We start from the raw sequence: 142,028 nt of genomic DNA on the forward strand, positions 1-142,028 counted from the left end.
AGAAGCATCCATCGGAACACAACTTGGTCAGCGACATATATCTAAGCTTAAGGCGGAACATACCTAAATTCGACACTGTCTTACTTCACTCAAACTGGAGCAGCTTACGACGAAAATACTTAAGCAAAATTCCAACAGACGTAAACGCGTTGAGTTGTGGGCCAAAAGCATAAAAAATATCGGGAATTTCGGGCACCATTTCCCCCGCGCGACATCCGCAAAAATCCTCGCAGCATGTTCGCGCGTGTGCCGCAGGCGATGGCGCAATTTGTTCTAAAAATAGAATTATTGTCCCATATCATGGGGACAACCCCAATACTAGAAATGGCGCGCGCTTACGGTCTCCGTCCCCGATTATGGCTCCTGATCGTATCCATCACTTTTTAGAATATTGTGAAAAACAAATAATGCTGTAAGAAAGCGCATAAGATTAACGTAACCTTTGGATTAACAAGGGTAGGGGTGGAAGTAGTTTTGCATTTTCCAACTTCAGATCGACTTGGTCCCCCAGGTCCTTACCCCCGGGGAGGGAGGGGGCTACCATATAAAATATACAGTGGGGCTCACTGTCACGGCCGAGTCTGAGGGCTACGAACTATCATTTATAGTAAAAAATATTCGGAGGTTTGTTCCCTTAATCATATGTTAAATTTTTCGGTATCGTATAGTCAGTAAGATGTGTAGCATCAGATCTTGATCACAGAACTGGCTTTCCTGCAACCGCTATTCGAAGTGTTGATCGAATGAGACATTCGCGGAGTTGATTTATTAGCTGCTCCTGTTATCTCAGTATATAAGTATATTCACATTTAGTTAACAGTTCAACGCTCGGCAGAAACGATCGCGAGACGTCAGAGCTTCATCGCTTTGGTCTAAATGTTCACATAAAAAGGCTTGTTAATTCTTAATTTATTTTCTTCATCCGCTATATGAGGAAGTATTTTCAGACTCGAATGTCTGTCTGACTGACGTTGACTGACTTGTTTCACTTGCTCCCACGCACGGTCAGGAACTCCTCAAATCCTCACAATTTCCCCTGTTTAGCCCGTGCCAACAATTTAACTTTTGCAGGTATCTTCCAAATTGTAAACATAGAAACAATTCGGGCTTTCGCCAATTAGTAATCCTTTAATTTTATGGTAAATACGGGGATTGTGTATTGTGAGAAGATCGCGTAAGTTTGTCTCGGTGTAAGGTCATAGGGTGACTGATAAAAGTGACAACGTACATTGTACCGAGACTAGTCAAGGACGTTGTAAAAATGGGTCACACTTGTAAAAAATGGGTCACACTAAGAAAAATGGGTCACACTTAAGAAAATGGGTCACATTTTGATAAAAGGGTTACACTCGCCAAAATTAGTCACACGTGTAAGTATGGGTCACACTTCGGAAAATAGGTCACCCTTGGAAAAATGGGTTACACTTAGAAAAAAAAAATCAGACTTGTAAAAATGCGTCACACTTGTAAAAATGGGACACACTTGTAAAAATTGGTCCCACTGGGAAAAATGGGTCACATTTGCCAAAATGGGTCACACTTGTAAAAGTGGGTCACACTTGGAAAAATGGTTCACTCTTGGAAAAATGGGTCACACTTGAAAAAATAGGTCACACTTGAAAAATGGGTCATACTTGGAAAAAGGGGTCACACTTGGAAAAAAGGGTTACCCTTGGAAAAATGGGTCACATTTGGGAAAATGGGTCACACTTGTAAAAATGGGTCACACTTGAAAATATAGATCACTCATAGGCAAGTGGGTTCCATTCATTACATGTTTACACTAGCACTATCTAGTAATATCGGCCCTTCCCCCGGGGGGGGGGGATTCCATATATAAATGACGGGGGTGCTTGCCATACCTTTTAGGGGTTAAAAACGCAGTTTTGGTACCTCTTAGGCTGCTTAACCTCAAAAGGTTCACAGCGGAAGCTTTTGCGAAATATGACAGGAGATAATGTGCTATGTAAGGATTGGTAACTCTCTGGCGTTATGATTGATTGCTTGGCTGGGGAAGCTAGACGTCGAAGACAGCGAGAAATAGGATGTTTCAAGGCTGAGTGCTGTAAGGTTTGCATTGTTTCGTTCCCTTCGATGTTGAGAATCGTGTCAGTGACTTTTTAGTATAACCCTATTAGAGGGATATAATTTTATGCTGGCTAACTCGTTCGACTCTTACTGGTGTTTTTGTTAATTTTTTTTTAAACTCTGACCACCGGTAGGCCATAGGGTAGGCATGGCCCACACCATGGCCCACACCATGGCCCACACCATGGCCCACACCATGGCCAACACCATGGCCCACACCATGGCCCACACCATGGCCTAAGCCATTGGCCTAGCCCATGGCCTACCCCACGTTTCGTCCACACCCTCGAATAAGACACATTCTCATCAAAGCTTATCACATTAACATGAGACAGGTCACTTTCCAGCAAACAAATGCTCATCTCCTGATCATTTTAACGCCTGGACGAGTCAAATGCCCATGAAATTCAGCCTTCAAGTTGGCCATAGTACTAATTCGAACATTCGAAGTCAACTCCACTTCAATTTAGCGAAACACCTAACATTAATGGTCGTGTAAAAGCTACAAAATCATCAATTCGAGCCAGCACGATGCACGCTTTGAGTAGTAACCACGCAAACACGATAGCGAGGCTCGCGCTGACTACAGAGTTACTATTCCAATATGGCGTCAGGTTCGGTTACTATTCTAACATGGCGTCGGGCTCGGGTGCTCTCGTTCGGGCCGACTAATTACGAACAGTGTCCACACCTGAGTGAGTGAGTGAGTGATTGACACATTTGCATATCGTAGTCCCCACAACAAACACGTTTCTACGCTTCGCGTATCCACGCGTTTACAGCGTATCCATCCGTATGGGCACCAACATGGCGGCCGGAAACCAACAGAAACATCTGGCACTGAGTTTTGTTACAAAAGCGTGAATTTATCCCTCGAGGAACTCTAAAACATTAAAATAATACTTTTTCTAAGACATGAACTGTTCAGATAGCTAAGCTCCCCGAAATAAGTCACTTTTTTAACCATTATGACGCTCTCTAGGCCGTCATGTAAATGCCGCGTCACGCAAAAGCTTAGAAATTCAAGTGTAGTGTATCACAAAACCAAGAATCTCCCCCCGGGGGGGGGGGGCACTGTTATATGTGGGCTATACAGGCATGTGCCGCTGTGAAGGGTATGGTTTTCAAGCAGTTTACCCTAGGATAGGGTATATAAATCAGAGCATTTGGGTCTAGAATAGGGTATCGCGAAACTGACCAGTTGGTTGAAGATTTTATTTAGACTAAGGGAACAAGGAACTGCCACTCAAAAATTTTAAAAAAATCAAATCGGTTAGTTTAAATTTACGCAAATAAGCCTCCACAGTGTCGATAGATGGGGTATTTAGGGAGTTTACTCTAGTATAGGGTAGCAAAATTCAGCTGAACTAGCTCTGGTTCAGGCAAAGGGTTCCAGGGTCCCAGCGGCACATCCCTACCCAGAAATCCCCAAAGTAACCCCCCCCCCCGGGCCAAGAACCCATTCGGAGCAAAAATTTTTATGAATATTAGTTTTCAGCTGCTCTCATACATCATTAAAGTAAAATCTCAGAAGGATCAATAGTTTTGTGATTTGAATTTTAGTGACGTCATGTAAAAACCAGCTATAGCTTATTCCAGGAGGCGTCACGAAGCGCCCTGGTAAATCAAACACCACAAATTTTTCATCAAGTAACAAGAAGGTACTAACAGGACCTTTTCTTCAAATTGAAATTACTAAAATTGACAACTTTGAATCATTTTTAATAGGAATGCATAAAAAGAACGTTTCAAAAATAGTTTAAGGTATCTTCAGGAGCCATAATCGAGGACGGAGACCGTAAGCGCGCGCCATTTCAAGTATTGGGGTTGTCCCCATGATATGGGACATTAGTATATTCTCAGCTCCGACTATTGCATTTCTAGCTCTCTGATTGGCTCAAAAACTCCGACTATGAGCCATTAGTCGGAGTTTTACCTTATATGGAAAACAGTGCGCCAAGTTTAAAAATTTTCCGCTCTGTAAAATTGTTGAAATAAAAATCGGCGGCAAAAACCCGATTAAGAATATACTAAAACAATTATTCCATTCGACCTTGTTGGATATGAAGTGATCATAACCAACTCGCGCTACGCGCTCGTTGGTTATTTATCACTTCATATCCAACGCGGTTTCATGGAATAATTGTTAAATAATTCTATTTTTAGAACAAATTGCGCCATCGCCTGCGGCGCACGCGCGTACATGCTGCGAGGATTTCTGCGGATGTCACGCGGGGGAAATGGCGTCCGAAATTCCCGAAAATTTTCATGTTTTTGGCCCACAACTCAACGCGTTCACGTCTGTTGGAATTTTGCTTAAGTATTTTCGTCGTAAGCTGCTCCAGTTTGAGTGAAGTAAGACAGTGTCGAATTTAGGTATGTTCCACTGCAAGCTTATATATATCGCTGACCAAGTTGTGTTCCGACGGATGCTTCTTTTACATGAGCTGTACATTACTCCACTTTAAATTTCACGTATGTTGAAGATTAACAGCTTTTCCATTACACAGCAAAAAACTAGCTGGATATATTTAGACATAGCAGAGCTTCAGGACTTCATGGTTTCCTAGCTCCTCTTACGACACGCTTGCGAGGAATTTGCCAGTCTATCGCGACCGAAAAGTAAAACAAAATAATTGCTAGTTAGAGTTTCGCCTGAATTGTAAACAACGCTTCATGTTTCATCAAGGCCCAATAACTTTACGTCCGTAGATACTGCTCAGTTTTATTTGTGTAAAAATCCAGTAAATTCTCTGTTGTCAATGAATGAGAGCGCCCGCCGATGCGTGTTTTGTACAGTCAGTAAACATGACAAATTGGACTTCCGCCGCCGCACTTTCGTACATCGAACTCAAACAATAACTCTTTAGTTTTTAAATATGTTTAAGATGGATAAATGTTTGCGAACATATTAAAAGCTAAGCTGGAAATATGTGAATAAAGCAGAAATAATCAGCAAAGTTACGATGACGCTTTCTTTAATCAACTTCGAATAACGATTTCGATTTTGTTGATCGAGTTATCAAAACTCCTTATCTATTTTCATTTTCGCAGTGTAAAACTTCACTATGCTTACGTTGAAGAAACACACATGATGTTAGTAGCCTTTTTTGCGTTCGTGAAATTTGTTGCAGCATCTCAGCACAAAAGATAATGAAAAAAATCTTTGTCAAGATTTGTTGACAATTGAAAACACCGACTCGGACTTGAAAGTGCACGAGCTGCACTATGCAAATGAGCTAATTGTACGCGTCAGACTTTTCCTTTCAAACTCACCAAACAAGCAGAAACAATGAGAAACCATCAAAACAGGTTTTGGTTATGATTAACCATTGTCTGAGAAACTCACAAATTTACTCGATACCAGAGGTATGAACAAACGCAAAAACATACGCGTAAGCTTACAACAAGCACGAGCAGATCTTATTATTCATTCCCAGCGTGAGATTGAAGTCTTGTTTTCGACCCTGAAAAACCCACCTTTTCCGTTAGCTCAGAGCGTAAAACTACATATAAGCGCCCTGGTTCGTATTCCCTGCCTTATTCCCTGCCATCGCGGTGAAAAATACGCAAGAGAATCTCGCAACTCTCACCATTTGATCAGGCAACGTGACAGCATCCACGCGAGAGCCCCCGACATGTGCGTGGATCCGCGCGGATATATGACGTCAGGATGGCGCAATTTGTTCTAAAAATAGAAAAATTGTCCCATATCATAGGTGCGCACGGATCCCAAGACTTACGGTCTCCGTCCTCGATTATGGCTCCTGGTATCTTATATTACGGTCTACATATAAAGTGCCCACCCATGTGCCAGTAGCCTGCAAACGCAGACGTATTTCCGGCTCACTTGGTTCTGCCGAAAATAACGTCTGCGAACCCGAGCCAGGAAACGATTTCTGTGACGTAATGACTTTTGTTTCTCCTTGGCCAATCAGATTCCATGATAGAATGAAACTCGAGTGCTCCTCACAGCAAAACCCTCGCGCAGTAGTTCTAGGGCTACTTGAGCTAAACTGTGATTGGATTAAAATTCCTAGGTCACAGAAATCGTCTCCTGGCTTGGGTTCGCAGATGTTATTTTTCGGCGGAACCAAGTGACACCCGGAAATACGTCTGCGTTCGCAGGCTAATGTGCCAGCAAAATAAATTTGAACGGGAACGAAGAATTTGTAAACGATTTATAAGAACTCATTGTTTTCACGAATTACACCCACAGCCTTAAAAAAAACCGCCCTGTTCTCATAGCATTAAAAAAAAAAAAACCCAGGCAGAAATACTTACAGTAGAAGTCAATTCTGTCCCCTCATGGGGTGAGAGATTCTCGCCCATATCAAATTTCTTTTCTCTCGTAAATTCTCGCGCGTTTAGAGATGCGCCACACTGGCGTTTTGGATGCAGGGGTCTCAACCAATGCTTACCAAACTTTTTAAAGATGCTACTTTTAGCCCTCCCCAAAATCTACACATGTGTATTTCACTTGTGGAAAATAATCGATTTCCACAGTGTTTCGATAAGAGATTCTCGCCCATATCAACTTACTTTTCTCTAGTAAGTTCTTGCGCGTTTAGAAATGCCTCACACTCGCGTTTTACGTGCAGGGATATCAACCAATGCTTAGCTAACTTTTTAAAGATGCTACTTTTGGCCCTCCCCCAAATCTACACACGTGTATTTCACTTGTGGAAAGCTATCGATTTGCACAGTGTTTGGGTTAGAGATTCTAGCCCATATCAACTTTCTTTTCTGTGGTAAGTTCTTGCGCGTTTAGAGTTGCGCCACCCTCGTGTTTTAGGTGCCGGGATTTTAACTTATGCTTACTTAACGTTTTAAATGTGCTTCTTTTAGCCCTCCCCAAAATCTAGACGTGTATTTCACTTGTAAAAGTCTATCGATTTGGATAGTACTTGGGTGAGGTTCTCGCGCCTATAAACTTTCTTTGCTCCCGTAAGTTCTCGCGGGTTTATAGATTCGCCACACTTTCGTTTTAGGTGCAGGAACCCCAAGCAATGCCTACCTAACTTTTTGAAGATGCTACTTTTAGCCCTCCCCCAAAATCTACACACCTGTATTTCACTTGTGGAAAACTATCGATTTGCACAGTGCTTGGGTTGGAGATTCTCGCCCATATCAACTTCCTATTTTCTTAAAAGTTTTTGTGCGTTTACAGAAGCTCCACAATCGCATTTTAGGTGCGGATAGCCCTCCCCAAACCTACACGCGTAAATATTACTTCTGAAAAGATATCTATCTGGACTGTGCTTGGGTATGAGATTCTCGCCCATATCAACTTTCCTTTCTCTCGTAAGTTTTCGCACGTTTAGAAATGCACTACACTGGCGTTTCAATTCCGCAAATCCCAACCAATGCTTACCTAACGTGTTAAAGCTGCTACTTTTAGCCCTCTCTTAAATTTACACACATGTATTTCACTTGTGAGAAACTATAGAATTGCGCAGTTGGTTTGAGATTCTCGCCCGCATCAACTTTTTTTCTCTCGTATTTTCTCGCGCGTTTAGATATGCGCCACACTCGCGCTTTATTTGCGGGGATCTCAACCAATGCTTACCTAACTTTTTAAAGATGCTACTTTTAGCCCTACCTCAAATCTACACACCTGTATTGCACTTGTGGAAAACTATCGATTTCCACAGTGTTTGGATTGGAAATTCTGGCCTATATCAACTTTCCTTTCTCTCGTACGTTCTCCCACGTTTAGACATGCGCCACACTCGCGTTTTAGGTGCGGGGATCTCAACCAATGCTTACTTAACTTTTCAATGATGCTACTTTTAGCCCTTCCTCAAATCTACACACGTGCATTTCACTTGCGGAAGTCGATTGCTTTGGACAGTGCTTGGGTTAGAGATTCTTGCTCTCATCAACTTTTTTTTTTTTCTCTCTTGTAAGTTTCCTCGTATTTAGAAATGAGCCACACTCCAGTTTTAGGTTCCGGAATACCCAACAATGCTTACTTAACTTTTCAAACATGCTCCTTTTAGCCCTCCCTCAAATCTACACACGTGTATTTCACTTGTGGAAGTCTCTCGCTTTAAACGATGCTTGGGATGGAGATTCTCGCCCATTTATATTTTTTTCTCTTGCGTGTTTTCGTCCGTTTGGAGAGGCGCCACATTCGCGATTTTGGTGTCGTGATCTTAAACTATGCTTACTGGACTTTTTAAAGATGTTACATTTAGCCCTTTCTCAAATCTACACAGGTGTATTTCACTTTTAGACGTTTGTCGCTTTGGACAATGTCTGGGTCAAAGATTTTCGCCCATTTATATCTTCTTTTTACTCGCATTTTTTCGCGCGTTTAGCGATGCGGCACACTCCCTTTTTGGGTGTGGGGATCCCAAGCTTTGCTTACAGCGCTCTTTAAAAACGCTAGGTTTGGTCCTCCACCAAATCTACACAAACGTATTTAACTTGTGGAAGTCTATCGATTTGGACAGTGCTTAGATTGGAGATTCTTGCCTAAATCAATTTTCTTTAGTCTGAAAAGTTCTTGTGCGTTTAGAGATGCTCCACACTCGGATTTCATGTACGGGGATCACAAACAGTGCCTACCTAACTTTTTAAACGTGCTTCTTTTAGCCCTCCCCCAAATCTACACACGTGTATTTCAGTTGTGGAAATCTATCTATTTGAAAAGTGCTTGGGTAAGAGATTCTTGCCCATATCAACTTTCTTTTCTCTCGCAAGTTCTTCCGCGTATACGGATACGCCACACTCGCGTTTTAATTGCGAGGATCCCAACCAATGCTAACCTTACTTTTTAAAGATTCTACATTTAGCCCTATCTCAAATCTACACACGTGTATTTCACTTGTGAAAAACTATCGATTTGCACAGTGTTTGGGTTGGAGATTCTCGCCCATATCAACTTTCTATTCGTTCGTTAGTTCTCGCGCGTTTAGAGATGCGCCACACTCGCGTTTTTGGGGCGGGGATCCCAACCAGTACTTACGTACCTAAGTTTTTTAAAAATGCTACTTTTAGCCCTCCCCCAAATCTCCACACGTGTATTTCACTTGGGGAAGTCTATCGATTTGGATATTGCTTGGGTGAGATATTCCCGCCCCTATCAACTTTCTTTGCTCTCGTAAGTTGTCGCGTGTTTAGAGATGCGCCACACTCGCGTTTTAGGTGCAAGGCTCCCAAGCAATGTCTACCTAACTTTTTAAAGATGCTACTTTTAGCTCTCCCTTAAATCTACACCTGTGTATTTCACTTGTGAAAGTCTAAGGATTTAATCAGTGTTTGGGTAAAAGATTCTCGCCCCTATCAACTTTCTTTGCTCTCGTAAGTTCTCGCGTGATTAGAGATGCGCCACACTCGCGTTTTAGGTGCAGGGCTCTCAAGCAATGCCTACCTAACTTTTTAAAGATGCTACTTTTAGCCCTTCCCTAAATCTACACACGTGTATTTCACTTGTGGAACTCTATCGATTTGGACAGTTCTTAAGTAAGAGATTCTCACCCATATCAACTTTCTTTCCTCTCGTAAGTTTTCGCAGGGATCTCAACCAATGCTTACTTAACTTTTCAAAGATGGTACTTTTAGACCTCCCCCAAATCTACACTCGCGTATTTCACTGGTGGAAAACTATTGATTTGTACAGTGTTTGGGTTGGAGATTTTAGCCCGTATCAACTCTCTTAAATCTGGTAAGTTCTCATGCGTTTAGAGATGCGCCACACTCGCGTTTTAGGTGCGGGGATCTCAACCAAAGCTAACCTAACTTTTCAAAGATGCTACTTTTAGCCCTCCCCAAATCTACACACGTGTATTTCACTTGTGGAAAACTATCGATTTGCACAGTGTTTGGGGAAGAGATTCTCTACTCTAGTAACTTTCCTTTCTCTCGGAAGTTCTTGCGCGTTTAGAGATGCGCCACACTCGCATTTTAGGTGCGGGGATCCCAACCAATGTTTAGGTAACTTTTTGAAGATGCTATTTTTAGCCCTCCACCAAATCTATACACGTGTATTTCACTTGTGGAAGACTATCGATTTGCACAGTGTTTGGGTTGGAGTTTCTGACTCATATCAACTTTTTTTTCTCTCGTAAGTTCTTGCGCGTTTAGAGATGCGCCACACCCGAGTTTTAGGTGCAGGGATCCCAACCACTGCTTACACAACTTTTTAAAGATGCTACTTTTGGCCTCCCTTAAATCTAAAGACGTGTGTTTCACTTGTGGAAGTCTTTCGCTTTTGAGAATGTTTGGGTTAAAGATTCTGCCCGATTTATATCTTTTGTTTTAACTCGCGTGTTTTTGAGCGTTTAGCGATGCGGCACACTCGTGTTTTTTTTTGTGTGAGGATCACAAACTATGCTTACGGAGCTCTTTAGAAATGCTAGTTCTGGCCCTCCTCGAAATCTACACAAGTTTTTTTTCACTTGTGGAAGTCTATCGATTAGGACAGTGCTTGGGTTAGATATTCTTTCTCGTGTAATTTTTTTTTTTTTTCACGCGTGTTCTTGCACGTTAAGCGAGATGGCACACTCGCTTTTGGATGTGGGGATTTTAAACTCTGCTTACCTCGCTTTTTAAAGATACTAGCTTTAGCCCTTTTCCAAATCTCCAAGGTCTATTTCACTTGTGGAAGTCTATCGATTTGAACAGTGCCTGGGTGGATATTTTTAACGATGTCAATTTACTTTTCCCTTGTTTTTTCACGTGCGTTTAGCTATGCGGCGCACTCGAACTTTTGGTGTCGGGATCTTAAACTATGCTCACTGGGCTTTCTAAGGATGCTACTTTTGGCCCTCTCTTAAATTTACACATAGGTATTTTTTACTTGTGGGAGTCTTTCGATTTGGACAGTGCTTGGGTAAGAGATTCTGGCCCATATCAAATTTCTCTCCTCTCGAAAGTTCTCGCGCGTTTAGATATGCGCCACAGTCGCGTTTTTGGTGTGGGAATCCCAAAGTATGCTTACGGGGTTCTCTAAAAATGCTAGATTTGGCCCTCCCCCAAATCTACGCACGTGTATTTCACTTGTGGAAGTCTGTCGCTTTGGATAATGCTTGGGATAGAGATTCTCGCCCATCTATATTTTTTTCCTCTTGCGTGTTTTCGCGCGTTTAGAGATACGACATATTCGCGATTTTGGTGCCGTGGTCTCAAACTAAGCTTAATGGACTTTTTAGAGATGCTACATTTGGCCCTTTCTCAAATCTACACACGTGTATTTCACTTGTGGAAGTCTGTCGCTTTGGATAATGCCCGGGTTAAAGAGTCTTGCCCAATTCTATCTTTTTTTCACTCGCGTGTTTTCTCAAATCAGTTTAGAGTCCCTGGGACTTGGAAATATCGCCCAGGTTTTTGGAAATCGACCCAAAGTTGGTCAAACTTACGCTGCGGGTAGCCCGGTCTCGACGACTTTCTAGTCACTAAGTGGCTATTTTTCGGCCAGACTGCTCATAACTAAGCGGTCAAAAATTTTTTGTTTGTCCATTTTACTGAAAACCAAAGTCTTGTCGAATTAGTTTAGAGTCTCTGGGACTCGGAGATATCGTCCAAGTTCCTGGAAATCGACTTAAAGTTGGTTAAAATAACGATGCGCGTAGCCTGGTCTCGGCGACTTTCTAGTCACTAAGTAGCTATATTTCAGCCGGACTGCCCATAACCAAGCGTTCAAACTTTTTTCCTCTGTCCAATTTACTGACAAACAAACTCTTCTCGGATTAGTTTAGAGTCCCTGGGACTCGGAAATATCGCCCAAGTTTCTAGAAATCGACCCAAAGCTGGTCAAAATCAGGCTGCGTTTAGCCCGGTCTTGGCGACTTTGACCATTGTCCAAATCGATAGACTTCGACAAGTGAAATACACCTGTGTAGATTTGGGGGAGGGCTAAATGTAGCATGTTTAAAAAGTTAGGTAAACATTGGTGAAGATCCCCGCACCTAAAACACGAGTGTGGAGCATCTCTAAACGCGCAAGAACTTACAAGAAAAAATAACGTGTATTTGGGCGAGAATCTCCAACCTAAGCACTGTCCAAAACGACAGACTTCCACAAGTGAAATACATTTGTGTAGATTTTGTGAAGGGCCAAAACTAGCATTTTTAAGAGCCCCGTAAGCATAGTTTGGGATCCCCAAACCAAAAACGCGAGTTTGCCGCATCGCTAGACGCGCGAAAACACGAGAGTGCAAAAAAGATATAAATGGACGAGAATCTTTATTAACCCAGGCATTGTCCAAAGAGACAGACTTCCACAAGTGAAATATACGTGTGTAGATTTGACTAAGGGCCAAATCTAGCATCGTTAAAATGTCCAATAAACATAGTTTCAAATCCCGACACCAAAAGTGCGAGTGCGGTGAATCTCTAAACGCGCAAGAACTTACAAGAAAAAAATAACGTGTATTTGGGCGAGAATCTCCAACCTAAGCACTGTCCAAAACGACAGACTTCCACAAGTGAAATACATTTGTGCAGATTTTGTGAAGGGCCAAAACTAGCATTTTTAAGAGCCCCGTAAGCATAGTTTGGGATCCCCAAACCAAAAACGCGAGTTTGCCGCATCGCTAGACGCGCGAAAACACGAGAGTGCAAAAAAGATATAAATGGACGAGAATCTTTATTAACCCAGGCATTGTCCAAAGAGACAGACTTCCACAAGTGAAATATACGTGTGTAGATTTGACTAAGGGCCAAATCTAGCATCGTTAAAATGTCCAATAAACATAGTTTCAAATCCCGACACCAAAGTGCGAGTGTAGTGAATCTCTAAACGCGCGAGAACTTACTAGCGAAAAAAAAGTTGATATAGGCGAGAATCTCTTACCTAACTACTATCCAAATCAAAAGAATTCCACAAGTGAAACCCTCGTGTGTAGATTTTGGGGAGGGCTAAAAGTAGCATCTTTTATAAGCTAGGTAAGCATTGGTTGGGATCCCCGCACCTAAAACGCGAGTGAGGCGCATCTCTAAACGCACGACAACTTACGAGAGAAAAGAAAGTTGATAGCGGCGAGAATCTCTCACCCAAGCACTGTCCAAATCGATAGTCTTCAAGAAATAAAATACACGTGTGTAGATTTACGGGAGGACTAAAAGTAGCATCTTTAAAAAGTGAGGTATGCATTGGTTAGGATCCCTGCACCTAAGCGGCAAGTGTGGTGCATCTCTAAACACGCGAGAACTTACGAGAGAAAAGAAAGTTGATAGGGGCGAGAATCTCTCGCCCAAGCACTGTCCAAATCGATAGACTTCCAGAAGTAAAATACACGCGTGTAGATTTACGGGAGGGCTAAAAGTAGCATCTTTAAAAAGTGAGGTAAGCATTGGTTAGGATTTCTGCACCTAAACCGGAGTGTGGCGCACCTCTAAACGCGCAAGAACTTACGAGAGAAAATAAAGTTGATATGGGCCAGAATCTCCGACCCAAACACTGTCCAAAATCGATAGACTTCTACAAGTAAAATACACGGGTGTAGATTTGAGAAAGGGCCCAAGCTACCATCTTAAAAAAGTCCAGTAAGCATAGTTTGAGATGCCGACACCAAAATTGCGAGTGTGGTGCATCTCTAAACGTGCGAATACACGCGAGAGAAAAAATATAAATGGGCGAAAATCTCCAACCGAAGCATTGTCCAAAGCGACGGACTACCACAAGTGAAATACACGTGTGTAGATTTGAGAAAGGGCTAAATCTAGCATCTTTTAAAAGTCCAGTAAGCATAGTTTGAGATTCTGAAGCCAAAACCGCGAGTGGGGCGCATCTCTAAACGCGAGAACTTACTAGAGAAAAGAAAGTTGATATGGGCGAGAATCTCTCACCCAAACAGTGTCCAAATCGATAGACTTCCACAAGTGAATTACACGTGTGTAAATTTGGGGGAGGGCTAAAAGTAGCATCTTTAAAAAGTTAGGTAAGCATTGGTTGGATCCCCGCACCTAAAACGCGAGTGTGGCGCATATCCAAACGCCTAAGAGCTTACGAGAGAAAAAATGTTGATATGGGCGAGAATCTCCAACGTAAGCACTGATTAAATCGATAGACTTAAGCAAATGAAATGCGTTTGTGTAGATTTGGTAGAGGGCCAAAACTAGCATTTTTAAAGAGCGTTGTAAGCATAGTTTGGGATCCCCACACCAAAAACGCGAGTTTGCCGCATTACTAAACGCGGGAAAACACGCGAGTGAAAAAAAGATATAAATGGGCAAAAATCTTTAACCCAGGCATTGTCCAAAGGGACAGACTTCCACAAGTGAAATACACGTGTGTAGATTTGAGAAAGGGCCAAATCTAGCATCATTAAAAAGTCCAGTAAGCATAGTTTCAAATCCCGACACCAAAACCGCGAGTGTGGTTCCTCTGTAAACGCGCGAGAACTTACTAGCGAAAATAAAGTTGATATAGGCGAGTATCTTTTACTCAAGTACTGTCCAAATCAATAGACTTCCACAAGTGAAACACACGTGTGTAGATTTGGGGGAGGGCTAAAAGTAGCGTCTTTAAAAAGTTAGGTAAGCATTGGTTGGGACCCGCACCTAAAACGCGAGTGTGGCGCATCTCTAAACGCGCAAGAACTTACAAGAGAAAAGAAAGGTGATAGGGGCGAGAATCTGTCACCCCATGAGGGGACGCAAATGACTTCTATTTTAAGTATCTCTTCGAGGTGTTTTTTTTTTTTTTTCTTTTTTTCTTTTTTTCTTTTTTTTAATGCTATGATAACAGGGCTGTCTTCCTTTAAGGCTGTGGGTGTAATTCGTAAAAACACTGAGTTTTTATAAATTGTTTAGAAATTCTTCGCTCAGCTCCAGTTCAAATTTATGTTGCGGGCACATGGGTGGGTACTTTATATGTAGACCGTGATGTAAGACACCTTAAACTATTTTTACTGTTCATGACGCAATGCAACGTTAGTCTGCTTTATAAATATTTAACTGCTCTGGTCGAGTTTTTAATTTCAATATGATTAAACGTTCTTTTTATGCGTTCCTGTTAAAAATGATGCAAAGTTGTCAATTTTAGTAATTTCAATTTGAAGAAAAGGTCCTGTTAGTACCTTCTTGTTAATTGATGAAAATTTTGCGGGGTTTATTTTACCAGGGCGCTTCATGACGCCTCCTGGAATAAGCTATACCTTCCCTTGTTGAATAGTCACCAGTTTATCGTACGTTATTCAGGTTATTGATTGGAAAAATAATTATACTTTTGAACCTTAGTTCCTCTATTTTCAGGGAATGGGGGATGGGCTCACTTCTTTCGGAGGTCTTTACTTACGGACTTGTACGATTCGTTGCGTGTACGAGCCATTGGCCAAGCGATTGGCCAAGCCATTGGTAGCCCTGCATGATCACCTAAAACACTGACAATCTATCTTAGCTTCATGTACAAAGTTTCTCCCCGCACTTTTTTTTTTTTTTTTTTGCCCTCGGCTGTGTAATTGTGCGATATTTTCTACACAATAACTTCAATTGCCGAGCATGATAATACTGCACGTGGCTCCCATTGCCAACGACATACTCAGACAAGTATTCCAGATCATCTGGGTTTTTATTCCTTAAGATCTGTTTTAGATTGATTAATCAAACGCTCCTTTACGCCCGGAAAAGCATCTCGATGCAAGCTCAGAGTTTATTGTGATGGCTTTCATTGGGTAAACAAGACATTTACGTCTGCTCGCCGCGCTCAACATCCATTCGTAGGCACTTTGGTATCTTTGAGTTCAGTTCGTAGATCTGAACTTGGTTCAGGGGGAGAAGCAGAGGAAGATTCATGTTGTGTAATTCGTTCATCATTGCGGGATTACTTGATTTATCGGCATTCCCCGGTTTTGTCCGCTCACGTTTTTTTCCTGCCCAAGTCTTTCTTCACGTGTGTTTAGACGTGATCCGATACATGATGACCTTGTTTTGTTCCAGATTATTGGCGTCGGTGGAGTCCGCCATCATTTGAAAGCATCGGGAATGACTCAAAAGCACTATTTACTTTTAAAGCACTGTTAATATCGTGACTTCATTTTAAACCTTGTCTCATATTCCATCCGCCCTTTCTGGTTTATTTTTTATTTAATATCATCGGCATGTCACTGGAACTGATTATGACGCCTTCCCTGGCCGGAAGACGAAGATCCCTAGTGAGAGTATATAGGGAATATTAGGAAAATCTCCTACCATATCTCTGCGGTACTTACAGTAGAAGCCCCGTGCGTCCTGTCATGTATTACTATTATTATTATTATAATTATAATTATTATTATTATTATTATTACTTGAAAACATGGGTCATACTTGGCAAAAAAGTGGAAACTCTTGAAAAAAATTCGTCATAGTCAAAAAAATGGGTCCTATTTAAAAAATAGGTCTCGCTTAGAAAAGTGGTTCACACTTGTGAAAATGGATAACACTTGTAAAAACGGGTCAAACTTGTTAATATGGGTCAGAATTGTAAAAAAAATCAGTCACACTTAGAAGAATGGGTTACCCTTGTCAAAATGGGTCAGATTAAGAAATATGGGTCACACTTGGAAAAATGAGTCACACTTTAAAAAAAGGTTACACTCGCCAAAATTAGTCACGTGTAAAAAATAGGTCACTCTTACAAAAATGGATCACACTTGTAAAAATGGGTCATATTTGGAAAAAGGATCAGATTTCTAAAAATTGGTCACACTTAGCTTGTAAAAATAGGTCATACCCGGCAAAAAAGTGGTTCACACTTGAAAAAATTAGTCACACTTGAAAAAAATGGGTCTTATTTAAAAAATAGGTCTCACTTAGAAAAGTGGCTCAGACTTGTAAAAATGGGTCACACTTGTAAAACTGGGTCAAACTTGTTAATATGGGTCACAATTATAAAAAAAAATGAGTCACACTTTGAAAAATGGGTTACACTTGGAAAACTGAGTCACTTATGGAAAAAGGGGTCACAATTGGAACAAAAATCATAATTGGAAAAATGGGTCAAACTTGGGTCCCATTTGGAAAAATGGGACACGCTTGAAAGAATAAGTCACACTTGGAAAAATGGGTCGCACTTGGAAAAATGGGTTACACTTGGAAAAATGGGCCACACTTGTAAATATGGGTCGCACTTAGACACGTTGGTCACACTAATAAAAATGGGTTACACTTGGAAAAAAGGGTTACACTTGCAAAAATGGGTTGTACTTGGAAAAGTGCGACCCATTTTTTCAAGTCTGACCCATTTTTCGAAGTCGGATCCTTTTACTAAGTGTGTGGCATTTTCAGGAGTCTGATCGTTTTTCCCATTTTTCCAAGTGTGACCTATTTTTCTAAGTGTGGCCGTTTTTCAAAGTGACCCTTAATTTTTTCCAAGTATGACCCATTTTTCGAAGACTGATCCTTTGTAAAATGGGTCACACTTGGATAAAAGGATCACACTTGTAAAAATGGGTCACACTTGTAGAAATGGGTCACTTATGGAAAAAAGGGGACTACACTTGGGAAAATGGCTGACTTATTGAAAAAAGGGACTTACACTTGGAACACAAGTCACACTTGAAAAATGCCTTACACTTGGAAAAAAGATCATACTTGGGAAAATGGGTCACACTTACTAAAATGCGTCACACTTGAAGAAAAATAGTCAAACTTAGATAAAAGAGAGTCACACCTGGAAAAATTGGTCATCCTTTGAAATATGAAACACACTTGGAGAAATGGTTTGCACTGGGAAAAAGGGGATCACAATAGACGATATTCGTATTCTCGGTATTGGACTGGAGGTAGCTTGCAGCTGAGGTTAATGCGGGGAATCTTTTCAATGTAAATAGCATTTATCCCTTTTTAATGATATTCCCCGCATTAGACTCCACTGCAAGCTAGTTCCAATCCAATACCGAGAATACGAATATGGTCTATTGGAAAAAACGATCAGACTTAAAAAAAAAATGGGTCACACTTGGAAAAAAGTCGCACTTCAAAAAATGGTTCACACTTCGAAAATGGGTCACACTTAGCTTGGAAAAATGGGTCAAACTTGGAGAAAAGCTTCATACTCGGGAAAATGGGTCACACCTTGAAAAAAAAAGGGGTCACACTTGGAAAAAAGGTTTTACACTTGGAAAATAGTGTCCAACTTAGAGAAGTGGCTCACACTGTGAAAAATGGGTCAAATAGGGGAAAATGTTTCACACCTGGAAAAAGGAGGTCACACCTGAAGAAAGAGTTATACTTCGAAAATGGGTCACACTTGGAAAACTGGATCAAACTTGCAAAAAGGATCATACTTGGGAAAATGGGTCACTGCGTCACACAAAAAAAAATTAGTCACACTCAGAAAAAAGAGAGTCACACCTGGAAAAATTGGTCATCCTTTGAAATACGAATCACATTTGGAGAAATGGGTCTCTTGGGGAAAAAGGGGATCACACCTGGGAAAAAACGATCACACTTAAAACAATGGGTCACACTTGGAAAAATGTGTCGCACAGAGAAAAAATGGGGGTCACACTTGGAGAAAAGATCATACTTGGAAAAAAGGGGTCGCAGTTAAAAAAAAAAATGGGTCACACTTCAAGCCGCACTTCAAAAAGTGGTCCTTACTTGGTAAATGGGTCAAACTTGGAAAAAAGCTTCATACTCGGGAAAATGGGTCACACTTAGAATCAAAGGAGTCACACTTGGAAAAAAGCGGGCCGGCCACACTTCCAACTTGGAAAACCGGTACAACTTGGAAAAATGAATCACACTTTGAAAAATGGGTCAAACAGGGAAAAATGGGTCACACCTGGATAAAAAGTGGTCACACTTGGAAAAAGAGTTATATTTCGAAAAATGGGTTTCACTTGGAAAAAAGGGTCACAATTGGAAAAATATGACACACTTAGAAAAGGGGGGCCCACTTGGAAAAATGGCTCACACTAGAAAAAATGGGTCACAAAAAGTGAGTCACAGTTGGAAAAACGGGTCACACTTGGGGAAAGAGGCACACTTGGAAAAATGGTCACACGTGGAACAATGGGTAACACTTGAAAAATGTGACATACTTGGAAAAAGGAGTCACACTTGGAAAAAACGTTACACTTGGTAAAGTGGGTCACAAATTGGGTCACACTTAGAAAAGTGGGACACACTTGGAAAAAAGGATCACACTTAGAAAAATGGGTCACACTTGGAAAAATGAGTTACACTTGGAAAACATGGCCACTGTTCGAAAAAAGGGGGACACACTTCGAAATAAGGGTCACACTTGGAAAAATGGGTCACACTTGGAAAAAAGAGGCAAACTTGGAAATATGGGTCATACTTGGAGAAAGGGTTACACTTGGAAAAATGGGTCACACTTGGAAAAATGGGTCACACTTGGAAAAATGGGTCACACTTGAAAAATGGGTCATACTTGGAAAAAGGGAGTCACACTTGGAAGAAAGGGTTACACTTGGAAAAATGAGTCACATTTGGGAAAACGGGTCACACTTAGAAAAGTGGGTCACATTTGGAAAAATGGGTCACACTTGGAAAAAAGGATCACACTTAGAATAATGGGTCACACTTAGAAAAGGGTAACACTTGGAAAAATGGGTTACACTTGGAAAACTTGGCCACACTTCGAAAAAAGGGTCAAACTTGGAAAAATGGGTCACACTCGGAAAATAGGTAACACTTCTTTCCAGAAGTCTTTGCAGTTGAACTATGTCAGCATTTCTCTAGATTGTTACAAGTGTTGTAGTGAAATACAGCTATTCCATCCAGTTTGTCAACAGCTCTGTCAAGTTATCGTCTATGAATCTTGGGCTTCATGCAATCAGAATACCCAAAAAGATGTTTGCTTCCTGGGGAAATGAAGTTCGCATCACTTTTGACACTCTTTAAACAATCTCCTTTTTTTTCCGGTTCGAAAAGAACGAATAGCCTACATAGCAGACGTTTCCAAAAAAGCAGGCGAACGGAACGAAACTGGGAGCGAATTCGAAAAAGAAGGAGCAGGGGGAGGGAGAGAGGCGAGCCAATTCCTTTTTCTTCCCACCCACTCCCCCTTCTCGCTCGCCCCTCCCCACTTCTCCCCGATTTTTTGCTCACCCCAGGCGCGCTTCTTTGCTCGCCCGCTTGCTCGCTCGCTTGTTCGATCTCTCCGCCTGGAAAAGGAAAGGAAACGGCTGCTAAGCAGGCTAAGAACGTATGGCTATGAGCTGTTAGTGAACGCCATCGATTATCGCAAGTCAAATAGAAAAATGTACGTTTATCTTCCAACCAGGCTAAATTCTCTCCGGATTATACCTTTTTTAAAGCTTTAACTAAAAATAAAAATAATTGTTATTACATAACACAAAAAGCGTAATACATCACATTCCCTTCACCAGTCGTTTATCAATTTCTCCGTAAGACTGGATTGGGAATTATTCAGGATTCTCACTTAAATATTTTCACGTTTTATATCCTGATGCATCTAATTATCTGATTTTTGAAAATATAATATTTTGATATCTTAAAACTGCAAGTATTGAATACATTTTAGGCACAGCCGTTACTTGTGTGCGTAAATTTCGTCTACTGCCAGACAATATATAATAAAAGTAACTAAAAACTACTATATAAATTATACTAGCTCTAAAAAATTAATACTAGCTTTAAGCTGGTAGTAACAGATGTAGTGCTATTTAAAGAGGAAGGTACTTCCTCAATGTCTCAACAACAAAGAACAAAGTAGCGTTTGCAGGAATGGAGCGCATTAAGCACGGTGTAAAACCTCTGTAGAATCGTTTCCATCCACCTTCATCGTAGTACAGTTTCCTTATACAGTCTTTGATGCTTTTGAAGCGCCTTTTTTCCACAACAGAGTCATCCGCCTGCATTGACGACTTTATGACATCCGTGGGATATGTCAGGAACCAATAGAGGAACCCCCCTGTTCCCCCTGCAGCTAGTAACGCCATGGGAGAGACGTCATATATTGTACCCCCCTCTGGTATTGCCATAGTTCGGCATAATTCGTAGAAGCCTACAGAGAACAAAGTAGGGTAGTATAGAGGAACTGTGGTCGCAAAATCAGCCAATTAATAGGCCACTTTGCTAATGCAATTATTTCCTAGTTCCACTCCCTTGCGGGGGCAAGAAGTGATCACTCGGCCAAAAATGGCCTCATTAATTCATTAAATAGATCAAATTTTGCCCCCACAGGGGACTAGAGCTAGCAGTAGTAAAATGGAGTATTCCGATAATCATATTGCAAGCGGTATGCTGATACAGGGTAACTATAGAAGATAGACAGATACATGTAGCCTTTATTTTAAAACGACGAGAATTAAAGTGCCTATGAAGTAAAAAATAATTGCTACTTATTTGAAAGGCTTTTCAAAGTAAAGAAGAATGGCGTTTTCCTTTTTGGAATATCTTTTTTCGTTTTAGAGATACTTACGTTTTTGTAAGGAAAGTGATGACGTCATAGGTGGTTCCACTAAAATAGCACAACACTCAATCGAGAATAACTCTAGAAATATTAAAGCAGTGTTCTTCAAACTTGGCACCAGAAATGTACATCCCAAAAGAAACATAATGACACCCATCGTGCCATTGCCATGACAACAGTTATGCCGCTGGTTCTGTTTTAATTAAGACTAAAATTCGCAGATTTTATCTTAAGCAAGGATCATCAACTCCCACCAATCTAATGGGGAGAGTTAAGACAATATGGGAACCATGTGTGTTGCGAGCAAGACCCTCTGTCCCACTTAAAACGGTTGCAAATGGGGATATTTGGTTTTTCACAGAAAGAGACTGGAGCCAAGAGTGTTGCCATGGCAAGAACATATTAGGTGTCATTCTGTTTCTTTTGTAATGTACATTTCTGGTGCCAAGTTTGAAGAACAGTGCTTTAATATTTCTAGAGTTATTCTCGATTGAGTGTTGTGCTGTTTCAGAGGAACCACCTATGACGTCATCATTTTCCTCATTTGCATAATACAAAAATGTGAATATCTCTAAAACGAAAAAAGATATTCCAAAAAGGAAAACGGCATTCTTCTTTACTTTGAAAAGCCTTTCAAATAAGCAGGAATCATTTTTCACTTCATAGGCACTTTAAAGCTGAGAGGCTTATTGCGTCGATTGTACTAAAATCTAAAATATCTATAAACTATAACTAAAAAACTACAAAGAACGTCTGAGGAGTGAAGTTTTGCACAAATTTTGGGCAAATGCAAAGTGACCATTGTTTTGTACGGGATATTTGAAATTACTGTTTTCGCATAAATTTGACTGTTCCTAAAGGTATGAGTTTTATAAGAACACGACACCTACGTCTAGAGGAAGGTGCATAAGACTATAATAGAAGCACAATCCCAAGCATAATCAGGTTAGCAACAGGAAATGTTTTCTTTTCCCTGTGGTTGTAGGTTACTGGTAGTCTTGGAAGCCTCTAAATGCTGGTCAGGGATGCCAGAACGACAAGGCTTACGTTTGAGTCACACCAAGCTGTTTGAGTCGCAAGTGAGGACCGTCAGTTAAGTGCATGTCAAGTTCGTTGTTGAATTTCTTAAAGGAGCTACGTTACGGTTTCCGTGCATATTGAAAAGGTTAGCCTAAATCTTCCAAGTTGGTCGTTGAAATCCGTGTTAATATTCTCCATCGTTCACCGTCCTTGTTCCTTTATGGTTTATTATTATCTCTTTGGTGTTTTTCTATCTAAGTGAACTACTATTTTCAGGTTTCCTTCAATCTGAAGGTATTTTTGTGCATGGTTAAAATAACTCAAAATACCATGTCTGAGCTCCTTTAAGTACATGGCAAGGTTATTGTTTTTAAAACTTCTTCATGTGTTTTTGAACTCACCAAAGAAAGCTGAATTTGCCGGGATATTCCTAACCCACGTGGCAGGTAGTCCTTGGTAAGCTCCTCGAATTCCGTGCTTCTTAACAATAACATAAGCTGCATGGAAGACATTTGTGTACATGACTGGCTCCCCTGATTTTGCTCTTATGATCTGGATTTGCATCTTTGATTTAAACTGCGGAGAGACAACTACATTCAGGTTATTGCATCACAAGGAATCTGTAGCAAAAATGTAAAAAAATAATTATTATTGAAAAAACAGTGGAAATAAAACAGGAGCTTACTTCGTTTCTTAGCGTGTAGATCTACATGCAGGTGTTTAAGAGGTTCGTGCAATATCAACAGAGGTATGTAGAGATTGACTCTCCTTTAATAGGTACATGTACCATTGAGAGGGCACCTCAATAGAAGCATGAAGTAGAATAGGGGAAGAGGCATTTTACCCTAAGTAAGTCTAAACAGGCGGTTTGCAAAGATTGCAAAGTTGAAACTACCTAGGAGAAGTTCATTCTGTTTGTGTGCAGACTTCATACATGTATGCCCATCACAGGAACAATTTGAACAGAATCAGATTTCATGTGTTACTAAGTGCTTAGGACAATGTTGGACAATCATTGGTTGCCAAACTTACGCGCATGTACATAGTTTGCACACAAGCCAAGTGGAACCTATCGGAGATTATCCCAGTTTTCTGTAGTATGAAGCGACTAGGAATATTTCTACTCCTCCCTGGATGGGATGCTAGTCCATCGCATGGTTACCCCCAGCATTACATTTGCTGGTACCCATTTATACACCTGGGTGGAGAGAGGCACTGTGAGAGTGAAGTGTCTTACTTAAGATTGCCAAGAACACAACACAATGTCCCAGGGGCTCAAACCCGGACTGCTCGATCCAGAGTACACTTACGATGAGACCACTGTACCTCCACTACGCATTTACATTAGGAGGCTAAAAAAGGATTTTACCGAGAATCAGCATCCTTATTAACTCTTCTTTTGTTTGAAGCAGTTTTAGATCAGGCCATCAGAAGCTAAACAGATAGTGCAGAAGTCAGCTATCAAGTTAATGCTTTTGAAGAGTTACATGATAGGAGGAGGAGGTACAGTAATGCAATATCTATTACGTTTCATTCCTGACATGGGATGTTTTCTTCACTCCTTGAAGAAGACATTTGGATGTTTTTTTTCCTTCTACCAAAAAGTGCAAATGGCTGCTAATGAATAAAATGAACTAGGTTGTCAGGCAACTTGTCAAAAATTACAGGATTTGACCTGACTTGGGGTGCAGGTTTTTTCTGATTTGACTGAACACCTGAAACAGGCCAGCCTTAATGCTGTCTCAGACTGGCTACACCTCTCACCAAATCAATGGGTCCCTCAACAAGTGCAGCCACTGAACCTGTAAACATACCACACAAAAAGTACTCTGGGATAGTAAGTCGTTGACCAAGATGATCTTTCCCAGCAAAAAATGCCGTAATCTATAAAGAAAAATAGTAAAACATCATATATTAAAATAGGACCTAGAAAGATTTGAGGAAGACCCTGCTACAATGAATGGTATTATTGAGTCCATCCAAAGTCACAGTCACATGCATGTATCTGGAACAAAATCTTGACATAACAAAACCACGTATGACAAAATCCCTTATAACAAACACAATCCAGACACACAAACTTAATCACAATACATGTATATGGAATAAAATTAAACTGACCATATTCCATTGTCAAAGATTGCACTTTTTCCGTCAACAGCTCAGAGCTCTATGATTACAATCTGTTTGCTATAACACATACATGTACTAGGCCCCGGTAGGGAGGGGGGGGGGGAGCTCCCATATAAAAAGTGTTTAACCTCAAAAGGCCCACAGCAGGAGCTTTTGTGGTACTTTTTAGGGTATTGAGGGAAAATAGCATGACAATACATATTTGAAAAATAAGAGACTTAATTTTATCTCAAAATAGGTACCTCTTAGGGGTTAAAAAAATTCCAAGCCATGCTGCACAAAACAGGATCTTGGTGCCTTTTTGCAGTTCTTATCAAAATTCCTGACGAGCGCCCGCATCCCTTTTATATGGGAGTTGCCCCCTGGATATTAGGACTGAGGTACATCGCAAGTAGGTAGACAGATGGCACGACTACATAGCCACATGCAGCATGGTATGCCTTTAAACCAGCATAAAAGGTACATAATGCATATGTACAAGGGCAGTTCTCAATTGAGTTTTGTAATCACTGGCAATTACTTTTATTAATTGGTTCTGGATGTTGTTTTACTACAGTTTGAGATTTGCTGAGTAGTCTGCATGTATGTAGTTGGTAAGTGATTGGCTTGGTTTTGGTTTTAAGACATCTAAATGAAAAGCGCTCTAGATAGCCAATACAGAAACATAGCCCTTTAAACACTCACTTAGTGTAAAGGGATAATAAATCATGATCAATTACTAAATATTACACTGAAGCCTCTATTAAGCGGACACCCTCAGGACCTTCCCAAGTGTCCGCTTTAAATAGAAGGTGTCCGCTTAATAAAGGTTTATAACAATTGCACAATGTTTGTTAACAATTAACATTCAACAGTTACTCTGTACTGTTCCAGGTTGTTAATGAAGCTATCCAGAGTTCAAGTTAATCAGCTTTCATTACCAACTTTAATTTGTTTGTAATAATGCCCTTTCAATACAGCAACGATAATATGGGGACATTTAATCGACTATTTAATTGACTATTTCAAGGATGTAATTCTGTGCCACATTGTTCATTCAGTTTGGTGTCTTTTAACAATAGAAATTAGCCCAATACAATATACTTTAGTGTCCTCGTCCGCTCAATAAAGGTGTCCGCTGAATAGAGGTTCATTATAAAGGGAAATATAGGACGTTAATTTTGGGACCAGGCTAAGTGTCCGTTTAAGAGAGGGTGTTTGCTTAATTGGGGGTCCGCTTAATAGGGGTTTCACTGTATTATGTTCAACTAACCTGATAATAGGAAGTGAAGAGAGTTGCTCTAAAAAACATCTGACCCACAATAGGAGACCCTGCAGTAATAAACAATAATGATAAGGAGACTAATAGCTACCTCATGTAAATGTGCATGTAGTTTGATAAGAACTTTACAAGAATATTTAGGGATTTTTACACATACCAGTATATATATGTATGAGGACCCTGGTAATGGGGCTGGCCTGGATTCAGAATATTATATGATTGGAAGTGGTGCTAAGCTAAATTGCATGCAAAATACTAAGCGTATGAAGTGTTTTGTAGTTCAGTCACATTGAGTCAGAGGCTAACTCAAGAGCCTAGCTTTTCATTTACAGTAGCCTCCAGTCTCATTAAAATAAAGTGATTACAACATTTTACCTCACTTCAAGAACCAGTCCTGAGTTTAGCTCATTATACTATATATCAAGTGTAACAGTATTTGTAAATTATGAGAAATAAAGATGCATGATGTTGTTAGCTGGTTCAGTTGGCTGGACTGGCTCTGAGTTTGCCAAGATCTTGGCATGTTGATTAAATACAACAAAAATGAGCTTGGTAATAACATGGCAAGCAAGCGAGCCCATTGTTCTGGATCCCAGTATCACAACGCCAGGATCCTGGCCAACTAGTCTGAAAATGTTCCATGTAATTACATTCACTGGGCCAGCCTGGATTACAAAACCAGCAAGAGTACAGTGAGTAACACACTGCGCATGCATGGCTGACGAAATATCAGTTGAAAAATCATCTCAATGCTTATAACCTGTGCCAATAGCTCAAGGGTTAGCTCACTTCATGTAATATTACATGTTAGATAAAACTAACCTCGGAAAACCAAGCCTGAGCCTGTAAAACTGGGGCAGTCCATCCCAGCTCGTGTACATGTAATAGGCCCCCTATTGTGAGTGTAAACATTTGGATGTTTCCTGCATGGTGTTGAATATGTTTCGTCTTTCTCACCACCTACCGTCCCACCCAATCCTACACTTTTTAACTTGTGAATTGTGTTCAAGCAAATTATGGATTGTAGTGGTGGACCAGATTCCACAAATGAGCTGTTGGTTGATTATCTGTTAACTTTTTGCAATTGTGCTGTTTTGCAGGCACATGCATGCATATCACTTGACATCTCTAGAACAATGTATAACGTTCAGGCATGCATCAAAACAACAGTGAAGTGGATGCTGCAAAGGAGACTAGGAAGGGGTGTCAAGTCATGAAAAAGGTTGCATTGGCTTCACAATTCTGCTGTTTTGCAGGCACAAACATGTTTGACACCTCTAGAACAATGTGTTACATTCAGATGTGAATCACAAAATGTTGAAGTACATAAAAATCTGTAAAGGAGAATAGGAAAGGGTCAACACTGGCCCTTTGCAACAGTTGGTTATGTGATGTGCTAGCTGATCAAGATCACACTGTTTCTTGCATAATTGGTAATATGTAGTGTTATCAGAAATGGAAAGGCCATCTACAAATGGGCTTACATGCACATTTTCAAGATTTATCCTTTAAGAGGGAATTTTTATGGAGGTTAAAATTTGAAGGATTTTTGTAGAAAGAAGATGCTTTGCCCTCCAGTCATGCTCCAGAGGTTTTTCATACAAATCCATCCAGTGGTTTTTTCCATGCTTGAAAAAATATGAGTAGAACAATAACAACGCTAGAAGATTTCAAGACAGCCATAAAGAAAATAAACTTTTAGTATTTTAGGATACGTATTGTCATAATTTGATTGACTTATGAATTTTTCTCTCTCAAAGATAAAATTAAAGTAGCTCAGTAGAGCTACATGTACTCAGACCATTCAAGTTGAAATAAACTGTGTACATGTATATATCAAGAATGTATCTTTCTACTCTCTTCCTAATATTTCACCCCTCTTTCTGTCTCCAATTGTGTTATGCCCACAGCTTCCATTTGTAGTGATTGGTAATGGAAAAGGTTCCTGGAGGGCAGAGCTTCCTCACTTCCATAAAAAACCATCTTATTTTTGCCATATTCAAGTCATCATTAAGTCTCAACCTTACATGGCGTGGCACTGGTCTGAAAAATCATGTGCTGGCTATTGAAAATATAGTCTTCCAGTTCTAAAATTCATTTGGTTTCAACATTAAGTTTCAAAATAATTATTGGCCACATGTCTAAGGTCCATTCAAGGTCCATTCAAGGTTCATTCAAGGTTCCATGAAAACGTTGGCTTATATCTGTCAACATTGTTGATGAACCCATTATTACCTTGAGATTTTTGAAAAAAAACAACAAAACAAAAAATGCATTTTTGGACATTTTGGACATTTTTAGCCTGGATATGAGCTAAGTTAGCTCCAATTTCTACTCCAAAATTAAGGCATTTGCGACAAGACAGAATGTCTATCTTTCCACTAGCATTGCATTTTATCAAGTTTGCTTGGGCATGGGCAGAAATCAAAATTTTGATTTTTGTTCTGTTGTTTTTTTTTTTTTAATTTCTTTTTTTCCACCTTTCCTTTTTGTCCTTTTCTAATTTTTTTGGTGCAGTTGTTGACCTACTACTGGGCCGGCTTTCAGTTCAAGAATTTCCATGAAAGCATCATTGAGACGGGAAGTTCTTTGCACGGAGTAGCCAAGTGTAGTACAGGTAAATTTTGCTCCAAGTTTTTCGCTCAAATTTCTAAAACAATTAATGAATATTTCACACTCAATTGACTCAGTCACTCTGATCTCGGTATTGCTGGAAAGACCCTTTGCTACTGCAGAACTTGAGGGTAAGTGATACCAGTTTTGGTCACAGGTGATGACGTCAGAAGTGGAACAGGCCAATTTTCATCATGGGCGGTTTACAGGCGGCACAGGCATCAATGGGTTAAAGTGTTGGTAAACACTTTAACTTTTCATGGAAGTCCAGAGGAAAGATAATAAGTTTGTGAAAGTTTATAGTCAGAATTAGCGACATTTTTTTATTTTTACTTTATTTGTCTTAAGTGTTTTTAATATTTCTAACTGTAAAGCGCTTTTGAACTTTTAGGATATTGGCGCTATATAAATATTTTATTATTATTATTATTATTATTATTAGAATCATTGTTTTAAGTTAAAGAAGTTTACTGTTATTTTTTCTCTTTAAAACATTAGTAGTTTTTCTTTTTATATATGAAAAGAGCAATTCCATATTACGCTAAGGTTAGCTCATTTCAATCATCATTCAAAGGCGGAATTAACGAGTTTGTTCTTAGTGCACTTTGATCCTGGGAGGGGGGCTACTCCCTTACAGGGGCTATAGAGGTATGTACAGCCCTAAAGGGTATGGTTTTTCGGCCATTTTGGTCATAAATAGGGTATTGATTTTAGCTGATTGTGGCCATTTTGGTCATAAATTGGGTATGGTTTTTGCACTCTAGCCTTGATATGGGTATATTTCTAAGAAGAAGCCACTTTTTCATCATTATTGAAAAGAAAATCAACAAAAACCCTTCACAAATTATGCTTACAGTAATTTAACATTGGTCCGAACTAGGGAATTTGTTATAACTCAGGTCTGAAACAGGGTTCTGATTTAAGGGTCAGGTCATAAATAGGGTTTCAAATTTTTGGTCAGGTATTAAATAGGGTAGGGAATATCGCAGATTTTAGTCATAAATAGGATAAGGGTTTTGGGAAGAGGGCCGCACACCCCACCCAATTTTTCTGGGAGTATACCAATCCAATCCAGCCTGCGTAAAGCGTCCACTTGAGTTTTTTTTTCGTGTATTGGGAGCGCGCGAAATCTTTTATCTCCCATTTCGTGATGTCCTGATGTCGTGATGTCGCGATGTCCCGTGATGCAGACAACTCGCCCCCTGGACAATTAGCCCCAGACAACTCGCTCCCGATCTTCAGACAACTAGTCCCCGATCTTCAGACAACTGGCCCCCAATATGAAAACACCTATGTTACGTTAGACAAATATATATTTTTATGCTCAGAAAGTAATAATTTCTTGAAAGAAGAAGAAAGTTTGTTTTTTAATGTATATTACGAGACCAAGATTTACGTTTTTAGCCTTTGATTGTAACGATCGCGTAAACACATGAACTCACCAACTCCTTTGTACAGTCCTCCAATCCCTTCCCATTTCATAGTTTTTACGAAGCAATCCAAAAGTCCTTTGTAAACGGGCCGATCAACAGGCTGGGTTTGAAGACGAACCTTCAGCGTGTCGAAGGGATGGCCTACCAGGCACACAGCAATGCCGCTGAATGTTCCAGACACTATATTTTTCAAAGTTCTCCTGATAAATGACTGTTCGCTGGTTGGTATCAATGCCGGCAATTCCTCGATGTTTTGGCTATCTTCTATTTTAGAGTCCGCCATGTTGGTTTGTCACGTCACGTAATCCCCGTAACCCATTAAAAAATTTATCTTGCGCAAGTCTCTTAGCAACTAGGTGCGGGTTGCGGGTTAGTGCCCGCACGCTGGATAGCATATTGCATGGCTAACGCTCTTCATGCGAAATAAAATGTACGGAAGAAAAAACTCGAATAACTGAGAACGAAAGTAGAGGACATAACATAGTTTCGCGTACTTGATTAACCAACCGCGGGATTATTCTCATGAAGAAACCTAATCCCGAACTTATCCCGACCATTCCCGACCCGCTATACTGACGGGCGACATCGAAGAGCCAATGAAATTTTAGCTAATTACCAAACTAGCCAATCACAGTGCAACTCACATGGAGACGCAAAACAACGGCGGGAAAAATTGGCTTCCAAGATGGAGGACAGCACAGATCTATTGCTTTCCTCGACGATTTCGTTTGAGCAACGGTTTAACTGCTTGATATGCTGGACTCCGAATCTACGAATGATATACGGTTCTTGCCAGCATCGTTTGTGCGAGAATTGCTTGTATGACAAAAATGGTAACAGGAGAACTGGGCTGGAAAGATGCCCCACTTGCCAAAGAGAAAATGCTTTTCCCGAGACACGGCCAGACATACCCGAGGACAATATGGAAATTCAAGTTCACTTAGGTGTCAGGAAATGCCCTAATAGTCGCTGCAAGTTGCAAATGTGGCACTGGGAACTACCAGATCATTTGCAGTGAGTTTTTCCTTTCCTTCTATTCATGTTATAGCGTTCATTGACTAGCTAGCACAAGATAGGCAATCAACTACATGAAGTTGCTATTGTAAGCTACCACGTGTCGCAACTTAAGCTTATAAGTTAGCTTACGGGTAAGCTTAGTGTTCATTTGAAGATTAACCCAGTGAATAAGTCTTACATACAAGTATTAACATAAATAACTTCCATGTGGCACGAAAAAATCCACAAATATTTGTCTGCAAAAATTGCCCAGCATGCCAATGCTAGTGGTGATGAAAAAAAAAAGAAAGAGAAATATTTATCAAGCTTAAGTTTAATTTAATGAATGCAAGGTGTGAGCCATACCATTTTATATTCACTACACCTTCCACTGAAGATGCAATTTAAGAAAAAAAAAATCAAAGAACAGATGTGGTGGTCCACTCAGAAATAGACAAAAGTCAACTGTCTTTAGAATACGTAAAATATCGGATGGTGACAGAGAAACTTCCTTAGAAGGGGTGTCGAAATTATGGAGTGGCCCTGTGGAGGAAAAAGCTTAAAAGGAAAATAGGAATTGGTTTCAGCCAAATAAACAGTGCTCTCAAAAACCTTGTTTAAAATCCTCCAGTGCTAAAAATGAAAAGTTCGTGATAAAAAGATAAGCAACTATGCTAACAAACCAGTCAGAATTTGTAGGAAAACCTGAGAGGCTAAACTTTTAGGCATCCTTACCTACCCAACCAAATTTACAGACAAATGTATGGAGATTTAGAAAAAAAATTGACAAAGCATCTTCTAGCCAAGCTACATCCTTCAAACTTGGCAAATACAATCTTCTACCCTGTGTTTCAACACTGCGATTCACAAATTGTGTAAAATTCAATTCCCATCCAAATGCTGTAATTTCTGACTGCTTTGCCTACCTGTCAAGATGTTGTGAAAAACTGTGATAAGGCCTATTTGTCAATAAAATAGGAAATGTGTACTATCTAACAATAACGTTACCCAGCTCTCTGTAAACAGGGCCTGAGCTACTTCTGACACCTGTTTGCTTGTTTGTCTTTAGAAACTGTCCACGGTCCACACCAAAGAAAAGGAAAAGTTCTGGTGATCAAGTGAGTGGCACAGAAGTGAAAAAGCCTATGACGCGGAGAAGTCAAACAAATAAACAAGTAGAACTTCTATCTGATAAAACAGGAAGGAGAACAGAGACAAGTAGTGGGTCCAACAGACACAATCTGCGGCCAAGAAAGGAGAAGAATAGAAGTTATACAACATAGAGGTGATCGGATGAGTTTGAACAATCACAATATATCCAAGACGTGAATATTACTGTACATCAATGTATTACACTGTAAATAATTATTTAGAATGTTACTATTTACCCTGGCCAGATATCACATGTATGCACTGTACAGCTGTATTGTGTGTACCAAAAACCCCAATTGCTTTCTGTAAAGATCATTCAAAAACTACACCCAATAATATTTTTGAGGTCAATTTGTTAGTGATTTACACATAGAGTGTGCTGATTATCATAGGAAGGAGCTCTAACATTAGTTGGGCATTAAGACAATTTATTAGCTTGATTATATCGCCAGTCATGTGTATTTCCTATCATTTCAGTAGTGAAAGAATGCAAAACATCAGTTGTAATGTTGAACCTTACTCTTATTGCCTTTATTCTTGCAAATATTTGTCGTTTACATTGACCACAATTTCTTTGCGAAAACTGATAACATCTTTCCCAGTACTACATGTAAGTAACCACCTTTTTTACAAATATGTTTCAAAGTTTTAACTTTAATTTGAAGTAAATTCTTTGGTTGTTACAGAAATTATCAGAATTGCATACTGCAGGTATTTTTTCTACCTGTCTCTTCTTGGAAAGTTTATGTCCCCTAAATTACTATTTAATTAGTAAGTTATGTCTTTAATCATTTAAGACTGTTGCACAGTTGTAGAGCATTGATGCATGGGTGTCTTGCACTATTAATGGAGCAAGAAATGAACTTTTGTTATTGAGCGTTGGAGCATTGTAATATTATTTCAGAGTATTCCACAAGTTCTTTTCCTAAAGGTCTATACATGAACTGCAGAACATTATCCAAGCAATTCAGAGTCTGCTTATTGGTTGTAAACCAATGACTTTCACATACATGTTCATTTGTATAGAACTGCTACCTTGTTATGTATATAATAAAGTACAAAATAATATTAGATATTTTTCTGAATGCATTTGTGGCATGCCTGGAAATTTTCTCCACAAACTAAGATGGATTGACTCAATTATAGCCTGGACTTGTCCAAAGTTTTTTCTTGGCCTGAACTTATACAGATACATTTGGTGCAGAAACTCTTGCATAGTGTGCTTAAAAGTAAAAAAAGACTTCCATTGACGAAGTGAGTAATGACTAAACATCTCCACCAAAAAATGTCATTTACAAATCAAACTTGGGTTTGCGAATTTTTTTTTTTCAGTCAAGCAATATTATTGACTTAGAACTAGTCTTTGAGTGGTCCCTCGTTCATCTCAGACACATGAATGTAAAGTGAAGAAAACAAGTGCGAGGCAGACTACATGTATGGAGAAATAGACTGCTTGCAGTCTTTGACATACGCTGAAGATAAGCAAGAAGTAAACTATATTATACATGTATTCCACTGTCAAATTAAATAAGAAAGCTATGTCTGGCTTAGGTTGTTGATTGGTGTTTCATACATTGTATATCCAATAAGACCACAAATATTTTCCCATTAACCCATGCATACTGTAGCAAAACTAAAAAAAAATAATAGTAATAAAAGACATTGAAATAATGAATGTGATTGTCACTTGAAAACACTGTTATTACAATTTTCCAAGCAAACTAGTTTTAATAGACTCTGGAATCAAGTCTACATAGAAACTGTGGTCCTTCAGAGACCCCAGGACACCGGTGTTATTGACATAACTGTCTGCTTGTCCATCATACTCGATGTGTTCCCCACAGATGTCTGTAAGGGTACCACCCACAGCCTCCAGAAGTGCCTCACAAGCACAGGTATCCCAACGTTTACAGCCTGGACTTGCATATACGTATGCATCTGCAGTCCCTTCTAGAAGCAGCATCACTTTGTATCCTGCCCCACCAGCCTTCAATATTTTATCAGGCTTCATCGCCTCTATGGTTTTTATTACGGTGGTGTTGGAATGAGAGCGGGTTGTCGTGATAACACGTTGTCCTGCTGGTGGGGGGATGTGAGTAAAGCCAAATGTGCCAAGCCCTCTTACACCCCACATGGTTCTTCCAAGCTCACTTTCTTGGGTCTCCTTTTCATAGCCGTAAAAAGGCTGATGAATGACTCCTGCTATAGGCTTGCCGTTCATTGAAATACCAATAAGTACTGTCACATGATCGTACAGACCTAGTGCAGATTACAGCAGATGAAATCACTATTAATGATAAGAATTGTATAAAGAAATTCATAAGCAGATGAGGAAGTCTACTCTGACAAAAATTTTAATGAGAGTAACTTAATAACTAAGTAAATTATGGTTTGAACCAAGATCATTAATATATGTAGTTCGTAAGGTGTGATCATCCACTCTGGATGAGAGTAGGTCTGAAAAGGACTGTAGTTGGTGACTGATGTTTTGACAACCTGAGCAGAAGTCATCTTCAGAGTCAATTGAACAGTGTATGTTTGTCAGTTGATGGTGTCGGCTGGAAAACTTTGTCAACAGTCATTGGTCAGTTATAGCTAATCTGACTGCAACAAAGAAGAATTCTACAAGACAAAGATTGTTGCACCTTCAGTAAACTCTCTTGTACCATCCAGTGGGTCCACCCAGACAGTCACCTGTAAAGTTTGAAAAAAAATTACAAATGCCACAATGTCAGCCTATATGGTCTGAAGTTACAAGAGGTTCAAAGCCATTATTTGCACATGATACCAATGGAACAGAAATGCTAATAAGAGGTGTGTTTTTTATGTATTGTTTTTCCCTATGTTTGGCTGGACATTTCAGACAGCCTGTTAGATTTTACTGGTCTGTATTGTGTGGATGGGAGGCAACATATGCAGGGAGAAGAATATTTAAATATTGATGGGGTGCAGCCAGGATAAAACATGTATGGTAAAAATTTTAAAATGAGCTTTGACTGCCTGAACTATAACAGGCAGTCAAAAGCTTGTAATGTTTTAATAGTTTCAGCCAGAGATTGTTTTAAAATCTTTGCCAGCACTATTTAAACTAGAAATTAAAGTAACTTACTTCTTCTGGTTTCACTGAAGTGAGATCTTCTGGGCAGGTCTTTGACAACACAGTAACATCTTGAGAAATTTCAATAAATTCCTCTTTTACATCATCCAAAGGAACATCCTAAAAATAATGATATGGTTCTTCGTGTTAGATAACAAGAAATTTATTCACTCTGACTCAGAGGAAGTGGTTTTATGACTTTTATCTAATAAAAAGTAATAATTTACACAGAGCAGTGTTAGGCTTAATCAACTGTCAAATAATAACTGTTTTTTCTTTCTGCTCGTAACAAATCTGTCTTTGAGCCTAGTAGTCTAGTCAGGCCAGGATATATCTCTGATTTCCTGAAGCATGAAGTAGAGTCCTACATGTAGGAACATTTTCACTTGTCCAACATCTCTCCCCAACCCCCCTCCCCACAGCCTTGATGGGAGGCCCGTCAGTGATTTGTAGAGTTGCAGGTACCCCTAACATTAAATTCATCAGTATAGTGACCCAGTCTAGCTGTTTAAAGTAACTTACGGAAAACAATCAATAATAAGGGTATCAACGCAGTGAAATTTCAAGAACATATGCTGCAAACCTCTTCTTCGCCAATAATTCTGAGAGTTGGATACATTCTGAGAAGTGAACCAATGATACATTTCTGAGATGCCCGATCTGCTTCAGTCTGAGGGTCATATTCACCACTACCACCCTAAAAAATCAGTCAGAACTTATTAATCAAAACTAAAAACTAGTAGTAATCAGAGATTATGAGAGTGCGTTTGACGCCCTCACCTTAATATATATACCTTCAATAAATGATTTCACTTACACTGTAGCTGACTTTCAACCTTTGTCTATTGCTCAAATCAATATTTTTCAGTAGCAGCCAAGGTTTTACAGTGAGACATGCATAGTGTCAAAGTCCATGCTAGTGAAGAGGTTACGATTTGTTGATACGTTGCGTGGTGCCACCAGTTTCTGTAGACTCACAAGTTTCATAGAATATTTAAATTACGTACATTATTCTAAGCTGGAAGCACAAATTTAAAAAAGCATTTGCAATTGCATGCTCCTTTCGCATGTTTGTTTATGGTAAACAAACTCCATGCGACTAATTCGAGTATTTCCCCTGATGAATAAAGTAGACTTATGGATCTTGCCTTCAGAGTACTTTTCCACTGATTCCAAACAATAAAATTTGGACTGGATAAAGACTGAGCTATCTGTCGCAACTGGAACTAATCAACAAATGCAATCAAAATTTTTACAATAACTGTCTATTTTTTTGCACACTGATTGGTTCATTTTTATCATCAATAAGAGTACAGACAGATAAAATTCTAATTTATGCGAGCTTTTAAGTTCAACTTTCAGCTGTCAAAACTGTCAACTTTTTAGCCAATGACATTTTATAGACTTTTTTAAGTAGCCATCAAAAAGCGAGAAAAGCTGTTGACAATGTTCGCGTCATTTTGAATAAAATTCACTTATCTTTGTTTACAGCAAGGTTATGGCCTCTTTTCCCCTCATTTATTCCTGGCATTTGACCATTTTGGGATCATGCTATTGTAGAAAACAAATTGATGTCAGTTTTTTATGCGTCTGTCCTCTTATTGATGATAAATTGCATCATAACATTGTCAAAGTAGCTGGGGAACCAGTGGCCACAGGTGAGTGGTTCCTTAGTAAACTTTAACAATGTTGTGACAAAATTTATCATCAATAAGAGGACAGACACATAAAAAACTGACGTCAATTTGTTAAGTAGCTGTTCGCACGGTTATCATCCCAAAGCCAAGTCATGTTAATAAACACTTGGACAATTCCCTCAGATTCCGATAAATGCTACCGTCAGAGCGTTTAAATCCACCAAAATCTAACACTGAGAGCACATAATAGCGAAGCGCACGCCGACTGAATGGAAAGAAGTCAAAGAAAGATCCAGCGGAAAGACATGGCCTGCTCACATACTCAAATGTTCGCCACATGTCTTATCACATGTCTTAGCATTGAACGATACCAGTTTACTGGCCATGACATGCCCCTGCAAAAATAAAGCGGGGTGGCCAGTTTGGTGTCCTTACAGGAATGTGGATTTTTCTGCATATGACCGTGCACAGGGCAACCAACTCCAGAAAGCCACAGGTCAAAATTATGCTTGCATTCTTCGAACACAGTAAGAGAAGGCATGATAATGAACCTATGACTTTTCTGGTCATCTTGCTTTTTTCCCAATGCAACACATCATGATGATATGTTTACACTATGTTACATAATTATATAGTTAGACCAATCTAATTTGAACTCAGTTATTTTAAACTCCCTGTTATTTCAAACTCAAAACCATTTCCCTGGGATTTTCGCTTCAGTTATTTACTATCTGGAGCTATTTTAAACTCCCACTATTTCGAACAATTTTTCATTCCTGCAGTGAGTTTGAAATAGTGGGGTTCAACTGTACTCAGTATCCAACTTTTATCATGATACTTCATGGTTATAATGTAGAACTTGAATTTGATCAACTCCCAGTGCCATCATATCTGTAGCTCTGCAGTAAAGCACAAATTTGCCACTGAATCACATTCTGGAGTCTGAATTTTTTTTCCAAGCTTTCTTTTTACTGTTAACATACGAATCTGATTAGTAATTTTACCCTGGCTGACAAGAAAATGTACAGTCTGATTGTTTGCACAGGGATGGTGTAATTAGTGATAATTAGACCACAATTAGCCTAATTATTTTTGTGAAGTTTCTGCACCAGTTCCTCTCAAGATTGTTTGTCGAAAGATAGGTCAGCAAGTTACACTAAAACAATTAAATGGCTTGACCTCAGTTCCTAATAACTTTGAGGGGGGCATTGGGGTTTGTGGTATTGCGGTATAAGACAATTTTTCTTGCCGTATTTCAGTAATTTTAATCTCGAAATACGGTATCGCAGTATTCTCCGAGCCTGAGGGATGCAGTTTTTCAGCATTTTGGAAGGTATTAAAAGTTATCCTCCTAGTCCTCCAACGTTTTCCGAGCCTTTCCACTTTCTGATTGGACATTCCCAATGAAACTTAGATCTCATGCCAACACCCCAACGAATGTTACTTATTTTGCCTAAATCGAAAATTACCTGACGTAACGTTCATCAACAAATTCTTAATTGTTCTTTCCATTTTATTTGCTCTAAACTTTAACATAGAGAGTATTGGTTTTGAAATGACAACGCATTTCCACTTGGTATTCAAGTACTGCGGTATTCAGCAATCTTTTGTCACGGTTTTGCAGTATTTGTCGAGTTTTTTGTGGTATTGCAGTGTTCAGAACCCACCAAAGTCCCCCTCCTACATGATGACCTGTAAGCCTCGAGCTTATTGTCCAGTTGTTAAATACCAACAGTTAAAGAATGGTAAACTACATGTACGTGTGAGTCTTGTACATGTCAAATAGACGAACAATTCAGTTGCATGTGAGAATAAATATATGAAATGATTAAAACTTCTCACATTCAGATTTGATTTTGCTTTTTGTTGAAAAAATGGAGGGCAGTAGTAAGCTGGGGTCACTGACCATTAATAGACGAAACTGGAACCAGCCCTCTGTTAATTGACTGATATAGTCAATGAATGTGAGCTTAAATGTGGGGGGACAGGGGGTGGGCGCCAGGGAAAACAGGGGGTGGGAGGCGGGAGAGAAAAGGGCGGGAAAGGGTGGGAAAGGGCAAGAAGTGGGAGAGGAAAGGGCAGGAAGCAGGAATTCTAAGAAGGTGGGAATCATTTATTAAGCATTAAAATAGATTTCTGGACTGACGGAAAAATGAAAATGTGCCCTTGAGCTGAAAAACTGAGGCCATGAAATAACCCTTTTATGGTGGTTATGTCATAGGTCAAGAATTTTTGTCACTTAAGCTGTCAAAAGACGTAAGTAAGAGGAGTAAGGCTGAAAAAAAGGAAAAGAAACACCTCGGAATTGTGCAGCTAAATGACAAAGAAGTGCTTTGAGTCTTATTATTTACAGAAGAGGGAGCAAGACGAATGAGGGCAGGAGTCAGGAGATAAAGGTACGGCAAACAGGAAGTAGGGTATGGGAAGCGGGAGGTTCTGACCCCACTGTCTCCCACTTAAATGGAAAACTTACAGCAGACTGAAATTAACAAATCAAATGTGGTTTAGCGTTGTCTGTACTCTTATCGACAACGAGTATGTGTCATCACAGTGGTCAAAATGTTGTCGACTCACGAGGCACAGCCGAGTGAGTCCACAACAGATTTTGACTACTGTGATGATGCGTATCATTGTCAATAAGAAGGCAGACAACATTAAACCACATTTGAATTGTTTTTTACCACAATACCAAAGTCAAAGAAAATGTTTTTTTCAGAGTGTGAGCTGAAAAAGGTATTGCATGACACATTGACGCAGGCAGCGTTGTCTGGACTCTTATCAACAACGACAAATCAGACAATCAGATTGCAAAATTAGCAGCAATTGTGGTAAAAAACAAACTTTTAAATTTCCTTTCTTACATGTACTCACATGTAACTCCCTAAGACTGGATCAGTGCCCTACTTAAGCACATCTAAGTTGCTCTTACCACCAGAGTTTTTTTTTTGTTTTTTTATCACTGATACTTTGTTAACTTAAAGCTTATATTTATATTCGCTCTTCATCAGCATTCACGCTATTTTATTCACGTGCATAATTAAGCTCTCATCGATAAACTTCAATAATAATTTATGACTCGCTATAAGCTCAAGAAACAGAGACATTTTCCTATAAAGAAATCCAATTTTTCTTTCTCTAAGAGTTGTAAACGATAAAAAGAAAATAATTTAGCGTTGTGATCAAAATTCCAGAAGTTAATGAAGGGCAATCAAGCTGCGTTTCATTACAGTTTCGTACCAGCTGGTTACCGGAGACCTGCTGTTCTTAATTGCACTGTCAATTCCCAAACCTCGACAATATCGAGAATGAAGATGTACAAACCTTATCCACTACATCAAGGCTGCCTGTTTTCAGAATGCTGCGGATAATTCCACCAGCTCGATTAGCCACAGCCACTGATGAAGACACAAGACGCATCAAAAACAACGGAGCCCCGGCAGCCATGATTGCCGTTTGAGTCGAGCGGAGTCACGTGAGAAGTAGTCACGACAAGCGTTGTGTGACGAGCCGCGGAGCGGTCGAAGGAGGGAACGAAAACAAATTGCTGTGAACAGGTTAAATAAAGCAACCCTCAAAATCCTTTGCTTGGCAAATTAAGCAGAAATTTTCTGATACAGAAGTCCTATTTGATATAACTTGAAAAAGTATATCAGGTGATGTATTTCAAAATCAACTGACTGTTTATTGCGTCTCAGAATTGGTAAAAACAGGATCTTGGTCCTTCGCAACGAAGGTATCATGATTCAATCATTCCATAGCCCTAGCGTTACAGCCGGGCGTTACAGACCGATTACATTTAAAATACAGTTCAACAGCAATCTAGACTTAACGGGATACGATTCCATCAACGCTAATTCCAGCGCCGCTGACAGATAACCGTGAGTGTTAAAACATTCTGGGTAGCAACCGTCGATCATTCGGCTGCTACTGGTCAAGCGTGATGAGCAACAATATCCTACCCCGCTCCTGAAAAAAAAATGTACAGAAAAGGAAAGAAAAAAGTCGGCAACATCTTTTGCTTGGCATTAAATGTTGAGTGCGCAAGATCGAGGTATCTCTTTTGTGTTTCTCAAGTCAAGTACCAAACCTTTCAACGGTATTTTCGTGATTCGTGAATGGCCTAATTTTTTCTCGTGAAACGTGATTTCATTAGCAGCCGTGAACCGTGATTTTCGAAAATAATTCTCCGTGAAATGAGAAAGAAGTATTTAATTTGTGGTAAACCGTAATTCTGGTTGTATCTTCTATTACTTTCGACAGTAATTAACAATATTGCGTGACCGTGACAGGACAAATCAATCCTCTTGCTTGGGTTTCTTTACCCCCTCCCCCCGCCCTCTTCTCGTTGACTTCTCGATCAGGCTCTCAATACTCCTGCTAATGGACTCGGAATTGACATATCTGACAAAAATAATAAAAAGACTGACAAGCGAACTTAACTCACAATGAGCTACAATGTCAACTATTAAAACTGACATGGTGCAGACTGTCGTTCAAAAAGCCTCAACGCGCTGCTTTCAGAAAGTAGATGCTTTTAAAATTGCCATCGGAAATACCATTGACGCGACTGTACGAAGGATTTCGAGACCTGATCACGCTTTAACATGACCTGTCACGGCATCCAGATTGCTTTCCTCGTAGTTTTGTCAGCGATTGTTTGTCGCGCCATGAAGGCAGGTACGCCAACCAGGTTTGTCACGGATAGTTTACCTACAGAGCACCAGAGAGTTACCGTTCGCCAGAGCAGAAATGGCACTATTATGCCTTCAGTGGCTAATGGATACATGGGAACAGTGATTTACAGCGATACTGTGCATGTGTCTGGAGTGTTTAATGGTAAGGCGTACCCGAAGAAGAAACCCGTGTACCCGGTATACTTCTACGAACACGCACACCGCGCTAGGATTCCTTCCACCATTGCTATCGACTTCAGACTGGCAGGGATTCAAGGAAAAACCTTTTACGCTTTGGACGTACTAGAGGGAGTGTTCTACAAGTGGTTCAAGGCTGAGAACTTAGAAGTGGAGCAGAGAATTTATGCGCATCGATCGCGGAAAAATTTGTTGGTTGTGGAGATATCAGCTAAGAACAACGCCGACAAAGAGTTCTTGATGAACCTCTCTACAAATCGCGGAGATTCTTCAGTGGATGTTGAGTTCAAGACGACTGAGTCAAATAGATCTGGGGCTTCGGCAGCCTTTGGCATGGTAGGAATTAAAATTGTGTAACGTATGCGGCTCTAATCTAAACATGATCACAATAACTATTATATTCATTGCATATTTTGGTAGTTAATTTGAGTGAGCGTATCTTGTATCAACCTGTGGCGTAAATATTTTTTGTTCTCTAATTTTAGTGCTGGAGTAAATAGATATAGATTTAGTCATGTAAGGATTACTGTGTTACGTGACGCAGCACATGATATGTCACGCAAACGTCACACAACGCTCCCTTCGCTTCTCAGACTCTTGGAAATTCTGAGGCCTCTAGCTCCTCCTTTTCGATTGTTCTCGGGCTGTTTTCTCGCATTGTGGCTCATTTTATTAGCTGAAAACAGACTTATTTCTGTTTTATAGACTTCTTTACCTGAGATTACGGGTCTTCGACTCTTCGAAGTCTACGAAAATATTAGGACAAGTTTAGGAACTGATTATACGTAATGTTCGGTTGACCTTCGGAAAGTCTTTTGTTCTACTGAAAATTATCGGGAAACTCCGGAGATCGTCTTGAATATAATACATGGTTAACGATATTATAAGACCCCGAGGCGGCGGAGGGGAGGGGGAGGGGGAGGGGGAGGGGAATCCCATACAAAAAGGACTGGGGTGCTCGTCGTACTTTTTAAGGGTTAAAAAAACAGAAAAAAGCGGGTTTGGTACCTCTTAAGGTATTCAGCCTCAAAAGGTCCACAGCTTTCCCCAAGAAAAAAAATATGACAGGAGATAATGTGTTGTTTCAAAATAAATGAGAAACAGGAACTGCAAGGGACCGCATACGATAAACGCTGCCAACGTAGGATCAACAAGAAGGGCGAAACAGCTGCCCACTGTTGCGATCCTACTTTATTGGTTCTTGTCATGTTGGTGTCTCCAAACGTTTTTCACGTAGTATCAACCTTGCAGTCTATTGCTTGTCTTCAAAATAAATACCTCCTAGAAGAGGAAACAATTTCAAGCCACTCCCGCGAAACACGATCTTGGTACCTCTTATTAAGATGGGACTTCACCTAAACACACACCATGTTTTAAACATTTTCTCGCGGCTAAGATTTAACTCCAAACCATAGCAAAGTATACATTTTTAAAAAGGTTAAAGACCGAAGATTATGGAAAAAATATTTGTGTACCCTATAACTGTATTGTAACCTGACACCGGCTGATTAAATCTGTCACCTGCTGGGGAATACCAGGGCTTACTTGAGAAAAGATAACTCCTACGAGAACTGATCAAAAGGAATAATTTTTACATTTTATAAAAGAAGACAAATAGCTTGCTGGGTTAAGCATAGAGATTTTTGAAAAATTAAAAACACATGAAATGGTGACCAGTTAAATCTGATACAGAAAATCTAGCATGCGTTTCAAAACATAACTTCGACAGAATGCACTGAAAAGTTCTATGCTTATTCCACAGAACGTACTCAGAGCAACAATTCCTGAAAATTTTAGCTCAATTGAATAAATCGTTCTCAAGATATCTTTTCTCGAAGGCGAAAATAACTCGTTTTTAGAAAACGAGCTCTAAACTTACAGTAACAGAACTTGTAAGAATAAAACTTCAATACCTAAAGATTCGAGTTCCGAGAAGAACAAAACTTCAGTCCCACCTTAAGGGTTCTTTTCAAAATTTTCGTCGAGCACTCTCGTCCTTTTTTATATGAGAGTCGCCCCTCCCCGGGCGAAAGCCATTATGGAAAATATTTGGAAGGAGAACTGGAGCCAAGTGAAGGCTGCCTCAAATGTCGGGAACACACTAGGGACATGAAGAGGGGACGTGTGGCGGGGAAAAGCCCTTTCGTGTGTGCGCATAGGATGCTATTTGCAGGGATAGAACACAAACTGGTGCACACGAAGTGCATTGAGGTATAAATGTTTAGTGGGGACATATTTTGCAAGAGCAGTGCACACGATGCCACATTTGAAATTGAAGTCATTTTTGTCCCTGCTTCATGAAGTTAAATTTCATGCCTCATTTTGTGGGGACAAAATATTTTCCCTGCAACAGAACTTATTCGCAGAAACGGGCCTGACTCACTCGAGGAAAACATTCGCTGCAACATATATCCCCGCAGCATTTGACCCCTGATGTGTAGCGACCTTAAACAGGCTTGCATAGTATCAACTGAGGTTAATTTCTCCCCGAGTGCTTGTGACTTATAAATCTTTGTCTGCTCAATTCGTTTATATATTCTCTCCTGACTAGGTCAACGAAACTGAGGAAGCGGGTAGTATGCGAGCTAATTTGGCGATGGTTTGGACTGAAGTAGAGACCAGCAAGCCATTAACCATAAAAGCAACCTCTGAGGAGCAGACCTGGTACTACATCACTTCAATAGCCACAAACCTGGACACCAAGCTCAACCCGCTCTCTGAAGCTCTGTACCAATGGGACGAAGCTATGCTGTGAGTGTTACACTGCTGATTAAAAAAGATGGTCCATTATTACATATCGACTCTTTTTATATACAAGAATATTGTTTCACGGCCCAAACTGAATATTCTTATTTTTTATTTTATTTTATTTTATTTTATTTTTTATTTATTTATTTATTTATTTATTTATTTATTTATTTTGCATATTTTAGGCTGAAAATGTTTTTGTGAATATTCTTAGATTATAGCATATGATACCTGTCCTATCATGACTTTGATGGCGCTGAAGTAATTTCATCCTGCAGGCAATAAAGCCTGATAAGACACACAACGTCTTGCAGACACGTGATTGCCATCCAACATACGGCTAGTACTGTATGTGTTGTTTTATGGCTAGTTTTGCGGTTCACAGAAAGGAATAATTTTCATACGGTTTAAAAAATATCTAATTGTATTGTATTTACAAATTTTCAACACACAAATTTATAGTCTTTGCAAAATATCAGCTTCGCGTTTATTCTTGAAATATTAGGCTTAAAAGTTCGCAAGCCTCAGCCTCGATATTCTTATAAAACATATTCTTATAAAATAAGTGTAAACTTGTCCTTATTTAAAGTATGATTTCTCCTGAATGGGGATAAATTGATAGCTGCAAAACGGTCAACAACAGGAAGCTGAGAAATGAAGTGCTTTTTAGGAAATTCTTAAACTTCGCAAATCTCATTCTAGATAAAATATATTCTTATTATTATATAAAAAAAGAGCGTACTATGCAACAGGCAGTGAAGTTAATATACTTTAAAGTTTTGACTCAAAGACGATTATTTTATACGTGAAGATTTTAACTGACGATCACCTAAGGGGTGGAAGATTGAAAAATTCATCTAGCCTGTCGGTGAATATTTTTTTATATAGAGTCAAGGAGGAGCTGCTGGCAGAACACAAAGCGGCTTGGAAAGCATTATGGGACACTGGTCGGATAGACATTGAAGGTGATCTAGAGATGGCACAGGCAGTGTACGGTAGTATCTACTACATTCTAAGCTCCACCCGACATGATTGGCCGTACGGATTAAGCCCCGGGGGTCTACCTGGTGGAGAGGAGTACATGGGGCATACATTCTGGGATCAGGATATTTGGATGTACCCCCCTCTAGTCCTGCTTCATCCAGACTTGGCCAGAAGTTCCCTCAGATATCGTAAGGATCGGCTGCCGGCTGCGCGCAGAATCGCTAAGGAGTATGGATTTAAAGGTAAGAAAATGGAAATTATCAAGTAACAGTTCTAACCATTCATCGTATCATCAACCTGACTGAATTCGTTCTTGATCAGTCGGTGGCATTAATTAATATTACAAATGTGTTTTGAACGATCACCACAACTGTTTTGATCTACAAGAGGTTGATGTAAAACCGAGGAGAAGATTAAATGGAACAAATGTAAACGACTTCAGGTATTATAATAATGCTTGAAGGAAGGGGGAGGAGGAGTCTAATTAACAATTTGATTATGAGCTCGAAATTTCTATTTAATACGTGATAGTTGACGAGGGCGCAGCAAAACTTTACCTAAATGCTCTTCACAGACACTTCGAAAACGAAAAGAAGCGGTCGCGAATTTTTGACAACCACACCTCTACTCACTGTCTATTCTATGTAGATAGTGCATAGCCAATAAGACAACGGCATTGATTCATACTTAGATTTAATAGAATCTTATGAGTTTTGTTCCTTGCATTTTATAGGCGCAATGTTTCCATGGGAAAGTTCTTACACGGGCCTGGAGACGTCCCCGGGTGAGAGGTATGGCAAAAACCAGATCCACATTAACGGCGACATAGCTTTCGCTGCAAAACAGTTTTGGATGGCAAGTAAAGACTCCAGTTGGTTGCAAGAGATTGGGTACCCACTTGTCTACCAGACCGCGGAGTACTGGGCTAGCAGAGTGGAGTACGACGTTGCCAATGATAGATACGTCATAAATCACGTGATGCCGCCGGATGAATATCACTATCCGGTTAACAACTCTGTGTACACCAATGTGGTGGCTAAAATGAACCTTCTGTTTGCCAAGGAAGCTGCCGATATCTTGGGAAAAGAGATTCCCAAAGAATGGCTAACGATTGCAGAAAAGATGTACATCCCTTTTGATAGCGAGAAGAATTATCACCCTGAATATGAAGGGTACACGTTAGACAAAGAGGTCAAACAGGCTGACACGATTCTTATTGGTTTTCCACTGATGTACGACATGGACGAGAAGGTGGGTTAACTTCTTTATTTACGATCATTCAGTCAATTCGTCAGTCATTCATCCATTCTGTCATTTAGTCTGTCAGTCAGTCAGTCAGTCATTCAGTAAGCCAGCCAGCTAGTCAGCCGGTCAGTCGGTCAGTCAGTCCTTCAGTCAGTCGGTCAGTCAGTCAGCCGGTCAGCCGGTCAGCCGGTCAGCCGCTCAGTCAGTCAGTCAGTCGGTCAGTCAGTCAGTCGGCCAGTCAGCCAGTCGGCCAGTCGGCCAGTCGGCCAGTCAGCCAGTCGGCCAGTCAGCCAGTCGGCCAGTCAGCCAGTCGGCCAGTCGGCCAGTCAGCCAGTCGGCCAGTCAGCCAGTCAGCCAGTCACTCAGAACTCAAAATAACATATGACACTCACAACTGCGCAGTAATTGACTGTATGTTGATAATTTCTATGCAGGTCCGTTATAATGACTTGAAACTCTATGAAGAACGTACCGACCCTGATGGACCGGCCATGACGCATTCTATGTTTGCTATCGGCTGGCTGGATTTAGGAGAGAATAAGAAAGCTGAGAAGCCTTTCCTAAAGAATTATGAAAATATCCGCGGACCATTTAAGGTAAGAATGTTATCAGCACACTGCTCTAGTAGTAGTAATTGATGAATTGCAGTGGAAGATACACATTTTGATTATAAGCTGTGTGATTTGTTCATAATATGGGGTGAGATTAATTTTGGCTGATCAATAAGAAAAAGGAGTGGTTGTTTTCTCAGTCGTTCAGATGAAAATCAGAATCAAACGTGAATTGTTCGTTCGTGTGTTTTTGTTTTGTTTTGTTTTGTTTTGTTTTTGTTTTTTTGTTTTTTTGTTTTTTTGTTTTTGTTTTTGTTTTTGCTTTTGTTTTGTTTTTCTTGCGCTTTCCCGCGCTTTTCAGCGGTTGCAAAGTTTTATTGCAAGTTTTTGCGAGTATTGAGTTAAGCCTAAATTTTTCAAGTTCGTCATTTACAATCCGTATTAATCCTCTCCATCCTTTTACCATCTTTGTTCCTTTATGGTTTATTGATGGAGTAAATCGTAATAAAGAAATAAATAAATAACTATTATTATCTCTATGGTGTTTTCCTATCTTAGTAAACTACTATTTTCAGTTTTCCTTCAATTCAAAGGTAATTGTGTACGTGGCTAAAATAACTCAAAATACACTGACTGAGTTCCTTTTAAAAAAAAGAAAAAACGTAGATTCAAACCATTTACAGCTTTAGTGATTGGTTTTGTAATGTTCTCAGCTTTTTATGACGTATATTGAACTACAAAATTACTCAATTTTTTCTTCACACTAGGTATGGACGGAGCGGCGCGATATTTGGGGCGCAGTCAACTTCATTACGGGTGCTGGTGGCTTTTTGCAGACTGTACTTTATGGTTATGGAGGATTCCGACTGAAGAATTTTGGACTGACTTTTAATCCCTCATTACCACCCAACGTTACAAAGATGACAACCAACGTGCATTATCTGGGAAGCCTGATGGATTTTGCAGTGACTGAAAAAGAAATAAAGATCACACTGCTCTCTTCTGGTCCTATTTCTCCCAGTCTAGAAGTGTCAACTACTGAAGGAGTATTCAACCTTGAGCGCGGTAGCCCAGTGACAGTCAGCAACAATGAGGGCGCAGTGCGCATGCGTGATTTTAAACGACAAATCTCTAGCCAAGCTTGTGATCATACTCCTCTTCATATCTGCATCTTGTTCTTGGTTAGCTTCTGTTTGTATCTCCTTGTCACGAACTGTTACCGGTAAATGACACGTAACTGTACGATTGTACTACTCCTTAAAAGAATGTTTTTAACAGTGCCCTCTCCTCCCCTTTCATTCAGTTTTATGGCTGTGAATTTTACATCGTTTTCTTCCGCAAAGCTGTTCTGATTTTGTCCGCAAAAATGATCACGTTGGAAAAGATGTCCCATTTTTAATTCTTAATTAGACGGGGATTTTAAAAGATCACAGAGAAATAAACATGCCCTTTTCTTAACGGATGTCACTTTGTTGTCAAATTGAATGAAACAAGGTCAAATACTGACGAAAATTTAGCGTTACAAATTATCCAGTTCCTGGATATGTGTTGTTTCCCCCAAACCAGGAGCAATTCTTAGGGCACAGAAAAATAAAGCTTTGTAAGGCGGATCTGCAGCGATTTTCCCGAAGAGAGCGTTCAAGGTTTAATAGAGGTATTACAAGATTCGGAGCCACCTTAAATTTTCGAAAATTTAAAGTGGTTTTGAATCCCATATACATTTGAAAAAAACTTGGTCAAACGTTGCGTCTTATCCCGTTTATTAGAATTCGATAATAAAAAACACCGGGCTCGTTTTTGAGTTATCAGCAGTTAAAGCCAAAATTAAAGGTGTTTTTTAGCACTTGATACAGTTGCTATGGTAACCTTTTTACTACATTTTGACGTCCTCTGTGATCAATTACTGAACAGACGCACGGCAACATGAACTCTACCTGTTCTATACAACAGAGAAACAAAAACAATGTTAATGACGTCATCTTTAAGTCTGTCCTCCGATAGATCATAAGTAAGAACCAATCAAAACGCGAGAATAATTTCAATTGTTATATGATGACTGGTAGTCTACATGTAGAAGTAGCTCAGCCAAGCAGATTGCCGCGTTTGTATTAGTATACTAATAGAATTCTTTTAATGTAAGATACGGGGAACCGCGCACGCTGTGGACTTGCTGTGTACTTGCGGTCTCCTTCTCGAGTATGGTCCTCGCCCAGTCTAGATAGGAGTACACATAAAAACGCAAGATTTACACAAACGTTTCCTGAATATTCCGCCAATATTCTTCCGCTGGGGACCCATTGTAAATGATTAGTGGTATCCTTTCGAAATCACAACCTGGGGCCCGTTTCTCGAAGGTCCCGAAAAGTTTTCGCACCCGGAAATCCATAGCAATTTCAAACTTATTGATTACGGAGCTGTTTTATTCACATATTATTAATATGAAGAAAGGTTCCCTTCATACAGATTAACTAAATATCGCTTTACGGGCTCGAAAAGCTTCCGGGACTTTTGAGAAACGGGCCCCGGATCTTGAGGTGGCCCGATTATTAGTAGGAAAGATTTATCGAGTTCTATGACTTTTTTTGGCATCCTTTGGGCATTTACTTGCGGTAAATATAAAAACGTTCCAGGAATCAACACATTTTTAAAGCGAATTTTCGTTTATCAATTCTCCTCATCTCTATCTGGCAAATTCCTCGCAGGAATGTTACGGGAAAGATCTTGAATAATTGTAATACCCAACACAACGTGGTAACATTGCAGTAAAAAATGCTATCTAGCCAGTTGGCGGCTTCATTTCTCATCAGACTTTAAGGAAACCTACAGTGACTAAACCTAATGAGGGTTTTGCATATATATCGCATTTTGTCGCACGAAGATATTCTTTGGACAGAGGAGACAAATAGGCGATGGGTCAGTTGAACATAGCATGGGTAATCAAATGGTGACGAGTGAAATTAGGAAATAATGGAAAGCGCGTTTTGTCAAAATTCTTACAATTTTTCGAGTCTTTAGGTAACGTTTGGCGCGAAACTTCTTGATACAATATAACAAGCCAAAAACCCACGTCTGTAAGTGCAATTTGGCACGTATGATATTAAATGGTAACCAAATAGTATGCTCGCGAAATAAGGAAATAATTTTATTTGCTTTTCGTCAGATAGTTTCATTAATATTCGCCTAATCTGGCTGGGGAAAATCCGAATCTTGACAAAGCACGCGTGAAATTATTTCCTAATTTCACTCGTCACCATTTGATTATCCCAAGAAACCCCCCCGCCCCCCCTCTCCCCTCCAATCTGGGGTGATTATCATGAAACGAATAGATACAAAACTTGAGAGACCCGAAGTTTGTTCGATTGAGAAAGATATGCCATTGGATTTCCAAGGTTGTGGGAGTTTGTTTCTAAAGACAAGATATAAAACTATGCTGATATCTGAATTGCGTTTACTCCCACATAAAAAAATGGACTTTTCTTCGAATTGAAGCATTCCTCATTTAGGAATTCAAATTAATAGACATCGAGTAACTCTTGAGCGCAGTGCGAGTTATAAATGTAACCAAAGCCAAATAAAAGTTTGAAGTGGTTGGGTCACTTTAATTAATTCCCCCCACTGCACCCTATACCTAAAGGGTCCTAAAGAACAATGACGATAAAAACAAAACAGAACAAAAATAGTGCCTTACACTTCTCATTATTCTTTTTCAGCACGTAGCTTTAATGTATGACAAGCTTCTAGTCAACTAATTTGCATACATTTCAAGAGAGAATGCGTACGTGTTAACTCTGTTCTTTATACCCGTCTGTAATAAGGGACCGCTCATTTTTTATGAGGGAGGGGGGGCTGGTGGGATTTGGGAAGCACCATTTAAAAATCGCATGACCCCCCCTCAGCTTACCAATTTTTTCACGTGGCCCCCCCCCCTTATAGCGGTCATTTTTGGGATGACCCCCCCCAAAAAAAATTGAACAAACAATATTTAGATTTCAACTTTTTTAATATTTCTCTATTATCCCCCTACTTCGCGTTTTGTGCTCACTGTGAAGACAATATTTACAATCCCTATACTACAGAGAGCTGTTGTTTGAAAAACAAATCAAAAGAAAGAGAAGTCAATTTCGGATCTCCTAGTTATGGCTCGCCCTGAGCGTGTGGCATTTGGCCTCTCATTGGCATCTCCCTCATCTGAATTGATGAATGCCCACAGTTTTAATGTAAAACAGGTCAAATGTATAGAAGTTAAGTTGACGAAGGTCACGCAGGACATGGAAGCACTAGAAAATAAGAGCAATTATAACAGCATATTCAAGGGCATACTCAAACATGCACACCACATCAACAAAACGAGAAGAAAAAAAGAAAACCGCAGAAAGTTAAATGCAAGAAAGAGGAAGCGGACTGAAAACAACGTCCAACGAGTTTATGGAATCTGTGTTGGAAACCCGCTAGGAAATGATCTTCCACAATGCCTTGTGTACCCTCCTAGAACGGCCGTCCCGGAAGGGTGTATTAAAGTTGAGGATGTTGCCACGTCGTTATTTAGAAGAGATGGGCCATACGTCGCACAGCTCTTGGAAGGGAATTATTTCACCAATGCTGCAAGAAGCAGAATCACCACCAACCTTGAGCAGGAAGTCAGAGATTATGTCTACACCTTCATGTACCCTGAAGAGTACACTCTGACGGAAAGCATTGCTGCTTCTTGCAGCATCGGTGAAAGAGACTCCCATAGCAGCACAAGCGGCGACGAAGAACTCGACGACAGCGAAGATGAAGATGAGTGCCAGTGAAAGTTGCATTCGAAAATAACAGTGTTAAATACTTCTTTTCAGTAGCTACAAATGCTTTTTTGTCGCCAAACGTTTTTTTAAAGCAGAAGGAAAGTTTGTAATAAATTTGTATCCTACCTTCTATGTTTATTCTATAGCAATTTTTTTGATATTCAAACATTATGCCATTTTAAAGTTTTACTAAAATATTTCACGTGACCCCCCCTTTTTCCCTTATTTTTTTGGGGTGGCCCCCCCTCGAAAGCCATTTTTTTTCGCATGGCCCCCCCCCAAATCCCACCAGCCCCCCCTACCTGATAAAAAATGAACGGTCCCTAACAGTAGTGAACTTTCAGATTTTTGCGGGCATCGATCTCCACGAAGGGGTGGTTCGATTTTGCGTAAGTTTCCGGTGAATTGTCTTCACTGTCCCAGCGAAAGAATTCCTCTCGCGAGTAAGCACCATGGACATGTTGACACGGATGGTAACCAGTCTTGAGCAAAACGAAGGGAGTGTCAATGGGAAGATAAATGCTCCTAGTAGCGTAGCCATCATTCCGGCAGCAGTAGTAGATTCTTGTGTTTCTGTTATAACTGCCGTCTGGCAGCGAACCTGTGTGCCAGTTCTCGTTATTGTCATCTTCATCATCCCAATAAATGTATCCATACCCGAAGCCTGGTAGGCGGCGCAATACAAAACATAAATTAGTTCATAACTGGAGGGAAATGAAAAGAATCTGAAATTTTGCGTACTGCTAAAATTGAACATTACCAACATGACCGGGCGTCGCGTTCGATTTTCAAACGTTCATCAAAAAGTGAAGGTTCTCGCTAAATTGTTTGGTAAAAAATGCGTAGTTTATTTTCCGTAGATCAGTTCCTCTTGTCTATTTGTATTTTCTTGCCAAGGTTCACTTTTCGCCAGAAACGGCCTGTTTTCATTTTGCTATCCCAGCTTATGTGGGCGAGAAAATTGCAAAAGTCTCTAGTACGCTCCCAAATTGGGAATCACGATGCAATTACACCCACTTTCAGTGTTACATGCAAAGGCAACTGCGTCTTTCGACCATCTTTCGACATGCCGTCTTTTGACATGCTATATGTTAACGGCTGAAAGACCGTTTGACTGTGAAATTGGAAAGCTTTTCGGTTATTAGTAGAACAAATGACAAATAAATGGCAATTACTGACCTCACATGAATGAGGAAGATTGTCGACTTTGCATGTTCCCGATTTACGGTATAAATCAAACGATTTTAGTGTAGTCGATCGTCTCTCAATGGCGACTTCCGGTATAATTGGGTCGCTACCGCTCAATTCATGATATTCGAACAATGTAAACATTCAAAACAGTCGGTTTAAGCCTCACAGAATGTTTGCATGGTGCTCCTAGCCTTAGGCTGATGTCAAAAAAAATTTATCTTTCATAACAAAAAGTCGAGTTCGACTGTAAAGAAGTCGGTTGAGCTTACTTTTTTGACGTAGGCCAGGTCGAGAGATGGTATGTTGAAAGATAGTCGCTATGCACGTAACACTGAAAGCGGGTGTAAGTTTGTAAGGAGACAAAACTGACCTGTTCAACTTCCTCAACTGATCGACACCAGGTTGCAATTGAGGAGGCAATTACAGCCTGAAGCATGGAACTATCGCGTCACTGAATATATTGTTCGTGTGGTGAATCGGCAAGAAAAACCGAAACTCTTCCGATGACTATCATCTATTGAAATAGGGTTAATCACTGACCCGAAGAAGAACAATTGACCGACCTTGAGGACAATTATATTTCTTGTAGATGCAGTATTGTCCTTTGGGCCAAGGGAGGTTGTATGTTGAGGTTCCAGTACTGGTCTTCAAGCAAAACTTTTGTTCCATGTTATTTTTACCAACTTGCCCGTCTAAATCATAAAAATGTGACCAATCGTTGTCTGCGTCATTATCCTCGGTGTCATGGTAACGGGTCCCTTCGCGCCAAATAAAGTTTCCTTTCGGACATCCTGACTTCGTCCTGGGGAGACCATAGGTACCGGCTGGCCAAGTAAGAGGAATCCTCACTGTCGGATCTGAAAATTACACTAGTAATGCTATCATTCCTCATTCCACAGATCGCTGTTACAATTACAGTCGAGCCTCTATTAAGCGGCCACTCTCGGGGACAAGACAACTGGCCGCTTAATAGAGGTGGCCGTTAAATAGGGGTTCACCCGAAAACAGCGTTGGGCGTGGTCCAGTTTTCATTTTATCACATATAAGTACAAACAAATGCAAGTGGAGAAAATGTAGAACAATGATGGTTATAACTTTAACAAAAGCCAAAGAAACAATTTCGTGCACAGACGCGATGTGTCTGTCAACCCAACACTGGCTTGTGTGCTGTACAAACAAACTAAAACAGACTTTGTTTTGTGATTGTCTTAATTAAATACTGCTGAAAATGTGTTTTTACACTACTCCACATTGTCATTCTTTTACCTTCATCTAGCTAAAAGCGTCCTACTTCAAATCTTCCTGACAGTTTAATAGAGGTATAAAACAAATAAATCCCCCTTGGGACGACAAGAAGCTGGCCGCGCGAGCGCTTTAATAGAGGTGGCCGTTGAATAGAGGTTTCTATTACAGTGTATAGCTGATAATTTTTCCGGGACTTTGGCCGCCGGCTGCCAAATAAAGGTTGGCCGCTTATTAATAGGGGGCTGCTTAATAGAGGTTTGACTGTATTAGTAAGAATGCCATTCTGGGTGTTTTCTTCATATTACTATATGGCTTGTGTTTGTAGGCGATATAACGCGCGCTCTGATTGGCTAATTGTAGGGCATTATTGTCCCGTAATGCCCCCGGGTTGATTACGGGCCTGCAAAAACAAAGCAAAGAGCCGTATTATAAAGAACTTATTACCCTCGAATGTTCCGCCTGGCCGTATTGACCGAGCGATAGGGAGGCCAATATGTTGTGGTTCAGCAACGCCAGATATCTCTGGGTATTCCCGTAAAATCCTTTTAACGTTGTTTCTTCGCTGTGCTAAATTTTTACATCGGTATCGCTGATCAAGGATGCCGAAAAAACTATCTTCAACAGCGTTGTCAATAGGTATCAGCTGCAATCCAATGGGCTCAGGCAAGTCTTGTCCTCCAGAAGAGAAAACCACCTTGTTCTCAGTAAAGCTAGCAGTATCTGTATTGGATTCCTTGAACTTTTTGATGTCAACCGACACATATGACCTGTTAACGGACGCGGACACTGACACCGATGATTCTACCTGAAAGCCGAAAGCATTAATATACAGTTGGATCCCACTAATTCGAGCTCGGTTATTTCGAATTCTCCGTTATTTCGAACTCAACGCCATTTCCCTTGGATTGCCCTTCAGTCATCTACTGTCGGCTTATCTATTTCGAACTTACGCTTTTTTGAACTATTTGTCGTTTACCCCGAGAGTTCGAAATAGCGGGGTCTGATCCGAAACCACAACTGCCGGTGTCGAAATTCAGACAACAATTGGCAAAACCAGATGTTATATTTCGGTAAGAAGTATACCATCATCAGACTAAAACATGCATACAAAGTAGCTCTTAAATACGGTGTTATAATAACAATGAAGAAACGATACAAAAAGTAATACTCATGAGAAAGGGAAAAGTTCTCTGCTGGATTTGAGTCCTTCGTTGAGGGAAGGTGTCAGGCGTTTGATGTAATATGTCGTTTTTGTATAGGAGAAGATTCCAGTTGCTCTCGCAATCTAATACTGTGGTGTTGTTTCTGACTAACTGTGTAAAGTATTCTTTGTTACAAGATTCAGGTGGAAGGTTGTCGGAATTTATGGTATCCGGTTAAGCGGACACCAGCTTGAGTCCCTAAATAATTTATTTTCTTCCCACATTTACTGATAAATAAACCTGCATTCAGCAGAGCCTCTGCTAAGCGGACGCGGACACCAATATTATGCCATTTTGTTACACAAAACTTGCAATAACAGGGCACTTCAAGGGTTTTTCACTTTTAAAAGCTCAGCTAAGACACCTTTAACATTTTGGCAGCGATGTCGTTTTAAAGCTAAGTAGATTATTCCAGATTGATGCATTGACTGACTGGACATTGTGCTATGAGCAGTCTTTGATATTACACTATGACACACTGAGTTAAAAAAGGGTTAATGGTAACTATTATTGCTGAACCTTTTTTTCCAGGGGACACCGTGCATGCATTACGCGGACACTAGGGAGTGTCCCAAGGGCAATAAACAGGTTTCAATGTACATTGCACTCTCTTTGTCAGAGCTGGCGTGTTTTATGTTCGGATGAAAAGAGTTCTATCTGTCTTGCCAAAATACGTCGATTGATAACCGGGCAGCTGAATTTGTACACAACATGCGATTTACTCAATGGTGGTACTTTAGTGCTATCTTTGTTGTATAGTTGAGTTATTTTCTCGCGTACTTCTATTTCGATGTTCGAGTTTATGAGGTATCTACGGAGCTTTCGTTGACTGAGGTTTTGTTACCAATGTAAGGGATAGACAGCCAGATGGTGGTGAAGCCTTTGTTGTCTTTTATGCTATCGTCTACTGTGCAAGTCCTATCAAGAGTGTTAATAGCAAACCGACGAATAAGCGAATTGAATGCAGATCGGAACATATGAAAACGCTCTGACAAAGAGAGTGCGAGATTCAAACATTTGCGCACGTGTGTAAGCATTTAATTTTCAGACGTAATTTGTGTTACCTACCAGGATACCTTAAATTCTGACAACCTTCCACCTAAATCTTGTAACAACGAATGCTTTACACAGTTAGTCAGAAACAACACCACAGTATTAGACTGCGACAGCAGTTGAAACCTTCTCCTATGCCATGTATGCAAAAGGTATGCTACATCAAGCGCCTGACACCTTCCCTCAATCAAGGACTCAAATCCAGTACAGAACTCTGCCCTTTCCCGTGAGTATTAATTTTTATTTCGTTCCTTCATTGTTATTATAGCACCATATTTAAGAGCTACCTTGTATGCATGTTTTAGTCTGATGATGGTATACTCCTTACCGAAATATGACTTCCAGTTTTCTAACTGTTGCCTGAACTTCGACACTGGCAATGAACATTCTCGGATTATCATGCATTCTCTAGATACTATAACTATCAGCTGGTACTGGGTTTTGGAATAACCTCCTTCCTTCCTTCCTCCCTCCCTCCCTCCCTCCCTTCCTTCCTTACTTCGTTCCCTCCCTCCCTCTCTCCCTCCCTTCCTCCCTCACTCCTTCCGTTCTTCTTTAATTCCCTCCTTCCTTCCTTCCTTCCTCCCTCCCTCACTCCTTCCTTTCTTCTTTCATTTCTTCCTTCCTTCCTTCCTTCCTTCCTTCCTTCCTTCCTTCCTTCCTTCCATCCTTCCTTCTTCCCTTCTTCCCTCCCTCCCTCCCTCACTCCCCGACATCTCCCAAAAATTTATCATTGCGCGTTTTGCTGCCTTCGAGTGAAACAAAATTCACCAGATTTTAGAGATTGTTTCCATTTCACCTGAGTCCTTGACTTACGCTTTTTTTGAGTTTTTGTCACTGATTTTAAGTTTCGTTGGCTGTTCCTATATTCCAAACGGAACGTTCCTCTAGTATCGCCTGTTCCTCGAATTTGTGTTCCTATTGACTATAAGAGGACGAGATTTTTTGCAAGGTAGGAACAAAACGTTCACTCTAGTGTAGAAGAGGAACATTTCGTTCCTAGTTCCCAATTGAAAATGGAACATATTGTTCTCAAATTGGTAAATAAGGCCTGTTTTGTTCCGAGTTCCTATCTGTGTATGGAACACATTGTTCCGACATTAATAAATTAGGACTCTTTTGTTCCCAGTTCCTATCTATGAATGGAACACATTGTTTGCAGATTGGTCATTTAGGACTTTTTTTTTTCCGAGCTCCTGTCTGTAAATGGAACACATTGTTCACAAGTTGGTAAATTAGGACTGTTTTGTTCCGAGTTCCTACCTGTAAACGGAACATATTGTTCCCAAATTGATGATTTAGGACCGTTTTGTTCCGAACTCCCATCTGTGATGGAACAGTTTGTTCCCAAATTGGCCATTTATTACCAAATTAAGGACTTGTTTTGTTCCGAATTCCTATCTGCAAATGGAACAGTTTGTTCCACAATTATATATGCAGTTCCTTTGCTTGCCATCGACTCCTTGGTTATGGTTCAGATTTAAAGCAGATCATGTTGGCCAAATGCTCTTAAAAAACGCGAAATGAGCAAGAAGTGCAAAGTCAATTGGTCGGATATCGATGGAGCATCACCCAAAGCAAAACGGCTTCACTTGGAAAATGATGAAACCGACAGCCTGTATCACTGCCCAATGCAAGAGTGTGACCATGATGGATTCGAAAGTCAAAGAGGGTGCAGAAAACATGTTAATATCAAGCATAGTTGGTTCTTTTATTTCGATGAAAAGCCCAATTCAAAAGAAATCACAGATTTGCTAAAGGTAGCAAGAAATGTTCCAATGGTGAACACAATTCAAGATCAAACAACTGACACCACAAAGCATGCCGTAAAGTTACTTCCCTTATTTTCATTATCGTGTGACATTGGCGAAGTATTCACGAAATGGTTGGCTGGAAGTGGTGGCGGTTATAAGAAGGATCGTGCAACGCAACAAATAGTTACAAGATGCTTTAAGTTTCTTAGATTTTGTTGTGAAGACGAGGAAGAGTTGACTTTTGACGTGGTGGACTTTAGTTTGTGTTCTCCAAAGTTTATCGACTACTTACAAGATGAATGCAAGCTCGGCCATGGTGGGCGTTTGGGCTACATAGATGCGATTTCTGAAATGATCGACTTCAGAAAACTTCATGGCGCATCAGAGGCAGTCTTTCAAAAGTTCTCTGCAACAGAGTTGTGCCTCAAAAGAGCGCGAAAGACAGTTACAAAGATGATGCGATTGCAGTGGACACAGGATTTAGACATTGAAACCCTGGAAGAGGCCACTGGGCAACAATGGAGGAGTTGTTGGAGGTCGTGAAAATCCATCTGCCGCGCTACGAAAATACCGTGAAGATTTGCAAATCGAGTCCAGCTCAGTCAGACTTGACATTTGCCACGAAATTTGTAGCCATGTATTTGCTCATCAAAGTGAAGGTGTCACGTCCTTCCTTCCTTCCTTCCTTCCCTGCTTCCCTCCTTCCTTCCTTCCTTCCTTCCTTCCTTCCTTCCCTGCTTCCCTCCTTCCTTCCTTCCTTCCCTGCTTCCTTCCTTCCTTCCTTCCTTCCTTCTTCTTTTCCTTCCTTCCATCTTTCCTTCCTTCGTTCATTCATTCACTCATTCATGTACAATAATCATAACTAGTTTCCCTTTCATGTCGCATTGATGAGCGTTGTAACTTTTTCCACTTAAATTCCGATTCAATTCAGTTTTTTTGATAAAACGTGTCAAGGGAAGAGAAAAGCCAAGCGAAGTTATTCTTGTATTTTCACAGGGAAAATCTGTGGGTTCAATTCCCATATATCTCAACCTGTAACTCTGAGTGCCAGTTTATTCCATTGTGTTAATTTACGTATGCCTTGTAACGCTATAATCCTACTATATCAGTTAATCATTTAAAAATAAAACGTCTTGAAATGTCCAGTTTAGCAAACGATCTCTTAAGGTCGACTGAAGACTGGTTCACGTGTTGTATTTTAATACCTGATCATGGTGTTTGTAAATAATAAACATCTGACTCGTCCCCAATCATCTACAGTACACGGCACAGCTTCTCACTTTCTCACCGCGCGCAGTATGAAGACGACTGGGTACTAGTTAAAAACAACATCCACAATTCTTACGTTTTCCATGGCATACTTGACAAAATTAGCGTATGAACTTTCTCGACGCTCCAAAGTCTTGTTTCCCAAATTCACCTTCACCACAATGTCCTGAAAGAAAACAAAAGCCCTCAGCTTGCTTTCTAATTGTAAAGGAAAACAGATTGTGTCTATGTAAAACAAAAATGCAGTTGGAAGTAACAGTAATCAAAATATACTGTATTTTACATATATAAACCGAGGAAAAGGTTGCATTTGAACTTATTAGCCCCTAAGTCAAGAGATTATAGAAAGAATTCAGAAACAGTTTTTCTAAAAAAATATATATACTTCTCCCCAGATGGGATGCGACTCCATTAAATGTTGGGGTGCGCGTTTACAGAGCTGAATGGAGAAGAAGCATTGCGTGCGTAGGGCTTCTTGCACAGGAAATCACAGGACCTCAAAAAGGCCCACACATGGACTAGTGGGCTTAAACACGTTTCGTAGTCGAGAACCTTTTAAACCTTCTTTTAAACTCTGTTTTTGATCTCGCCCGAGTTTATATTCGCTGCCTCATAGTGTAAAGACTGTGAATACCAGCTTTTTGTCTGATGGACGATCCAAAATCCGGATTCTCTGTACTGGGACGCGTTACGTCTACCTCTTTTGTTTACACCACCGAAAACATTTATTAATGTAAGGCCAAAAGGCGATTTAAGAACAGAAAATATGCATTCTCAAAGAATGAAAGAAGATTGTCTTAAACAAAAAGATAAGCTAAAAACACAATGCACTAACCGTTCCCCAATTGTCAACGAACGTGCGATAAGTTCCCTGATCGTACGCTTCGGGTAAGTTACACACAGCAGTTGCGAAGTCGTTTGTAACCGAATACTGTCCAACTCGAGCTGAGTCCAATAGAAATCGAGCTGTGCCTACAGAGCAGACTTTTTTCTTTTCAAAAAAGACCTTTTGATTATGTGTTGTCTCTGTTTTAATCTCCTCATACCCTATAACAAAGAGAAAAGGAGAAAGACCCGGGGGAGAAAATAATTTAATTTTTTTTCAAAATTTACAGAGAGAAATAATGTTAATATTGCATAGATAACACTAAAATCAGCGAAAACGAAAACGAATGAAACTACTTCTTGTCCGTTTCCATGTTTTCTTTGCGGTATTAGATTACACATTCACGTCCAATAAAATTGGTCATTTTTTCATTATACTATTATAGAAGTGCAGTTGTATCCGCTTTAAGATTTCATGAGAACTTGCGCTGAAATGATAAAAGAAACATCAGTTAAGTCAAAGTGTTAACACACGTATGCTAACATTTATCTATAGTATACGACTTATAAATAAATTGAACTAAAAGTTACGTTAATTAACATAGGGCATGTTTAGAAGAACACAACTGTTGGAAATTTGCGGTGGGTTGGCTTGTGTGTCTCTATTATTCCTCGAGCTATGCGGGTGAGAGTGAGAGTTCGAACTCCCGACGGCGCCTCCCGTGTCGCTCAGTATGAAGGGTAGAGGTCAGACGAAGAGTGATCTCCCAATCCTCCGGTTGGATGTTGGGCGTAAAATTAGCATGTTACAGAACCAAATCCTGTACATGTGGTGATGTGGTGGTAATACAGTCGAAGAGCAGCTAAAATTTCAAGCCTAGGTGGTCGCTTACGACAGATTAGACCATTTTGGGTCACAATTGTTCCTCATTAGCAAATGGTAACCGCAGAGAATTACCCCATATTTTAAATGTTAAATTCACGTGTAAAGCTAGTCACTTTCGAGAAAACAAATCTGGTTCTCTCCATTACAAATTCTCTTCTCTTGTACTATCCAGGAATCAGATGATGTTTGAAAACCTTATTATCCAATTTTCGCTCTGTTATCTGTCAAGTGGTCTCTTACTGGAGGTTAAAGTCTAAAGAAAATTTCAAACTTTTAGCTCTAAAAATTGTCGCGGTCACTCACGAGAGGTGTTCGCTTACAAGAGGTTCCAAATATGGTGATTTCACTTGGAAACTTTTGGTATTTTGGAAAGCTGGTCGCCGAGGAGAGGTACATACACACATATTTTTACTTAAACTCGGATTTTTTTAATGTTAAAAAGTTAACTGCTTGACTTGTCTCTTAAAACTAGTTAAATTCAGTGCCCTCCTTATAACGTCCGACAGAGAGTTTTCAAGCGCAAATGACAAATATTGGAAACTGTTAAGTCCAAAAGTAATGGTGGCCACCTTCGGTACAAGGAGCTTTTTAACCCCACTGAGATCATATTTACAATTGTGAAACTGAAACAGTTAAGGTAGATGTAAAGGTACTATATTCGCCAAACACTTATAAACTAAGATCAGCATATCCTGAGTTCTCGCATCCTTCAAGGAAACCATATCTGAATTATTAAGTATATAAAGAAGAATAAAGGTTGGTACAATTATTAAGTACTAATCAAAGTGCCTGTTTGTTGAGTAGTTCCAGGTTGTCACTATTGCGTTTTGCATGCACAAAAGTGCCAGACAACACTGCAGTATTAACAGTAAGGAAGAATGAAAGCTCTGTATAACTGTAATCTTACGTCCTGGGAAACAAGTTTTTAAAACGCCTCATAACTTGAAGTTGATTGTTCACTCTGATACATATATTGAATAGATGCTTAACTGAACTACCAGAATCAATATTTACTCCTTACAAAGCAACATTATCACGTCTCTCGATTTTCACACCATCATTATCGAAAGCGAAATTCACAGTTGGTCGCTTACGAGAGATGGTCGCAACCCAACCTCGTCCCCAGGGCCTTTTCCCTGGCAGGAAAAGGCCCTGAGAACGAAGGTTGGTAGCAACCGGTTATCCACCGGATGATTTATACCAGTTTTCAGTTCACCACGGTCAGACGTTATAACTTAATGGAAAATAAGAAAGTTCAAAGTTTTCCACAGTGGCTGGAATTGTTTAATAAATGAATTCATGTCGTTGTCAGTTTATAGACGCGCTGTAACTTGAACATTTAGCGGTGAACAATAAAGACAATAGTGTATTTTAGTATCGGGACCATGGGATGATAATTGCCCTTAGAAATTTTGTCTTGAAAACGACATACAAGCCCCCAAATCCCGCTCCAGGGTTAATATTTGTATTTTAGAACATAAAACTCGCACTAAAAACATTTAATCGTGGCTTTCATTGTAGGAAACTACGATATTACTATTGTTGGTTTGGAACATAAGATGGAAGATGTATAGGTAAATTTAAGGTTATTATGTTTGTTATCCAGCTTGTGTTTCTTACCTTAGTGAGCACATCACCTGATGTAGTTAACTAAAAGTTAGAAATATTGAATAACGTTCTTACCTGAACTGAGACTGAAGGCTGCAGTCCATAACCCTAAATATTCTGTGCTCTGCTTTTCTCCTTCGAGTTCTTTTCAAAGAAAAAGCATTTTAGTATTTTGCCTGAGGTAAGTAGCCCTAAAATGACGTTGCTGTTTGTTTCTTTATGACGTCATTTACCATCATAGCTCCACCATCTTGTTAGGATTTCGCCATTTTTCAACTCGCTCGAAAAAAACAAAAAAAACGTAATCGAAAATGATAAGGAATTCTACCAATGCAGTACATCTGGATATTAACTTAAGTGCCTGTATGATCAAATTTTTGCCCCTGGAATTTTTAGGGTTATCACAGAGAATTCTGCGAGAGATTAACTACGCCGTTTCCTGTTTGCAAATATCCTTATTAGTTCCGGAGATATTTGAGTTTGAAAAATGTGCTAAATATGCAAATGGTGTACTGATGACGCCATACTGGCACTCGACCCAACCAAATTCTCGGTCTTTAAGGGATACTTTTGGAATGTTTGTCTGCCTTGGTGGACAACAAGGTTTCACTAGGTCTGTTACATTAATATTTTGTCCAAGCCACTCAGGCGGAACTATAATCTACAGAACAGTAAAAAAACTACTTAGCTTACCGCTTACTTCCACATCTTCCTTGAGTTTTTCTTGATAAGACTTGACCCCGGAAAACACTTCGTTTGTGGTATTTTCGACGCAGGATGAGCGATGAACAAAGACTACCTGATCTGGCACGCGGAACTTCCCATCCGCAGAAGTTTTCTGTGTATCCCATGTCAGTTTGAATATCTTTCTTGTAAAGAGCAGTCCTGGGTCGACACCACCGTGTGACAAGTTGCCACCGTCAGGATTGCCTTTCAGGACATTATAACCGACACCTAGAAATCTGAGACCTTTGGCCGTGGTCACATTCTGGGAAGCATGGGTTACAACGGCAACACCAAGAATGATAAGGAAAATGGTCAGATGCATGGCTTCTCTGTAAAGAAAAATAAAGTACCCGAGGATTACACGTGCTTAGTGCTCAATTAAGTTACCGCACCACGAAAGGACTATCAAGCAACCCGGTAAGGTGACGGTTCTGACGGCGGTTAAACAATGAACAGCTAATGGGTCCTAATGGATAAGTGCTCGGAAACGTGCTTGCCAGCATTCCTGCAGACCTAGATTGTTGTTAAACTACAATTTTGCGTTTCATTTGTCTTACTTTGTATAAACTAGTAGTCAGTAATTGTGTTCAAGGGGCCAGATGCATTCTCTATAATGAATTAAATAATTCGGACACATAATTAAAACATGTTTGTATGACTCGTGTGATTCTTGTGCCATTACCGTTTTTCAACGCGGCCGTTAGCAGAAATAAAAGATTATTTATTATGGCACAGGAGGCTCATAAATCCGTTAATTTGGTGTGCTCATCCAGATGAAAATTGGACACAAATCGCATTTTCTTCGTAGTTTTGACTTTAAGAACGCGAGACATCACTGGAAACGGTGATATACCAGGACCCTGCCAGTTAGACGGCAATTATGATGCAATGTACCGCTCCAAGTCTCCACTACAGTGTCTCAGGTAAGCTGGATAGGGTGCGCATGCAAAAACGCAAAAACGACTCCCAGCTTCCCCAAGTATGTTTTTTTTTCATCAGACGTGATGATTACCACATTTCCCTTTCGTTCTGTAGTCGCTGTTGCCCCTGTACTTCAGAAGGTCTTTTTCTCGGAGCCTGCGCAAGCGCACATTCGTCAAGCGACCGTAATGCATCCTTGCTCATCGGCAAACACTTCGTTCCCGTTCTGTGACCGTAGTCTTTAATGGTTCCTTGGCGCGTTATAGCTCTGGGAGTGGATTTAGTTGAAAGGACAATAGAGAGTTTGGGTAAGGATGGGTAGTTCGACTTCATAACCCGCATAATCTAACCTGTTGCTGAGAGCAACTTTAACGTCCAGCAACACTTCCTGAAGTTCGGTTTAAGACAACAAAACTTTCCCGATAGACTAGACCAAGGCGGCTTTGACCAATCCGATCAGTCTGTCGATTTGGTACCCCAACTAAGGTGCACGGGACTCAGGTCGAATTTTCTAGTGGATCCCTGCTGGGTCAGGAAACCATGAAGTTTCTCGTCTTTCATCTCTTCCTTGATCCGTCTGGCTCTAGTGTCAAATGTTTTACTTGTGGATTGAGTTGGTAAAATCTTTGAGGTCTTCCTCGACGAAAGATGAGATGTCTCAAACTTCTAAGAGTCTTTGCTGTCTCGAGGTTTGGCATCAAATCCATTCCCACAGCACGTGTCAGACTACATTCGTAGAGCTAAGACTTTAGCCTTCTCGTCAGTCCCACAATTTTTTTCAACTCCCTCCATGCAACGTTTTAAAATTAATCTGTGCCAGTAATTTCTCCGTGTAGCACTGGTAAGTGTACTGGGTACTGCCCCTGTGTTCTACCACGACATTACAGTGTTCTATCCATATTTGGCTGTTGGTTCAGTTGCGGCAAATCGTCTTGGCATTTAGCTTATCAGCTGTAGCTCTTGCCCGTACCTGCTTCACCTAAGGGAGCTCTGTTTTGTTCCTCTCTCCAGCAGTAACTGGTTCCCATCGGCCTCTTTGTCGTTTCTTTACGAGTCACGGTCTTCGAGGAACAGCAAAATTTAAGTGCTCACTCTAATTGTTTTCCAGTAGCTAAGTTTCTCGCGAAGGACCTCTAGTTCGTCCGCCACTACTACCGCCACTGTACAGTAGTCTTGCCTCGCTTTAACTTCCGCCAATGAATCTTGAAGAATGTCCCAATGTTAGGAGGTCAACGTCTTTTTTCTGTCAACCACTCGGGTCTGATCCACCACGAGGCAAGGCTGGACACTTCATTCCTGCGACTTCCAATATCCGCTGGGTTGTCTGAGGCCCTCGCATGGTGCCACACTTGTGTAGAATGGGCCTGTATCTTCTCAAAAATGTGGCTCACAAGTGTATTGTCAAAGTGCTGTTGAGCCAGCAGTGCTTCGCAGTTATGAGAAAGCTTTTAAACGCGACACTTACGTTTGTCTTGAGTTTTACTGCAATGGGGCCGCGTAAAACTCAGTAATTCCGATCCGTCTATGCTAAGCTCACCCTTGGCGCAATAAGTCCTTGATTAACACCTGCCTCCTGTACAACTGCAGCATCCGGGTGCAGCATACACTGCAGCAGCCCCGCTCTTCCGTTTGTATCACCGAAGGTGTGTAACTCGATCATCGGAATGTCCTTTTGATCTCGGCAACGTAACTTGGCTCTAAATTCTGTCCTCCCACTGGAGCCTAATTTTCATGAGGCCACTTGGTAGTCTGGCATTGTTTGCTTAGAATACCAATTTGCTTAGAATACCCAGCTTTACATGCCCAGTGCTCACCGATGGAAGCTCACGCTGATGGTATCGTTGTCTTTGTCCTACTGCAGACTGAGCAGAGTTGCCCCTTCCTTTCATAGGACGCCGACTGCTCCTTGGCTTACATTTTCTCCTCTGTGGCTAATGTTGAACACGCTGTATGCAACTCTTTCCTTTCGAGTGCCACTTGTGCAACTCGAACGTCTTTTGAGCAGATGCCTCCCCGCATGCTTCTTTCCACCGTCACTCGATCGAGTGGGTGTCCTCTGATACGATCATCTACATAAAGGATTTTGTCCATTTCATCTTTCTTTAGTTTGCTTTACAGCTTTTCAGGAGAAGTTGCACGACGACCCCAGGAGGAGTGGCCCTAGTGAACCAAAATGGTTCTACTGTCTGACTGTTCGGATCCTTAATCCAATGAGAGTTTAGCGCGTTACGATCTTCTCGCATTCTGACCTGGAAAAAGGACTGCTTTAAAATACCTCCTGTAATTCCACGGGGATGGAAGCGAGCACGAGAGAACCTGCTACACAACTGATTTTGAAATGGTGGTCTAAGGTCTAAGGGGGCACGAGCTGATGCGTCCTAAAAACACGAAACTTAGTGGTTTCTGATGCTTCGCGCGCTACTCCCTTGTGTGGAATGTAGACCTCACGCTGCCCATTCGCAGGACTAGAGACTCTCTTAACTATTCTCACATCTTGGATAACTTTATCGTAGCGCTCCATTGTCCCGTGGCTGCGTAATTTTCTCACGAGGTTTTCTAGTCGGCCGAGACTTCCTATTTCGTTGCTTGGGAGGGAAGGATAATTTCATCCCCAAGGAAGCCTTTTTTCTTGTCATTATTCTTCATTTCCATTCCTCAACTCTGCACAACCTTTAGTTTGATCACCATAGCGAGAATCTGCAAGCCTTAGAAGACCTAAAATGTACCCATTATTTCAACCAAAGCGTGAGGTGTGTGAAAGAAACTTTCAAATGTTGTAGTCCAAACGAGCTTGGTATTCTTTCTTATAGGCTCACCAGAGGTTCAACACTGGGTGTAGTTTTCTTCTTAATTTTCGAGTAGCCGCTAGCTCGTAGGATGAGGTGCGCTGGTAGGAGGAGATCCTTGAGTCCTTGTTTCTGTCTCAATTCCTTCTTAGTGGGCGTACTTTGCCAGGCATTTCTCATAACGAGAATTTCCCTTAGAGAGTAGCTGATGCTTTTCAACTTTGGTTACTTCAGTGTGGTAGCTGAAAAGTCTCCTGTGGTAAAACTTACCTGTACCTTAGATATTTCAACTTGCTTAGTAAACGCTCCCAGCATCATTTAGATTTGGCGTACTTCAAGTTGATGAGGGCAAATTTGCGCATTTGCAAGAGATTGAGGCGTACTTCTGAAAAATCGTACGAGCTCCATGCTCCTGCCTCCAGCAGCTCTCAGCTCTTCACTCCTTGGACCTTCATTACTACCATTGGGTATATCACGGCTGGTTTTCCGACTGACGAGGCTGTCATCAGCTGCTCACTAAGGCTGCCAAGGATGGAGTTGTGATGCGTATTTGTAAGACTTGACACAATGCGCGTCATTTACAATCTGCAACTTTATATTAAGCCTGGTTTCGATGTAATTAAAGAAAAAGACGTTTGTTGCTTAGCGAGTGCTTGTTATCATCGCACAAGACGACTGCCTTGCAATTAATCGACCTGTGGTCGATTTCCTCGCACTAAACAAACCACAAACTCGTTCGTCTTTCTGTTGAGCTTGGAATGGTCTGTCCTGCAGAAAGGGTGGTTTTTTTTTTTCTTTTCCGGTCTATCGGTTTCTTAGTCGGCCTAGCCGGCCTGGGTTTCTAAACGACCATTTCCTAGGAGTCTCCGCTTAATGTGGAAAGTTCCACTATTTCCAATCGTCATCTAGTCTGTCCAAATCGTCTCTGATTCCCACTATTTAAAGATGCATATCCTCGCGTACCACGCTGATATCCTTAATTTGCCTCACGTCTCTAAGGATTGGACATTGACACATCGATTTTTTCTTTGTAAAATTGGTGGATCTTGCTAGGATTTAAAGCCAGGAAGCGTGAACAGCGCCATGATGTTTTGCATATAAGCATTCACAACTTCGTTCGTCTGTTATATTTTGTAATGAAGAAATTTTGGGCTCGCTCCTACTCTTCCGTGGAGAAAGGGAATCTTTCGATGGCTGTTTTAACTTTAGGTTCCACGAGTTCTCTGAATGACCAGCTAAGGCGATTTAGCGCTTTTAACCCGACTGGACTAGACAACATTGCAACTTAAATTACCTGCTTTAGTCTCAGTGTTTTTACTCACAGTCTTTTCGAAGGTGCTAGTTTGTGTTAAGAATCCTGATCAAGGCTGGGCCACCGCACATGCTTTCTGACCAGGGACTTCATACGGATCATTCGAAGATGATTGAATTGTAACTCCGACAAAACAGCAGCCTAGTATTTGGTAGAAATCACTACTCTGGTGCCACGGAGGATGCAGCCATCTTCAACGTTAAACTTGTCTTGTTCACTGTAATAAATCTTCAGCTCTTTTGTATTGAAATTTTCCGCTGGCCAACCATGCAAAATGCAGTACATCGCGCGAGAGAGAACAGGATCCCCACCTGTCGCCTCGCGGATTTGAGACACTGTGATTGATGCTTGTTCCAGGGTGCATCGAACATCAGCAAGCGACTCAGCGGGTGGACAATGAATGACATATCAGGTATGAATTTACGATGATAATTCACCAGCCCGAAGAAAGATTTCGGGTCCTTTGCATTGTGTGGCTCTGGAACTTCTTGGATTGCATGTACTTGGCACGGAGAAGGATGAATTCCACGTCGATCCACCACGAACGCGCAGTACTTGACTGAAGGCTTCATCAACACGCACTTTGACTTTTTGGACACCCATACTGTCCAAACGTTTAAGAGTGTTTTCCAAATTGTGAAGATGTTCATGACGTTGGGACCAGTTACGATTAAGTCATCCAGGATACCACGAACCACATTAAGGCCACTCATTATAGAATCCATTGTTTGCTGAAAAATGGCTGGACTTGCCGCCACTCCAAATGGTAGGCGCGTATAACGGAAAAGTCCCAGATGAGTGTTGATCGTGACATATTGTCTGGTTTCTTCATCCAACAACACTTGTTGATATGCCGTGGACGAAATCTAGTTTCGAGCCCTCACCACCATTCAGCTCCGTAAATAATTATTCAGCCGTTGGCATGGAGTACTTAGGCACATCTCAAGCGGGGTTGATGGTGACCTTATAATCACCACAGATCTTCACTGTGCCGTCCGCGGCTTTAGAATCGGCACTAAAGGCGTAGCCCAATCAGAGAATTCTTCCATCTCCAACACACCGAGTCTTTCCTACCTCTTGAGCTCCTCTGCAATCTTCTCTTTTAAGGCAAAGGGAACAATTCTAGGCTTAAAGAACTGCGGGGTGGCATTTTTCTTGAGCTTGAGATAAGTGGTCACTACATTGATTGTGCCCAGGCTTCCATCAAACAGTGATGCGTACTTAGAAACCAAATTTCAACTTTGTTGCACGGTTCCAGGGAAATCTGTTTGATCTGTTTCCAGTCAAGTGTAATAACGGACAACCAATTTCGTCCCATAAATGCTGGACCATCACCGGCAGTAGCAACAACTGGAAGGTAGGTTTGTTGATCATCATACGACAACTGGACCTTGGCCTCTCCAACAACTGGAATTTCATGCCCTGAATAACTCTTCAACTTTACGTCAGTTTGCTGCCAAGACTTTACTGCCAGTACATCACACCATGCATGGCTCGGAATGATCGTGACAGAGGCACCAGTATACGGATCCATTGACTTTCGATCAATCAGTACGGCACGATGAGTTCTTTACATCTTCCCTGAGAATTGATCACGGTAAAAATAGGCCAGGCGGTTTTATCGACGGGTTCGGCCATCGTCTCCATTTCTTCAATGTTATGGATTCCACCGGATTTCTTTTTTTTTTTTTTTTTTTTCCTTACTTTTCTAACTCTCTTCCCTTGGCTTTCGGTGCACGCCTCTCCTTACACTTCATTACGATGTGGCCAAATTTCTGGCACCCATGACAGTCCATGACACTGTGCTTTCCGATGAAACATTTTTCCGGAGAATGACTAGTGTTTCCACACCTGAAACATTTGGGAAAAGTTCCCTCCACTTTCTTGACATCGAGGTGGGAGTCACCATGAAATCCCGAGGCTTCTTTTTCCGTTAACTCGGTGGCATACGCTTTCTCCACTGCGGTTTGTAATGTCAACGTCGCTTCAGCCAGTAACTTGCGTTGAATTAACTGTGAACGCAAACCACAAACAAACCGTTCTCGAATGGCTTCCTCGCGATATATATGGAGCGAATTCGCAAGTCTCCGCTAACTTTCGTAGCTCGGTGAGGTACTGCCTAACAGTTTCCGACTCTTCCCCTTCGATTTTCTGAAACTTGTATCTTTCTGCGATCATTATCGGTTTCGGATCCACATGCTGTGCCAGAGTACCCACCATTTCCGTGAAATTTAATTCTTTCGGTTTCCTCGGCGCTGAAATGGACCTCAACACGCTTGTCTGTCGGCACGCTGTTAACTCTGAAGAGCATTTTGAGTCGCTCCACATAATGTTTCCAATCGCTGCCCGGTGTAAGCTCTTCCATGTGCCCTAAATATGATGGCTGGGCCACGATACTAGGCTGCGCTGATCCTCCCGGTGTATCCGGCATCTCGTCGCCAATTGTTGCGTTCTTCAAACGCGAAACGACTCCACTGAAAGAAGCGAACTTTAATACACACAACGACTAAACTGTAACTGGCAAGAAAATTACAACACACGCGGTCTAGAACGAAATGAGATAACAGGTTAATTAACATAACACCGATTGCTTTCAACACAAGGAATATTCCCAATAACGTTTATGTTAAGACACAAAACAAATTTAAATCTCTTTATGTTTAATACTCCAATCTCGAAAGGAAAAATACAATCAGGGAAAAACCGATCGGTGGAACATCATTCCTTTGTAGCAAAAAACGAAACGAAAACCATAAATTGCCGAAAATCAAGGAAGTGTTTTTGTTGTTGACGCTTCCAGTCTTCATGTCAGAGAAAATTAACAGATCTGGCAAGTCAGAGTAATTTACCTTACCTTTGCAGCTCTATGCTCGTCAACTGGTCCTGTGATTATTCAATGGAAAATGTAAGCCTCAGTACTAGTGCTCGACCGACTGTACAATTTCGGTTTCCAACTGAGTATCGAAAAACCAAAACCAAAGTATATGGCAATCACAAAACAAGTACATGTAGCCGACAGCAAGCGCGGGAAAACGTGTGAGAGCAGGGACACGACTCGCAAAGCATGCCGGGACAAAGTATCGCTCAAGCTCATTTTCATCTGATCGCCGAACGGGTAACATCTCTGTGCGGCGTAATGATATGGGAATATCAGGGTCGCTTGCGATGCGGAAAGAAATCTCGGGCGGTATTTATATTATGTCTTTCGCAGGCCATGCAATTAAGTGAAAGCTGTTGATGTCGCGGTAAAACTGATTTTAGGCAGAATCGCTACTGTTGCATTGACGATTATACTCGTTACGGACATCTTTGAGTTCGGTCTAAATTGACCGAAATTGAACTCTTTTTCTCATGTATCGAGTTATGTATGAAGTACATCGATGGCCAAGAAAGTGGATCCTGCAGAGATTTTAATGGATTTTCGTTCGACGAAAGAGAGATGAAATCTTACAGGAAAAGGCGAGAATAATTCAAAAACTGAACAATGTTTTGTCCTTGTGAAAGCTTGTGTAACGCTCTGTAACGCTTTCGCTCGCTGTATATATTTTCTAATCAAAACAAATCATGAAAGCTTGCAAGTTAAGGGATGACTCTTTCAAAATAACAAAAAAAACATACGAAAATAAATCGAATATAAGTAGAGGAGCATGGTCAGTGTTAAGAACTTTGTGCTGAGCGCAGTCAATGCTATAAATTATACTGGCGTTGGCTCACTGCAACACATCACTCTTTTGGTAAATTCTTGTTTAATTTACAAATCAAAGCGAGCGGTTCCGAACGGAAAAAAAAATATAAAGCCTCAGTTAACTGCAATAATAAGATTAATGGTAATAAATAGGTGAATGAAATAAAGATGGTTTTCACGAATAATTGTGACTTCGATATATTCAAAAGCCATTTTCAATGTTAACCAATTTTTATCCGGAAAATTTGAAAGACACAAAAGTCTTGCAACGCCAAAACAATTACTTTAGACATGAATGTCATTAATGCAAAAGCGGTGAATTCGGCTGAAATAGCGATATTTCCAGTCTCGTAGACGCGGAGGCCATTTAAGGTCTCAGTACATATACCCCAAATGACCACAATTCGTTCGCGCCGCTTTACAGTCGGACGTCTCACGCAAACCCCACTAAAGTATATATTTTCTTAAAGCTTAATAATTGTAGATTACGAGGGCATCTTCATTAAAATAAAAAAGTTAAGACTTTCCGAAAATAGCGCCCTATTTCCCAAAGTACAGAGGTTCACTGATCAAGTTCGTTTCCGGTCGGATTTGAGCGGGAGGACGTGATCAACATCGCTATGTCTTCTTGACACCTTTCTCTAAAAAACGGTTTCGGGGAATTTTGATTACTTGTCTTGTTTGTTTTTGACACGCAGTTAAACTTAGAGTTTTGATAAAACACGCATTCTTTTCACTAAAATTGTCATAACTTTTGAAATATGCCAGAAATAAAAATTCCCCGACAGAGTTTTTATCCCTAATTATCGGGCAACATTCTCTCCAAATTTCAGCGAAAAATGCTGAAAACTCGCCGGAAACGAACTTAAAATGTACGCTTCATTCACGGAAATTTTCGTTTCGAGATGCGAAGGGGAATATACTTTGGGGTGTTCTTCCGGTTTAATGAGATAATTACACAAAATGTGTGAGAATAATGACGCGTTGATCGACCAAGTTAAGGCTCATTTTACTTTAACAACAGAGCTCGTATCAATTACAACGGAGTCTCAAATGTTGCCTCCGGCGAGAAATATCCTTGTGCAAGATCTGAATTCAACCGCTCGTGCGCCCATGTTAGTAAGAAAATTGTTTCCGCTCCTATTTCTTCCTTTTGTTAGAACGCTTCATCTTAGAGATGTCGTAGACAACGAAAGAGCCCACTCCTAAACAACGAGAAGGAACCCTACGAGATAACGATTACGTTGAAGTGTTTCTTTCTGTTACCGCTTCGAACGGTGAAAGCGCCAAGGAAGTAATGCTAAGAAAATGTCAAATGTCTTCCTCATCCAGTGCAAGCAACTTCTCCTGCTCAAAGCAGGATCCTTCATCGCTAACGCATCAGCCCAATTTTGAAACGTTTCCCCCCGACTCTTACGTTTCTTCGACGACATATTTAAGAGGCCCTGCACCTAAGAAACGACCGATGATTTCCGGCTAAAAAATAAAATCGGCCGATTTTTATCTCCCAAGTAGAGGTTACCGAATACTATTTTAAAATGAATTTCTTTTGTTTCAGTCTCGCTTTAAACCAAAAATATCGAGCCGCAAAGTTTTTCCGTCTGAAAGCAGCAAAATCAGGCCGAAAATAAACCCCCGCAAAAAAACTGTTCAGAAATTACTATCGCAACGCAAAATAATGAGAAAACTACACAGCGTTGAAGAAAAAGGCCTTTTAATGCAATATCATTCGATAAACATCAAAAAACTGCCGAAGCGATTAACAAATAAAGTTTCAAATATTGCATACTAAATTAGATGGAACGTTGGAGCTGATTTTAAAATAATTATTTCTCAAAAGTTCAACGCTTTTGAAAGCAATCACAGTGATGAATGAGACATTGGAGGGATACAAATCACGTTTCTGGACAAACATATTTCGGCCAAAGTATATTGACCTTGTACAAAGCGTTCAAAGTTACCGTGTTTACCGTTATCCTGCTACTTCGGCGAAACGCTTCTCTTTTGCCAATACGGCCGTGGATAGCGTGTTAAACGCCACTTTAAACCTTGCTAGGCATTCAGAGACTATCCTGAGTAGAAGGATGTAGAATTGAAAGAGAAAGGAAGATGAAAAATACGCAGAAAAAGAAAATAACTCGAAATTACCATCTGCTAACGAAAGTTGAATCTGGAAAATGTCGTCGCGTGACAGCGGCCAATAACGTCATTTGTCACGTAAAGGTCGCAAGAGCGTGGGAAAACGAGTCTGCAATGTCCTTCGGGCGGTCAGCGGCTAGAGGTCCAGTCGTGACCCATAACTCAGATCACGCTGCGGCCAAAACGGTGTTGCGGTTGGGGAAGTTTTTCTTTTTGAGTGACCATCATTTGTGAAAAATAACATAACATTGTTCCACTAAACGTTTTCTGGCCGGGAAAAATTGTTTTCCTATTTGTGCATTCGTTTGGATTCCACCGCTATTGATACAAATGACGTCAATGGCCGCTGTCACGCGACGACATTTTCGAGATTCAACTTTCGTTAGCAGATGGTAATTTCGAGTTATTTTCTTTTTCTGTGTATTTTTCATCTTCCTTTCTCTTTTAATTCTACTTCCTTCTACTTAGGACGGTCTTTGAATGCTTAGCAAGGTTTAAAGTGGCGTTTAACACGCTATCCACGGCCGTATTGGCAAAAGAGAAGTGTTTCGCCGATGTAGCAGGATAACGGTAAACACGGTAACTTTGAACGCTTTGTACAAGGTCAATATACTTTGGTCGAAATATGTTTGTCCAGAAACGTGATTTGTATCCCTCCAATGTCTCATTCATCACTGTGATTGCTTTCAAAAGCGTTTAACGTTTGAGAAATAATTATTTCAAAATCAGCTCCAACGCTCCATCTAATTTAGTATGCAATATTTGAAACTTTATTTGTTAATCGCTTCGGCAGTTTTTTGATGTTTATCGAATGATATTGCATTAAAAGGCCTTTTTCTTCAACGCTGTGTAGTTTTCTCATTATTTTGCGTTGCGATAGTAATTTCTGAACAGTTTTTTTGCGGGGGTTTATTTTCGGCCTGATTTTGCTGCTTTCAGACGGAAAAACTTTGCGGCTCGATATTTTTGGTTTAAAGCGAAACTGAAACAAAAGAAATTCATTTTTAAATAGTATTCGGTAACCTCTACTTGAGAGATAAAAATCGGCCGATTTTATTTTTTAGCCGGAAATCATCGGTCGTTTCTTAGGCACACGGCCTCTTAAGCTTAAATTAACAATCTACAAACGGAGAACACCGAGACCAGCTCGTCGACCATACCAAACACAAACGTTTGGTAATCGTTCCAACGCCGCAATTTGTCACGCAGGTTTTAATCCAAGTACTATTCGTGACAACCCGTCGACAGCTATCAATTGGAGATAATTAATGCAAAGAAATGTTTTTCGTTTGTAAGTTTGCAAATCAATCAAATCAAGAATCAATCTTTTTTAACAGAATTTGTTTTACAATGAAAGATCGTAATAAGATCTACCTTAAAAAGCGAAAAACAATTTCTTTGAAAAATGGTCAATTTTGGGGTATACTAATCTACTGATACCTTAGAACTTGTTCGTGCGGTTTTTGCATATTATACTGAAGTGTCTAAATGACTGGCAGCCGGTCAACGTTTTACTGGGAAAGTCAATATTTGATTTGATTTTGACATGTCGATTGTGTAGCCACCAATCAGGTGCGAGATAAAACCGCAAAAGAAAAAAAGAAAATGGAAAATTAACTGTCTTTCAATCAGTCATGAAATTGCGCTTCGATCGCTTCGCCTTCCAAAAACCATCTTTGCCCTGTAGTTTTCACATTACAAAACCTTGTGACCACTTTGCAACCTCAGATATTATTTTTTCTCGACTGGAACTCTTCGTAAATAATCCTCGCCTGGAAACCGCTACAGCAAGACAACGCGAAAAATCGAGAGCCTGAAAGTTACATATTAATATTCCCATGTACAGCTATTTTCGAGACAAATCTTTTTTTTTCACCACATACACGGCCGAATTCATTGCGTTGAAGATGGGCAAAATTATCATACACGAGTGCACTAAGTCCGGTAATACGGGCAACATTATATTTTCCTGCAACTTGTCTCGCAACGTTGTTGCATTGCAAGTTGAAACCCAATATTTTACCGCGTGAGTGACCAACTTGTCCCGCAGAAAAATACGGTGTTGTAAGTTGAAGCAACATGCTGCGTAAAGTAGACATGAGTTCTACTTTCTGAAACAGTTTTTTAGCTTTGTTGCTCGTATTACCACTCAAGCTACTCCTCAAGGTACAACTATGAATTCAACGCTTGTGATTGGCTGTCAGCGACGCGCGGCTACGCGCCAAATTAAACAAACAAACATGGCGGATGGAGAAGACGAGCCTGAATTCAAAGTAGATCAGAAACTGGAAAGTCAAAAAATTTGCCCTATACAGAGACCTCGAGGGCTATCGTAGTCTTTGGGACACCTCGATTGTACCTTCAAAAACAAGCAGCAAAACAAGCAGCAAAAGGAAAAAGGCTTGGAGGAACTGTCACAAAAATACAACTTATCGCCGGGCTATGTATCTGAAACGACATCTTCATACGGCGAGAACTTCGTTGCCACGGGAAATTAGAAGGAAGTTGACGGCCAGAAGTCGAAGTGGAAGTTCTTCGAAACGCTAAATTACTTGAAAGAAGACGTTCTTTGTTCGCTGAGGGCAAAAGAAGAAAATGAGTGGTCAAAGAACGAGACAGAGCGATTGATAGAGTGCCATAAACAAAATGACATCACAGTCTCTCATCCTACAGGGACAGAAACATGAAGGAAAGGAGCTACACAAAGTTTTCCGAGCTTCCCTCAGGTAGAAGCCATGACGGCGTTAAAAATCCGTGAAATGTAATTCAGACCATTTTTGACCGAGAGGTTAAAAAAGAAGAAGACAGCAAGGCCAGTGGAACCGGTACGGACGCCGTGTACACAACGCAAAAGAAATATTGAAAATCTTTGATATTTATCACGGGGAGAAAGGACGTTGACCCTGCTGTTTCAACACTTGATCCTAAAGAAAATGAGAGACTGGCAAAGAAAATTAAAGCTGAGAAGGCGAAAAATGTTGAAGAGGTAGCTATACACGTTTGATTTATTGTATATTTTTAACGAATCGAGGCATAGCGAAGAGCGTCCTTAAATAATTCTTCCTATTTCACTATTCACTGCTATTCACCTTTACTTTGGTAAATAATTGTTAGTTATTGTTACTATATATTATTGAATTAGGTAAAACTGGATCTTTACAAAGAAAGGACGCCGTATCCTAACTGGTGCCGGTCTTGCTTTCATATTTCGTTAGAAAATGCGCAACGTGCATAGAACTAGATTGTGCTCCCAAACTTCAGTCTCTCCCCGCTGCATTTCCGTCAAATCCTCGAATAATTTTTCTTCCCCTGGTACTCTCATTGGAAGCTTCTTTTTACGTAACATATTGGTTCATTTACCCAGAATTCTGGCACACAATACGGTAATCTTTAAAGTTTAATTTAGGAAAATATGGTCGGTATCGCGCATTGTTCCACGTAGCTGCACATTGTTTACAAAAAGAGAAGATTCTGCTCTTTGTTTATTTCGCTCCATTTCCAAATCTTTTTATCCCATTCTCTCACTTTCCAGATAAATTAATCTTTACTTTGCACTTATCAGGGTTCATACAATTTTTATTGCCAAATATATCAACGGATGAAGTTAAATATAGAAGAGCTGGCTGGTTTTGAAGTCTCAGGCTGCGAAGTCCGCGCGCGCTGGTTTGAACCACATGTCATTTGAACACGACGCGATCCTATATGACGAGGTGTTCAGCCTACCAGTCACAAATCCCAACGGACGACCAATGCTCCCATTTGATTGGCTTATTTACTCAGGTCTAATTTTAGCTTGTTGCGACAAAATTCTGTAGAGCGATCGGGTGTAATTTTCCGTTTTATTTTACAAGTAAGTAAACAATGCCTTTTGAACTAAATGAAAGATAGCTTCAGGAGCAGGCGAGTTAATTTGCAGAGAAAATTTACTTTTTTAATTTCAACTTTATAATTTTGTTCCTCCACTTGCGAAAGTCTCGAGCCGTTAACTCAAATTTATAAAATGCCGTGTCTAGTTCTTTTGATGCCAGAGTGTCTTTGCTCTCTCGAGGATTAACGCGGTTGCGAAATAAGTTTGGAATCTAAAACTCGTTTAAAAAAAAACAGATACAAGCAGACTGCGAAGGTAATATATGATATCTACGATAATGTGGTTATTCTTCAGCCAGTTTTCTAAAAGAGATTCCATGAGGTGAACATTGACTGCTGTTGTACTCTTGCTGCTAATATTCAGTCGACCTTTTACGAACGCAATTTTCGTTTTTATTGCATTCAGCCATGAGTCTTCCTTCTCCTTTCTAACGTCAATATTCAGGGGAAATCTCACTTTGGCATTTTTTAAGTTCTCTTGTTTCTTCGTAGTACTTTTTGTTTCCAATTTCTTTGCTCTGAGTTTAGAACAGTTTGAGGAATAACTCAGCGTTGTTCAATTTGCATTTTGTTTGCACCATCATTACGCTCATAAATCTGAATAATTTTAAATATCCCACAAAATCCGTCTGTGCTCACAGGCTAACCCAAATCATCTCTTAGGAGATTTGTTGTCGTTCTCGGCATGCTGAGATAAATGGAAACAGACAGCGCGTTGTTCGCAGGCATGAGCTTTGACGGTTATTTTAGTTAGCTGCGAAATTTGAATGTTTCGTGAAATGACGAAGATACATGTAATTCATTGTTTTTGTTCTTCCAAAGGCATCTTCTAAAGTGTTAATATAAGTTTTATTTGCACTGTATTTTAACTATTTACCTTATATTATTCTACGTAAATGACTCCATTGTTTTAACGAAAAAAAACGCTATTTCTCCACGACTTCTCTGTTCTGCGACGGTTATTTCGGCTATCCACCATTGCACAAAAAAAGCCAACAAAGTGCTTCAAAGGTGGCGTGTCCTTGCCTTTTATTAGTCTCCTCCGCAGCCGTTTTTTGGGATGTCACGTAACGCTCCCCCCAAAGAAACGGCTGCTCACATCCGAACCACATTCTTTTCCTTGTTTCTTTGGGGGGAGCGTTGCGTGACATCCCAAAAAACGGCTGCGGAGGAGATTAGCCTTTTATAGGATCGTTCCGTGTTTAAAATAACTCGAATTTCCAGTTTGCTTGCTCAAATAAAACAGGTTAAATTAGTAATTAAAAAACTACAGGGTAACAGCCATTTTTTGGAAGGAGAAACGATCGAGGTGTGGTTTCGTGACTGATGGAGAGTCCGTTAATTTTGTATTTTTTTTTTTTCGGTTGCGGTTTTAACTCGCATCTGATTAGTGACTACACAATCGACATGCCAAAATCAATGTCCACGGTTTTTTGACTTTCACAGTAAATAGACTAAATGACTGACAATAAAAACATTTTCTAAGTGCATTTACTTTTAGCGAAAGTGAAAACGTTCCAGGAATCAACACATTTTTAAAGCGAATTTTCGTTTATGAAGTCTTCTCATCTCTAACTGGGAAACTCCTCATAGGGAATGTTACGGCAAAGATCTTGAATAATTACATTACCCAAAACAAAGTGGTAACATTATAGTGAAAAATGGTATCTAGCGAGTTGGTGGCGCAATTTCTCGCTAAAGAAAACTGACGGGTGTTTTGCATAGATGCGACATTTCGTCGCACGAAGATATATTTTTGAACAAAAATAGACAAATATGAGATAGGTCAGAGGAACATAGTATGAGTAATCAAAAGGTGACGAGTGAAACTAGCATCAGCATTGTTATTCAAATTTAGGAGCCAATTATGCAAAGGGTCTATTAGCTTACCATTTTCAAAATAAATTTAACCAGCATTTTGTGTAATGATTCAGTGCATGGTCATGATTATCATGAAATGTGCAGGTAAAAAACTTGAGGGACGCGAGGTTAATTTGTTCGATAAAATGGCAAAGAAAATATGCCATTGGATTTCCAAGGTTATGGGAGTTTCTTTGTAAAGACGAGATTTTAGAAATTTGCCGATAAGTGAATTGCTTTTGCTCCCGAAATGAAAAAAAGGTTTTACTTCAGATTCAAACATTCCTCAGTTAGGACGTCAATTTGAAAGAGATCGGTTAACTCTTGCCTGTAGCTAGCCAAAAATGCGAGTCAAAAATATAACCAAGGCGCAAATAAATGGTAGAACTGGTTGGGCCATTTTTATCAATTCCCCCAAAAAACAATGGCAACTGAACACAGAAAGAACTGTGCCTTGCACTTTTATTTTCTGTATGCTTTTTCAGCACCTAGCTTTAATGTATGAAAACCTCTGGTCAACTACTTTGCACACATTTCATGAGATGATGCCTACGTGGTGTCTCCATTTTTATCCCTGTTAATAATAATAACAATAGTGGACTTTCAGATTTTTGTCGCCCACGTACTCTAGAAAGGGGTGTTGCCCTTTTGCGATGGCATGCGGTGAGTCGTCTTCACAGTCCCAGTGAAAGGATTCTTCTCGCGCATTGGCACCATAGACATACTGACACTGATGGTTGCCAGACTTAAGCAAAACGAAGGGACGGTCAGTGGGAAGGTAAATGGCATTGGTAGCGTATCCATCATTCCGGCAGCAGTAATAGATTTTTGTGTTTCTGTCGTAACTGCCGTCTGGTAGCTGACCGCTGCGCCAGTTCTCGTTCTCGTCATCTTCATCATCCCAATAAATGAATCCATCCCTGAAACCTAGTAGGCGCAATACAGAACACTGTTAGTCCATAACTGGAGGGAAAAGAAATTTTGAGTACTGCTTAAATTGAGCATTGCCAACTTAACTTGGCGTGGGGTCAGATTTTCAACCGTTCATCAAATAGTGAAGGTTTCCGCTAAATTATTTGGTAAAAAAAATTGGTAGTTTATTCTCCGAAGGTCACTTCCTTTTGCCTATTTGTGCTTCACTTTTTGCCAGAACTGGCCTGTTTTCATTTTGCTGTCCCAGCTTATTTGGGCAAGAAAATTGCAAAAGTCTCTAGTACGTTCCCAAACTGAGAATCACGAGCAATTAAGTTTGTAAGGAGACAAAACTGACGTCTTCAACTTCCTCAACTGATACCAAGCTGAATGGACAATTACAACCTTGCATACGGCTGGCGCGACTAAAATGTGAATTAACCCGTCAAGATTCAGCAGGGGGAAAAACCTTTTCTGTCCTGACGTCAATGTATGTTAACATGAAAGGCATCGAAATCGGAGAAACTTCTCTCGCTGGAGATGGCATTAAATATTGACGAAAAGGGATTTAAAATTCTAAAAACCATATCAGGTTGCAAAGAGTGAAAAAATATGAAACATTTTGTGTCTGCAAGCTTCTAATTTGGCTCCAAAAATGGGTCACCGGCAACTCGCTTGTAGTTCGTCGGGTGTCGTCAGGTAAGATATTACTTGTGTTATTCTGAACAAAATATGCTGTTCAACTATTAGAAGAGGCTGAAGCAAACTAAGCATTGTCTTTATTTTTGTTTTGTAGGACAGCTTAGTTTTGACGGCCGCTCGCGGATGCTGCAGGCGCAGCCGCCGTATGCAAGAACGCATGGACCCTTCGCATTACTGAATATTTTCTTCGTGTGTTGTTGTAAGTCGGTAAGAAAAACTGAAACTCTTCCGACTACTATCATTTATTGAAATAGGGCTCATCACCAACCCGAGGAAAAACAATCTACCGACCTTGAGGACAATTATATTTCTTGTAGATGCAGTATTGTCCTTTGGGCCAAGGGAGGTTGTATTTTGAGGTTTCAGCATTGATCTTCATACAAAACTTTTGTTCCATGTTGTCTCTGCCAACTTGTCCTGCTAAATCATAGGGATTTGACCAATAGTTGTTTGAACCATCATCCTCGGTGTCATGGTAACGGGTCCCTGGGTGCCAAAACCTTCCTTTCGGACATCCTGACTTTGTCATGGGGAGGCCATAGGTACCGACTGGCCAAGTAAGAGGAATGCGCACATCAGGATCTAAAAGTTTCAAAAGAAATACTCTCAGTCTTCTTTCTGCAGATCACTGTTACCATCATCAGTAAGAATGCCATTCTGGCTGTTTTCTGTTTAGCGCTCTACGTATTTTTGAACGGATGAATGTGAGATAGTACCTTGAGGTTTAGAAACGCCTTTTATCCTAGGGTATTCCCGTAAGATCCTTTTCACGTTACTTCTTCGCTGTGCCAAACCTTGACATCGGTAGCGGTGGTCAAGAACTCTGAAAAAACTATCTTCAACAGCGTTGTCAATGGGTATCAGCTGCAATCCAATGGGTTCAGGCAAGTTGTGTCCTCCAGAGGAGAATACCACCCTGTTCTCAGTAAAGCTAGCTGTATCTATATTGGATTCCCTGAACTTTTTGATGTCAACTGACAAAGAGCCACTGAATCCTCCGTAGCTACCAGACGCTGACACCGATGATTCTCTCTGGAAGCCGAAAACATTAGCATAATTCAGTATCTATTCAAACTGGCAAGGATAAATTTAGTCGTAGGGCAAGGTAAGCGCAGTTTAGGCGGACAAGATTTTACTTCGTTGATTTTGTTTGGGCAAAGCCAGTCGCGTGGAGGCAAGACAAAAAATTGGGATCGAGTTTGCGATTTTATAATATATATTAAAAGTATAGCAGTCCCTCGAGCGTTTGCCGCCATTGACAAGCGTAATCAGTGCTTAGGTTAAGTGTCCATACGAGTCAAGTGGCCCATCAGGCCGGAGCTTATCCCGGGTTCTGTAGCATGAATTGACTAGGAATATTTCTATTCCTCCCTGGATAAGATTCTAGTCCATCACAGGATTACCCCCAACATTAAATTCGCCGGTACCCATTTGTATACCTGGGTGGAGAGAGGCACCGTGAGAGTAAAGTGCCTTGCCCCGAAGAACACAACACAATGTACCCCGGCCAGGGCTGGAACCCAAACCGCTTGATCTGGAGGCGAACACGCTAACCATGAGGCCACCGCACCTCCACGTAACCAGTTCTTACAAACAATGTTTGAATACGAATTTATACAATTTTGAAATACCCATAACCATCGCCATACCCATCACAAAATGCAACAAAAGAAGAGAACAGCCAAGTTCTTCTTGGATTTTTGCAACGAAAACTCGTCAGTTTAATTCCTATCAGTCTTTCAGTTCCAGTTCATTCCATTTCACTCAGTTACGTATATCTTGTAAACGTTTCACCCTACTCCATCAGCCAATCATTATAAAGACCTCCTATCCTTAAAATATTTACATAAAGCTTTGACATAACAAGTGGAACGAAGATCACGGTCCATGAGCACCCTTTATCGTTGGTTAAGCAGCCATGGCCAAGGTCGATTGAAGACTGGCTCTCGTTTGTGAATCTATACCTAATCATAGTGCTCAATAAATAAATAACATCTTCAATTCTTACGTTTTCCATAGCATACTTGACAATTTTTGTATACGAACTTTCGTGACGCTCTGTCTTCTTCGTTCCCAATGTCACCTTGACCACAATGTCCTAAAAGAATATCAAAACACTTGCTTTCTAACTGTAAGATTGTGAAACAAATTGCAGTCGGGAGTAACATCAATTAAAATCTACTGAGTTTCATATGTACATGCAATTAATTTTAGGTGCGCATAGCGTTTGTAGCAATCCAAACCAGTAACAAATGCAGCCACCAAATATCAAAACTGTGATCATCGCGAACACCAGCTTGTTATCGGATTGAAGGTCCTGAATCCGGATCGATTCTCAATACCAGATCGCGCTACTTGTTTCCTCGTGCTTTTTGACTCTCTATACTATATTTTCCGAAAGCCAAGCGACTGACACAAAACTTCACTTAAATCGGAAGGCGGTTAAACTCAACAGAAATTGCATAATAATTACTGGCTTAAATATTCCTGGCGGTTCTCACATTCTGCGCACATTCATAGCTCAATTAATCCGATTGATTCACACAACGTTCATGCAGCTAGTATTACATAACGTCTTTCGTTTACACTGCAAAACATTTATCGACGTAAGGAGAAAAGGTGATTTAAGGAAAGAAAATAGGTATTCTCAAGCAATAAAAGAATACTTTGTGCTTTAAAAAACACAGCAGCATACTAACCGTTCCCCAACGGTCGATAAATATGCGGTAAGCTCGCTGGTTGAACACTCTGGGTAAGCGGCACACAGCAGCCGCGAAGGCCTCTGTTACAGAATACTTGTCAACTTGAGCTAGCCCCAGAAGATATCGAGCTGTGCCTTCATTGCATACTTTTTTCTTTTCAAAAAAGACTTTGTGCCTTGTTGTTGTCTCTTGTTTTATACTCCCATAACCTACAATAACGAGAGAGAAAGAAAGGAGGCAAAAAAAAGAGTTACATGTATTTGTTTCCAAGAAAGCCATGTACACCAAAGAACAGTTGTTATCAAAATTACAGAGAGAGAAATAATGTAAGTATTGTGCTATTTAAACATAACATCAAAATAAATAGAGATCAAAGCTGAGCGGAACGGACTTAATTCTAGTCGGTTCCCACGTTTCCTTGTGTTATCAGAGTACACATGCGAATTCAAATAGAGCATATATTAGATTATACAATTATAGAGGTAGAGTTGCATCCGCTTTAAGATTTCATAAGAACTAGCGCTGAAATGATAAAGGAAACATCGGTCAGGTTGTAGTGTTCACATGAGATAATAACATTTATCCATAGCAAACAGCTTATCAATTAATAATCTTGTGCACTGTGGATATTTTTATAGAAAAAACGCAAAATAAAATACAGTCGAACCTTTATTAAGCGGCCACTCTCGGGGACGAGACAACTGGCCGTTTAATAGAGGTTCACCCGAAAACGTTGGGCGTGGTTCAGTTTTCAGCTTATCACATATAAGTACAAACAGATGCAAGTGGAGGAAAAGTAGAACAATGATGGTAACACGGCCCATAATGTTATCAAAAGCTTTGGGAAGGCAAGAAGCTGGCCGCGGCCACTTAATACAGGAGGTCGTCGAATAGAGGTTTTAATTACAGTCTATAGCTGATAATAAATTCATGTCGTTTTCAGTTTCAGGGCGGTTAGAAAAGATAGTGGTAAACAATAAAGAACAATACATCGAGAAAGCCTTTTGTTCACCACCAAATTTTCCTTTGCCACTATTGATTTAGACTGATCACGTGGTAATTACTGAGTGTTGCATTAGCACTACCAAATCTTCAAGTTTGGGAAAACTGATCCTTACGGCAGGGAGAAGAGATGAAGACAGAAATCAATCAAAAAAAATAGACTGCAAAATGTGTTTGCCCGATATTTCGGTTTGGAAAACAGTCCTTCTTCAGAACACGCTATTGTGGCTAATAGCTGCCAATGGTTAATAGTGGTTAATTATTGTTTTAGAACATAAAATGTAAGACGCTGATGTTTTGCAAGAAAACCAAGACGATCCACTACCGAGGAACACTGACTCGCATTCGTATAACTGAGTTCTATTCGAGTTTTCTTATAAACTTTTCTTGATCGGGATAACCATAAAACGGTGTAGCAGGTAAGCAGTAAATCACAAGGAACGTGTCCAAAGCAGATCTCGGGTAGAACTAGACTGCTTAATTGAAGTTGAACTAAACATATTATTTTATTATTTTCTATTAGTATCCTTTTAGGCATGTACGAGGCTACCGCAAGTTCCTTAATTATGAATTCGTTACATAGTTCAATTACTACGTTAGTTCCACGTTAACAGTAATGTTAATAGTAAATAAATAACTCTATTGTGATAATTACATTCAAGGTTTTTATTTTTGGTATTGAGCTTGTGTTCCTTAACCCAGTGAGTACATCACCTGAAGTCAGACATATCTATACAAGTTCTTACTTGAACTGAGACTGAAGGCAACACTCCATAACCCTGCGTCATAACCAGCTGTGTAAAAAAAAAAGGAATTAAAGCATAAGTATTCTTTGCTCTTTTTCAGTGCAATATTTTTCTCCTCCTAGTTTCCTCCAACGAAAAAATAATAATTAAACGTATTTTGCATGAGGTAAATAGCCTTGAGATGACATTTTTACTAGTCTTTATTGTACATCTGGTACTTAGTGAGATGTTTGCCTTCCGTAGTGGACAACAAGGTTTTCACCAGGTCTGTTACGTTATATTTGGTCTAAGTAGCCTAGGAGCAAAAGTATCCACAACAAAGTAAAATCAAATCTTTTTCAATCATAAAACTTCTAAACTCACCGCTGGCTTTCACATCTTCCTTGAGTTTATCTTGATAAGACTTGACCCCGGAAAATACTTCGTTTGTGGTAGTTTCGACGCAGGATGAGCGATGAACAAAGACAACCTGATCGGGCACGCGGAACTTCCCATCCACGGAAGTTTTCTTTGTATCCCATGTCAGTTTGAATATCTTTCTTGTCGGGAGTAGTCCTGGGTCGACACCACCGTGAGACAATTTGCCACCTTCAGGATTGCCTTGCAGGATGTTATAACCAACACCTAGAAATCTGAGACCTTTGGCCGTGGCCACATTCTGGTAGGCATGGGTTACAACGGCAACACCAAGAGTGATAAGGAAAATGGTCAGATGCATGGCTTCTCTGTAAAGAAAAATAAAGTACCGACGGGTACACGTGTCTAGTGCTCAATTCAGCTAATTCAGTTGAGTCCTAATAGATAAGTGCTCGGAAACGTGGTTGCCAACATTCCTGTAGGACGGGGTTGTGGTTAAACTACAATTTTGTGCTTTATTTGACTTACTTTAAATAACCTAGTAATCAATAATTGTGTTAATGAATTAGATAATTTGTACACATAATTAAAACAGGTAACATTTTTGTATGATTCTTGTGAATGCTTTTCAACGCGGCCGTTAGCAGTAATAAAAGATTATTTATTATTACAGTGCGTTCGACGGTTTTAATTAATTAGAATGATATTATCTGCCGCTTTTAGAACGATATATTTCAAATAAATGAACATGTGCTGTTTGAAAGATGTACTGTATATGATGAGGGCGATATTTTCCCGTGAATGATCGACAGTTTCGTGTTTAATTTGCAATAAATTGAGAGTTGATGGATGCTGATTTTTACTATTGCTGCTTCAGAGAACTGTGTTCATTTGTGTTAGAAGGCAAAAACCTACTAGCAAGTCTTGAATTCATAAAATCTAGATCTTCCTCTCTCAAAAGTCATGGCACAGCATTCCAGTGACAAACATCACAGCACTTCCTAAATCCGTTATTTTGGCATGCTCATCCAGATGAAAGTTGGACGCAAATCGCATTTTCTGTAGTTTCTGTTGAACTTTAAGAGTTCAAGACATCACCGGAAACGGTAATCACAACCAGTTAAACGGCGATCATGATGCAATTCACCACTGCAAGTCTACACTGTTGTCTCAGGTAAGCTGGATGGTGTGTGTACATGCTACACTAGGCATTCCATGACAGACGTGGGAGTGCTTAGCTCCCCGAATTGCACCATTTTGGCGAGTTATTACGTCTAACACGACTCCCAGCTTTCCCCAAGCACGGTTTTTTCCCATCAGACGTGATGATTACCACATGTCCAGTCTCGCTGAGCAATTGCTGTTTCCCCTGTACCTCAGAAGGTATTTCTCTCGGAGCCTGCGCAGCACACATTCCTTCAAACGAGACCGTAATGTTTCCTTGCACATCAGCAAATACTACGCCCGCTCTCTGAGGTCGTAATCTTCAATGCTTCCTTGGCTCTAGCTCTGGGAGTGCATTTGGTTGAAAGAACAATAGATAGCTTGGGATAAGGATGGCCTCTTGCTGAGAACAACAAGCCCGTAACGTCTAGTAGCATTTCCTGAAGTTTGGTTCAAGACAACAAACCGTTCCCGATAGAGTACAACAAGGAATTGGTACCCCAACCAAGGTGTACGAGACTCAGATTGAATTTTCCACTGGAACTCCCGCTGGGTCATGAAACCATGAACTTTTTTGTCTTTTATCTGTTATTTGATTCGTTTGGCTCAAGTGACGAACTTTTTACCCTTGTCTGTGGTTTGAGTTAAGGTCTTTAAGGTCGTTTTTGCCTAGTGATGAAATGCTTCAAACTTGCAAGAACCTTTGCTGTCTCAAAGTCTGGCATCACTCTCTTCGCACAGCAGATATCAGACTACATACTTAGAGCAAAAACTTAAGCCTTCTCGTCAGTCCCGCAAAGTGAGCACCGATAACTTGAAAGGGTGTTTTACCTTAATTTCGGTTGTTTAGAAAACTTGAGCTCCAAAACGCTGACACCCACTGCAGGTCCTCACAATCCTCTTTTTCAATTTTAACCGCGGCAGTTACCCAGTGCTACTCCCGCATTTTTGCCTTGTTTCTTCCAACGTCCCCTCCGCAACGCTCCGAAATTAACCTGTACCAGAAATTTCTCCTAGTAGTGTTGGGTATTTTTTCGGATAGTGCCCCTGTATTCTACTAGGACATTCTTCAGTGGTCTGGCGAGTCACGGTTTTGGAAGAACCTCAAATTCAAGTGCCCACTCTGATTATTTCCAGAAGCTAAATTTCTCAAGGAGGTCATCTAGTTCGTCCGCCACTACCGCTGCCACTGCAGAGAAGTCGTGCTTCAGTTAAGCTTTGGCAAAGCACTTGTCGCTATGTCAGGAGGTCTGCGTTACTTTGTCTGTCAACCAAGCACTGAGGTCTGTTCCACCACCAGGCATAGCTGGACACGTCTCTCATGCCACTTCCAAAGTCCACTGGGTTTTCTGAGGTCCTCACATGATGCCATACTACCTCATAATGCTCCTGTATCTTCTCAGCTCTGAACTAGCTGTGTACAACGTTTTCACCTTCGAGTGCCACTTGTGCAACTTGAATGTCTCTTGAGTAGATACCTCCTTGCATGCTGATTCTTTTCTTTCCACCTTCACTCAATCGAGTGGGCCTCCTCTGATAAGATCATCTACATAAAGGATTCGGTCCATTTCATCTCTGTGTAGTTTGCCCAACAGCTTTCCAAGAGATGTTAGATGAGTCTTCGAATTACAAGGAGACGTAGCGAAGAGATGAGCCAAACAGGACAATTTTCCTGCTGTCTGATTGTTCAGATTCTTGATCCAATAAGATTTTAGCGCGTCACGATCGTCTTCTAAGATTCTGATCTGGAACAATGCCTGCCAAAAAATATATACTGTAATTACAGCGGGTTGGAAAGTAGAAGGAAACAAATCGCTCCGTAACTGATTTTGAAATGGTTTAAACACTCGATAGTGAAAGAGCTCTAAAGTGGGCACGAGCTGATGCGTCAGAAAACGCGAAGGTAGCGGTTTCTGCTGATTCGCGCACTACCCCCTTGTGTGGAATGTAGAACTTGGGGAACCCATTTTCAGGACCAAAGACTCTTAACTATTCCCGCATCTTGGATAACTCTATGGTAGCGATTGATTATCCCTTGGCTGCGTAATTCTCTCACGAGGTTCTCCAATCGGCGGAGACCTCCTACTTCGTTGCTTGGGAGGGAAGGATAATTTTCTCTCCAAGGAAGCCTTGTTTCTTGCCATCCTTCCGCATCTCCATACCTCAACTCTGCATAACCTTTAGCTTGTTCACCGAAGCAAGAATCTGCAAGCCTTAGGACATCTAACCTGCCCAAATTATCTCAACCAAAGCGTGAGGTTCTGTGAGAGAAACTTCAGATGTTGTAGTCCAAGCGAGCTTGGTCTTCTTTCTTATAGGCCAAGCAGGGGCTCTACACTGGGTGCAGTTTTCTTCTTAATTTTCGAGTAGTCGTTAGCTCGTAGGATGAGGTACACTGGTATGAGGAGATCCTTAGAGTCCTTGTTTCTATTTCAATTCCTTCTAAGTGGGCGTACTTTGCCAGGCATTTCTCATAACGAGGATTTCCCAAACAGAGTGGCTGATGCTTGTCAACTTTGGTTACTTCGGTGTGGTAGCAGAAACGTCTCCCGAGGTAAAACTTACCTGTACCTTAGATATTTCAACTTGCTTAAAGTGTATATGACATGAAAAATAGTTTCTGCTTATTTGAAAGACCTTTTAAAATACAGAAGAATGGCGTTTTTCTTTTTGAAACATCTTTCTTCGTTTTAGAGATATTGACGTTTTTCTATTATGTAAATTAGATCAGTGATGACGTCATAACGTTTGCAACTAAAAAGTCGTAAGGTACTGAATAAGCGATATCTCTGGAAATATTGAAGCAGTGTTCTTGAAACTTGGCACCACAAATGTGCATCACAAAAGAAATGAAATGACACCCTTCCTGCATCATTTCGATTTGGCGTACTTCACGTTGATGAGGGCAAATTTGCGCATTTGGAAGAGATTGAGGAATACTTCTTAAGCGTACGAGCTCCTTGTTCCCTGCTCCTCAGACCTTAACTACTATACCACTCAGAATATCACGACTGGTTTCCGACTGACGTGGCTGTCATCAGCTGCTCACTAAGCCTGTCAAGGATGGAGTTGGGATGCCTTTTCTGAAAAGCTTGACACAATGCACGTCATTTACAATCTGTAGCTTTGTATTATGCCTGGTTGCGATGCAATCAACTACTTGTGACTATCGAACAAGACGACTGTTTTGCAATTAACTGACTTGTGATCGATTTCCTCACATTAAACAAACCCACGGACTCGTTCATCTTTCTGTTGAGCTTGGAATGATCTGTTCCGCAGAGATCTGTCCCTTTTCCGGTCTTTCGGTTTCCTAGTCGTCCTAGCTGGGATTGGTTCCTAAACCACCATTTCCTAAGAGCCTCCCGGGCCACTTGCTGTGGAAAGTCCCACTCTCTCCAGTCGTCATCTAGGCCTACCAAATCTCCTCTTATTCGCACTAATTTATTGATCAATATCCTCCTGAACCACGATGACCTCCATTAGTTTGCCTCACGTCTCCAAGGATTGGACGTTTAACATAGTTACTTTATTTTATTTTATTTTATTTTTGTAAAATGGGTGGATCCTGCTAGGATTTAGAGCCAGGAAGCGTGGGCAGCGCCATGCTGCTTTGCATGTAAGCATTCACAATTTCGCTCGTCTTGTCAAATTTTTTCTTGAGGAACGTGTGGACTCACTCATACCCCTCCGTGGAGAAAGGCAAACCTTCGATGGCTATTTTAACTTTCGGTTTCACGAGCTCTTTGAGATACGAGAAATTTGTCCCACCAGCAACTTCTGAGCCTTCTATTTCAGCTTCAATTTCATTCCAAAAGCGCAGCCAGTCTGTTACCTCTACAGTGAACTTGGTAATGACCAGCTGAGGCGATTTAGCGCTTTTGACTGGACCAGTCAACATTGCAACTTGATCTGCTTGACGTTGTCTCGCTTGTGGTTGATCGAAATTACCTTTTTTAGCCTCGCTGTTTTTACTCACAATCCTGTATGAGGTGCCAATTTGTGTTAAGAATGGTTTGATTGCTTCCAACACAAGGGATTTTCCCGACGCTATTTACGTTAAGAACTAAAACAAACTTAGATATCTTCATGTTTAACGCTCCAAGCTCGAAAGGAAAAATATAATCAGTGAAAAACCGATCGGCGAAACATCGTTCCTCAGTAGCGAAATGCAAATGAAAAACATAAATTACCGATAATCAAAGAAGACTCTATGTTGTTAAAGCTTCCAGTCTTCATGTCATGGAAACTCAACAGATCTGGCAAGTGAGAGACCTTACCTTTGGAGTTCTATGCTTGTCAACTTGTCCTTATGATTATTCAGTACTAGTGTTCGACCGACTAAACAATTTCGTTTTCCAACTGAGTATCGAACAACCAAAACCAAAGTCATCCCTCTGGCAATCACAAAACAAGTACGTGTAGCTGACAGCAAGGGCGGGAAAACGTGTGAGCATGAAAGCAGGGACACGACTCGCAAAGCATGCCGGGACAAAGTATCGGTCGAGTACATTTTCATCTGATCGCCGAACGGCAAACATCTCTGTGTGGCGTAATGATATGGGATTAATATTAGGGGCGCTTCTGATGGGGAAAGAAATCTCGGACGGTTGTCATTTCCGATCTTGCGAGGCCAATTAAGTAACAACTGTTGATATGGCGGTGAAACTGTTTTTAGGAGTAGCTACGGATGAATTGAAGCATGTATTCGTTACTGACATCTTTGAGATCGATTTACACTGGCCAAAATTGAACCCTTTTTCAGGTGTATCGCCGGAGTTATGTGTGCAAGGATTTTAACGGATTTTCGATCGACGCCAAAAGAGAAGTAAAATCTTGGACGAAAAGGCGAGAATAATTCAAAAACTAAATCATGTTCTGTCCTTGTGAAAGCTCGTGTAACTTTTGGTTAATCGAGTTTCGCTCGCTACATATATTTGCTAATCGAAACAAATCACGAAAGCTTGCAAATTAAGGGATGACTCTTTCAAAATAACAAAAAAATACGGAAATAAATCGATTATAAGTCCTGAAGCATGGTCTGTGTTAAGAATTTTTTGCAGAGCGCAGTCAATGCTGTAAATATTATACTGGCGTTGGTTCACTATAACACGTCACTCTTTTGTTAAATTCTTGTTTAAGGTGGTTCGATACCTAGCATTTTCAATTGGCGTTTTACCAATTTTCCCTTTATCTGATCGATGTGAAAATTACATCAATTTTATTCCCGCAAAGTTTCATTAGCATTGATACACTGGAACAACTTGAACTTTGTCGTTGAGGTAGGGGCTTGAACCCAAGCGCCTACTTCATCGACAAAATTAAGGTGTTGCAGTGTATCAATGCTAATGAGACTTCGGAATAAAATTGTCAACATTATCAGGTATAGATGGTTAACATTTTAAAAAAATCTGTCAGGCCGTTTTTAAGACTTTCGTAAAAGCCTTAAAATCGAGAATTGCTCTAAATTTATTATGGAGGTAATGTTGAGAAAAAGCCTCATTCTCTAGATCAAGAAAATACAAATCAACAAAACTTTCATGGCTTCAATATAAAACACATTTTGGTGTCTTTTGGAGCAGTTTCATTAGAATAGCGTTCTCTTCTTTCAGTCAATTTAATTTCATTAAACAAAAAGCATGGTTTGAAATGTATTCGCGATTTATTTGAAACCAAACATACAGGAATTTTTTATTCTTGCATATTCCCCTTGCCATACATCGTAATTTCAGAAATTAGCAATAGTTTTTCTATAACAGATCTCGTTCGTACAAAATTCATGTTTTACCGATTTTCATACTTTTGGTTTATCGTTTTCATGGAAATATCGATTACCTTAAAAAACATATTCAACCAAACTTCAATATTTTTCCAAAACTTGGTGTAATTTCCACATTGATCAGAGTTAGGGAAGGTTGATAAAACGCTAATTGAAAATGCTAGGTATGGTCCAGAAAAAACTGTATCGAGCCACCTTAATTTACAAAACAAAAACGAGCGGTTTCGAACGGGAAGTTCGAAGATATAAAGCTTCAGCTAACTGCATGAACAATAAGATTAATGATAAGTAGGTGAATGATATATAAGCCTTTTTTTTAAACTAATCGAGCTGTAGTTTATCCGGAGAATTTGAAAACCACAAAAGTTTTGCAACGCCAAAACATTTCCTGTAGAAGTGAATCGATGAATTCGGCTGAAATAGCGAGATTTCCAGTGTCGGAGACGTGAAAGTCCATTTAAACCTTGTTCGTAGTGATTCGTAATGCGGTTTTTTATATATTGTTTTCACAAGGCATGTGTCATAAAACCGAAAGACGACATCATTGCTTCTAGGCCAAAATTCTCTTCCTCTCGCTCAAAGCGAGGGTTTTACGGTTCGGCGTATGTCTCTAATTAAAATACTTTTCTTCGCTTCTTATCAATGTTATCTCTCTAAAATCCCCATTCAGATGTAGTTCAGTGATCACATGCTATAGCTAGTCGTGGCAGAATGATGTGTGACCAAAATTCTCGGAAGATTTCAATAGACTTTCTAGTTGACTAATTTTATGGTTGATGATTTTACGGCTATTTGCATGCAAAATTAGGTAACTTGCTTACGATTGGTTCATAAACAATGAAAAAGTGGGCCTGTGCCAAAAAGAGTGCACAGGCGAATAAATAATACAGACATGCGCCGAACCGTGAAGTCCTCTTCTTTGTAATTTTTATTCCTTGCCATTTCAAGCTCAGTCTCTAATAGTGTGTTTTGGTTCTAAAAACGGAAATTCACCAGCTTGAAACTACCACACCTCGCCATCTTTGTTTTGAGATATAGCTTTGTACCAATATACCCCAGGGAATATTCAAATAGCCAGACACATTAGGGGCCAAGAAAGCTCTGGGAAGTAGCAAGGAGGGAATTTATTTGTCTAATTTAGGGCTACTTGCCTCATGTGCCTACCAAAAAGTTCATATGATCTCTCACCCATCCCTGGCCCGTGAGCAGGCTCTTATACACCGTAATTGCGACTCCATAAGCAAAACACGAGAACCTTTAACATGAATCCTGCAAGTTTTCTTAAACTCATACGTGAACGCAGACTTTTGTTTACGTTAGCTCAGAGTTCATTACTTCATGGCCACTTCACACTTTAGGATCTACTTGAAAAAGCCAAAACACAGGAGCCACAAGCTCGCTAATTGCGCTCGGCTAATGGGGCTTGCAGAACGCAGTTCATAATCTTGCGTTTCCTGTGGTTTCAAGGGTGATTTCTTCAGTTTGAGACTTAAGACTGGAGATCAGGAGACTTTTAGCTACTTCTGCTTGCATGTTCAAAGACGCTTCTCCTGATTTTTTTACATCACTCTCACGTTTAGACTGTTCCCAGCCTCTTTATTTTTCGTCTCACGCGAAAGAAAAGGCGAGCGAAGCGAGCGTGAGGCACGCGGGGGTGGGGGGGGGGGGGGGGGGGTCCAGTTCTCTGGCGATTCTATCCGTGCGTTCAACGATTGACTCATCGTCTCTTGGCGCTGAACATACAATGATCACAATGACAAAGGAGAGAACAAATTACATGTACCTCATACCGTGTCGCGCGATATTTTTACGGGTTCTACTGTTTTGCGGTCTTTCCACGAGCCTCAAAAAAACAAAGTCCTCGCAATTAAGCCTATGTCACGGCATTTTTACAGACTGGTCTATTTTGGGGCTTTTTTCCCGCGAAATAGGTCAGTTCCTGACCCCCGGTCTTCATGAGCTTGCATAGGCAAGAAAGATAATTCTAGCCGCACGTTTTTGAAGACGCAGGACTTTCAAAAGATTTTCTTTACCGCAAGAAGTCCAAATCGTGCTACCGTAAGGCATTTCAGGCTTAATGATCGTAGAGTAGTATATGTCTCGTTGATTGCGTTTCAAATAAGGACTTATGTGACGAAGCAGTCCAATACGTTTCGCCAACTTTTTGCATAACTCCTCAATCTGGCGATTAAATCATGAAAGATCCTGATCTAACATTACCCCAAGAAGTTTGAAATCAGTAACATGTTCAATATTACTTCCATTCAAGTTAATATCTATTGAGGTAGAGGCGACAAGGTTCCGCAAACGTTTGCCTCTTACCAGCATGGACTTCGTTTTCTGAGAGTTAATAAACATTTTGTTTCGTGCCGACCACTCATCTAAACGTTTGAGATCTTGATTGAGAGCCTGTGTCAGATGAGGAACATTTTCCCAGCTAGAGCATTTTGATAGAGTTGTATCATCAGCATAAACATCCAGTGTTGAATCACGTATACTTAAAGGCATGTCATTTACAAACAATAAGAAGAGAATGGGTCCTAAGATTGATCCTTGAGGCACTCCTTGTAACAACTGCTTACTGGTGGAACAGCAGCCATTTATACGCACATATTGTTTTCTTCCAGTGAGATATGACCCAAACCACTTTTATGATAAATCGTTGACCCCATAAATAGGTAGCTTCTTAAGTAAAAGCTCGTGATTTATCACATCGCAAGCCTTTCTAAAATCGACAAAAGCTAAGCCAGTAACCATATCATTATCCATATTAAAGAGCAGTTCATCAGTTAATTTAATCAGCGCCGTTTCCGTGGAATGATTTGGTCGAAAAGCTGACTGGAGGTTGTGTAGCAAATCATAGCCGTGTAGGTGTTTGCAGAGAGATGTTGCAACGTGTCGTTCAAGTATCTTCGAAAGAACAGGTAATACAGAAATTGGTCGATAGTTGCTTGTGTCTTCACGAGAGCCATTTTTAAACAAGGGAGTGACTTGAGCGGTTTTCCATGTCGATGGAAAACATCCAGTAGAGATCATAAGGCGACAAAGGGGGTGGACCAGAACAGAAGCCGCTAACTTAAGAACCTTCGCACTAAGGCCGTCACATCCAATCGCCTTACTTGAAGGGATCTTGTTAATGGGATCAAGCATCTGCGCCTCAGTAATAGGTGGTATTTCAAAGGATTGGTCTCCTGACTTTGACTTTACAAATTCATAGAGAGCCACATCATCAAAATCTAAATCTGCAACGCACTGACTATCAGGGGTAATCTGTGAAGCAATGTTGATAAAAGCGTCATTCATATTTTCAGCAATTTCTTGCTTATCTGTTACGGCGCCATGCTCCGTAATTAATTGTCTGATAGAGATTGGGTCTTTCTTAACACCGCTTAAAGTCTTCAGCGCCCTCCAGATTCCTTTAGGGTTCCCTTTGTTCTTATCTATTGTTTCCTGGAAGAAACATCGTTTTGCATATTTTATCAAATTTGATGTTTTGCATTTTGCACGAGTGTACAAAGACCAGTCGAACGAAAGGTTTGTACGACGGGCTGTTTTCAGCAGATTATCTCTTTCACGTATTAATTCCATAATTTCATCATTCATCCAAGGGGGCTGGTTTTGCCTCTTTACTCGCCTGTTTTTCCAGGGCAAATGCTAATCGAGAACCTCATTGAGCATACTCTCAAGAGCATTCAAAATATCGTCAATGTCTTCAAATATGAATGCAGTGTCCCAAGGGATACGTTCTAGTGATTGTAGAAGCTCATCTAAATTCAAGTTCTTTGTTTCCCGATAGGAAATTGTCGTATGTTCTGACTCACAACCTCTTCTTTGTTTGGCGTATTTACGCTGAATAATTAGAGGAAAGTGGTCCGCAAGCCCGATATTTAAGACTGATGTATAATAAAATAACATAATAAAATACGCTAATTCCCTATCTATTTTCGTGTTTTCAGGATTGGTACTGAGGTTAACGTTCCCGAGGGTCTGAGTCCACGGTAAATTCAAACTGAAAATAGATCGGTCTGTGAAAACGCCGAGACAGGAATATGGGGCAGTTGCACGCTTCCAGTGATGGGCTCCTGACATACAGACCTCACATTTATAGTCTTGTTGAATCCATTTATTTAAAACGTCGCTTTAAATAAAGTAATTAAATTGTTAATGTTACACTACAAGTGTACGTGAAGCCTTGGAGACGACTGGCTCATAGCTGCCGGAGCTTATCCCGGTTTCTGTAGCATGAAGCGGCTTGGAGTGTTTCTACTCCTTCTGGATAGGTTGCTAGTCCATCGCAGGTCACTCCCCCACAATTTGTTAGGTTTCCCCAATAATTCGCCGGTCCCCATTTATTCTCCTGGGTGGAGAGAGGCACTGTGAGAGCTAAGTGTCTTGCCCAAGAACACAACACAGTGTCCCCGGCCATGGCTCGAACCCGGACCGCTCGATCCGTGGACGAGCGCACTAACCATGAGGAGAATGATCGTCTGCTGGTACTATCATATCAGTCACTCTGCCAGACGTAATTCTAATAGAGTGACTGATTACTGTGTACAGTGAAACCTGTATTGAGCGGACACCCTTGGGACATTTACTAGTATCCGCTTAATAAAGGGTGTCCGCTCTAAACAGGTTCTAATATATTGTGCAATAATAGTTAATTATTAAACCTTTTTTTTAACGCAGTGTAAGATCAAAGACTGCTCATAGCACAACGTCCAGTCAGTGAATGCATCAATCTGGAATAATCTACTTAGATTTAAAATGACATCGCTGAGCAATGTTAGAAAAATCTGAGTTGAGCTTTTAGAGGTAAATAGCCCTTGAAGTGTCCGCTTATCGGCAGGTTTTGTTCCAAAAAAAAAAAAAATGGCTTAATATTGGTTTCCGCGTCCGCTTTACAGAGATGTCCGCTGAACGCAGGTTTATTTTATAATAAATGTGGGAAGAAAATTTTGGGACTCAAGCTGATGTCCACTTAATAGATGGTGTCTGCTAGATATGGGGTCCTCTTAATCCAGGGGGGACTCCCATAGCAAAAAGAACTGAGATGCTCGTCGGAAATTTTGAAAAGAATCCCTAGGAGGCCTGGGTACCAACATCCTGTTTTGTGGGCGTGGCTTGAAAGTTCTTTTCACTCCTAAGAGGTACAATTCTTATATAACACATTATCTCCTGTATATGGTTTCCGTTCGATACCCTAAAAGGTACCGTAAAAGCTTCTGCTGTGGACCTTATGAGACTGAGCACCCTAAGAAGCACCAAGGCCGCGTTTTTAAACCCTAAAATGTACAACGAGCACCTCCGTCCTTTTCTTTTCTTTCTTTTCTTTTTTTTTTTTTCAAATACAACGCGACTGTCTGAAAATTGCAAAAATTGACACCCCGCTCCAAAAGCTAGTCTTTCACAATCGCAAAAATTAGTTCCCGCAAAATACAAAAAATCGCCCATCCGCAAAATTAAACTCCCGCAAAACATTTCGTGCCACAGGTAAGCTCTTATCTCTCATATCTCTCTCATATATCCCAGAGAGCTATACCCAGATCTCTCTCGGTCAGTTCACCACACGGCCGGCTGTTAGCCATTGGTAATAAGTTACCTCAACTAAGATCAAGAGCTTGTCCCGCTTATGAATTTTGGTAACCCTACCTTTCCTGTTTCACAGGGAGGTAGTCGTAGATCATCTGCTGCGAAGTTAGACTCATTGAGAGCAGAACATAAGCCCGATCTTCTCTTCTCGACATGAACCTAAGTTGCAGCGTGTTGCTTGGTCTTGCGTTGGTCAGCGCTATATCAATAGTCCGTTCTTCCTCTGCCGAAGGCACACCGACTCGTTTCGTCACAGATGAACTGCCTGATCAACACAGCCGAACAAGCATACGTTATAGCAAGCATGGTAACTTCATGCCATCTGTTGCGAATGGCTACGTTGGAACAGTGATCTACAGCGATAGCGTGCACGTGTCTGGGGTCTATAGTGGCAGAGCTTACCCCAAGAAGTACCCCATTTACCCGATAAATTTGTATCAGCACGCTCATCGAGCGCGAATCCCTTCCACGGCTTCCATCAATTTCAAAATCAGTGGCATCAAAGGAGAATCCTCGTACGCGCTGGACGTGAGCGAGGGAGTGTTCTACAAATGGTTTAAGGCCGTGAATTTGACCGTGGAGCAAAGGATCTACGCGCACAGGACCAGAAAGAATCTCTTGGTTGTGGAAATCACTGCCAAGAATGATGCGAACAGGAATTTCTCGATGAGCCTTATTCCAAACATGGGATATATTACAAGGGACATTCATTTCTTCATGACCGAATCCTACCGAAGTGAAGCACTCGCCGCCACTGGCTTGGTATGTTTATCTCTAAAGGCTAGTTTTCACTAGAACATAAGCACAAGCACAAGCATAAGCATAAGCAAAAGTGAAAACCGCCACGACATAAACATAAGCATAAGCAGAAACATAAGAAGAACGAACCCACTCATTTGTCTTGTGCAGTTCCGTTTTTCTTGTGCTTATGCTTATGCTTATGTCGAGCGCGTTACTAGTGAAAACTGCACAAGACAAATAAGTGGGTTCGTTCTTCTTATGTTTCTGCTTATGCTTATGTTTATGTCGTGGCTGTTTTCACTTGTGCTTATGCTTATGCTTGTGCTTGTGCTTGTGCTTATGCTCTAGTGAAAACCAGCCTTAATAGTTTTGTTTTCATGTAACAAAAAATAATATCTCGGTTGGAAAAATGCGAAAATGTGACCGGTTCATGGCACGGTTGACAAACAAATCCATTGACTATTGTTTAATGTTGATCTATTTCTGGCACTTGTAGACGTGACAGAGCAGTGCAGGCAACACAATGTACAAACGATTCTATTGTTCAATGTAGATTTTATTTTGCTTTGCATGTGAGATCATCTTTCGGATTTCCTGAGATAAATACAAAGCCGGCTTCTTGCCATTAGAGTTTCCTTTCCCTTTGTTTCATCCCGAAAAATATTCATTTATCACAGATTGACACAAAATACATGAGGATAAGGCCTTGTCTCTTTCCATGTAGCCCACTGCGCGGACTCTCTTTGGGCTTGTCACGCTTGTCACGCAATCTTCTCCCTCACGAACGTGATTGCGTGACGAGCCTAGAGAGGGTCTTCATAAAGGTATTTTCCAATCTAGTCTGCTACTCGGTCTTGCTCCGGCCTGGTGAAGGGTTATCTTACCCGCTTGTCACAGTCATGTCACGGTCCATGTCAGCGTGACGTGCAGTTCTAAAACGTGAGGCTGTGTAACAGCTTAGAAAACGCCTTTGCGCGAAAACAGGGCCAAACAGAAAACCAATTTCAATTTTTTTTCTTTCTCTTTGATCAGGTAAACCAGACAGAAGAATATGGAAGTATGCGCCCAAACGTGGCCATTGTATGGAAGTACCCAGATTCCAATAATCCTCTAACCATCAAAGCCAGCCCAAAGGAGCAGACCTGGTACTACATCACTTCAATAGCGACAAACCTGGACACGAAGTTCAACCCGCTCGTTGAAGCTCTGAATCAATGGGACGAAGCTATGCTGTGAGTTTTGTAGATCAGTCACGTCGTTTAGTTTTTTGAATTTTTTGAAGTTAACAGCTATTTTCTGTCTATCAGTCAAACACAAAAGACAGAAATCTCTTCCTGTGTGTTATGTTTAGAGCGTTTCAAGATTGAGATTAAATGATCTTATTAAGAACATGCGTTTAACCCTTTTAGCTCTAAATTGTCGGGGATTTTTCCAATTTAATCAATAGACCACCTATACGGATATATGATAAACCATTGAAAGCTATCAACAAACGATGGTTTCAAAAGAGAGACCGAAACGTCCAAAAAAGTCAAAATCTTCAATATATTATGTATACCCATAAATTATACGTTATTTCGCAGCTCTTAATGAATCGTTAATAACGAGCCCAACATTATTGTAGAAAAAAGGTCCAAAACTTTCAGGGGTGGTGAACTCTATCATGTGTAAGAGGGTTCACAATTTTATACTTTCGTGAGCAGATCTTAACAACAGAAGACCATTTCGGTGTGAAAATTTCATTAAAAGCGGATGAACCCACCAGTGACGTCAAAAGCACATAAGGGCTTTCCCACAGTGAAAGGGTAAGGATAGAAACTTCGAGCAGAATTAGAGCAAAATCGGAAAACGAAGAATGCAATTTATTACTTATTTTCTTCGAGCTTTTACTTAGCGAAAGCGTCTAACAATCTAAATCGACTGTTTCCTAGTAAAGAACTCGGTACCAAGAAATCATCAGTTAACTGACCGGCGAGGTGGTGAAAGGGGAAGAAACCGGTGGCGGGCGGATGGTTAATTTTGTTGTCATTGATTCCACCTAGCTTTGGAGGACTGCTAGAAACGTTGGCTTGATGTTCAATTTTTCTTTCCTAGCGTGAAAGAAAAGCTGCTTACAGAGCACAAAGCGGCTTGGAAAGAAATATGGGACACTGGTCGGATCGACATTGAAGGTGATCTAGAGATGGCACAGGCAGTGTACGGTAGTATGTACTACATCCTAAGCTCCACCCGACATGATTGGCCGTACGGATTAAGCCCCGGGGGTCTACCGGGTGGAGAGGAGTACATGGGGCATACATTCTGGGATCAGGATATTTGGATGTACCCTCCTCTAGTGCTGCTTCATCCAGACTTGGCCAGAAGTTCCATGAGATATCGTAAGAACAGGTTGCCGGCTGCGCGCAGAATCGCCAAGGAGTATGGATATAAAGGTAAAAAAAAAAAAGTCCTCACAATTTTTGCGCAAAATGTCTACCAATCTATCCGTTCATTTTGTCTGTCCATTATCTATCCATCCATCCATCCATCCATTTATCCAGCCATGAGCCTGTCTGTCTGTTTGTCTGTCTATCTGTCTGTCTGTCTGTCTGTCTGTCTGTTTACCTGTCTGTCTGTCTGTCTATGATTTGCTTACCAGATTAAAGAAAGAAGGTTAACTAAAAAATGGTTTTGGGTAAGCTAGACTTATACTATCAGCACCAGGAAAAAAGTTCTAGAAGATTAAGTTATTAATCATAAGTAACTTATGTTGTGTGTAATATTTTCTGTACGGAATTTATGTGCGTCAAATTTCAATTTTGTTCAATTCTTTCATCACGTTTTGTTTCTCTATTTGCTTAGGAAGTAACTATAGTGCTAGATGCATGGATAAATAGCGTAAGATTTGCAACCTAAGTGTTATCCTGTCAACAAAATGTCATACACAGTCCTTTTTTCTTCAATCAGGCGCTATGTTTCCCTGGGAGAGTTCCTATACTGGCCTGGAGACTTCCCCTGGGGAAAAGTACGGTAAAAACCAGAATCACATTACCGGTGACGTCGCGTTTGCAGCCAAGATGCTCTGGGAGGCTACCAAGGATTTCTACTGGTTGCGGGAAGTTGGCTACCCGCTTGCGTACCAGACCGCGGAGTACTGGGCAAGCCGTGTGGAATATGATGCTGAGAACGACAGATACGTCATCAATGACGTCATGCCGCCAGATGAGTATCACTATCCGGTCAACAATTCATTTTTCACTAACGTTGTGGCTAAGATAAATCTTCTCTTTGCCAAAGAAGCTGCCGATATCTTGGGCAAAGAGGTTCCAGAATTGTGGTCAACGATTGCGGAAAAAATGTTCATTCCTTTCGACAGTCACTATAAATACCATCCGGAGTTTGACGGCTACGACCGAACAGTGTGGGTCAAACAAGCAGATGTGATACTGACAGGCTTTCCGTTGATGTATGACATGGACAAGCAGGTAAACGTCATGGCTAAATGTTTGTCTGTCTTAACAACATCATATCCTCTCTCGCCGGAGACCTCAGTGTGAAAATTTGCTACTGAGAATTCATCAACCTATCAGAGAGTCGTCACGGATCTCGGTAGAGCTACGTCATCTGTCGGGTTAAAACTCACAAGTACCTTTAAGGGGGGTTCAGTTGCCCCAAAATTCCGGTAACAGGTTATGGCTTGAAACATCAAAGGATTCCCACTTGTGAGCCAAACACTTCTGTTCTGCTGCTGGCATTCAAGATGTATTCTCTGATTAACAAGTAGATTCCATGATGCCGTGCGTCTGCTCAGAAATTGATCACAGAAGACGTAAAAATGTGGTAAGAACATTTTGACGTCTTCAGTGGCCAATTACTGAACAGTGTTATGTAATAAAGAGACAAAAAAATGTCAATGAGCTCATCTATGCGTCTGCCTTCCCATTGATCACAACCAAGAGCCAATCAAAATGCGAGAGTAATTCGACATATTCTATAATATGTGACTTGCAACTGGTTACGGCATTTTTTGTTTGATCATGAGAGATCTAAAAGTTCGTGTTTCTTTGATGTATTTGTGTACTTTGTCTCTATTAAGGTGTCAAATGTCTCAACAGAATACTACTTTCTATTTTGTGTTACATTTAGTTTTTTTTCTTCAGGTTCGCTTGAATGACTTAGCATTTTACGAGAATCGCACAGATCCTAGCGGCCCTGCCATGACACATGCTATGTTTGCTATTGGCTGGCTGGAAGCTGGTAAAAAACAGAAAGCAGAAAAGTCCTTCTTGAAGAACTATGCTAACATCCAAGGTCCTTTTAAGGTATCCCATTACTTTTGACTCTAACAAGTCCTAATTTGTAGTTTTAGAAGAGAAGAGACTGAACACTAGAAGCGAGTACCCTGCGAGACAGACGTTCCCTTCTCCTTCTACCTGATGAGAGGAGAGGGCACCTCTGCTCGCAACCGCTCGATTGTTTCATCAGCCGTCGACCACAACTGGGAACAGCATGTTCTTAAATGGAGCCAATTTTGGTCTAATTTGTCTGTTCCTTTGTCACTCGTTGTGAAATTTACGAAATTTCTTTAGTTTCTCTTACGCCCCGTTCACAGTACGCCGAAGGATTTCGAAAACAGAGTTTTCACTCTGAAAACGCATCAAAAGTTTTCCGTCCACACTACGCCGGAGGAATTTATAAACGCAACAATCACCGGATACGTTGGATTTGTGTTTGAGAAAAATTCGGCCAGGGAAATCACGTGATGATTGTACGTGACGCCATCGTTTTCTAAATGGTTTCCGTCCACACGAAAACGAAAAGCCGGCGTTTTCAAATTCCTGCGGTTTGAAGAGCGTTTTCGAAACGCTCCGTTTTCGTGGCCTTAAATCTGCGTTCGATTGCCTCAATCATTTTCACCCGAAGCTTTGGATTCCACAGCTTCGTTTTCGATTCAAACGTTTCTGTTAAAACAATTCAACTAATGTAAACCGTATTGGTTTGTAGATACAATCCACGAAAGAATTTTTTTTGTTAGTAACTGTCTGACTGTTACTTTGGGGATAGTGGTTTCTTTGAGCACGCAGCGGACAATGCCGTGTGAACGAGTTTCCTCCTATCCTTGTAGAGAAGTGATGATAACAATAGTTTTTCATTTGTGCAACAATTACAGTATTTCTAAAATGATGCTACCCACTGTCTGCCACTTCTGAAATCTTACTGGCTGGCGTTTACCCGCCAACAAACTAGTAAGTTAACGTGATAAATAAAACGGCAATGCTGTCAGAGATCGCAGATTTGTTACCGTAAAATTCCGGTAATACCCCTCCCTCGTTAAAAGGCCCCCCTGGAACCCCTTCCCCTTGTCTATAAACCCACCGAAAACTCCTTAGGAAGTTGCATAAGCCCAGGGCTCTAACCGGAATTTTACTGCATTTCAGGCCCGATTTTACCTTTTGTAAGTATTCCGCTGCTCTGCTTGATTGTAGGCTCTAGAGGACGTTAGAATGTAACTCAAACGTTAATTTTTCAAATTTGAACATTTTGCAGGTATGGTCCGAGAGGAGGTACGGCTATGGTGCAGTGAATTTCATTACTGGAGCTGGAGGCTTCTTGCAAGCTGTTCTCTACGGTTATGGCGGCTTCCGATTAAAAGACGATGGCCTCCACTTCAAGTCCACCCTCCCTTCCAGGGTAACGAAGTTAACCCTGAACATACACTATCTGGGATGCTCGCTAAAGTTTGAGGTACACGTCAGGGGGATAACCTGCACGCTGGTGTCTAACGGCCCCATATCACCTGATCTGGAGGTGGTGAGAGGAAGACACGTGTACGCTTTGAAAAGGGGCGAGCCTGTTACCCTGAAAACAAAGCAAGGAGTGGTGCGCAAGCGCGTGAGTACAGTACAATCTGAAATGCCACAGGGCGTGAAAGGATGTCATCGTAATTTGTAAACAAGATCTCATTTACTAAACGCATGCGTATACCGCAAGCCTCCTGTCCACCCAAACGGGAAGTGTCCATTGAAGTCTGGAGGGAACGAGTCTACTTCGGAACCTGTTCGCTTATGGGAAGGGTCCATGTGCATCAGGCAGGTATATCGGATTAGGAGCACTCTGCATGAAAGTGAGCGTACTGTAAGCCATTCTTACGTTTTGCGCTCGCTTAACTCAAAATTTTCTTCTATCTCCAGAGCAAAGAAAAACTATTATAAACATCTTTGGAACCTACTTTTCTTATTTACTATTATTTCGAGCTCCTCTCCTCTCAAGTGCCCAAAGATTTTTGACTTCGCGTTATGAAAATTATTAGCAACAGAAAATCTGTTAGTATTCCTGATGTTTGCTGGTGGGATTTGAGTGTCCAACTCAACTACCAATTGACAAAGTGCCGATGATTCGGAGTGGTAGAAACGAGAAAATGTTTGTCTTCTCGTCAGATTTCGTCTAGCTATTGCAGAATGGCTTAACTGACAGCTTTTTGATAAGCTTTGAAGACAGGTTGTCTTGATTCGTTTAAAGATTCATTGCCACTTAAGACTGCTGTATCGATAGAGGTTAGTTCTCTGATGAAGTCATTTTATTTTTCTATCTTAACAGGTAGGGAGGAAATAGCTTAACCGTGCCCCTCAGTCGCAAAGATGGGATCTGCGATGAGTAGACTCCTCACTCCTTAAGGGCGCAAACTGTTCTCTTGTTGTGCAGATTTGAGACTGCGCAGAATCATTTTATTAAAACATGTAATCACGATCTGTGACTGTTTGGCTCAACATACACACGCTCGTTTTCAAATACATCACAGGAGAATCCTTGAGCTGTAGGTTTATTTTATCTGCGTATGTAAATGGAGAGGACCCATTTTAGGACAACTGATTAGCTCCTGGACTGTGAATTCTTCATTAATTTAACAAATAATTCATCACAGAGCAGCGACAAGAACGGACAGACGTACATGTGCTCATACTTTCAAATGAAAACCAGTCTTTTTCATTGATCGGCATAATGAAATTTTACATTTCTTCTCGGAAGCCTTCTAAAGAACAAAAACAAACAAACAAACAAACAAACTCGGGAATTGGCAACTTACAGCCGTAACTGAAATGAACACTCTGCAACCACATAATCATGCACTTTCCCTACACCCCTAAGTTTGCTTCTGATCACCACTGTTAGAAAACCATTTCAGGAAAAGTGTTTTCTTTTTTATATTAGCGGTTCAATAACAGCCTTCACATTGTTTTTCCTAAAGACATGTGTCTCTTCATTTATTTCCCTCCTTGCCGAAATATAAATTTATTTCACCAAGAGGATAAATTGTTCTTTCTTAATAGGCCATTTCCGAGTTACCTTTTGCCTCTGAGTCAAAACGAGTCTCCGTGCGAAACCGGTCATATGAAAATATGTTCCGCCTACAGGTTCATTTTGATGCAAATAAAACTCATTTTCATTTGAATGGTTTTGCAGAAGGACTCGTTTTGAAACAAAGTCTCAAGGTAACTCGGAAATGGCCTGTTTTATCTCCTAGATATTCTCCCCCTCCCGTCCCCTCCCCTCTACTTCACTTCCCTCTCCTCTACTTTCCTCGTTATTTTGCGTCTATTTGTAATACATGAGTTGTTTTCATCGGATTAATCACTCGCTCCTTTTTCACAACCGTGACTTCGCTGTCGGGTGAATGGAATTTCACAACATAACCTGGAGCCTTTGAAAACACTCCATGCAAACCATCCACATTGATGCTATATCCTTGATTGCTTGACTGTGATAGCAAGTTAGTGCTCCTTGATGGGCCAATGTAGGAAGACCCGTAGATTGAAGCTGTGGGGCTGAAAAACAAAGAGGTCTTGACTGGAACTCGAGCAATGGCCAAAGTTTGTGGTACATAGAACTGAGGGAGCAAGGCTGTATTTTGACCAAATATATTTGGATAACTCAACCGTAATCTCTGAAGCATTTTTTGTCTTAGTCGAGCAGAGAACGCCCTTAACCTATTCAGGGCCTCAAGATGTCGTTCTCGATCGATCATGGCGGGAGTTTGATCCTCATTTCCGCCATAGATCCGCATTAATTCTTGGCTCATTACATCTGATATTTCGTAAGGTGTAATCTTATGATTTTTATCTTCTGCGAGCTTCTTTAACGAATGTGAGGGTTGCTCTTCATCTTCACTGCTATGACTGGGTTTTCTCCCACCTTCATCTTCTGCATTCTTGTCCTCGTCTTCATCATTGTCATCATTGTCATCATTGTCATCATCCGGTGGTAATGGTATATCATGCTCTTCTTTATGCCCTTTTTCGCTTCCTATGTCTTCGTCATGTTTGTCTTCGTCATCTGAAACACGATCGCCTCCTTCGCGCACGTGACCTGGGACAGAATCACCCTCGTTTTCACGATCATCAGAGTCGTCCGTGATTGGTTCATCCGAATCCGAATCCGGGTCGGCTTTAGTCGTCATGATCCCTAGCAACATCGTATCTTTCAGTTTATCTCTAGTGACTGCGTCCTCATCGTCAAGAACCTCATCAGAATCTCGTGGTCCGTCGATCGGAAGCTTAACCAAGGTTGCTTGTCGGGCACGTTCAATTCTAAAATGTCGCGTTGCTAAAGGGCTTTGCGTTGGTGACTGCAAAGTGACCTTAACCGGCAACTTTTTCCTTGTAAACCTGTCTTTTGTAGTTGGTTCTTTAAACTTGTTTTTGAATTTGTCAGTCTTGCTTACGAACGCCTGTTTTTCCTTGCTAGTCTCCTTGGTGATTAGTTTTTCTTTCAGCCTGTGTCTGGCTAAATGTTCTTTGACTTCGCTCAGCAATGTCTCCTTGCTTATTTTCTTAAAACTTCCCTGCTTCACTAGTTTCTTCAGATGATGGTGTCCTGAGAAAAGAACAACATTGCTTTGCATCAGGATTGGCTTAGGGCTTGGCTCAATTCCTGGCTTCTGATTGAATGCATCTTGAACCTCTTAAGGAGTTATCAGGTGTGGGGAAACCACAATAAACATTCATGCATGAATTTCACTGGTCCTCAATGACCATGAAAATCTCGAAAGAACGATTTACCTAATGTTACAAGAGATATGACTTTAAACATTTAAACGTTTCACTGTCCAGTCAATTTTTTTCTTTTTTTTTTTTTTTAACAACTGTGTTTTCTTTTTTCCTATACAGTGTACGTAGATTTACAAGCTGCCAACGTGCATCATCATGAAAATTAATGGACCTGGTTTTTCCGAGTCTGGGAAACCTAAACAAAGCGAATGCATTTTTAATACATCTTTCTGTTTGACTTCTCGTTGATTGTTTAGCAGTTGTCAAAGTTTGACATCGTGGATGGGACTGGCTCCCTATAGCTAAGATATCAATGAAATGGAAATAATATAATTATCTAGGAGACACGAAGGAGCTCTCATCCACTCGTTTAGAAGGTGTTAAGTTCGTGCGTCGAGATCGAATGAGAATTTAAAGTGTTAGTTTTTGTGTAGAGAGGAAAACCCGCTAATCCGGGAAAAAAATCCTCGGGGCAAGACAAGAGCCAAACTCACCACGCGTTCAAGTCGAGTAAAACACAAGTCTTAACTATCAAATTGTAATGTTGGAAACTGGGTTCATAAATATTGATCATACTAAAAAGGCTGCAACAAGCTCAAGTGGGACTTTTAAAAAAGCTTAGCTTTTGTGAGTTTTCCCTTTATGTTTTAACACTACAACTGGGTTTTTGTTGTAAACTACATGTAGAAATAACAGTAATCTTAGTTAATCCTTACTATGTGTGGTTTGTGATATTAGGTCACCTTTCTTCGAATTCGCTCCCAGTTCTTTGGACGCGCAAAGAGAAACCAAAACAACCATAAGAAGAGGAGGCAGTTGCATGGAGAATTTCTGTTCTTGCCGGCGGCGCCACGATGTTTAATTTGGAAGAGAACGCGATAGAAATGACATCGCGCTAGGAATACTGTATGCAAGTTTGATTGTATGGCACTTCAGACGAGACAAAAAACACTTGAATTGGGCAGATGTGTTGACGGTCACCAGCAGTCATGAAACGCTACCTGCTGTGCGTAAATAGCTCAGAGCGAATTTTGAACAAGCAGAAAATGGAATTAACTAGTTTCGGGGTTGGAACATAAAGTGAATTTGTATTTAGCAGAACGTTTTCCTCCCTTTACCAGCGGTTTTCATTTGAGCCGAGTGTCGAAAAGAAATTGGTTTTACACTACCTCGTAACACGGTTGGCTTAAACACTCGCGCTACTTTTAATCCACTATGACTCGCTCACACTCGTATTCCCGCACTTCGCTTCAGGTACACGGCTTAGGGTGCGTTTCTTGAAAATCCAAGATTGGATTCTTAAATCCGAAAACGGATTTTGCGTTTCTTGACTAAACTGATAAATGCAAGATCACTCGGATGATTGTGCATCAAAGGAACCGAAGAATCCTTACCCAGTTTCGATTCTTTGGTTCCTTTGATGCACAATCATCCGAGTGATCTTGGATTGATCTGTTTAGTAAAGAAAGGCAAAATCCGTTTCTGGATTTTAGAATCCAATCTTGCATTTTCTTTAAGAAACGCACCCTAATTTAGTTCTAGTTTTAATTGGTTCATTGGATCGTCTGTATCCTTTGAGATTGGCTAGAATGATTACTTTGGTTTGGGGTTTATGACACTCGATTGAAAACCGCTCCAGCTACATTGAGAAACATGACTTTGTTCAGCTTTCGTATCTTTGTCAATTCAAAAAAATCAACGTGATCCTACACCGTATTCAAGATTCATATTAAGCCCATTCCTAGCCAGCAAGCACTGGCTGTCGCTTGGCGACGTAAAATGTGGCGCGGGTACCAGAAAAGAGACTTTCCCCATTCTTGCTCTCCTGTCTTCAAAAGACAAGACGAGACCAAATTCAAAAGATCTAGGACTGTGGCTAGCAACGAGACAGTCGCAAAGTCGCGATTTGTTTAGGTTTCGCTCCTGATCGATAGAGAAACGAGCGTTTTCTCTGATGACACTGACGATGACTTGGTTCCCCTGACTTTAGTTTAAAAGGTTGGGCCAAAGAAATGCCGACCTGATACATTTGTAACAACGAAAGAGGTGTTTGAACATGAGATTGTGGACCATTCTGAAAAACAGCCCCTACCAATTTCAAGTTATTTCAATCCTCTAAAATATTTCGTAAATTGATAACTAGCAGTCAAGATGAAATCAAAAACACTACGTGAACTCAAATTTGAATAGTTTATTGAATTTGTAAAGCCCAATACATATAAGGGCAACAGCTACTTTCTTATTTTCTATCTTTCACTTCAAGAGGTTTACGATAGTAGAAACTAATGCTCAAATATACTGTCTGTTTTCGATTCAAAGATGAACATTTTCCTTATATCACCTGTGCAGATCAGCACTCTACGACGAGGGCAGATGTACACAGACAATAAAAAAAAATGGGGGGGGGGGGCACCCCAAGAATATATTCCCCAGGAATTCTCCAAGTTGTTTGTCCTGTGAGCCTTCTGTAGAGAATTTCTCCCCAGGGTATCCTCCCAGGGAAATTCTTAAGGAATGATCCCGGGGATATTCGCGGGGAATGTTTAAGAAGTGTTGGACACGGCCAGTTTCTTGAGATGTTCCATGAACACCTGTAAACTGACGTCATCAGTGAGGACAGGAGCACCAGCAGCATCTTGACCCCAGGCGAACATGTTGTTATGCGTCTGTGAAGGGTTCACTTTAGACAGCAAGAAACGAGCCTGGAAAAATAGAAGATACAAAATTAATGACCTCAAAACAGTGTCCAAGGGTTTTTAAAAACAGTGACTAAGGCTTTTTTTTCCAGCACTTACAGTTACTGCCATACCTTGGTTAGGGAAAGGCGCTCAGGAGTCAAGGTGAAAAATTTCAAACCGATAGCTGAGCACTTATCCTATGAAATTCTTGGTGTCTCTGACTGGTCTTTACTCAGCATGAAAAATCACCACTGATAAGATAACAGCCAACCAGAGCAACCAATAGATTTATATTGCGCTGAGATGCAATTTTTCTACTCGAATCTCAGACGCCTGTAGAAAACAACCACTGCATTTTGTGCTAGAAAGTCATTGGTCTAGTTTTGTCAGGTAGAAAAACCAACAAAAAAGTAAAAATAACCCGAAATAAGCGACCATTGTTACGACAGAGGACAATAAAGATGGTAATTAATAAAACAATTGATTTTTTTTAAGGTGCAGTTTCAGTGACAACAGTCAGCCGACTATGCCAAGGACTAAGGATTTGGTTCAACGTATAAAGTTCCCTTCAAGACTACGTTTCTCGCGCATAGTCAGATTTAGGAAAATTCAGAGAACATTAAAGAATAAGAGTGGTACCTGAGAGCCGCCATGCTCGGTCTCGATGTATCTTGGCATTGGAAATCGGACCTGAAGGATCTCACCCGCATCATCCACAGGACCTTGGAGAAGTTGACGGAAACTTTCATACTGAGGGTCATTATGGTAGCCGGCTTTTTTCCACTGTGCAATTGTCTGAGATGGGAACAAAAATCAAAAGAAATCACGGCTGCTATATAGTAGCATTATCATCCAACATCTGCCGGGCAATTTGATTGCACGATGGTTAAAAACGTCTAGAGGAGCAACAAAAAGCGAACTAAGAGTTTTAGTCATCAAGTTTAAGGTTTTTTAATTGAAATCATATTAATATGTCTTATATGCTCCCAACGAACGAACGAACGAACAAACTAACGACGAACGAACGAACGACGAACTACGAACGACGAACAATGAACGACGAACAACGAACGACGAACGAACGAATGGGAACCTCTCAGAACAAGACCAGATAATTCCAGCCAATAATAATAATGTTACTAAAAATAATACGTTATAGCTTTGTTTCGGTAGTATGTTGTATTCTTTTCCTCTTTTATGGAAAACAATTAGTAATTCCGTGCTTATCTCTGCATTCACTGCACAGTACACGCATCAGAATTTTACCAAATACCCACCTCTCCGTGGAATATAAGGATCTGAAAGAACGTGTCCAGGAGAAGAATCCTGTCTGCCAAGATACTGCTAGAATCTAGTAATACCGGCTGAAAAAGAACGCGACATGAGAAACATTACAACAATGATTATCTCTTATACAATAACTTTGATAAGAACGCAATTAAAACATCTTTCCCGTTAACTGACGATTCCAGAATTCTACGATGACTCCAAGAAACACTTCCACTCCAATTGGTTTACTGCATTATTCGTGTTTACTTGTGATCGGCAACGAAGTTTGTAAGAGTTTGAAGCGAAAATGCGCCAGAGTTTTGTTAGAGAACGGTTTAAAACGAGCAGTGGTATATCAAATTACGGGCGAATAACCTAATGTAGGTGGAAAGCAATTGTTTACATTCTCAGTGCATTCATGTATGCGACGTACAAAGCGCAACTTGTCAGTGACTGTCTGAACATTTGGCTTGAAACGGAAGGAGTTTGGATATTTGAGACGTTCAGCTGCAGTTTTGGGGGAACGACGACGAGAATTGTGTGCGGGCAGTACCTTGAACCCCTCTCATCAACAGAATGCCTGCAAAACTTAACTTTCCGAATAGGCAGTTATGATTTAAACCTTAACTGCTTATTATAATTTCTGAACTTACCTCGGGAGGTCCTTGGAAGGAATACGAGTACAAAATAGGTTGAATCATAATCAACGAGTTGGTCACATCCTCTCGGTTCAAAATATGTCTGTAGAAAAGAAAACAAAACGGTGTGTTATGGTCATTCTGAGCCATCTCTGACAAAACCCCTTGCAACTACCAACACCTCCACGACCGTGATGGAGTGGAGGTGTGAATGCGGAATATTTTACCATTCAACTGTTCACAGGAATCAAGTCAAAACAACGTGGATTATTTTCGCCACATAAAATTACTGACAGAGTTATAAATCCGCTTGAAAATACACCGTCTAAAAGGAGTTCAGTCAGGGCATCTTGAGTTATTTTTGGCCAGCGTAAAAACTGACCTTTAAATTGAAGGAGACCTGAAAATAGTAGTTTACTAAAATAGAAAAATACTAAAGAGATTATAGTAACCCATAAAGGAACAAGGATGGTTTAAGATGGAGAAGATCAATACGGATAACAAACGAAGAACGTGAAAATTTTAGGCTAAACTTTTCAAGATGGGCAAACCGTGACCTCGCTACTTTAAGCTATAAGTTCGATGAAATCACTACCTGTAGTAAGCTGTCTCATCGGGGCTGTTGTTAAACACTTGAAGAAACTGTGAACGTCTTAGATGAAACATGAACTGTAAGGTAAAGGGTAACACACATTTAACAAGCGAAACACAAATACGTGGAGGAAGATCTAGTCTTTCGTTTCCTGAATCACCAACCGTTTACACGCGTGTTAATCAAATCGTCTAAAAATTTGCAGCTATGGTCTCCTTGTTCTTCACCTCTTTATTTCAAGAGAAGGCATACTATCAAGAAGCTTTAATTAACTTAATGCGTCCGAAGATTGTGTTGTCGGGAAAAGATAACCAAACACCACATGTATCTATAGTCACTATGAACTAGATTCTTTCTCTTTAGGCTTGAAATCGGACTAAATGAATTTCCATTAAAACTGATTATTTTTTGTTTTAATGCTTCTGAACAATGGCTTGTCGTGAAAAAGACAACCAAATACCACTGTATCTACAATGTACAGTCAATATAAACTACATTGTATGATTCTTTCTCTTTTGGCTTGAAGACCTGAATAGGGTTTACTTGAAGTCCATGTATTGAAACTATTATTATTTTTGTTTTTGTTTTAACGATTTTAAACTTAAAAGCCAAATGAATGCCATGGGTAAGAGAATTTGGTAAGCCATCAAGCCGAGAAAATTTGGTTATGACGTCAACGCACGAACGTTCATACAGACTCTGGGGGAGGGGGAGGGGAGTCTCCAGGTAATTCTAACGGGGGAGCTCAAGAATGCCATCTTTTCTTCGAGGGATTTAAGAAAAGAAAACTCATTTCATTTCTGTACCTGTGGATATAAAGTGAAGTTATCTGCCAGACGGAATGATCCTGGATCATCCTTGTGGTATTCACCAAACTTCTGACACAATCTGATGAGCATGCGATCTAACCACCGTAACACGTCAGGACCATCATCTCCCTCGGCTCTATAATGAGGCAGAAAGATAATGTCAGGAAGTAAAACAATACAGGACATTACAATAACATTACTCTATATCAAGAGGTATTTTAAGTTTCAAAAACGCGCAAGCAACACTGAAGATTTTTTGTATCGAGATATTCCAAGTTTTTAAAGAAGATCTCACTTATAGAGCCTACATGTACATGTACACAATGAATGGGGCATTTTGATAATTTGCCCAAAATGTTGCTTTTACTCGTCTCAATCTTCCTCAAAATTTAAATAACCATCCTTCTTTTGTTTTGGTGTTGTATTACCAAAAAGGAACCCTTGTACCTTGGTTAAGGGTATACCCCCCCACCCCTCCCCCCCCCCCCGCCCTCCAACCAAAAAAAAAAGTGGCCAAGAAACGAAATGACCAAGAGTTGGACTACGAGTACGAGACTGAGTACGAGTGCAATTTTCGAATTTCAAACCAGTGACGTTTCCAGACCCCTCGCTCTTCATGTTGGTTTTAGGAAAGGAAGGGTAGCCCATGAGATGAGATGGGTATGTGATGTGGTGTTATGAAGTCTGTACTAGAATTGAAAGACGTACTCGTACTCGAAGACATACTCGTATCCAAATCTTAAGTCCCCTAATACATGTATCTGAAGCTGTGGCAACCAAGTACATGGTAACTTCATATAATGTTATGTATACCCTTCATGCAGTGATTGAGTGATACAAGTAAAATGTACATCTGTAAAGAATACAAAAATAAGCCCTGACCATGAAGTTGTAACATTCATTGTAACCAGTCTGTCTCTCTGAGAAATCCAGATGTCTAATAGTCCTGTAGAGGTTGGAGATAAGAGTGCTTTTCTATCTCTCCTTCATCCTTTCTACAAAAAAAATATATTCCACTGAACACATACCTGAACACAGCTATTCTACTCATCATAACAGCGGCAGCCTCTTGGTCAAAACCCATAGCAATGTGTTGAATACTTGACGACTCTACCCAGTTTCGTGCGCATGTTGTGACTCGTACTCTCCGCTGACCGCTGGAATGTTGGTACTGTGTGATGAACTGTATGCTGCCTCGTCCACCCTGGGGGACTGGTGCTGTGTGCTGAAATTATTTTAAAAAAGCAAACAAAAAAGTGTCATAATTAATTTATCAAGTTTGATGATAAATTCACGTTCAAATTTTTTTTTTTTCCAAATACACTTGATATTAATGATGTTTTGAGATATATTATGTACTTGTATTTACCAAGTCCATTCTAATCTAATGCACTATAAATTGCATGTTTAAACTGCTGAAATGAACTTACCCTTTAGGCCAAAAAGTAAAAAAAAAAGTGGGGAACAACAGGGGCGGATCCAGGATTTTTCAAGTGGGGTTGGATGGTACCTTTGCGTTGAAGAATTAATGGGGCATGCCCCAAAAATATTTCAACTCATTTGAGAATTGGAACCTAATTTAAAACTGTTACACCACAAAATAACACTACATGTACATGTAGCAATGCCACAAAGTAGAAATAACATTGAGGTGACTGTCCAGAAGGTTTCCCCTCATTTCTGCTATAATGTTCACAATTTAATTCAATTTTTTTTTAATTTTTTGCTTTTTCAAAAGGGGGTTGCTTGTCACCCAATCCACATAATCCAATGCTTGTATTTCAAATTGGCCTCGCGCTTCGCGCTCGTCCAATTTTGAAATTACTCGTGTGATTACTCCCTGAATTGTACTCCACTTGGTCCAGTTACTATTACCAACCTTTATTTTGCAGCAAATAACAACCAAATCCAATCAAATTCATTAGTTTTACCTGGTTTACTATTTCAAAGAAAACTCCCAGTGTTGTTTGAGGCTCCAATCCGCAGAGCTTCCATGCACAAGTTCCTCCAACACCAATTTCCTGAAAAAGATTGACACAAAGTGGAAGATCACAAAGCAAAGTTCAACAGCACACAAGCAGGCAAGCATCACTGTTACACTGCATTCCAACACACCTATACATAATTTCCATATTCATGAACAACTCGCAAGATTGAGCAACTAAATTTACATGTAAGAACTTCTGACATAAAACTTCGCATCCCTTTTTATCCATCCACTTTCCAGTTTCAAACATCCTTTTTGCCAAAGTAAGCATATCAGAAAGTGCTCTTTTCTGCTGCTTTTTCTCTTCTCAAGAATTGCTAGCTAGATGCACTTTTCTATCTTATCTTAACATGTTTAAAAGAACTGACTTACTGTTTCTGACACATTGGGTCCTTTTCTGTCCATTGATATACAGGGTCCAATGGCTCCTGATACTCTCAACTCTCTTGAAGTCTAAACCAACAACAATAACCATTAGATCATACAGCGGAGCCCTGCCCTATGGCAACCCAGTTAATACAGCCACCTCATTACTACAGCTTCTTTATTCTGGCCCAAACAAAAGCTCAGTCAGTCATTTACTTATTTAAGAAACCTCTTCGCCTGCGTAGCAAGCGCTTCCGTGGGGTTTGGAAGCAAAGGAAGCCCAAGGAACGGGATTTTCGGTGTTTTGTCTGCGTGGAAAATGGGGCGAGAGCCAAAAAAAAGAAAGAGGGGGGTGGTCCCCCTCCCCCCTCTTTTACTCGCTCCATTTTTTGCGCTGTAATTCTTTGCTCCCGAACCCCACAGAAACGCTTGCTACGCAGGCTAGCAACCCCTTTACTCTGTTAATAAGGCAGATTTTTGTGACCTATTGGTGACTGGATTGATGTGGCTCCACTGAAGTACAACTGAAGTAGAATTTACATGTACATGTAGGCCGTTCTTGGACTGGACAAGGGCAAGTTCAAGTGAGTGGTGCAAAAGAATACTTAGCAGGCGAACAGGCTAGTGTTTAGAGATGATTGATTTTTCGGCTAAGAAGGGATATTTAGAAGTGAGAATGTCTCAAGAACCTTTGGGGATAAAAGATTCCACTGAAACACATTATTGTACATGTCCACTACATACAAACTAACCTTCACTTCAAGTGTTGCACCAAAAGCCATTTTAAACTCTCCTCGCATGTCTTTGGCAAAAACTCTTTGGAAAGTCTGTTTAAAAAGTGCTGTGTTGAATGAGTCACCCATCACCATGTAACCTCTGAAGACAAAAAATCAAACAAAATTGAAATGTCATACTGTAAGACAGAGAGGCAAAGTCAACCCTGATACAGCTAACAGTGCAAGTTAGGCCTCAGTCAACAAACTGCTTTTCTCATTTAATAAATTCTTAACTCACTTGAAAGAGGTCTAATAATGACCCAGGCAATTTTTTTTTTTTAGTTTTAAGTCAGCCCACATAAAGGCACAAGTCTGTTGAAGAAGTTACACAATGCGACTGGTTGTAGGTATAAGTCCTTTGCCCTTGTAGTGCTTACACAAGGGGAATTATTGTACAGGGAAAGAGCAAACTCTGTGGGCAAAGGCTATTATTGTTAGGTTATTATTTTTCATTATTTTGGTCAGACAGGCTTATGCCCAACAGACCAGGCAAAAGGTTGAATTCATGGAACAAATCCAAGAGACCAAATTTTATCACTGCAAATAGATGTTTTTGAAAAAAAAAATGGGTAAATGTGGTTCTCATGAAATCCTGGGGGATTTGTCCCCTCGTGAGTGCTAACATTATAAGATACATGTGCATGTATCTCTACAGAGTCATTAGTTATTGCTTGGCTTTGAATATTCAATTGCATTAATCAATTTATTACAGACAACACCTGGGTCTCTGTGGAGCTACGTGTGTACATGTACATGAACAGTTTTTATCAGAATGAATTTCATCTGGTACAACTGAACTTTGCACGTCTCTTGAGGGGAGGAAGAGAACGTCTAACATCGCATCTGCACAGGCTACCCCATCAGAGATGAACATGGAGTGGAGAGAAAAGCTGTGATGCATACATACCCAGTCACATTGGGGAAACTCTTGATCTCATGCAGTCCTGTCTGATCCAGCTGACATGCAAATATATCAACCACATGGCCATTCTCTGCTGTGCGTCTTGACAATGCTTCATAATGCTGCAAGTTAGAGAATCACAAAAATTAATTACCAAAAGGCCATTAGTAACTGTTCTAAAAGACTGAAAGTGTGAAATAGCCATTTTATGACAATATCTTCTTGTAATACCTTGATAGCTTTCCTGACATATCTTGCATTTTCTTTCTCCAAGTCATGATGTGATCGCATCGGATTCTTCAACTCCTCATCAACCACCATCCCTGGGCCCTGGTGATGTCAACGACAAAATTAATATTAGTAATTTCACAACATATCTTAAACGACACTAATTAGCGTCTACACATTATTTGTGAGATGCACTAGGATAATGACAAATACACAGGACTTCAGATCAAAAGACAACTAAGTTATTTGGGCAACTTAATATCAACATGTAAGATGGTAATGGATATCCAAAAACAATGTGCCTTTCTGTGACTTATAAGCACATGCATCAACAAGATGTCAATTGAGTATCAAGTATCAACTGTACATGTATGTATACTAAATAATTTTACACAATGTTGAATCTCTAATCTAGGAGGAGTACAGTAGCAACCCCCTTCAGAATTTCTTCATGCATTTAAAATCTGAAGAGCTGTTGAGCTGTCAAGCTTCCCAAATACTTCTTCATGTTAACCAACTAAGCTGAATGTACCTCTAACTAAACTACACTGAATTTAATCTATGTTGTACATTACGTAATGCGTGGTGATCTGGTATCACAATCAATATTGTTTACAGCAGCTACCTGTGTTCCAGGTCCACCCATGAAGAGCATGATCCTTCCACCAGTGTTGGGGTACGTACACTGTGAACATACAATGTTACTCAGTACAACAGCACTTGAACTGCATTGTTCACAAAATCATCAGTAAGTTCCTTCACAACTATAGAGACAATACTGAGTTTGTATAATTTGCAGATTATGAGTAAGATCAAGTTGCTGATTAGGGCACTATTACTTTCTGCAGGTCAGGTGTGAGCTCAATTCTTATTTTTGGCCCTACATGTTACTTAGAAATTCTGGTAGTAAAGTGTAATTAGTTATGGAGAAATGATTGATCATCACAGTTACACACACAAGTTTATTATGTAATTAGTAGTAAGTCAAAGTGAAACTCGAAAATGCACATACTAAAACAAAATACAGTAAAATGAGCCCCAGACTATAAAGGCAACTGTGTACATGTAGACCTGTACAAAATAAACTTGGCTGTACCTCCAACAGACCAACAGCAATTGATAGAGCTGCACCAGTGGACCTCAGGGGTCGTTTTCCAGTGGGAACAGGCCATGGATCACGTTGAAGCTCTCCCAGTAAATCAGTAAGGCTCATGTCACATTTGTGGACTGGCTGAAGAAATCTGAACAGAAGCAAAACCAAATTACATTAATTTTTAAAATGTTCAATTGATAGCTAACAATGCTCATTTCCTTACTGGATTTTGTGTTAAACTGCCAAATGAATGCTGCAATATCCTAGTAACAATAACAAGAATGAAGTCCAATCTCATGCAAACACAGAGCTTCATGGTGGTTCACTACCATGAAAGGGATAAACTTTTACTAGGATTGCAATTGCATCAAGTTAAGCAAACAATGAACCTGTTCTAAACCTTCAGACACAATAAATACATGTATGTGTGCATGAAATCGAGAAAGTAGACAAAAGCAATTCCTTGGCAGTCACTTTATACATGCACATCCATTCATTAAATTGTGGTTTATACAGTTACATGTATGCTGCAGTTATTTCTGTACCTGTTAAATGTTTCATTAGGTTGTTGTTGTGGAACAGGCCCGCCTCTCATCTGAGCCTGTTGTCCTCGTGCACTGCCTCCCAAGCCAAGCATGTCCTGAAAGTTAAAAATCATGTTATAAACAGAGCTCCAGTGTTCTTTCTTACATTTTCAGGATTGTAAATTATACAGTAAAACAGATAAATCCAGTTGCTTAATGCAAGATTCATGTACCACTTGTACGACAATTCATCACCAGTGAATGAAATAGACTACTGCAGACTGAGAATGAGCTTAGAACGACATGTACACTACTCAGTACTATCTCTGGAAAACACTATGTAAATTATAAGACATACCACACTGTACAAACCTGTATTTGTTTAGCATTGAGGTCCTTTGTTCCTCTAAAGACATAGCTCTTGGAACAACCTTCACATCCCAACTCATGAACATGAACCTATCCCACAAGATGACAGAAAACTAATGACCTATGACCTTTCGTTATTCTTAAACTACATATACAGTGTATGCGTGGTTGTTAAATTAATGTACTTACCAGTAAGTTACTACAGGTGTTGTATCATGTACTGTAGCAAGCAAAGGCTAATTAAGTCATTTAAATACACTTGAACACTAAAATGGTCTACTTTAAGTTGATGCAATTGGTGATAAATGTTGACTGTTTCAGTGCCACTCACAAACCACAGACATGGCCTTTGAACCCATTTTATGAATCTCGCTTTCCATGAGGCCCACAAAAATGATGGCCAGAAGCAAGAGAGAGAGAAAAAACAAAGAACACAACAACTGACTGAGCCAAGTTTTTGAGTTATTACAAGGGACAATAAATCAATCATATACATGTACATGTACATGTACATGTAATAACAAAAGCTAAAGTATTTCCCAGCCTACAAATTATAACAATGTGCATGTAAATGGTGCTAGTCCTTACCATTTTACCAAATGTGATGAGTCCAACTAAAGCATTAGGTGGCATAAGACTCAGCGACATCTGTAGCGATTCCTATTGCAAATACATAGAAAACTAATTAGCACTTTAGATGCTTGGAATTACTTCACACATAATGATGTAAATTATGTTTGTACATGTACATCTTCTATATTTTTCTTTTTTTTTGCATAACATTTTGTAGCATTGGTACCTTTCATTTAGTAGTGTCCAGATCCCCAAAGGAATTACTACATGTAGTTAGATGTATGTTCAAGAGGCAAAAAACAATATCTCACAGTGCTCGAAATTAAAAAAAAATCCAGGTCGTCCCTAATTCAAAAGCTGGGCAACCAAACCTGTGAATTTGGTTGCTCTGATGAATCCTTGGTTGCCCATAAGAAAAACCTACACATTTAAGTGCACTACGCAAAAAAACGTCCATTTTTTGTCTCCTTAGTAAAGAAATAATGAATTTGAGAACAATATTGAAGGATTTCATGCAAAAAGGGCGTATGTGACATTTTGGGCCGATTTTTATTTTTCGCAGGATCGAGCTAATTTTTGGCAGACTGAGTTGTTTTGACATGAAAAGCGTCGTTGCGTAATTGTTTTTGTTGATTTGCGCTCTGTTTTTGAGAAATAATGTATGCAAAAAAAACTCAGTTTTCCGAGCAGCATCTTTTGGAGCGAATCCTTCCAAGGTGGATTTTGACACGGTGCAAACGTAAACGGTTACTTTTAGCAGCTTCGACAGCACGGTTTTTTTCTAAATAGATGTTTTGATTTTTGAAAGAAGTAGAAAAATAGACCGGAAAAAAAAAATTGACCGACCTCATATCGAACTGGTGTCACGACAAAACAAACTCGCATCCGGCCAGTTCAGCACCTTATTCGCTTGTGCTAATGAAGCAACAGTAAAAGAATTGCATAATTATCAGAGTTGTCGCTAAGCGCTGGCTGCCGGCGAAATTCGCCGGCTGGGAAAGAGGTCATCGCCTGCTGAATTTTGGCTGGCGAACACTCAGTTAAAAGGACATTGAACAGTTCTTTGGTTACGCACTTGTTTGATTTAGAATCATATATTGTGAGTGAAAAGGTTCTCAATAAACTCCTGACTACCTTGAGTATCGATGCCACAAAGTAACTGAAATAAAGTCTTGTTTTGAGAACTTGTTTACCGTGTCCTCTTTCCGTTCTCTGCATCCGCCATCTTGTCAACATGAACCTTGGTAGTCCCCCGCACTCAAGGCGTTGTGAAAGATTGGGAACGAGTTTGTTACCAGGTCTCCTAGATCTCTCGTAAATGTGGGACAAGATAGTTTGTTCGATCCTCGAGTGAATATTGTAAAGTCATCCGACAGTTGTTTGAAAGTTTACTATCTATCCATCGATGGAATCAGCAGATGTAAGCTTAAATCAACATAAAAGAAAACGCAATACTGACCAGGGGGATATTTGAGCATTTTTTGATCGAAGACAACGAGGTAATTACCGTTAAGTCAGACATGCCAGAAATTAATATTTTTAAGTACGGTGTTAAATAGTTCCGCAGTTGCTCTGAACTTGTTCTTATTAAGAGTATTACTGCTAGAATAATAAAGTTACACTTTACTTTTTGTGGAAGAGTAAAAGTAAGCTTAACAAAATGAAGGAGGTACTATTTATTCCTGTGTCAAATATATTTTTATTTGCATTCATATTTAGAAATAAAATAATATGATATATAATACCAATATCAGGGGATGGTAGATAACAAAATGCCTATGCATGTACAATTTTTTCTCTTTAATGTTTGTTTCTTTTTGCATAAGAGAGCCCCTAGATTTCACCAGAGTGCCCCAAATTGAATTAAAATTTTCAAAATTTCCTGGGGGAGACCCCCCATACCCCCCCCCAATGGGAGGGGGCAACCCCCTCCCATACCTACCCCCACGTCCGCTCCGCCGACGACAGAAGGCGCTTTGTGCCTTCTTCAGCCGGCTCAATTTCCAAGACAACCGGCAGACAAATTTTTGTTAGCTACCACCCTGAATTATATGAATAATAAAACTAGCGGCAAATACCACGCTTCGGTGACTTCATTGTTTAGCAAAACAAAGGTTTCTTTTGTTTTTTGCTCAACAAAAGATCTCCAAAAGATACCCTTGAAAAACTGAGGTTTTTTTGCATACCTTATTTCTCGAAAACGAAGCGCAAATCAACAAAAACAATTACGCAACAATGCCTTTCATGTCAAAACAACTCAGTCTGCCAAAAATTAGCTCGATCCTGCAAAAAACAAAAATCCGCCCAAAATGTCAGATACGCCCTTTTTGCCCGAAACCCTTCAATTATGATAATGATCCTACCTCTATTTACACGTCGTGTAGAATCACATGGCAGTCAGGCTTGTCTTAGTGTGCGCCAATGGTTTTTGCGGAAGTCTGGGTTTAAGTTGTGGCATATTCAAAATAGCATCTTTGATCTTGATCGCCACCACACATGAAACTTTGCAATTTTCTCTTACATTTTCATACCTGGCATTGTTTTGTAAAATTTACAGATATCCAAAACACAAGAAAATGCTTAGCTGAGGCAAATTAATTATTGTTAATTTCACACTATTGGACATTGACAATACAAAACTGTCACGTAAGTTGGGTGCTGTTTATGATGAATTTATTTCCTATTTTTGGCTGGGTTGTCCATTGTTTTTTCCCTCGGGCAACCAGCCTCTTGATTTTACCAAAAATTGGTTGCCTGGACGACTGCTAATTTCGAGCACTGATCTCATAAAACAACATAAAGATACATGAACATAATCAAACCTTCACAGCTTGAAAGTCTTCATCATCCATGCATGTGTCCAACACAATCAGATAGATCAGTGGACCAGAGCCACCACCACGCTGAGAAAAAAAAAATTGCACAAAATTGGCATTTAATTAAAGCAATTCAGACAACAAAGGAAAACAAGACAACCCATTATTATTATAAAACATGTGAACTGTTCATGGTAATATAATGGAGGGTGGTTAAAAATAGCAGGATTGAGCTACAGTAGCAAAATAAAATGACATACAGGTAATATGGCACTACACTGTAAGTCTGCATAGGAGCCAAGGAGCCATCAAGCTGGAGCTTAATTATCCCAGTTTCCGTAGCATGAAGCGACTAGGAGTATTTCTACTGCCCCCTGGATGGGATGCTAGTCCATCACAGGGTTACAATGTACCTCCGGCATTAAATTTGCCAGTACCCATTTATACACCTGGGTGGAGATTAAGGCACAGTCTATGAGAGTAGTATTGCCCAAGAACTGCTCAAACTAGAGACAGGCCCAATAACCATGAGGCCACTACACTGTAAGGACTGGTAAAGTTACCTGGAGAGTATACTCAATGGTGGAGAACTGAGGAATGAGCTCTGCAGGTTGATGTTGTTCTGATATTCCTGCATACTGAGGAGGGAACTGTTAAATACACAGCACTGTCAGTAAAACTAATCCAGCACTCATTCTTTTGCAATCATGTAATTTTTTCAAAGTTGTGAGTTTCTTATACATGTATTATAAAATAAAATAGCAATGTTAAAAGGAAGTGTAGGAGTTTCCACTTAATAGCAGGACAAAATGATAAAGTTAAGTCTTCCCTGATCCTTCACAGACTAATACCACATACATGTATCATCTGTAAGGGGCTGACTACATGAACCTGACCAGGTCAGTTTGCTGAGATCTCCGCATGTTTATTAAACACAATAAAAATCAACCTCGTGATTCCATGTACATGATTACTGAGCCAGCCCAGTTATCTAAGATCCTGGCATCGCCATACTGGGATACTGTCTTCACTGGACCAGTCTCGCTTACGAAACCAGCAGGGCAGCGGCAAGGAACATACTACATCTGTGTGTTGGTTCCAATCCCAGATAGGAAAAAGGATAGCAGCTCTATATTTTACCACAATACCACGTGAACCTTATGCAACCCATAAAGTACAAGCAAAGCCATGTTTTTACAAGATTTGACCCTCTGCTAACAACACTGTATATGTTGGGTTTGAAGATTTAAAAACATTTCTGTATGTTTATAATTGTTGTTAAAGTTTTCGTGCACTAAGGATTTTGGGTAACTGTACCAGTCACCATCTTTTTTGCTATGGAAGACTCACACAATACCAGATTAAAAAAATACATCTCAGCAAACCATGCCAGCCAGCTCCGAGTTGGTACGCCTCATGTAATAATGGGATGAAAGTACTTTCGACAAACCGAGCCAGCCTGTTAAACCTGGGCAGCCTGGAGTATAATTGGTCCCCAAGACCTCTGTTTACAACTGTATCAGTTGACTTGCACTTTTAGCTTTTTTGTTGCTGAATAGGTGCCTAGAAAAAAACTGCATAACTTATCACATCAATTTTTGATTTAATCTCAGGCCATTTAAGCAATATACATTTTGTTGAAGAGCTACTGCAAATGTATATTGCTTAAATGGCCTGAGATTTAATCAAAAATTGACGTGATAAGTTATGCAGTTTCTTTCTAGCCACCTATTCCGCGACAACAAAATTAAACTACCATATCGTGGTCATACTTGAGTGACTATGATAGCTAGGCTTAATTATTTTTCAAGTGTACTGTAAACATACCGCATTTCGCTGGAAGCAGAAATTGCAATGCCATACTTTGGATCGATAGTCCACTTGGCTGCCGAAGGAAAAAAGAATTTACTTCGTTATTTCACGGTACATACCACAGAAGTAGAAGAACCGGCTTCTCAAATGACAAAACTTCCAATGATTACATTAACCCACTTAAACTCACCAAAAAGGGTTTAAAACCGCTCTACAAGTGTTCCTGGTGCAAAGAACAGGATCGTAACAAATTGGAGGTAGTTCTGGCCGTTCTTTTAGTGGTGTATACATACAACCAATGGGAACAACCTGATGGAAATAGTGATGATGGTTCGTGAATCACACATGAACTTAGACAGGAAAGCTCAGCTGACAATTCCGATAAACTCGCTAGTTTCTCGACTCACCATTCGTGTGGCTTCAAGACGGCTTGAAGGCCAAACATTCCAGCTAAATCTAACACCATCACGATCTTCATTTTGAGTTATAAAGTCTTGATAAGTCGTCATTTTCACAAGAAATCTGGAAGTCGATGACAAATTATAAACTCAGAAAATTGCCAACAACTATTGTGCCACGTCGCTTTCATTCAACGGAGACTGGAAACTAGTACCCTCGCTTCTAAGCCCGCGGTGAATTTATGTCCCAGGACCCGCACTGTTCAGTAGGTTGTGCGAGCTGGCGAGGGAGCTGGCGCAGCTCAATGCGAAAAACCGCGAGCGAAAAGCGCAGCGAAAGAAAGCGAAAGAACGCTGCACCCAACTAACTGAACACCTGGAACAGGCTAATGCTAAGTATGTTTTCTCTTCTTTAGGGCGGGCAGGCCCGTCTGTTTGAAATTATACTGTGTAAATTTATTCGTCTTAGTGAATTCTTTTGTAGCCAGCAGGCTCTTAACGGGGAAAGAAAGTAGGAAAGACCTTTCTTCTCCTTTCCTCTCCTTCTTTCTTGGCAAGCGAAGAGCCTACTGGTATTTTTGCCGTTTCAGACCTCCCTCAACTTCCATCTCATATCTGCCTTAAATGTTCATTCGTTTATATTGTATTTCGATCGCGGATCATAAAATGATGTTATCCTCTTGAGTTTGATATACTTTACACACTACTGTACCTGTATCGAAAGCCGTTATTTCAGAACCAAAGCGGGCTTTTAAAGTATTCCACGTGCGTAATCCCGAAAAGTCACGTCTCCCTAGAAATAACGTTATTTTTTCACACTTCCGACCGAAAATAATCTGTTGCGTGGTACTTCAAGACCAGGCTTCCAAATGTTAAGTCCGCATTGCTGGAATTGAATAAATATGAACAGCCTGGATGTGAATCGAATAGTTTGCTTAAATTAACAGAAAACATGTTTACTTTTTCCAAAAGCATACAATGGAATAGCTATAAAACGCGCAAAACTTATCATTCCAATGTACAGCAAATTAATACCAGATAACCGCTGCCCTTTTAAATAAATGAAACGCATGAAAAAGCTGTTAACGCGAAAATTAACTAGTGTATCCCCCCTAATTGCGATGAAATACCGAGTGCCTTCGGGCCATGCCATATGCGCCATTGACTGCGTTGTCCTATCCCACCCTCCACCCACTCCTTCCCCTGCCGGCATTGATTTGATCAGTTACCAAGAGCAGACAGGCACATTTAGAACTGTCGTTCTGTTCAGTAATTGATCGATTAGCATAACGAACGGTAAAAAAGCAAGAAGACCATTCACAGTCATTCATTGACAACCAAAAGAATACTAACAACAAACTAAGCGTTTTGATTGAATTATGTTCTTTATTTATGGAAATCTGCACGGTTGAAGAAAAGTTTTCACAATTGATTTTTTCACACAAACACACGTGTACTTGTAAATGTAGCACTCTTGGCGTCCTTAAAGGCGTTGTGGAGGTGACTGCTAACTCCACTTCTTATGAATCCTATGATTTAGAAAATAAGTACATGAAAAATATTTACAATCGAATATTCAAATTGAGATAGAAACTAGATTCTATCTCAATTTGTATTTCGCTCTACATGTATTTGTATCGAACACTCTGACGATTGCGTGAAACCACTTCTATTCACGTTTTCTTTGTTTACAATCAAATATTCTATATTGACTGACCAAAGGCTTATTGATCTGATCCGTCGGTCTCCCATCTTCCGGAGATGTAAGAAAGGTGAGCCGAAGAATAAATAAATTGTTTTTAGAGTTTATTCTAATGAAATTCCTCATATTACTCTTACTCAACAGAGGATGTTCTAGATCATCCTCCCTTGTCTCACCATATATCTTGCTTGAAAACATTCATATAATACTAAAGAGAGTTTCTTCACAATATATTTAACAATTATTTTACGAGCGCGCGTTGAACATGTTAGATACGAGGTGACAAAGAGGCGCATAGCGCTAAGTTGGCTATAATCACCTCGTATCTAACAAGCGCGAGTGAAATAATATTGCTTTATTAAAATCGCCCCCAAAATGCATTATCCAATGATCTAGTCTTAAATAAAGTTGTATCAGTACAACAATGAGAATTGTGATAGCCATAACACTTCGAAAGATAAATGGCTATTTTAAAAACACATTGGGAGCCATGCAAAAACCGTAAAGAATAACTAAAGGACCTACCACTGGTAAAAGCGCTCAGTTAAAGCACCGAAAACAATACACACCACCCAAAGCAACAAAAGCAATAACAGAGGAAACTAAATAAATAATTTACTAAATACCTCAATTATATTGTGGAGCACAGTTTTACACCTGTACAACAACACAACTCTTGTCAGATTCACAAGAAGCCTTAAAGTTGTTGAACTCGGTTTGACTGGTGCAGAGAAACTGGAATACGTCAGTTGCAGTTATCCGAGCACAAACTGGGTCGTTTTCTATGCAAGGCTTGACCTCGACGTTTTCTAAACACTTGGCTTCTGCGCCTTCTCCCCTACCAAGGCAGTTTTTACACTGGAGGACTTCATCATCGATCAAGTCTAATATGTCCTACAAATCAACATAAAAAATATATTACAAACTACTATAGGCACACCGTGGCTAGTCTTTTCTGACAAATAGGAAAGAAAGAAACAAACGAACAAACTGTTAGCTCGTGGGAGTACCCTTAATAATAATAGTAATAACAATAATGATAATAATAATAATAATAATAATAATAATAATGACTTTATTAGCGTGTCAATTACATCTAGCAGTGGAAAATCCCCACTGCTAATAGGAACACCTAACTAGAACTATGTAAAAATAATGGGGAATGGGGCGTTTCAGCGAGCTTCTTAAACCCTTTAACCCATTTCAGGCAAAGGCAAAATTTGTGATTCGTTTCCGGCGGAACGGTTTCCATCCAGGAACTGCTTCGGTTTAATTTGTGAAACAGTTTGAGGAACTCAAATATTATTTAAATCAGTTGTATTTTCAGTCACGATGAAGAATAAAAACAACGGCAAAAACACTTCAATGTAGGCATTATTAATTATTCATTTGGGGCCGGCACAAGCCTTAGGTCATCAGTTCAATCAGTATTTCACACCAATCACTCCCCCACCCGCCCGCCAACGTATCGACCCACCTACCCACCCAACCCACTTACCTACCCCTGAAACCAGCTGAACAGTTCAGACCACGATACCGGAAACTATGTCAATTAAAATGTTATCCATAAAAGTCCAATATGTTACCTGGGTGACTCTGAACAAGACCAAACGCAATCCAGACAACCAAAAATATTCCTAGATACATTCTCGAGTGCTATACCTGGCATGGATTAAAAAAAGAACAAATATATAAATGATTTGAAGCAGGTAAAAAATTTCAAAGAATCTGTTGTACGAGGTATTTAATGCACTAGCTGTGACAAACATGAGAAGACGCACACGGCTTGTACTGTAAGTATCCCGGAGAGCTCCATACAATTCCTTATACTTTTAGTACAAGAAATTGTTGAGCATTATCTTAGGGCGCTCCAGGTTTCTTCACCCTATGATACCAACGAGGTGTTATAATCTGTTACGCCGACGATCGTCTGTCAGAAAAATATTAATTTTTGAAAGTAAACCAGAGACGAACAGCGGCGCACACCGGCTTACATGTGTCAACGAGCAATTAAATGCAGTGTGCTGTGTGAGTCATTCCTGACGCTCTACACTCTGGAATAAAAGCATTATTAGATCATGTCCAAAAGAACGTGAGCAGTGGGGAAAGACATGGAAGGAAAAAAGACGTGAGAGAGGAAGGGCAATGAATGTTGAAACTACGGCGAGGGCGAAAATCCTGATAAAACAAGTATTCGCGCTAATGATGTACGAATTACCAGAATTTAATGCACAACACGAAATCATCCTCTCCTTCTCTACTCAAACCAAGATTTGTCGGAAACGTCTTGTTAGCATGTTGCGTGACAAATAGGGCATGGCGATTTCACATTGATGTAAACTGAGCTAGTAGATAAGAATTAACAATTACCGGAAATTCCTGTGTGACCAAACTAAGATAGCTAATACAAGAATAGGATCGAGTAGAATTACGGACAGTTCGAGAATTGTACTTGATGTGATTAAATGGTGACTGTGTGATTAAAATCCTTCTAAGACATCTTGTGACTTTTGGAGAGCACTAAAGTAGAGGGGACATTCTCCAAACGTGGCACCTCCGACGGGACCGCTATCTACATGGTTGTGAGTATAATTTAGTCCTAAATTCTATTTAAACCTACGCTTCCGACGGAGATGGAGAACGCAAAGGCAAAACTGCAAACGAAACTTACGCAACTAGAAATCCATGCTAAGAGAACGGAACAAGTGCTAGATTCAGGATCTGTAGATGCTATCGAGAGACATACGGGAGCATTAAGGTCTACAATATCTGAAGCGGACGAGTTAAAGCGTGCGTTGGAAGCCTTAAAGATAGAAGCAAAGGAAGATCTTGGTGACATAGGCACGTGGAATGCCGCGATTGACCTTCAGTTGCTGAAAGCTGACGAAGAGGTTGGGAAGCTTCGCAAATGGCTCGAAGACAGAAGACGCCAAGAAGAGACGACCGCGCGTGAAGATCAACTCAAATTCGAGATGAAACTGCATGAAGAAAAGATGAAACTTCAGACCAATCTCACGACGAAAGAGAGCCACGAGGGAGGCGGGTCACCTAAACAAACACAAGCGAAGCTACCAAAGATCGAGATTAAAAGGTTCGAAGGCTCTTACTTGGATTGGCCGAGGTTCTGGGGTCAGTTCACGGAGACGATCGACAAGGCCGAAATAGCACCTATCAATAAATTTACTTATTTATGTGGGTTACTGGGTCCAAAGGTTAAAGCCGCTGTGGAAGCCTTGCCGTTTACAGCTGAGGGTTATAATAGAGCCAAGTCGATATTACTAAGCAATTATGGGAGGGAATCCGAAGTAACAAAGGCGTACGTCAAAGAAATAATGGCTCTCCCTGTCATCACAAGCGCTAACCCTAGGAGGATAAGCGAGTTTAGCGAAACATTGACGTACTGTGTCCAAGCGCTGGAAACAATGAATAAACTCAGTGAAGTTAATGGAAACGTACCAATGACACTGGATAAACTGCCAGCAATTCGGGGAGACCTAGTACGAATGGATCCGGAATGGGAGAAATGGAATTTCGCTCAGTTGTCAGAGGCAGTAAGACTTTGGACAAAAAGAAACCCGGTTGAAGAACGAGAAACATCGGAGCAACTTAATTCCAAACGTGACCGCTCAAATAAGCTCTTCCAAGCACGTGGTGGCGATGGTAAGCCAAACAAATGCGTTTATTGTAGTGATGTGACGCACAGATCGTCGGAATGCCAGAAGATCTCAACCGTGGACGAACGAAAGCAGTTTCGCGCGAAAAAGAAGTTATGTTTTAATTGTGCAACACCGAATCACCGCGCCGCAGAGTGTTTCAGCAAGAAAACATGTTTACATTGTCACAAACGCCATCACTCTTCGATATGTGATCGTGAACAAACAGACAGCGGGAAGCAGACGTTGATGACAGCCAGTGAGAACAATGAAGGAATCATGCCAGTCTTAACAGTAAAGGTCGATGGTATTACCTGTCGCGCGTTGATAGATACCGGCGCGGGGAGCTCATATGCATCTGCGAAGCTGTTGGATCTCCTAAAGAAAAAGCCAAGTGAAACGAAAACAAAACGTGTGGATATGCTAATCAGCTCAAAAGTAACCAAACTAGAAGTGTACGACACCGTCGTAGAATCCTTAGACGGGAGTTATCAGATGTCTGTAAAACTGACGAGAGTGAACAAAGCGGAGCTGTTGTCGATTGACAACCCAAACTACGGACAATTGATAAACAAGTACCCGCATTTGCACGGAGTCAAAATCACAGACCGTGACAAGAAGGACCAACTTCCCATACATGTCGTACTAGGAAGCGGGGAATATGCGCGCGTAAAAACTGAGACAAAGCCTCAAATTGGACAGGATGGGGAACCGGTGGCGGAGAAAACTAAACTGGGATGGTTTATCATGAGTCCTGGATCAGAATTTGACCACAACACGATGCTGCTGACGCAAACATCACAGAGCGACTACGAGGACCTGTGCAGGCTTGACATACTAGGGCTTGCAGACACATCAGAACATGACCAGAGCATAGTGCACGCAGAATTTAAGGAACAACTACAACGCTCACCGGAAGGATGGTATGAAACCGGACTACCATGGCGAGGCAATCATCCAGACCTACCAACAAACGAACAAGGAAGTATACGACGCCTGTCAAGTCTGACCAGAAAACTGCACGCATTAACCTCACCGATGAGTACGATGCCATTATACGAGAGCAACTCCAGAACAAAGTAGTTGAAGTTGCACCAGAAGAAATCGTGGGGAAAGAATTCTACATCCCACACAAAGCAGTGGTTAGAGAAACGGCTGAAACGACCAAGATGCGTATAGTCTATGATGCTTCTGCAAGAGCAACGCCAGAGTCACCGTCGCTGAACGAGTGCCTTTATCCTGGCCCTCCATTGCAAAACAAGCTTTGGGACATACTAGTGAGACAGAGAGCATACCCCATAGCTGTAACTGCAGACATCCAGAAAGCCTTCTTGCAAATACGAATCCGAGAGTGTGAACGTGATGCATTAAGATTCCATTGGAGGAAAAGTGAACACGGGAAGTTAGAGATACTACGTTTCACTCTTGCGCTGTTCGGTCTAGCCCCATCGCCCTTTCTACTCGGTGGCGTAATCGAAGCTCATTTAGATGCTTGGGAAGAACGAGAACCAGAGATAGTGGCAGAGCTTCGACGCAGCTTGTATGTCGATGATCTACTCACCGGTGGACGAAATACAAGCCAGGCCCAGCAGCGTAAAGAGAAAGCCGTTCAGATATTCAGCGACGCAACGTTCCAACTCCACAAGTGGCATTCCAACGTCAAACAGCTAGAGGAAGATCCAAACCTGATCGTTCCCCCTGAAGAGCAGTCATTTGCCAAACAACAACTAAATGTTAAACCAAGTGAATCTAAGATGTTGGGACTCAAGTGGGACAAACAGCATGACACCTTAGCGGTAGTGATACCCAAAGAAGAAACCCAGCCAACCAAGCGAGGAATCCTGGGAAAGATGGCTAAGATTTATGATCCCTTAGGCCTGATTGCACCATTGACGCTCACTGCAAAGCAGATTTATCGTGAGTTGTGTGAAACCAAAGTACAATGGGATGCGAAGATCAACGGAGAACTCCTACGGCGCTGGAAAAAATGGGAGGAGCAATTACCTCGTGAACAGCAAGTACCGCGATCAATAGCACGATATCAAGAAGCAGTACAAGAAGTGGAACTACACTCTTTCGGGGACGCATCAGAACGAGGAGTAGGAGCGGCAGTCTATGCAGTTGTACGCCAACCATCAGGCAACACTCAACGATTAGTGGTCGCCAAGAGTCGACTTGCTAAACAGGGACTGACTATTCCACGCCTAGAATTGATTGCAGCGCACATGGCTACCAATCTATTGATAAACGTGCGGAACGTCCTAGATAACGTGCCCTCCCCAAAGGTGTTTGGATGGTTAGACAGCACCGTCGCACTTCATTGGATCAAGGGAAATGGCCAGTACAAACAGTTTGTCGCGCATCGAGTTGCCAAGATACAATTACACAAGGAGATCGAGTGGAGGTACGTTCCTACGGATGAAAACCCTGCAGACCTAGCGAGCAGAGGTGCTCCAGTTCAATCAGCACTTTGGCAACAGGGACCGGCGTGGCTCCAGGACAAGTCCAAGTGGCCAATCAACCCAGTCACTCGATCGTCACCAGCATCAGAAATGGAAGCCAAAGTCATTAGGGAAGTGCTCAACCTAGCGCAAACCAAACCAGAGCCAGACGAGTTCGACGAACTCCTCGAACGCAACAGCTTGCGCCGAACTTTAAGAGTCGGCGCATGGATCAAGAGATTCATCCATAACTGCAAGCATAAAGAGAAGAAACTTGGGCCCCTACTCACAGAAGAAATAGAAGACGTACGTGGTTGGTGGATTAAGCGAGTCCAACGGCGAGACAGAGAAACCACGGACTACCCTCAAATTAGCGGGCAACTCAACCTGAAACCCAATGAAGAGGGAGTGATGACCTGCCACGGCCGTATACAAGGGCAAACTCCGATATACCTACCGAACAGTGCAAGTTTTACAGGAAAACTGGTCCAACAAGTTCATTGCGCGACGCTGCATGGGGGAGTCGCTCTGACAATGGCAGCAGTGAGAGAGAGATACTGGGTACCGAAGCTTCGTAGCTTGGTCAAATCGGTCCGAAGTAAGTGCTATGGTTGCAAGAGATTCAATGCAACTCCAGCAAGAAACCCAATACCTGGTCAGTTACCGGAAGATCGGACCACAGTTGGCGCTGCATTTGAAGTCATCGGTACAGATTTCGCTGGGCCAGTGAAGTACAAACAGGGAAAGAAAAGTCAAGGAAACGCCTACCTGGCTATCTTCACTTGCAGCCTTTCAAGGGCTATACACTTAGAGTTAATGGCCAGCCTGGAGACGGACAACTTTATCACATGTCTCAAGCGTTTCATCGCTCGTCGTGGACGACCACGGGTCATCTACTCAGATAATGGCGGTACCTTCATCAAAGCTGAGAAATGGCTACGGGAGTTACGAAAGGATGAGCGTCTCCAGGGTCTTCTAGAACAACACGAGATCTCATGGAAATTCAACTTGAGCCGCGCCCCTTGGTGGGGGGGTCAGTTTGAGAGATTAATTGGAGTCGTGAAATCTTCCATGTTCAAAGCTATTGGTGGAGCTACTCTAACCTGGTCTGAGCTCAGTGAAGTGCTACTCGACGTTGAAACGCAGATTAATCGCCGCCCATTAAGCTATGTGGAAGACGACGTCGAGTTACCAATCTTAACGCCCGCAACCTTCTTGTACCAGCGAACAAACCAGTTACCAGAAGAGGAGACCTGGAGGATAACAGATCGAGATATCCGGAGGCGTGCTAAGTATCTGCGAACCTGCAAGGACAAGATGTGGAGTCGCTGGCAGAGAGAATACCTTACAGCACTAAGAGAAAGACACAACCTGACGCACGCAGTGACCAAGTTCCAACCTAAGAAAGGAGACGTCGTCATAGTGAAAACCGACAGCAAGAATCGTGGAACATGGCCGCTGGCCATAGTGAATGAAGTGTACCCGGGCAGCGACGGCGTCATACGCGCGGTTCAACTCAAAACCGCGAAAAGCATGCTGGAACGACCAGTACAACATTTGTACCCATTGGAACTCGAGTGTGATCTCAATACTCCAGTGGCAGACCCGCGCTTAAACCCACAGGCTCAGGATTTCCGCCCTAAAAGAGATGCAGCATCAGCAGCAAGGGTACGAATGAAACAACTTGCGGATGCTGAACAATGTGAACTATGAACAGAAATCAAACAAGTTGCGGATGTTGAACAATGTGAAATACGAACGGTAAATCAGTTCGTGAAAACTGATCCATTAGCAGTAGAATATATCATCGTTTTGTTTGAAGGAATCAGTACACAGCCTGAACTGTGAATTTTGAAATCGTCAATAGGAAGTGACGTTGATCGAGGACTGATTATCGTTTTGTTACCGCTCATATGTGATTTAATAGTTCAAGACTCAAATCGCGTGATTGAAACAGAATTATGACATATGCTTCGATAGCGAACCATATGAGGGGAGTGTGTGTCGGAAACGTCTTGTTAGCATGTTGCGTGACAAATAGGGCATGGCGATTTCACATTGATGTAAACTGAGCTAGTAGATAAGAATTAACAATTACCGGAAATTCCTGTGTGACCAAACTAAGATAGCTAATACAAGAATAGGATCGAGTAGAATTACGGACAGTTCGAGAATTGTACTTGATGTGATTAAATGGTGACTGTGTGATTAAAATCCTTCTAAGACATCTTGTGACTTTTGGAGAGCACTAAAGTAGAGGGGACATTCTCCAAAGATTTACGATCTGAACTAAAAGATAACCAGGAGCCTACAAACGCATGCTCAAGTAAAGAGACGCGCAAGGGCCGACTAACATTTCTTGCTTACTCCATCAAAGTCATCACGATCAACGCTGAGCTTGCATTGAGATGCTTGTCCGGAAGTAAAGGGACATTTGATTCATCAATCTAAAACAGATCTTGGAATTAAGCCGAAATGATCTGGGAGCGAATTAAACTTAACAATTTTCTAAAAAATAACGCATCACACTCTTTCTTTTTTTCATAAGAATATTGTTTTTCCGGCCCAGGCTGAATACTCCTATTTTTCTGCTGATTTTAGGCTGAAAATATTATTGTAATATTCTTAACTTATGACATTTACGTATCAATTACAAGTGCTCCATTGCTGTTCATTGCAATCAGTACGGTCAAAATGTCATGTCATACGACAAGAAAGAATTTATCATGAAAAATTTTGCGGTTTAGCTCATGTCTTTTGCATTGTACATATTTTTTACTGCGCAAACACGTTACATGTACCGCTCATCATTAAACATTTGGCTATCGCTAGTGAAGAGTGTTTCGTTTGTTGGCTTGTTTTGCCGTTTAGAGAAAGGAATAATTTTATACAGTTAAGTAAAAACATCATTGTATTGTTTTTACAGATTTTCAACGCATGAAATTGTATTATTTTCACAATTTCAGCCTAAGGTTTATTCTTAAAATATTCTTTAAATTTCGCAAATTTCAGCCTCGATATTCTTATAAAATATATTCTTTAAAAAAGAAAGAGTGTACTACTTGATGAATTTCATTTATAGTCACAAACACCTTTATCTTGATTGTAAATAAATAATCTCTAATTTATCTGTAAATTTATCTTTATTTGAGTCTCCACAATTAGTTATCTAAGCTTAATACTCCGAACAGTCTTTTTGCCCTCCGCCATTGAGAAGAAATGTCACACAATTACATAGCCGTGGGGAAAGTTAGGGCCCGGGGTGAGGAATCACTTAGTACACAAAGCAAAGTTTGTCAGTGCTTTAAGTGACCTCGCACGGCTACCAATGACTTCAAGGTGTTCGCACGCGCTGCGAAAACAGACCGTAAAATTTCGAAAGTAACGACCGAGTGTGGTGAAACCCTCCCACATCCCCAGAAAATAGTGGAATCAAGGATCAAAAGTATAATTTATTCTTCCTATCAATTAAGAGCGGCAAACTGATGACGATACAACAAGGGAAGGTACAGTGTAACGCATACTATGAACATTAAGAAACGTCATGTTGCGCAGTGTTAAAGCAAAACCCGTAATATTTTTCTCAAGTAACAGGAACTAACAGAAACTTCTCTTCAAATTATAATTACTTCAATCAACAACTTCGTCACATTACTAAAAGGAGGGCGTTAAAAGGAACGTTTCTTGAAATCAAAATTGAAAACTCAACCAGCACACCGAGATATATTTAAGGGCCTGTTTACAGGGAGAGAGGTCTACTCTAGCAAGCGTGTTAACCCTAGCTGGAGGGCAAAAGATAGCCCGGGTTTACAAGCAAAATTTTGGTGTAACCCTACAACCCGAGCGCGGGACAACTTAATGCGCGGTTACACTCAAAGGGTCTGGAAACAAGTAGAAAGTTAACCCAGGTAGGCGGGTTAACCCTACCTGGAGTGTTTACAAGGGAAAAAGTTAGCCCGCCTGCCAGGGTAACCCTAGCACGCAGATAGGGTAAACCGCCTACTCGTTTAACCCTAGCTAGCTGCCTTGTAAAGACGACGAAGAAAACAAGAGAAAATGTGTGAGTGCTAGGGTAACCCTCTCTCCTTGTAAACAGGCCCTAAGAATGGTCTACCTGATGAAGAGCCCACCCAAAAGGCAGCAACCACGACAGCGACATAAATTTGAACTGGAACACGAAGGATTTCATCTCATGTTTTAAAAAACTGTTTTCACGAGTTTAATACATCCATAGAGAAATACATGCTGCCCTGTTCCCATACCTTTTGGAAAAAGCCCCAAGGTAGCAGCGAGTTTCGTCTAACTTAAGTAGAAAAAGAATCGCCTTTGAACACAGCCTCAAAGTTACTTAGCCTCAGATGTAATGAAGGATCGGCGGTACAGTGGCGCGAGTGGTGTGTAATTCTTATGAAAAATGCTAAAAGCTGCCTCTAAGACCGTGGGTTTTTATCAGAGTCAGAGCAGCTCAAAGACCGTCTTTGAGACCTTGCCTTGCCGATTTTGAGACAGTTAAAATTCTAACAAAGCACCTCAGTGCTTAAAATAACGCGCAGAGATCCACTTGTTTTTCAATTGTTTGTTGGTCTTTGCTGGGCGTAATTTACTCAAGGCCTTTAACTTGACAGAATTTACCCATTAATGGACAACAACAACAATCTTTTATTTAAACATGACTTTTGTTTAAAGCTAGACTGTTCAGGGCCCTCTATTTTCTGGTATAATGATCATCCTTATGGCTTTTTTATAGCTTTTTAAAAATTTATCATTACCATTATTGTTGTACATGTAGTATTTGCCATTACAATTTGCCATTACATTGTAATAAAAAAAATATAAATATTTTTTTCGATTGGTTGTGTAACGATATGATGATGATGGTTTATTCGCCACTTTACATTAGCTTTAATAGACTATAATACGACCTCATTTTCTGCATTCATCAGATAAGTTGTTTTTGAGTATAACTTTTTTCAGTACGTGACTTCAGTGTTATGGCTGTTCTTGACCATGTCCTTTTCGAACTGTGAGCAAATTAAATCCAGGTCTTTCAGGGTATTCTTTTGAAGTGCGCTCTTGGCAAGATGTTGGCGTGACAACATGGCCAGCAAACCAAACGAAGAAGCCACCACTTTAATTCCAAAGCTTTGCCACGATAACTGGAGCAATCGGCAAGGCAGGATCCAATTTCCACTCGTGCAAATTCGTCTGAAAACTTGCTACCACCGCTCTTTTCTTAAAAAAAATCTTTATCGGACTTATAATGCAATCACGTTCGTTTAGGACACACCGAGTTTTTTTCGAAGTAAGATCTGGATTGATGCCGCGAGCGAAGAGATAAAATCCCTTCCTTGGCACAGTCTTCGATCGAAGGTCAACCGTGAACTCGCTTTAAGGTCGAGGCTGCAGGTCACGAGGTGAAATGTAAAACCTGTTTCTCCGTCACGCGAAACCATGCTTAGTTAAAATAACAACACTTTCCAGATGCCGAAGATACGTGAGATGACAGTCGCTGAAACCGCTTTAACAAGATTATAACGCCTGCAACAACCGCAAAACAAAAATCTCTGCGGGAGGAGATACTTACAGTAGACATCAATTGTGTCTTCTCATGTAAGGGGCCTTCCACAGCAGCGAAAACGTTAACCTCGTCCTGTATGAAATGGAGTGTTTTGATTGGTTCAGAGCTGAGCGGTCTGTTGAAATTAGTTTCCTCGAATTGGTCTTTCAACTCTAAAAATTCTGCATTCTTTTCTTTCTCGCCTCCACGATTTTTCTAAGAAAGCGAACACTTCTAGGGAGAAAGAAACACTCTTCCTGGCACTATTACGGAAGAATCCTAAGGAACGAGGTTGTCTTTTGAAAGCACTAAACAAAACTAATGAAAACAATAAACATTTTGATTATAAATTGAGCATGGTGAGGGAATTCTGAGAATTCGTATTTATTAGAACGAAAAGAAAGTTGATAAAACTCCCTTGTTTCAATTTATACAAAGATATTTGCCTTGTCTATCTAACTGAAATTTAGTTTTAAAGTGACATTTTAAAATATTATTTATCTGATGTTAGGAAGATTAGCATAAAAAGAAGTTAACCAAGCATTTTTACGTCTGCACGGGAAAATTTATTGAGATTTGAATTTGCGCATTTACCTTCACTTTACACTGGTATCGGCAAATGCTTGGATTCCAGTTCAGTGTTGAACTTGAATAAAAACTTTTGAACTAAAGTAGAGGGTCTCAATGGGTTGGTGGCTTTTGCGGCTAACGGTTTCCAATTTTTACACCTAACGGCTAAATTTTTCGCCCTAACGTTTTACGGGTAACAGTTAACCCCGCTAAGACCCTCTAAATAGATTCTTTTGTAATTTTGTTTTTTCCATTAACTTGGCAAGGATCGGACGCTTTATCATTGGAAATCTCTAGGGAATGGTTGCAAGCCATCAATATGGATTTTAATCTACATGCTGCCGTTTTTTCGTGCTTGTATGAACAATAATTTTCTAACATTTCTGAGCGCCAATGGAAAAACAATATATATAGCCGGCTGCTTTTGTTAATATGTAATCAGAATTCCAGTCCCCTCCTCGTGTAAATTTAAGCATGTTTAGCTCGTTGTAACTTTGATTTTTTTCCTACTAGTTAACTTCCTAATAAAGAAGCCATTTACATGTACAGAAACAGGAATAATAAGGAAAAGAGAACATTAGAGTTCTGCATGCTATTTAGCCTTAATGACGAGTTGAGATCAGATGTCGTTATAGATAATTTTGCTCAAAACAGAGAGATTGTACAGGACATTCAAGAACCTCATGAAAATCAGTGCTACTCCGTTACATCATTTATGTGCAACCATGGCACTCTTCAGCCATCAGTGGCACAAAAAAAAAAACATAATGGGGAAAACTACGAAGGAAATGCTGAGTCAGTGGAGAAATTAACGTAAACGGTGTAATTCAAATGCGATTGAGACAAACAAATTCAGTTAGTAATCGACTGAACGTACTAATAATAATGATGGAAAAACGACAGTTGAACCTCAAGATTGACTCGGTACAATTCCACATTTTAGATTATGTTAATTGAAACCCTTCGAATTATTTCGCATTCTTAGCTTAACTTTCTTAGTTGACAGCTGCGTCGAAGCGAATTCTTACCAGATAGATGCCAACTGAACTTGTACCCTTCAGGATCTCCAAAAAGCAGATGCAATGAAGACAGTGCGTCGCTGGGTTAATTTACAATTTTGGTGCGTTTTAATGATTATTCATGACCCCGCCTTGTTGTGCTGGCACAGAAGGCCAAATATAACCATTATGTTTTATTGTCTCGTCAGCTTATTGTACTGTATTGCTTGGTCTTAGGAACTCTTGCGTTCCGGTACGGCAAGTACAGATTCCTGCCGTTTCAT

The 142,028-nt window shown here is 40.5% G+C and overlaps 8 protein-coding genes and 2 pseudogenes across 11 annotated transcripts; 4 read left to right on the forward strand and 6 right to left on the reverse strand.

Moving 5' to 3' along the window:
- Window positions 1–20,236: 20,236 nt before the first annotated feature.
- On the reverse strand, window positions 20,237–30,166 carry LOC145483400 (mitochondrial substrate carrier family protein G-like). The gene is made up of 5 exons (XM_081461906.1): window positions 29,893–30,166; window positions 25,829–25,887; window positions 24,208–24,327; window positions 22,845–23,019; window positions 20,237–21,015 (listed from the first exon to the last, which is right to left on the reverse strand). Exons 1-5 carry the CDS (start codon window positions 30,164–30,166, stop codon window positions 20,675–20,677), a joined length of 969 nt encoding a protein of 322 aa, XP_081318032.1. The 3' UTR covers window positions 20,237–20,674.
- A 402-nt stretch (window positions 30,167–30,568) lies between these two features.
- On the forward strand, window positions 30,569–32,180 carry LOC145483402 (uncharacterized). Its single transcript, XM_081461908.1, has 2 exons — window positions 30,569–30,897; window positions 31,949–32,180. Exons 1-2 carry the CDS (start codon window positions 30,569–30,571, stop codon window positions 32,160–32,162), a joined length of 543 nt encoding a protein of 180 aa, XP_081318034.1. The 3' UTR covers window positions 32,163–32,180.
- A 9-nt stretch (window positions 32,181–32,189) lies between these two features.
- On the reverse strand, window positions 32,190–40,301 carry LOC145483401 (3'(2'),5'-bisphosphate nucleotidase 1-like). The gene is made up of 5 exons (XM_081461907.1): window positions 40,087–40,301; window positions 35,712–35,825; window positions 35,141–35,248; window positions 34,677–34,725; window positions 32,190–34,290 (listed from the first exon to the last, which is right to left on the reverse strand). Exons 1-5 carry the CDS (start codon window positions 40,207–40,209, stop codon window positions 33,734–33,736), a joined length of 951 nt encoding a protein of 316 aa, XP_081318033.1. The 5' UTR covers window positions 40,210–40,301; the 3' UTR covers window positions 32,190–33,733.
- Window positions 40,302–40,752: 451 nt separating this feature from the next.
- LOC145483398 (protein-glucosylgalactosylhydroxylysine glucosidase-like) lies at window positions 40,753–48,558 on the forward strand. The gene is made up of 6 exons (XM_081461905.1): window positions 40,753–41,972; window positions 44,188–44,387; window positions 45,273–45,610; window positions 46,102–46,619; window positions 47,048–47,209; window positions 47,932–48,558. Exons 1-6 carry the CDS (start codon window positions 41,370–41,372, stop codon window positions 48,388–48,390), a joined length of 2,280 nt encoding a protein of 759 aa, XP_081318031.1. The 5' UTR covers window positions 40,753–41,369; the 3' UTR covers window positions 48,391–48,558.
- Window positions 48,559–50,888: 2,330 nt separating this feature from the next.
- Window positions 50,889–72,000, reverse strand: LOC145483476 (uncharacterized). The gene is given in 11 exon segments (XM_081461981.1): window positions 50,889–50,969; window positions 52,267–52,612; window positions 53,703–53,996; window positions 54,874–55,189; window positions 59,739–59,828; window positions 60,498–60,709; window positions 63,057–63,125; window positions 63,675–64,036; window positions 71,581–71,611; window positions 71,614–71,638; window positions 71,641–72,000. Coding segments are annotated over 10 exon segments (1,926 nt in total). The 5' UTR covers window positions 71,827–72,000; the 3' UTR covers window positions 50,889–50,969; window positions 52,267–52,271.
- Window positions 72,001–79,258: 7,258 nt separating this feature from the next.
- Window positions 79,259–93,131, reverse strand: LOC145483447 (uncharacterized; annotated as a pseudogene). Its single transcript, XR_014048923.1, has 8 exons — window positions 92,143–93,131; window positions 86,705–87,066; window positions 86,342–86,389; window positions 84,591–84,802; window positions 83,900–83,989; window positions 82,608–82,923; window positions 82,183–82,473; window positions 79,259–81,204 (listed from the first exon to the last, which is right to left on the reverse strand). The product of XR_014048923.1 is annotated as an uncharacterized LOC145483447 (transcript).
- A 5,643-nt stretch (window positions 93,132–98,774) lies between these two features.
- LOC145483443 (protein-glucosylgalactosylhydroxylysine glucosidase-like) lies at window positions 98,775–106,994 on the forward strand. 3 transcript variants are annotated; one of them, XR_014048921.1, is made up of 7 exons: window positions 98,775–99,992; window positions 101,004–101,203; window positions 102,066–102,403; window positions 102,918–103,435; window positions 104,111–104,272; window positions 105,498–106,043; window positions 106,548–106,994. XR_014048921.1 is itself a non-coding variant. In XM_081461951.1 (7 exons), the coding sequence occupies exons 1-7, from the start codon at window positions 99,384–99,386 to the stop codon at window positions 106,560–106,562; spliced, it is 2,187 nt and encodes a 728-aa protein (XP_081318077.1). In that variant the 5' UTR covers window positions 98,776–99,383; the 3' UTR covers window positions 106,563–106,994. The 3 variants fall into 3 exon arrangements, 1 of the variants encoding a protein (XP_081318077.1); XR_014048922.1 differs by having other exon boundaries at window positions 106,552–106,994; XM_081461951.1 differs by having other exon boundaries at window positions 98,776–99,992; window positions 105,498–105,842.
- A 92-nt stretch (window positions 106,995–107,086) lies between these two features.
- On the reverse strand, window positions 107,087–111,117 carry LOC145483452 (uncharacterized). The gene is made up of 2 exons (XM_081461957.1): window positions 109,711–111,117; window positions 107,087–108,821 (listed from the first exon to the last, which is right to left on the reverse strand). Exons 1-2 carry the CDS (start codon window positions 109,814–109,816, stop codon window positions 107,533–107,535), a joined length of 1,395 nt encoding a protein of 464 aa, XP_081318083.1. The 5' UTR covers window positions 109,817–111,117; the 3' UTR covers window positions 107,087–107,532.
- A 129-nt stretch (window positions 111,118–111,246) lies between these two features.
- LOC145483442 (protein transport protein Sec23A-like) lies at window positions 111,247–127,023 on the reverse strand. The gene is made up of 22 exons (XM_081461949.1): window positions 126,833–127,023; window positions 126,616–126,734; window positions 126,441–126,498; window positions 125,177–125,263; window positions 124,620–124,700; window positions 121,813–121,884; window positions 121,228–121,314; window positions 120,877–120,971; window positions 120,335–120,479; window positions 119,864–119,923; window positions 119,242–119,340; window positions 119,017–119,132; window positions 118,086–118,209; window positions 117,340–117,420; window positions 116,912–117,001; window positions 116,009–116,205; window positions 114,978–115,116; window positions 114,175–114,248; window positions 113,595–113,682; window positions 112,950–113,036; window positions 112,312–112,467; window positions 111,247–111,696 (listed from the first exon to the last, which is right to left on the reverse strand). The coding sequence occupies exons 1-22, from the start codon at window positions 126,932–126,934 to the stop codon at window positions 111,538–111,540; spliced, it is 2,316 nt and encodes a 771-aa protein (XP_081318075.1). The 5' UTR covers window positions 126,935–127,023; the 3' UTR covers window positions 111,247–111,537.
- Window positions 127,024–130,806: 3,783 nt separating this feature from the next.
- Window positions 130,807–136,411, forward strand: LOC145483403 (uncharacterized; annotated as a pseudogene).
- The last annotated feature ends 5,617 nt before the right edge of the window (window positions 136,412–142,028 follow it).

Source organism: Orbicella franksi, chromosome 4 (genome assembly GCF_964199315.1).
Source record: "Orbicella franksi chromosome 4, jaOrbFran1.1, whole genome shotgun sequence".
Classification (NCBI taxonomy): Eukaryota; Metazoa; Cnidaria; class Anthozoa; order Scleractinia; family Merulinidae; genus Orbicella; species Orbicella franksi.

What these genes read in the sequence shown, in the direction of transcription:
- LOC145483398 (XM_081461905.1), top strand. Translation starts at nt 41,370, where the DNA reads ATGACCTGTCACGGCATCCAGATTGCTTTCCTCGTAGTTTTGTCAGCG. An exon ending in CTTCGGCAGCCTTTGGCATG is followed by an intron (nt 41,973 to 44,187) that starts GTAGGAATTAAA and finishes TCTCCTGACTAG; the next exon opens with GTCAACGAAACTGAGGAAGC. An exon ending in CAATGGGACGAAGCTATGCT is followed by an intron (nt 44,388 to 45,272) that starts GTGAGTGTTACA and finishes TTTTTTATATAG; the next exon opens with AGTCAAGGAGGAGCTGCTGG.
- LOC145483442 (XM_081461949.1), bottom strand. Translation starts at nt 126,934, where the DNA reads ATGACGACTTATCAAGACTTTATAACTCAAAATGAAGATCGTGATGGT. An exon ending in TCATCACATTTGGTAAAATG is followed by an intron (nt 121,315 to 121,812) that starts GTAAGGACTAGC and finishes CTTGTGGGATAG; the next exon opens with GTTCATGTTCATGAGTTGGG. An exon ending in AGTAGAATAGCTGTGTTCAG is followed by an intron (nt 115,117 to 116,008) that starts GTATGTGTTCAG and finishes GCCTCATTATAG; the next exon opens with AGCCGAGGGAGATGATGGTC.
- LOC145483443 (XM_081461951.1), top strand. Translation starts at nt 99,384, where the DNA reads ATGAACCTAAGTTGCAGCGTGTTGCTTGGTCTTGCGTTGGTCAGCGCT. An exon ending in CACTCGCCGCCACTGGCTTG is followed by an intron (nt 99,993 to 101,003) that starts GTATGTTTATCT and finishes CTCTTTGATCAG; the next exon opens with GTAAACCAGACAGAAGAATA. An exon ending in ACATCCAAGGTCCTTTTAAG is followed by an intron (nt 104,273 to 105,497) that starts GTATCCCATTAC and finishes AACATTTTGCAG; the next exon opens with GTATGGTCCGAGAGGAGGTA.
- LOC145483452 (XM_081461957.1), bottom strand. Translation starts at nt 109,816, where the DNA reads ATGCAACTGCCTCCTCTTCTTATGGTTGTTTTGGTTTCTCTTTGCGCG. An exon ending in AATATCACAAACCACACATA is followed by an intron (nt 108,822 to 109,710) that starts GTAAGGATTAAC and finishes TTCTTTTCTCAG; the next exon opens with GACACCATCATCTGAAGAAA.
- LOC145483401 (XM_081461907.1), bottom strand. Translation starts at nt 40,209, where the DNA reads ATGGCTGCCGGGGCTCCGTTGTTTTTGATGCGTCTTGTGTCTTCATCA. An exon ending in GAATTATTGGCGAAGAAGAG is followed by an intron (nt 35,249 to 35,711) that starts GTTTGCAGCATA and finishes CATTATTTTTAG; the next exon opens with GATGTTCCTTTGGATGATGT. An exon ending in CTTCAGTGAAACCAGAAGAA is followed by an intron (nt 34,726 to 35,140) that starts GTAAGTTACTTT and finishes CAAACTTTACAG; the next exon opens with GTGACTGTCTGGGTGGACCC.
- LOC145483400 (XM_081461906.1), bottom strand. Translation starts at nt 30,166, where the DNA reads ATGGCGGACTCTAAAATAGAAGATAGCCAAAACATCGAGGAATTGCCG. An exon ending in TTGAGGGACCCATTGATTTG is followed by an intron (nt 23,020 to 24,207) that starts GTGAGAGGTGTA and finishes GTCTCTCCGCAG; the next exon opens with TTTAAATCAAAGATGCAAAT. An exon ending in GGCAAATTCAGCTTTCTTTG is followed by an intron (nt 21,016 to 22,844) that starts GTGAGTTCAAAA and finishes TGTTCTCTGTAG; the next exon opens with GCTTCTACGAATTATGCCGA.
- LOC145483402 (XM_081461908.1), top strand. Translation starts at nt 30,569, where the DNA reads ATGGAGGACAGCACAGATCTATTGCTTTCCTCGACGATTTCGTTTGAG. An exon ending in GAACTACCAGATCATTTGCA is followed by an intron (nt 30,898 to 31,948) that starts GTGAGTTTTTCC and finishes GTTTGTCTTTAG; the next exon opens with AAACTGTCCACGGTCCACAC.